General features: G+C 43.2%; 4 protein-coding genes and 2 non-coding genes across 10 annotated transcripts in view; 3 read left to right on the top strand and 3 right to left on the bottom strand.

Annotated features, from left to right (window-relative positions):
• Nucleotides 1–10,288: 10,288 nt before the first annotated feature.
• On the bottom strand, nt 10,289–34,551 carry LOC133371664 (acyl-coenzyme A synthetase ACSM4, mitochondrial-like). The gene is made up of 13 exons (XM_061599259.1): nt 34,351–34,551; nt 30,506–30,716; nt 27,232–27,439; nt 26,567–26,710; nt 22,230–22,386; nt 21,300–21,379; nt 20,073–20,196; nt 17,845–17,925; nt 17,636–17,737; nt 16,295–16,422; nt 15,285–15,384; nt 11,937–12,056; nt 10,289–10,375 (listed from the first exon to the last, which is right to left on the bottom strand). Exons 1-13 carry the CDS (start codon nt 34,549–34,551, stop codon nt 10,289–10,291), a joined length of 1,743 nt encoding a protein of 580 aa, XP_061455243.1.
• On the top strand, nt 12,499–12,617 carry LOC133372142 (5S ribosomal RNA). The gene has a single exon (XR_009759453.1). It is a non-coding gene; the product is annotated as a 5S ribosomal RNA (ribosomal RNA).
• TRNAA-GGC (transfer RNA alanine (anticodon GGC)) lies at nt 24,805–24,875 on the bottom strand. The gene has a single exon. It is a non-coding gene; the product is annotated as a tRNA-Ala (tRNA).
• A 7,020-nt stretch (nt 34,552–41,571) lies between the features above and the next one.
• Nucleotides 41,572–86,678, bottom strand: LOC133372106 (acyl-coenzyme A synthetase ACSM5, mitochondrial-like). 4 transcript variants are annotated; one of them, XM_061600388.1, is made up of 15 exons: nt 86,518–86,678; nt 70,935–71,089; nt 67,788–68,021; nt 66,890–67,100; nt 60,734–60,941; nt 59,968–60,111; nt 57,581–57,737; nt 56,142–56,221; nt 55,111–55,234; nt 53,305–53,385; nt 52,408–52,509; nt 51,358–51,485; nt 51,175–51,274; nt 49,033–49,152; nt 41,572–46,567 (listed from the first exon to the last, which is right to left on the bottom strand). In XM_061600388.1, the coding sequence occupies exons 3-15, from the start codon at nt 67,971–67,973 to the stop codon at nt 46,481–46,483; spliced, it is 1,728 nt and encodes a 575-aa protein (XP_061456372.1). In that variant the 5' UTR covers nt 67,974–68,021; nt 70,935–71,089; nt 86,518–86,678; the 3' UTR covers nt 41,572–46,480. The 4 variants fall into 4 exon arrangements, with proteins under 4 accessions (XP_061456372.1, XP_061456375.1, XP_061456373.1 ...); XM_061600391.1 differs by lacking the exon at nt 60,734–60,941 and having other exon boundaries at nt 59,968–60,106; XM_061600389.1 differs by lacking the exon at nt 70,935–71,089.
• Nucleotides 76,949–118,338, top strand: PDILT (protein disulfide isomerase like, testis expressed). Of its 2 annotated transcripts, XM_061600392.1 has the most exons (11): nt 76,950–77,397; nt 92,817–93,023; nt 101,873–102,006; nt 102,892–103,029; nt 104,663–104,773; nt 106,611–106,736; nt 109,520–109,717; nt 111,821–111,941; nt 112,776–112,957; nt 117,634–117,711; nt 118,148–118,338. In XM_061600392.1, exons 1-11 carry the CDS (start codon nt 77,196–77,198, stop codon nt 118,217–118,219), a joined length of 1,569 nt encoding a protein of 522 aa, XP_061456376.1. In that variant the 5' UTR covers nt 76,950–77,195; the 3' UTR covers nt 118,220–118,338. The 2 variants fall into 2 exon arrangements, with proteins under 2 accessions (XP_061456377.1, XP_061456376.1); XM_061600393.1 differs by lacking the exon at nt 92,817–93,023 and having other exon boundaries at nt 76,949–77,397.
• Nucleotides 118,339–126,715: 8,377 nt separating this feature from the next.
• Nucleotides 126,716–128,056, top strand: part of UMOD (uromodulin) — a 21,324-nt gene continuing 19,983 nt past the window's right edge. The window contains 2 exon segments of the mRNA XM_061600301.1: nt 126,716–126,790; nt 127,989–128,001. Of these exon segments, the coding sequence (XP_061456285.1) occupies nt 126,716–126,790; nt 127,989–128,001 (88 nt within the window).

Here is a 128,056-nt window from a genome sequence, read left to right as displayed (position 1 = left end):
GGGCCTTCGACGTCGAGCGTAGTGAACGGGTAGGTACATAGCGAGAGAGGCGCTCCATCACTTGAGGCTCAGGTAGCCTTGGTGCCACGGAGTGCCTTCTACCAACTTCAGTTGGTAGCCCAACTATGTCCCTATCTGGACAGGGATAACCTGGCTTCAGTTGTCCATGCTCTGGTAACCTCCAAATTATATTACTGCAATGCACTCTACGTGGGGCTGCATTTTGAAGATGGTTCGGAAACTGCAGCTTGTGCAAAATGCAGCGGCCAGATTGGTAACAGGGTCCAGACGGTCTGAACATATAAAATCGATTCTGGCCCACTTGCATTGGCTGCCTGTATGTTTCTGAGCTCAATTCAAGGTGCTGGAGAGAGACAGGGAGAGTGTGACTCTGTTGATTCTCCTTGATCTCTCAGCGGCGTTTGATACCATCGACCATGGTATCCTTCTGGAGAGGCTTGCGGAGTTGGGTGTTGGAGGCACTGCTTGGCAGTGGTTCCGCTCCTACTTGGCGGATCGTTGCCAGAAGGTAGTACTTGGGGAACATTGCTCGACACCTTGGACTCTCCATTGTGGAGTCCCTCAGGGGTCGGTTTTGTCCCCCATGCTTTTTAACATCTACATGCAGCCTCTGGGTGCCGTCATCAGGAGTTTTGGAGTGCGTTGCCACCAGTACGCTGATGACACGCAGCTCTATTTCTCCTTTTCATCCTCTACAGGTGGGTCTGTGGATGTGCTGAACCACTGCCTGACTGCGATAATGGACTGGATGAGAGCTAATGAACTGAGACTCAATCCAGACAAGACTGAGACACTGTTGGTGAATGCCTTCCCTGTTCAGATGGTGGATGTTTACCCTGTTCTAGATGGGGTTACACTCCCCTTGAAGGAACAGGTTCGTAGTCTGGGGGTGCTTTTCGATCCTTCCTTGTCTCTTGAGGCGCAAGTGGCCTCGGTGGCAAGGAATGCGTTCTACCATCTTCGGTTGGTAGCCCAGCTACGCCCCTATCTTGACAGGGATGACCTCGCCTCAGTTGTTCATGCTCTGGTAACTTCTAGGCTGGATTACTGTAATGGGCTCTACGTAGGGCTGCCCTTGAAGACCGTTCGGAAACTTCAGCTAGTGCAAAATGCAGCAGCCAGATTGCTGACGAGGACCAGCCGGTCAGCACATATAACACCTGTTCTGGCCCATTTGCACCGGCTACCTATCTGTTTCCGAGCCAGATTCAAGGTGCTGGTTATGACCTATAAAGCCTTACACGGCGTGGGACCGCAATATCTTGTGGAACGCCTCTCCCACTATGAACCTACCCGGTCACTTCGCTCAGCAGCTAAGGCCCTCCTCCGGGTACCAACTCATCAGGAAGCCCGGAGGACAGTTACTCGATCTAGGGCCTTTTCTGTAGCAGCCCCCGAATTGTGGAATAGCCTCCCCGAAGAAATACGCCTGGCGCCTACGCTTCTATCTTTTCGGCGCCAGGTTAAGACCTGGCTATGCTCCCAGGCATTTTAATGTGTTTAACTTTTATATTCTGTTGTTCCTTGTTTGTGTTTATTATTGTTTGTTGATTTTATTATGATATTTTGTATTTTAATCTTTTTGTACACCGCCCAGAGAGCTATTCGCTATGGGCGGTTTAAAAATGAAACAAAATAAATAAATAAAATAAATAAATATGTCTGGGACTATTTTTTCTGGTTTATTTCATTCTGACGAATCTGCTTGTTCTGGATGCCACTAACTGTTTTGATGCTGTGAACTAAATTTGTTTTGCATTCCTGAGCATATAAGAGATAAGGCAGGCTGTGTTGGCTACACTGTGATGTCATCAGGCTTGGAATATTAACCCCTTTGTTGCTGGAATAAGTGTTTTTTTTTCTTCGTGGTTTTAAGAATGGCAATCAAGAAAGCGACTGAGAATCTGGAAGTAACTATGTTTCAGAAAATAATGGATGAGATTGAGATAATGAAACAAACCCTGAGACAGGGTAGACAGGAGATGAAAATTGAATTTGGCAAAATGAAGCAGGAGCTTAAACAAATAGGGGATTTTGTGAGAGAGGAGGTTGATGAGATCAGAGATACAAATGGTCAAGCATTAGAAGATGAAAAAAGAAAAATTAAAGGGAAGATGCAAGCCCTGGAGATTGGAACAAATGTGGAACTGGAAAAAGACTTGGAGTTTATGGATATTAGAGATAAAGTTTACTGTTTGGAATTCAGCGTTGTCTCCGAAGAAATTAATGAAGATATCAGAGATAAAGTTATCAATGTCTTGGATAAATTTCTGGACTGGAATGATGTGATGGAGTTTGACATAGAAAAAAACTATAGAATTAATTACAGATATGTGACAATGGAAAAACTTTCAAGAGATGTGCCAGTGCATTTCGTAAAAAAGAAGAATAGAGATATGACTTTACAACAATATTTCAGCAACACATTCAGAATTGATGGCAAGGAAATATTTGTGATAAAGGAAATTCATATCAGACTCTGATTATATGACTATGGCTATGACAGCAAGATTATTATGGGACACTGATAATGGAAGAATGGCTACTGAAATTATTGGACCTAACAGGATTATTATGGGTGCAAGGATGGAAGATGGAAGATGGAATTAGCATTGATAATGGAAGAATGGCTATTGAAATTATTGGACCTAGCAGATTTGATAAGATGGATTAATTGACATGTTTATTTGGAGAAAAATTGATAGATATATTTCTCAAGGAGTTGAAACCTCTCTTTGACTTTTTGTGGAAAGAATAAGGTGATGTTTATGAGATTTGATGATTAATTAAGATAACTACTGGAGGAAAGTGATTTTGTAATATAATTTAAGAGACAGGTTTGTTATATATTGTAGACCTATAACTGATATGCGACAAATCGGAAGTCAACATTTTATTTTATTGTTTAATTTGTATTTTTGTTTTGTTTTGTTTTGTTTTTGAAAATTTGAATAAAAATTAATGATAAAAAAAAGAATGCATACACTAGGGTCAAGCACGTATAAAATATATATTAAAATAACATACAAAATGCATTAAATTAGGGGAAATTGCTTGTAAAATATGTATATTAATTGTATACAAAAGTGTGTATTGGGAGAAATTGTCACTAAAAATGCTGATTGAATGTTTATGAAGACTAAAAATAACTGTCTCCAAGTAAATTCTACTCAGACTAGACTCATTGAAATGAATGGACCTCACTCATGTTTATTAATTACAATGGATCTACTCTGAGTAGGATTATCAAAGGGTACAACCTGCTGTGAAAAACTGAAGTTGAGACTGGAAAAATGAGAAAGTGAAATGGACAGATTTGTTGTTCCTTATTTTGCATTTATTTACAACAATACAGGTTGAGTATAGGTGGAGACACAACTTAAAACACTCCCAGAGACAGCCACATCCACCCCAACCGATAGCTCCAGAGCAGCCTTTCCCAACCAGTGTGCCTCCAGATGCTGTTGGACCACAACTCCCATCAGCCTCAGCCAGCATTGCCAATGGTCAGGAAAGATGGGAATTGTAGTCCAACAACATGTGGTGGCCCACTAGTTGGGAAAGGCTGCTCCAGAGAGAGGGACTCCGGTATCCATTTGCTTACGAAGCTCCAGCAGCCCCTCCTCTCTTTCTCTCGCTCTGCCTCTCCAAAAATTCTTTTATTGTTTTCCACTTGCAGCTTGTAGCTCACCCTTCCCTTGGTCTGGAGGGGGAAATAAGGATGACACATCTTCTTCAACCACTTCCTTGGGCCATTTAGCTGTGGGTTTGTTAACAAAAGATGTGACTGGCAACTTTGGCACCAACTATTAAAGAACCTTTCAACAGTCCTTCTGGCTCTGCTAACCCTTTGCTGCCCAAATCCCCAATCTTAGAACAACGTTTAAGAAAAATAAAATCCCAAACCAGATAAACCTTTGAATGAGTAAATTGGTCTATGCATCATCGAGTTTCTTGAGGCTTGCATAACTCACCTAGGAAATCCTACGTACTAAGCGTCACTCCTCTGCCTTTCATTTCCATGTCACTGTCTCTGAATTCCTGCCCCAGACCCCAAGCTTCAAGCGTTCCTCTCTGCTGCATTTAGGTCTCCACTGTATTTTGTCTGGTTTTGCCCACCTATACATATATGAGAGCATCCCTGCCTGCCTCTATGTTTAAGCCAGAGATGAGGACACTTTGACCCTCCAGATGTTGTTGGACTACGCCTCCCATCATCCCTGGCAATTGGCCATGCTGATTTGGGCTGATGGGGGTTGGAGTCCAGGAGCATCTGGGAGGCCACAAGTGCTTTTTTTTTTGGTAGCTTCAGAGTCCCATTAGGCTTTCTCCCACCGATGGTCAGGCTGGTGTGTGGGGCAAATCCAGGGCTTGGGGATGGTTCATTGTCTAGGCCAGGGGTAGTCAATGTGGTTGATGGGCTACAACTCCCATCAGCCCCAGCCAGCATAGCCCATGGTCAACGGTGATGGGATTCGTGATCCAAAAATATCTGGAGGGTACCACATTGGCTATTCCTTGTCTAGGTAGTTGCGGAAACCTACAGCTTTGTGGCTCACCACGAGGGACAGCTATGCACAGATCTGAAGACTGGGGAGGGCCAAAGCTCAGTTGTTAGGGCAGCAACTTCTGTGTCTCCAAAAAAAATGGAAATGCATCACCAATAAAATACAAAAGGATATACACAGATCTTCATAATATTAGCATGCACTAATTTATATATCTAGAGGCAAAGTGATAAACAGAAATAGGAAGAGTGTCAGCCTGACATTTTTTTAATTCCAATAGTTGCACACTGAGAGCATATCCAGGATCATCCACCAAGGACAGGCATCACTATGTACCTAGTCTCCCATCACTGCTTGCCAGGAGCAACATGCAAAACCAGGGCAGAGCAGACAGCAGCAAGAAAAGAAGAAACAGTAAGCCAAAGGCAATCCCCCCTGCCCCCAAGAAGAACAGCGAAGTAACCAACATTTATTTTTATATTTATTAGATTTATATTGAATTTATATTTATTAGATTTATATATATTTAGATTTATTAGATTTATTAGATTTATATCCCGCCCTTCCTCCCAGTAGGAGCCCAGGGCTTCAGTAGGAGCCTTCACATTTGAATACATCTTTTATACCGACCAGCAAAATTAGATGAGGGGGTGGGAATTATCCAATAATATTATGTGAAATAATTGAGGGTGAACCCCCAAAATATGCAAACCATGAATTATCATAATCTGTCTGGGAGGGGAATAAAGTTAGTACCTGCGATTTTCTACTGACAGCTTTGACAGAGTTTCAAAAACACATTTGTATTCTTTCACTTTGACATTGCATGCACTAATTTATATATCTAGATGCAAAGTGATCTGATATCTCTGTACTATCTTCTTATAGCAGCCTTCAACCAGAAATGACACACGGAGCGCAAAATTGCCCTCCATCTTGGTTCATTATGGCTTCACTCTGGCTGCTCTGTCCTGTGCATCCACTTCTAACCCATCTGCCATATGTAAATGTTTAGGGTTCCAGCAATGACCTGATTAACAACCTAAACATGGCAAGAATCCCCCTTCAGACCTTCTTGCTTCTTGTGGGAAGGTTGGGGGTTAAACTGGTAGGGACAAGGATGTTGGGGCTGGGCACACGTCTTCTCATCCTATCCACCCTGAAGTCTATACACAGTCAAGTTTGAATGCATGGATAAGGGATAGCGTTTGGCATAGATGCAGACAGAATGTTGGACTAGATCAGCAGGTGGCATGACATTGCTTCTCATGCTTTGCCTTTGATCTTTTAATTTTCCTTGGTGATCCATTTTAATCTGTAAACTCCCAGAGGTCTGTAGACCACAGCCTCGTCCAAGTTAATCCTCCTGTGGACTCAGCAACCACCTTGCTTTACATGAACTTGTCAGTATAATGTTGACCTCATTATTAAGGTTTGGAACAGCTGTGTGTCTAAAGGTCAGGATGCACAGTTTGCTCACAGATAAAATGAGAGACGTATGTGCAAATGGACACTCAAAATTCTCCACCTTTTTTGCAGGCAGGGAAATTGTGTGTATGGGGGGAAGGTATTCTGTGGAATTTCTCCAGGGGGAGGAAAAATTCTCCATCACCCATTTCAGGGGTTGGGTTCACCATTAGCAGTGGCACCAGCACAGCTTCTTTATTTCCCCCTGCCTGGGGTGGCAGACTGACCACCATTTTGCCTCCTTCACAATGCCCCAGGCCTAGTATTGTTCTGATAAATCAATCAAACATTGCAGACTTGCTCATTATTGATTAGCACTTAAAGCAGATAGGCTCTGTCCACAGTGTCTGTGCAGCATGGAAGATGAGGCTAGCCATGGCTACTAGCCACAATGGCTATGTTTTCCCTCCACTGTTGGAGGCAGTATGCTAGGAATCCCAAGTGGGGAGCTGTTGCGCCCAGGTCCTGCTTGCGTGCTTCCCACAGGCATCTGGTTGGCCACTGTGAGAACAAGATGCTGGATTAGATGGGACTTATGTTCCTATACCTTCCTGACTGCTAAAATGTTGGGGGGGGGGCAAGCAAGAGGGGAGGGCTCAGTGGTGCAGTTATGGAATTTTAGGCTCTGGACCTAATGGTCTTATAGGCCCCACCTTCATCTGAAACAGGAGAGGTGCTTCAGGTGCTGAACTGTGTCCCGAGTTCAGGGTGTCCCGAGGCAGTCATGGTTTGGATGGGAGATAATAAACAGCGACTGAATCCTTATAAGATGGAGATGCTGTGAGTGGGCAGCTGCCATGTCTAGGAATTAGGGGATAACTTGTTCTGGGAGGCGTTGCACTCCCCTTGAAGGAAGAGGGACACCATCTGGGAATTCTCCTGAATTCAAACTTGTCCAGGTGGCCTCAGTGGCAAGGAGTGCTTACCTCCAGCTATGGCTGGCTTGGCCAGTTACAGATGTTCCTTGACTTCGATAACTTGGCCACAGTAACCCATACTCTAGTGACCTAGATTACTGCCATGTTCTTTCTGTGGGGCTTCCCTTGACAATTGTCCAGATGCTGCTGCTAATGCAAAACACAGCTGCCCAGCTGTTGTGGGACAGCAAGGTTGGGCCATGTTTTCCCAGTCCTCAGAGCATTCCCCTGTGCATACTGTGCATAGGGCACTTATTACACAAAGCGGGGAGAATTGCTGTAGCACAGTGGTAGATCATCTGCTTTGTATGCAGAAGGTCTCAGGTTCAGTCGCCGCCATCTCCAGGTAAGGTTTGGAGAGGCTCTCGTCTGAAATCCTGGAGAGCCACTGCCAGTCAGTGTGGACAGTACTGAGCTAGATGGACAAATGGTCTGACTCCTTATAGGTCAGCTTGCAGGAAGGGGTGTGACTCAGTGGAAGAGCAACTGCTGTGAGTACAGAAGCTCCCAGGTTCAATCCCAGGCATCTTCAGGCAAGAGGCCTTCAAGAGGCAGCTGGACAGCCACCTGTCGGGGATGCTTTAATCTGGATTCCTGCATTGAGCAAGGGGTTGGACTCGAAGGCCTTAGAGGCCCCTTCCAATTCTACCATTCTGTGATTCTATGACTGGGAAGAACCCTTGCCTGAAACCCTAGAGAGCCATTGCCAGTTAATGCAGGCAACAGTGAACAACATGGACCAATGATCTTGGCCAACAAACCATTAGGACAAAATACAAGATCACAACCTCGATACAACCGAAAGGATTTTATGTTTTCCCCAGATAAATTCTAAGCATGTATGAAGAGTAGAGAAGGTGTAGGGTTCATCTCTGGGCTCAGGTCCAATTTGACATAAAGATCTGGTCCCATCTCTGGTCGGTATAGGGAGGACTCCATTCTCTACGCATCTGAATCTTTCCCTTGTCACCTTTCCTGCATTTTTTACATTCGTCAGACCTATAGAGCACACTCCTCAGCAGTAAGTCCCATTGAATTCAGATGGGTTTACTCTAGGACAGTGGCTATAAGAATGCAATCACAGTGTTGCTAGACTTCCACTTTCCCTCCCTTCCACCCCTCCCACCAGTTCCTGTCATTCCTGTTTTTGCTTTGCTGAGCTGGAGACAAGAGGCATCTTGGGATCCGCTGGACTGGTAGCTCTGCATTTCTCTTAAACCTAGTGCTAAAATGCTGTGCAATTAACAGCTAGGAAACTCAGGATGTGTTTTTGCTAGATGAGCTGGACTGGAAGTATTGGGAGAATGGAATGCAAGATTTGATAATATATGCATCAAATTGCTTGATTAGTGGCTGCTTTGTCAATTATCTTATTCAGATTGTTGCTTTTTTAATTCACATGGCAATACTGCAGGAGTGGGAACCTTTTTCAGCCCAAGGGCCACATTTCTGGGCAACCTTCTGGGGGGCCACATGCCAATGGTGGGTGGGGCCAAAGGAAAAGTGGGTGGAGCAATGAATATAAATTTTACCTTTGTACAGTAGGCTAGTTTCTACACAGACACACACACACACACACACTCCTCCATCCAGGCAAACAAGAGTCATCAGGGTATGAGGACACATTTGTTTACACAAAGTCTGTGGGGAGGTTGGCTATTTATTGAGCATTCCTTCTGAATTGTTTCTTCCTTCTCAAACTGGGGGGAGGTAACAAGAGAGGTACCACAGGGCTCAGTCCTGGGCCCAGTGCTCTTCAACGTTTTTATTAATGACTTGGCTGAGGAGGTACAGGGAATGCTTATCAAATTTGCAGATGATAGAAAATTGGGATAGCTAATACCTTGGAAGACAGAAACCAAATTCAAAGGGTTCTTTATAGGCTGGAGCATTGGGCTGAAAACAACAGAAAGAAATTTAACAGGGATAAGTGCAGCATTCTACACCTAGGAAAAAGAAACCAAATGCATAGTTATAAGATAGGGGATATTTGGCTCAGCAATACTACATGTGAGAAGGATCCTGGGATTGTTGTTGATCACAAGCTGAATATGAGCCAACAGTGTGATGTGGCTGCAAAAAAGGCAAATGCTATTTTAGGCTGCATTAACAGAAGTATAGTTCCCAAATCACGAGAAGTATTGGTTCCCCTCTATTCAGCACTGGTTAGGCCTCATCTTGAGCACTGCGTCCAGTTCTGGACACCACATTTTAAGAAGGATGCAGACAAACTGGAACAGGTTCAGAAGAGGGTAATGAGGATGATCAAGGGACTGGAAACAAAGCCATGTGAGGAGAAACTGAAAGAACTGGGCATGTTTAGCCTGGAGAAGAGAAGACTGAGGGAAAATATGATGGCACTTCAAGTACATGAAAGGTTGCCACGCAGAGGAGGGCCAGGATCTCCTCTCCATCATCCCAGAGTGCAGAATATGGAATAATGGGCTCAAGTTATAGGAAGCCAGATTTCAACTGAACATGTGGAAAAACATCCTGTTAGAGTGGTACGACAATGGAACCAATGACCTAGGGTGGTGGTGGGCTCTCCAACACTGGAGGGATTCAAGAGGCAGCTGGATAGCTGTTGGGTATATTTTAATTTGGATTCCTGCATTGAGCAGGGGATTGGACTTGAAGGCCTCGTAGGCCCCTTCCATTTCTATGATTCTATGAGCATATATGACATTGCATCAAGCAATTGTTATCCCACAATTTCCAGTGAATTGTCCCATCACTTCCCTTATTGCAAAAAGTCCAAAGGGGGAAGCAGGTTTGTTGTACAAAAGTGCCAAATCAACTTTAATTGTGTGACCTGAAATTGCTGGTATGTGATTGAATCCCACCCCAAAATAGCAACAGGCTGGAAGCACCCAGAGTCAGAGAGAGTAGGAGAGATTCAGATGTTTGTTTAAAAAAGTTGGCTCTGACTTAAATGGGAACATTATTGGGATATAGTTGCTGTTCAGGATTCTATTATTCTGATTCTTAGGGGCTGTGCTGCTTGCTGTAGAGGTCTATTTGCTTCCACTATGCACTTCTTGCATATTGGTAAATAAATCAAATACTACAAAGATGCCATTAGTCTCCCAAGCTCTCTCACATCCAAAGTAACTTAAATCTTGTAGTGCTGTTCCAGGCTCGATGCTGCTTGGAAAAGTGGGTGTCATTAACGAGGTAAAGCTCACGGATTTCTCTTCAGTGCAGGAACTGCACAGTCCTTTGTCCCTCCTATTCATTTACCACCCCTACAGCCAGTAACCTGGATTCTCAAAGTCTAGCCAAGAAATAGGTCACCCCAATATCAGCAGGCCTTGAATAACCTCCATGGAAATCAAGAAAATGTGATGGTGGTTTTGTGCAAACTCCCACATCGCTTTAGACTCGGCCCCATTCTTTGTTCCGTAATGCATTCCGTCTGATTTTCCCTGTGATAGTCTTCGGCAGCTGCTGGACAAATTCCATCTAGCAAAGCAACAACAACAACAACATCAGCAAAGGGATCATGGCCATTTTGACTCATCGTATGGCTTCCTACACCATCTATGGTTTCTGAGCCCGGTGTGAAAGGTAAGCAGGTAGGGTGTCTGCTCAGAATAATTACGGTCTGCATGGCCTGGGCATGATGCAGTTGAATGAAATGGTAGGATCTGGAATCATGGAATCACAGCTGGGAGAGACTTCAGAGGTCATCTAGTCCAGGGATGGGGAACCCTTTTTAGCCTGAGGATTGCATTCATTTCTGGGTAACTTTCCAGGAGCCACATGCAGGTGGTGGACAGGGCCAAAGGTAAAGTAGGTGGAGCAATGGATGCAAATGATACCTTTGCAACTAGGCTACTTTCTACATCCACACCTCTCCATCCTTCATCCATGCAAGCAAGAGGCATGATCAGAATTCCAGGACACATCCCAGCCAATGAGAAACACTCAAGGAGGGGGTGAAGCAGGGCTGGTGGGGTGTGTGTGGCTCAGGAAGCTCTCTTGCCTAGGGACCAGACAGAGAGGCCTGGAGGGCTACATTTGGCTCCCAGGCCTGAATATCCCACCCTGATCTAGCCTAGCATCCTGCAGGTGCAGGAAACCCATCCTCCAGCATCCAGCCTCTGCTTAAAAACCTCACACAAAAGAAAGTCCACACTTCCCAAGGCAGCCTGTCCCACCGTTAAACAGCTTGTACGACCAGGAAGTTCTTCCTAACATTTCATCAACATACCCTTTCTGTAATTCGAATTCATTGGTTCAGGTCCTACCCACGGACCATTTTGCAAATAGGTGTCAGCACCTTGGACAGCTCCTCAACAATTTGGATGAAAACCCAGAACAGATTTGCTGCCCCACTGACCTTGGAGCCACCAGTCTCCACTGTGTGTGGATAAACTGCGCCGCTTCAGACTTCAGGTGGGGGCTGTGGGTTTTGACTGGTTTGTTTGCAGAGGGGTGAGGGCCAAGATCAGCGCTGGGCCCGTGGATGCGTGTGGCAAATGGGGCTGAATCAAACTGTGGAATTCAGAATCTGAATTTGGGGAGAAGCTCACTGTGAGTAGCAACAGTGGGTGTCCTCAGCAAAGACGTTCTTCTTACAGTAGGGTCCGTAATAGGACATTCTTTATCAGACACATACATTTGGTCATTGGGGAAAAATAAATTTGGCCAAAGTACAAAAGGAGCCTATTAATCCCACCAATTAAAGAACTGGTTCACAAGATTATGGAACATAGCAATCACGGAGAAAATCAGAAGTTATACAAAATCAAGCACTAACAGTTATCACTAGTCGATTAGATTCCAAAATAAGTGGTGCACCTTCATTTCTAGAAAGATAATCACGGGCATAATTATGGTTTAGAAAATGTAACTACTGACATTTTCTCTCTCTTTTGGAAGGTAGCTTATGTCTCTCTCTCTAATTTTACATGAGGCATTTAAATATAAATAAAAAAGAGGGGCTGAAGCTTATAATGCCTCTCCCTTCCCTTCAATGCCACTGTCTCTAAACGTCTCTATATTCCTTGTCCATACTTGCCTTCCTTGGATATTTGTATGGAGCAGTAACTTTCTTGACATGGTCTTGCAACTCAAGAGTTAATTTTTCCTTGTCTTGCAATGTGTAGCCTGGAGACAAGACCACAAATGCTTTCACCACCTAAAAGGCAGAGTTGGGAGAATAAGCAAAGACACAGACACAATCTACTGTAATTAGGAATTGGGGTGGGCACATCTGTCAACGCTGGTTTCTCAATTTCTCATTCTTCCAAATGTAACTACAGTTCTCCACATATCCACATTAATTTACAATTTGGTTTTAAAAGTGCTTATTACAAATTTTCATCATTTTAGTGTGAATTTCTCCTAATATAAACATATTTGCATGCAGTTGTGGTTTATATATGCATTTTTCCAAGCAATTCCAGGTAATATGATGAGTATTTGTGTGTTGTTTTCACTAATATCTGCATTTTATGCACACTTTACCTAGTATATGCATTTTTGTACAAAATATTTGGCTGGAGAACTGCATTGCAGAATTTGGAAAGGGACTTGTTTCAAGGGATGGCTGGGTTTTGGTTTGTGTATGAGAGGTTTGAGCCTACAGCCATACTACCCTGAACATGCCCGATCTTGTCTGATCTCGGAAGCTAAGCAGGGTCAGGCCTGGTTAGTACTTGGATGGGAGACCACCTGGGAACTCTCGATGCTGTAGGCTTAGAGGACGACAATGGTAAACCACCCCTGAATCCCTCTTACCATGAAAACCCTGTGAATATATCCAAAAAAGATTCATAGGGTCACCATAAGTCGTAATCGACTTGAAGGCATAGAACAACAATGAGAGGTTTGAGAGGTGTGAATTAGGTAGATTCACCTTTAAATGCAAATTGAATCATATTTCTCCTCCATCCCTGTTAGGAATAGATCTATTAACTTTCGAAAAGTATCTGAGCCAACTAGCACCCAACTGTCTCTTAGAATGCAGTGAGAGGAGGGTAATCACATTTATTTGCTTTTTTTTCATTTATATCTCTTTTCTCCAATGAGCTCATAGCAATATATATGATTCTTTCCCCTCTGTTTTATCCTCACAACAATCCTGTGAGGTAGGTTAGCCTGAGAAATAACGATGGCCAAAGTTCACTCAGTGGACATTAGAACTAAGAGGGGATTTGACCCTAGGTCTTCTCAGTCCTAGTCCACTTCTCTAACCACTACATCACACTTTCATGTAGTATATTAATCCTTCCTTTCTAATTGCAGACTGGTAAACTTCTGCCATAGAAGTCAATAAGAGCCACTGACTTTTATGGGAAGGAAAAGTGGATGAGGGCAGTGAAGGAGGGCTGTGTGGACTGAGGTGATCCCCTCCCAGGAGTGGCAGGTGGATAGCAACAGAGCTGAAATGTGGCCAAGAGATGTACACTCAGCTAATTAAAGGATGCATGGCTACAGGCAGCTTAGAAAACCATTTAGTGTGCACCAAATGTACATTACGCTTTTGCCATTAAGATGTCAGAAGATCTAGCTCACACAGCTCTGCTGCTAGCCCCATATGGCAAATGGCCCACTGATGATATTAGCTTGTGATTGCCTTGACAAAAGGCCAGCTTGACTGCCTGGGATTTTTCTAGGAACACTTGAGGAAATCATCCTCTGCAAATTCCTACACAAAATGACCTGATCCACAGTTCTTGAATTAATGGGCTGTATTCCTTCCAACTATGTTCTATTCTGAGTAGACCCACTGACATTTATGGACTTAAGTGACTCATGCCCACTAATTTAAATGGTCTACTCTAAGTATGACTAACGTTGGACAGGAAAGCAATCCACCAGATCTTGCACTTATCTGAATGTTCCTGGAAATTTCAGTGTATCAAAATATGCATTTAAATAGTGGATGTGGGGATCCACATTTAAATGCATATTCTGAGAGGAATCTCTCTTTTAACGCACACACACACACAATTAATGCAAAAACTGAATGGAATGCAATTGTGGGTAAAAAGATGTATAAATGACATATACAAAAGGGCCAGAAATATACAAATTTGTCTATCATCTACATTTTCTCCACACATTTATTTATTTATTATTTTATTTATATCCCGCCTTTCCTCCCAGCAGGAGCCCCACACATCTGGTTTAGAGCCCCAGAACTGAGCCACCAGCAAGAGACATCATCATGTACAACATGATGGGAAGCCTGCTGTATATGACGATATCTCTTGCTGTTGGCTCAGTTCTGGAGTTCTAGGGGATTCCACCACCACCCCGCTTTCAGCAGCAACTACAAGTCATGGTGGCTGTGCATTATTTTCAGGATCAGAGACGGTATGCCTCTGAATAGCAGCTGCTGGGGATCACCAGTGGAAGAGTGCCTTCACACTCAGGTTCTCCTTGTGGACTTCTCGTAAGCATCTGATTGGCCACTGTGAGAACAGGATGCTGGACTAAATGGGCCTTCGCTCTAATTCAGAATATCTCATCGTAACCAAGGGCACAGTGAAAAGATGGGGGATACTTGGCTCAGCAATGCTACATGTGAGAAGGATCTTGGAATTATTGTCGATCACAAGCTGAATGTGAGTCAACAGTGTGAGGATGATCAGGGGACTGGAAAAAAAGCCCTATGAGGAGAGACTGAAAGAACTGGGCATGTTTAGCCTTCAGAAGAGAAGACTGAGGGGAGGTATGATAGCACTCTTCAAGTACATGAAAGGTTGCCCCACAGAGGAGGGCCAGGATCTCTTCTCAATCACCCCAGAGTGCAGGACACGGAATAATGGGCTCAAGTGACAGGAAGCCAGATTTCAACTGAACATCAGGAAAAACGTCCAAACGATTAGAGCAGTATGATAATGGAACCAATGACCTGGGGAAGTGGTGGGCTCTCCAACACTGGAGGCGCTCAAGAGGCAGCTGGACAGTCACCTATTGGGTATGCTTTCACTTGGGGTCCTGCATTGAGCAGGGGGTTGGACTTGATGGCCTTATAGGCAGAGCTTGGAAAAGTTACTTTTTTGAACTACAACTCCCATCAGCCCCAGCCAGCATGGCCACTGGATTGGGCTGATGGGAGGTGTAGTTCAAAAAAGTAACTTTTCCAAGCTCTGCTTATAGGTCGCTTCCAACTTTACTAGCCTATGATTCTATGCTCTGTGTTCACATCTTTCTTATGTCCTATTGCTCTCAAGTCCTGCACATGGGTTTCCCAGGATGCATCTCGTTAGCCACCAGTGAGAACAGGATATTGGACTAGATGGGCCTTTGTCCTTATCCAGCAGGGCTCTTCTAACACCCTTCGCCCCAGACAGCATGGCCAAAGGTCAGGGATGATTGGAGTTGTAGTCAATTGTAACAATTGTGTTCTCATTACCTCTCCTCTGAGCAGGTCTGGACTGCTCACAGCAGCAGCTTCTGCTACTGCTGGGTGCTCTAAAAGAGCACTTTCGACTTCAAATGGTCCAATACGGTACCTAGGAAAAGAACATTTAAAAAACCACAACAGTTAGCTTTGGGAAATGTTCATAAATTGGGGGGAGAAATGTCTGGCATGTAAGTGCCTCTTACCCTGAAAAAAAAATTCTATTGACAGAGAAAAAGAGAACGAGTGGTTGCATTTATTAGAACTTTGGGATGGAAAGTACCTCTTGTCCCCAGAAGAAGAAAAGGCTCTGTTTGTGCTTTTTTGTAGTGTTGTTTGATGCTATGCTGATTTTCCTTGGGGTGTGTGTGTGCTTTTTCACTCTTTTTAAGCTATTGTTTTGATGACTCAAAAAATCTTATGTAGTAATCAATTGTTAATTACTGTTATTGTGATTATTATGCTTGACAACAAAAGAAATTTTATTCTACCTTTCCTCCAACAAGGTCAAGTTGACATTCATGCTTCTCCTCCTTCCCATGTTATGCTCACAACAACCCTGTGAGGTAGGTTGAGGTAGGCTGAGAGATAGTGACTGGTAGTGATTATTATTGTGATTGTTGTTGTTATTATTATTAATGATAATAATGATAATGATAATAATAACATTTCTATCCTGCCCTTCCTCCCAGAAGGAGCCCAGAGCGCAAACAAGAGGACAAACCATTAAAAACATCTTAAAACATCTCAAAAACACAGCATTTTAAAGACATCTTTAAAATAAAACATCTTGAAACCAATATTTTTTTAAAAAAATCTTTAAAATCATCTTAAAAAGCAATTCCAGCACAGACGCAGATTGGGATAAGGTCTCTACTTTAAAGACTTGTTGAAAGAGGAAGGTATTCAATACGTACTGACAAGATAACAAAGATGGCGCCTGTCTAATATTTAAGGGGAGGGAATTCTAAAGGAAATTACATCAACACACAAAAATTAGGAAAGGGAGAGAAGAAACCAACCCTGAAGAATTGATGATATCATCAGCTCTGCCAATAAACCAGAAGTATCCTTCATTATCCATCAGCCCTCTGTCTCCCGTCACATAAAAAAACCCTCGTTCTGTTCCAGCTGTTTTCTCTGGGTTGTCCTAATGAAAGAAGTTCAGAAAGGGAGAATAAACTTCAGGTATATCTTGGCCTGGGACTGCAGAGTTATGAGAACTTTGGAAGTTGCCTTCTACTGAGTCAGGCCGTTGGCCCATCTAGCTCAGTATTGTCTACACTGACTGGCAGTGACCCTCCAGTCTTTCTCAGCTGTACCTGGAGATACCAGGAATTGCACCTGGGGCCTTCTGCATGCAAGGCAGATGCTCTGCCACCAAGCTATGCCCCTTCCCCATAAATAAGGTCTCTTCTAATGTTCCTCTGAAATCTACCTTTCTGTAACTTAAGCTCATTAGGTCTAAATCTAGCCCTGTCCTCTTGGACAGCAGCAGAGAACAAGGCTTTTGCTCACTTCTTTGTGATTGTCTTTTAGATAGTTGAAGAATGCTACCTTGCACTGCTGAGGGAGGAGGGAACGGTGAGGGTTTTGGTCACCACCATCATTTCTGGCTCCAGGTTTCGGAGGCACTGTTGGACAGGATTTTCCCAGTGAGTCCCCCTCTTTGAGGAGCCCCACATAAACCTAGCCACTGTGGCTGCTGCCCATTCATTTGCTCTCTTCCTCTAGCATAGGGGTGGAGAACCAGGGACCCTCCAGATGTTTGCTGAACTTAACCTCCCGTCGTCCTGGATCATAGGCTGTGTTGGTTGGGAGCTGATGGAAATTGGAGTCCTACAGCCAGTGGAGGCTGGTCCTCTAGGGCAAGGGGTGCACTGGCTCCCCAACCTCAATCTGTCCTCATCCAGCCCCCACCTGCCTGCTTTCTTACTTACAGCCAGCCCAGGGGTTGGCAGCACTGGCTGGCAGCTTCCTCTTCCTGAAACTCAGTGTCGCCTTCGTAGAACTCAACAAGGAGGTGCGTGGAGACAAATTGAGAGCCATTTGTCTCTTCTCCTCATTGACTTGGGCTCCAGCTGCTGTTTGGGCTCCCTGCCTCTCACCCTGCCAGTCTCAATGGGCATCAGCCACCACCGCCAACAACATATGGAGGGTCGCCTACAGGTTCCTCATCCCTTTGCCAGCACAGATCTGCAACACCTTTCAAGTCTGGTTTGGGAACGTTTGGAGGTGTCCCCTGATAATTTGGGTGGCGATGGAAATGCAGACTAAACTTAAGCTGAACAGAGGGACACAAAGCCATATGGTGACTTCATACGCCATACAAAACCAGTCACATTCTCCAGCAGGTTTCTTACGACATAGCGAGAGAAAAAACCAAGAGGTCTTTGTGGCTTCACTCTGATGCCTATCTCTCCTTCTCTCCCAGGCGGCAGAACATTTGCTTCTTCATCTAGAATCTAGAAGAAGAGAAATACATCACCGAATCAAAGGCCTTTCACTTTGGTGTGTCAGAGCAGCTGTAATGTAAAAATGGATACAAACTAGGAAAATGGCGTTTACTAACCTGGATTTCATAAGGTGCACATGCCTTTCCCATGGAACCGGGCTTAATTTTCATCCCCTTTTGAACTCCACAAACTGCACCCTATTTAAAAGAAGACTGCTATTTTGAAAGGAAATACACACACACACACACTAGGGGCTGCACCCCTGTTCACTTTGCTTACTAATCCCATCTACTCCCCACCAACCCCCTTGCCAACTTCCACTCCCCAGACTTTGACAAACCCATCTCCCCCTCCTCTTAGACCTTGCCAAACCCATCCACTCCCCTTATAAGAAGAGCTTGGAAAAGTTACTTTTTTGAACTACAACTCCCATCAGCCCAATCCCAGTGGCCATGCTGGCTGGGGCTGATGGAAGTTGTAGTTTGAAAAAAGTAACTTTTCCAAGCTCTGCTTATAACTTGCCAAATCCCTCCACTCCCTTAGACCTTCCCAACCTACCCACTCCCCTTAGACCTGTTCCCACCCCTCCTGCTCCTACTGCTTGCCTCGTACTGACACCACTATTTCAGCCTCAGCAGCAGAGGGCATAGAGGAGGGAAGTGGTGGGCAGCGGCAAAGCAGGATGGTTGTTAGGGAGCTCCCCTGTCCTGTCCTGACTATTCCTCCACAGCTCACCTGGGCCGCCCACTTGCCTCCATATGCCTTTTCCACCTGCCTCTTTCTCTGCTTCCCTCCAATGCTGCTGCAATGGCCCAGCACCTCTCAGAGGGAAATGCCAGATTTCTTTCTAACATTATATTCATAGAAGATTGTCGTCACACAGCAGTTAACTTGGCCACCAACAGATGGAGCTGTGAACCATAGTGTGACGACAATCTTCTATGAATATAGTGTTAGAAATCTGGCATTTCCCTCTTTGGAGATCTGTGCGGCTTGATCCTCTGCCCATTTCCTCAGAAGTGATTCTCACTCATTTCAAATTGGGCTTACTGCCAAATTGGTCTTTGCAGCTTTAAAATGTTTGCCTAGTCCACGGTTTCAATAAATAAAGGGTATGTCACCTGGTTTTGTTTCAACTCGATGCAGAAGTTGGGCCTGAGCCCCAAATACCTAGTCACACTTTTTAACCCACCATTTTTTTTGTTGCTCCTACTTAAGATGCAAAGTGGTGGTGCTAAAAGACAGTTGAATTGGTCCAGGATCTGAGCATAAGGCAGAAGGTTGGGAGGTCTAATCCTCAACGCACAAAGCCATTCCTTTTAACTCACCCTCTCTCTCCTTCAGGATCACCTTTGCCACAACTCTCTCTTTCACACACATACTCAAAAAGCATACTGATGTCTAGACATTCTGCACACATAAGAAGAGCCCTGATGGATCAGGCCAAAGATCCATCCAGTCCAGCTTCCTGTTCTCACAATGACCAATCAGATGACTCTGGGAAGCCTACAAGCAGGACCTGAGCGCAACAGCACTCTCCTCATTTGCAGTTCCCAGCAAATAGTATCCAGAGACATGATGCCTATGACAGTGGAGAACATAGCCATTGTGGAATGGAGTATCCTAGAAAAGTGTATAGGTAGGTGGCTGGCTGGAACCCTGAATAGGAGCATTTCACACTGCAGCATTTTGTTGCAGGTCCCACTTATCTTGTATTTTGTATCTTACCAGGACATTATGGCAATCTTATTGGTTTAAAAAAATACACCAGTGCTAAGAAGAGGATTCCCTTCCCCCCTCAGAATTGCCCAGCGAGTATTGAGCATGCTCAGTGGGCATAGGATGCTGACTGACTGTTGGGGATAGGGATGAAATGGAAAACTTTTACCCTCATTATACACTGCAAGTTGCAAGTCCCACTAGGAATGTCTTAAAACAGAGATGCAGAACCTATCTCGGCCCGAGGGCTGTATGGCCTTCTGGACAACCTTCCAGGGACCACATGCTGGTGGTGGGTGGGGCCAGAGACAAAAGTGGGAGGAGCAATAAATGTAAATTTCACCTTTGTACAGGAGGCTAGTTTCTACACACTCACTCATGCACCCCCCTCTGTCCTTTCTCCCGAAAAACAAAAGGCCTGATCTGAGTTCAAGGATACTATCCAGCCAGGCCAAAAGCAGGGTCCATGAGGGGTGTGACCCGTGGAGAAGGGATGTGGCGTGGGAAGAGTCCCAAGGGTCAGATAGAGAAGCTTTGAGGGCCACGTTGGGCTTCCAGGCCTGAGTTTCCCCATCCATGTCCTAAAATACCTTTGAATAACCTTAGAATAAAGAGATGAACCTACCGTTTCTGTCTGTCCATAGACTTCATGGATATTCAGTCCTGTCATGTTCTTCCACAGCTCCATCACTTCAGGGTTGAGCGGTTCCCCTCCACTTATGCAGTACTGCAGATTCATGAACTTATAACTTGATGTGGGTGTACAAAGTATGAGACCCGTTAAGAAACTGATACTGATATTCTGCATCAGCTTCTTAGAAACACACAATTCAAAGACAGCATCATCGATGAGACTTGGGGGTTCTTCTCATGGGGGGTGGGGGAGAGCTAGACACCGACACGAGTGTTGTCTGGGAGTATGGCTGGTGCAAACATTGCCCTCTATGGGGGAGGGTTAGCCAGGCACACTTTAGAAAGCACCTTCTGGGAGCCCAGAACGTGCTGTTTCCAGAGTGTCTATATAGAAGATATTGGGCACCCTAGGAAAAATGCATTTCCAAGGCCCCCATGGTGCCTGGGACATTGCTGTAGCAGTGCTCAAAACTATGGTGAAGTCCAGTCTTAACACATATTCGGGCCAGTGGAAGAAGGATCACTGTAAGAGGAGTAGCTTCAGAATCCAGTATCTTAGTATAATTGTGTGACACAGTTCTGAGCTTTGCGTGCAGATGTACTGTTAATTCCAATTTGGGCTGTTGTGCTCCTGATGGCATCATTAGGAGGAGCACAATTGGGTCCAAGCAACCTCTCCAATCTTTGTGAGCCTTCCAACCTACATCAATCAGCCCCTGCACTGTTTCTTTACGTGGCCTAGCAAAGGCAGCTATGACAGTGGTGGCGGCAAGGAGGGAGATCTCCTTCACTCTTCCCCCCTCTTTTCCTTGCACCCTGAATGCTGCTATTAGCAGGGGCACATGTGCCTGGGAGCCCAGGATAGATTACTTCCAGGGAGCCCAAAATTGAAAGAGAATTTGGGTGCCCTGGGAAAAGCACATTCCCCAGGCTTCCTGGTGCCCATGACACTACTGTAGACCTCCCTTCCTGCTGCTACCACTATAGCTGCCAGAAGGATAATTTCTTCTCTACCTCTCAAATTGCAATTGCAATTCTTGGATCATGACATTTGCTTTGGATTGAAGGCAAGCACTGCGCTTTGCCAAATGTTGTATTTCAAATTCAGGAGTTTGTGAACATCAGTAACATCACTGACAATGGGATCTGAAAGCAAACAGGCAGTAAATACAGGTACTTATTGAAATGATCATTTCTCAAAAGCAGTTTTTCAAGGTACCTGGTGACATTGTTCTGTACCAACATGCGGTACAAGGTTGGAGCGCCCAGCATGGTAGTGACAGGAAACCGGGACAGAGTCTGGTTCGTAAAAAAAGAAGACAAACAAAAGTTTGTACATGAACAACATGATCTGATCCAAGCTGACTGCTTAATCAGCTGAGATTTATGTTGGCCATTGTGAGTTCTCTAACAAACTTAGCTGATGCATAGAAGTATTGGACTAGGGGCAAGGAGCCTTTTTCACTCTGAGGGCTGCATTCCCTGCTAGGAAATCTTTCAGGGGCCACAAACCAGTAATGTGCGGGTCCAGAAGCAAAAGTGGGCAGAGCAAGAAATGTTCATTTTACATTTGTACACTCAGCTTATTTCTTACATCCCTCTATTCTCTATCCAGATGAGCAAGAAGCATGATCAGAGTCCCAGGAGGCATTCCAGCCAGGCATAAATATCCGACACATTCTTGCAAAGCAATATTCCTGAATATAGTGCACTTTTGTATAATAGATACATTCTAATCCACATTTTACCCTAACAGATGCATTTTTTTTCTCCTCTGGCTGGAGAATTCCACTGTGAATTTCTGTCTTCCAGAAAGGTCCAATTAGATAATTAGATAATTAGTCTTTAAATGCAAACTAAATCAAATTTCTTCCTCATCCCTAAGAACAACATTTTCTTCCATCCCTAGGTACAACAAAGCAAACTGTGGTTTGATTAACCTTATGTGTGTGTGGGTATATCCCATCCTATTCCATAGGCTCAGGGACAGTAGCAATTAGTCAAAACTAAAGTTAAAAATCATCTGCATCATTACTCCTTCCCCATGTTTAATGTCATCCTACCCACTTCCTGGCTGCTGTTATAGAGCTAAATAGGACAGACTGCTTGATGAGACATGAGCAAATCTGTATGAGAATTGACACCTTACATTAAGGATAGCTGTTGATTCTACTTGTGACAGGTTATGTATGAAGACGCAGGAACCAAAAACCCACGGATCAAACACAGATCCCAGGGCAGCCAGCACCCATCCTGTATCTGCGGTGCACCACATAATGTCCGAAGAGTTCAAATGCAGCCAGTATCTGAGGAAACGGGAAAGAAGAATTGTGATCGACAATTTCAGCTCGCAGCAGCAAGGGCCTTCACTGAAGATTATGCCCACTGGTATAGGGCGTACAGTCCAGATCAGGGGTTCCCAAACTGTGGTCCACGGGCCACCAGTGGTCCACGAGCTTCATTCAGATGGTTTGTGGTCTGTCTTTGGATTTGGGGTTGAAGAAGACTGGAGTCGGCACACCCATCGCATGAAATATGCACTGATTTTTTAATTGTATTTTTATTGCTTCTTTTGTTTCTTATGTTGTATCTTATTGTATTGCAATTTGCATTCTGTGGAATTCCAATTGTAATCCAATAAAATACAATACAGAAGAAAAACAAAGGAAGCGATTAAAATACAATTAAAAATCATACAGCACCTAGAACAGCACTTCACTATGGCTACAACAGGCAGGAAAATCATGAGGTGGTCTCCGTGACCCCCAGTGATTTTCAAGTGGTCCATGGGCAAAAAGTTGGGGAATCAGTGGGATGAAGTTTAGTGAGTTATGCACAGTGGTTGGCATTGTACTTATTGGTATTATGTGTTTGTGTGCGTGTTTTAAATATTGATTACATTTTTATCCTTCCTTCAAAGAACTCAGGGTCACCATATTTACTCCTCCACCTTTATCCTTACAACAACCCTGTCAGGTAGGCTAGGTTCAGGGTTAGTGATCGGCCTCAGCTCATGGTCAAAGCCTACTAAGCTTTGTGGCTAAGCAGAGATTTCAACCCACGTCTCCTCTAACCACTGCCATGCAGTGGCCCTCAAGAAATCTTGTCATAAAACTATGGAACATAGAACAGTAGCTGTAAAAGCCAGTGCGGTGAAGTGGTTAGAGTGCTGACTTGGACCTAAGGGACCAGGGTTCGAATCCCCACCCAGCCATGAAGCTCACTGGTTGACCTTGAGCCAGTCACTGCCTCTCAGCCTAACCTACCTTGCAGGGTTGTTACGAGCATGAAATCAGGAGGGGGGAACCATGTATGCCACCCTGAGGTCCTTGGAGAAAAAGGTGGCATATAAATGTCATGAATGAATGAATGAATCAGACCTGCTGCTTGCCCACAAGGTTGCATTTGGTGTATAAGCCTTCCCTGAGCTCAGTGGGAACCTCAGCCAATACCCTCAGGGAACCTGAAGCTGCCTAGCTAATGCAAGAACCCCTGCTTGCATTAGTGGAATGGTCCCAGTTCGAAATGGGTATAGCCCTTCACAAATTGTCCTCTTTAAATTGGGGTGGGGATGCACCTACTTTGTAACTGGAGTTTGTGTTGCCTTTCAAATGCCAGCTGCAGCCGCCTCTCTGTCTCCCAAGAAAGTCTGCTTATGGGCACTCTCCTAGGTGGCACAGGGATCTTGTTTACTTATTTATGTGCTGTTTGAGGTGATGCTTGAGTTTGCAGCCACCACCTCTCCTTTCCTACTCTGGAAGCTCTGATGATGTGAGAGGAACCTGTTTTGCCATGCCAGCAGCCTCTAAGGCACAGTGGAACCAGAGCTTGGAAAAGTTAATTTTTTTGAACTACAACTCCCATCAGCCCCAGCCAGCATGGCCACTGGATTGGGCTGATGGGAGCTGTAGTTCAAAAAAGTAACTTTTCCAAGCTCTGAGCGGAACCACAACCTCCATTGCTCTGTTGGAATAAACAGTTGCTGAAGCAGCCTTGACTCCTTAAGGGGGCGGGGAGCCAACATGACTGCAGTTCCCATCAGACCCAGTCAGCATGGCCCATAGCCAGGGATGGTGGGAGCTATAGTTCAAAATGTCTGAGGGCACCATAGTGGCTATCCCCTGCCTTAAACAGAAAGAGCTAATCACCTGGACCAGATGTAGGGAACCTGCGGCCCTCCTGATATTGACCCCCCCATCTTCCCAGGCCATTGGCCATGCTTGCTAGGGCTGATGGGAGTTGTAGTTCAGCAACATCTGGAGGGTCAAAAGGTCCCCACACCTGAACTAGACAGAGCTCCAGGCTCAAACTGAGATTGCCAGAACAGAAGCAACATGTCAACCTTGCTTTTTTTAGTACTCTTTAGGCGTTACGGCTGAATGCACGAAGGGGAAACTAGGAATGTGTGGGGCAAGCCCTGCCCCCCTCAGTAGCACTACACACATTGGGCATGCTCTATTGACGGTGTGTGATCGCCATTTAGTCTGAAGGGGGCTCCCTTACTAGAGTGTCCGACTCTGATTTACCAGGGTTCCTGCACCCTTGTTGGAAACCCAATGCATGCGAAAAGGCAACCCTCCCCTTAAGTTAAAGCTGATCATGCATAAGAAACATAGGGACCTGGGAAGATCCCTAATCCTGACTCAGATCATTGGCCCATCTAACTCATCACTGTCTGCATTGACTTTCCAGGATTTCAGGCAGGATTCTCTCCTAGCCCTACGAGGAGATGCCAGGGATTGAACCTGGGACCTTCTGCATGCCAGGCGGATGCTCTGCCACTGAGCTACAGTCCTCGGCTAGATAGTGTGCCTGGTGCTTTCCCAGTTGCTCCTTTCTGCATAGGAATGGAAGCCTGAATAGAATCTCCACCTTCAGCTCCTCACAAGGCTGTCCTGCATTCTAACTTGGCTGCATTTTAACTTCCTAAGTTGCTTGGCTTTACCAGAGTCTGGACTTTGCCTGGCCTTGCTTGACCCTCCTCTATCTTGCGAAAACCTGGACCTTGCCCTGCTTAGCCTCGTCTGTCTGTGCGTTGCTGGACCCAGAACGTTGGCAAAAAAAACCCCTTTGTTTTGGCCAGAGCCCTTACTCTGCAATGGCGATCGCTTGGAACAAGACAGGTTTTTGTTCCTAGCTATCCTCTTGGCCCCTTGAGAGTGCTTTTACCTGGGGCGAGTAAGAATGGCCTTGTCGGACCAGACCAAAGTTCCATCTACAGAAAGGGTGGCTAACCTTCCCCCCACCCCAACTTTGATTTCTGAATTGCATTAAACAAATGTGGCATTTTGCCTTTTCTGCCATATAAGACTCCCACTAAAATTATTTAGGCTGGGTATAGATTGACGGCATGCCCAATGCCAAGGGCTGCACACTAGTGGTGGGGCCACCCCATTTCCACTATTTTTGCCACCTCTTCCCCCCTCCTTGCTATTCACATGCAATTAGGTTTGCGATCCCAGGCTGAAGGCCTCATGTGTCCCTAGGACCATATGTTGCCCATCCTGGCTGAGACTCAGTTTTGGTTCATAGCCTGGGGAAACCTGTGGTCCTCCAGATGTTGTTGGACTCCAACTCCCGTGAGTCCCAACAAGCATGGCAAATAGCAAGAAATGATGCGAGTTGTAGTCCAGCAACATCTGGAGAGCTGCAGGTTCCTCACACCTGTTATATAAAGCAGGTAGCAATAGCAGCACTACCACCATGCAAAGATTAAGAAGTGGGTCCCCAAAATGCATGTTTGGGCAAAAGGCGGATCCCTCATCTGAAAAGGTTGCACATTATTAGACCTATGTTGTGTTCCTAACTGAACAGCCAGTTCAAGCAGACCATGACGCCCTGCTCCCCCCCCCCAGCAGCTGAGAACTAGGGTTACGGTGTGCCTGGACATGGGGCTTCCATTTTGCTATAATGATTCATATCCTCCATAGATTTGCCTGATCTAAGAGTGAATTTACAGCAATGAAGTCTTCCAAATTGAATTCATCGAATCAGCTCACGCACACGGTTCACCTTTCATCACAGAACTGGCCTTGCTACTCGAGCTGTATGCAAAATGGCCTCTGGAAATTCTCCACCCTATTTGCGGGGCAGAGAAATTGGAGGACCCTTTCACCAAACATTCGGAAATGGGAGGAGAAATTCTCTTTCTGTTTCTCAAGGGTGGGGCACAGCGTCTGCAGTGGCGGAAGGAGCAACCATGTTGACAGCCTGGCCACCATTTTGTATCCTCCAGAACGCCTTGGACTTAGCGTCTTTCAGGGGAATTGTGGGGTGGGGGTGGGAATGGGAAATGGCAGCTGCCACACAAAATGGTGGAGAATAATTGCAGAAAATGTTACAGTGGCCTTGCTTTTCTAGGACAGTGAGCCCTGGGCTCCTACTGGGAGAAAGGGCAGGATATAAATCTAATAATAAATTAAAAATAAACAATGAAAATCCCAAGGCCTTTTCTCAGATGTGGTTTGGCTCAGCTCTCACTAGTACCTTTTGTGGGCGATGGGTCGAAAACCAAAACTCCCTTGGGAATGCTCGACCATCTTTGGAGGCCCCGTAGTTCCACTAGTGAAGTAAATGATCATCGGATCATGAAACGTTGTTTTCACGCAAGCATGGTTGGCGGAAGCCTCTCTGTGCAACATAGAAAGTCATGACAGTTAAAGTAGCTCCAATTATAGATGACAGAGGATAACAGGCTCAAACCACATGCAACGTTTCTCCCACATTGTGCGCACCACGTGCGTGCATTCCTGCCATTAGCCAAGATGGCTGTAGAGGCTTCAGCCCCTTAGGGAAACCTCAGCCGCCATCTTGATTAAGGGTAGCCATGTACATGTAGCGTGCACAGCCACAAAACACAACCGAGAAAGGTAGGTTGAGCAGGGAAATGGCGGGGGCTCCGAAGTTCCCACCCTGTGATATCCAGCAGTGACCCTGCTGCAACTCGCGGAAGGGGAGCTCCAGTGCCAGGGGCAGGGTAGTGCCCAAGGGCCCTGGCATGCCTGGGGCTGGTCCTGCTCAGACTGCTGAGTATCTTTGCATATATATTTTTTCATAAGAAGATTGAGAGGCCTGGAGGGTCACATTTGGTTCCCAGCTTGAGGTTCTCCATCCCTGTATTATTTGGAAGAAACTCAATGAAGAACACTCACGTGCACAGTTCATTGAAGTTCAGCCATCCATCCCTCTTGCCTTCAGATACTAGCAGTTTGGTTTGCAGGGAGTTACACTTGGCTGCCACTGAGTCCACCACAGGTGCTAAAGCCTCTGTGGTGATGATACTCTTGGCCTTTGACACCTCAAGTCTGTACTGAATGTCTTTAGCTGTTAACTGGGACGTTCCAGGGATCAGGATGATTCCTACAAGAAGAGTAGTGTGGGTTTTTTCAAAGACAGAGATGTATCTGTGCTATAGGTATTCTGGAGACCCAGGTTCAAATCACACGAAGCTCACCAGAGTGACCTTGGGTTAGTCACTCTCTCTCAGCCCAACAAACCACCCAGGGCTGTTGCAATGATAAAATGGATGATGCGGGTAGGGGGAAACATGTCTGCTACATTGAGGTCCTTAGGTAGGATAAATGTATAGTAAACAAAAGAAATCAATTTCCTGTTCCAGTGAACTTTGGAAGAGCCCTGCTGGATCAGGCCAATGGTCCATCTAGTCCAGCTTTCTGTTCCCACAGTAGCCAACCAGATGCCTTTGGGAAGCTGACAAGCTGGAGAGGAGTGCAACAGCGTTTGCCCTGCTCATCTCTCCAAGCAACTGGTATTCAGAGTCACATTGCCTCTGATACTGGAGGTAATTTATGGCCATCATTACTAGGTACCACTGAGCATAGCCTTATCCTCCACAAATGTCTTTAATCCCCACCCCCTTTAAAAAGCTGTCCAAGCTAGCAACTATCCCTCTAGTTGTCGCTTAAAACTTTTTTTGTTTCTGCAAACCTATCCAGGCACATAGATGTTGATGTGCTTTGATCTCTTTTTAGTCTGCTGCTGTTTCAATTGTTTTAAAAATATTTTAATTGCTTGTTTTTAACTGCTTTTATTGGCAATTTGTATATTTGTTTTAATGTTTTTGGTTGCTGTAAACCGCCCAGGGAGCTTCGGCTGTGGGGCGGTATACAAGTGCAATAAACGAATAAATAAATACATTTGAATGTTTTTTGTAAACTGCTTAGACGTTTTCTACAATCAAGCGGTATATCAATTTTGTTGTTAAATTAAAAAAAAAACTTGTCATTTATTTCACCATTTAAATATGTGCAATATGAAGAAGTGATTCTTTTTATTTGTCCTGAGTCTCCCACCATTCAGTTACACTGGGTGTTCCCAGGTTGTAGTATTAGGAGAGTAGGAAAAAAACATCTCTGCATCTACTTTCCCTCCGCCATGAATGCTACATTTTATACACCTCTATCACATGCCTCCTTCCTCATCTTTTTTCCCTCAACAAAAAGCACCGAATGTGGCAACAGTTCCTCACAGGAGCATCGTTCCATGTTGGTCACCCTTTTACAGCTCTACAATATCTTTGGGGGCAAACGGTGACCAGAACAGTACATAGCGGGTTGTTCTCGAATAAGTTTTACTCAGAGTGAGGGATGGAAAGATTTGTTCATTTTGGTTCTTTCCGTTTCTCATTTTCCCAATCTTAAATTCAGTTCTCCACATTTCTGCAGCAAGTTGCATTTTTTTTTTAAATAAAAAAAATCCTCGTGAAAATTCTCCAGCGTTTTACTGCAATTTCCCCCTAGTAAACACATTTTGACTAATGTGCACATTTTGCAACCAATTTCTTGTCATATAATGCAATTTTGTATTGTTATTTTCTCACATGCATTTATTTTCATGCACACTTATGCACTTTTGTAAACGTCGGTTGGCAAACCGCATTGCAAATTTTGGATAAGTGCACATTTTCAAGGACGGCTGTGTTTCGGTCCTCATCGTGTTTCGGAAAGCGTGAATTTCATAATGCAAACTGAATTGATATTCTTGCCCATATCTGCTCAGAGCAGACCCATTGAAATTAATGGACCCCAGTTCGTCATGCCCATTAATTTCAATGGGCCTGCTCTGCATCTAAGACTAACATTAGATACAATCCAGGATTCCAAGTGTCGTTGCATCATGGATGTGTGTGAAGGCACCAGGACAAGAGTTCTGCAAGCTTCATCCAGGTGCTCTGCAGCATGTCCACATTAAATATTTGTAATTGATTTTAATTGTACTTTTATCGCTTCTTTTGTTGCTTGTATTGTATTGTAGTACAGTTTGAACTCTATGGGATGCAAATTGTGATACAATGAAACACAATATAAGAAATTAAAGAAGCAATGAAAATAACAATCGAAATGCATATGCCATGGAGCACAGCACAGCACAATGGCTACAACAGGCAGACAAATCATTAAGTGGTCTGCCAAGTCCGCCAGCAATTGTCAAGGGGTCTGTGGGGGGGAAAGTTAGGGAACCACTGCATTAGGACAGAGACAGTTTTGTTTTTGATTCCTTTCCTAATCATTGCCAACATGGAATTTGTCCTTTTCACAGCAGGTGCACACTGGGTCAACGTTTTAGATCAGCTGATCATAGGCACTTGCAAAACCCAATGCTCGGGGCTTTGCAGGCATCACCAATCAGCTAGCCTTCATTTCAGCCCAGCCGCATCTGCCCCACACCCCACATCATATATGACATCAAGTCATTGGAAGCTGTTCTGGGGCACAACCTCAGTCTGCCTTCTAACGTACAGTCAGTCCAAGGGGGGCGCTGACTGTCAGCTTCCTCCTCTTAGTCTCAGCGTTGCCCTTGAAGGAACTCAGCAGGGAGGAGGAGAATGAGGGCAAAACTAGAATTTGTGGGCTGTGCCTGTGATTGGCTCTGGCTCCACCTGCTGTTGGTCTCCATGCCTTCCACCCTACCAGTCCCAATGGACGCCAGCCATCACTGCATCAGGTGTAGGGTGAGCATGGCTTGTCCAAAATGGTGAGTCCAGTTGGCCCTAATTAAGCCAGTAGGCTGGAGGTCCCCCCACTATCAAAGACTGGTCTTTTAATGGTTCACCATCAAGAGCTGTCCCAGCCACAGCTACTTCCTAGTCCAATGACAAATTATATCATCCTTCCACAACCTAATATGCGCCAACCTAATACATGCCATTACAACTCCCATCTTCCTCCTGCCCATTGGCAATCTTGGCTGAGCCTAATGGGAGCTGTAGTTCAAAAACAGGTTGAGGGAGGCTGTGTAATAGGGATGAGGAACTTGTGTCCCTTCAGATGTTGCCGGACTATAACTCCCATCATCCCTGGCCATTGGCCATGCTGGCTGGGACTGATGGGAATTGGAGTCTAACAACATCTGGAGGGCCACATGTTCCCCATCTGTGTTGCATTTCATTCTGCTATTTTTATTGACCTGTCCTGACGCAAGCCACAGTCACCAACCACCATTCCGGGATTCGGGGCAGAATGGACAAAACCCTGTCTCCTTTGTGTAGTCCACACTGGTCCGAGAGTATATTGGCCACTTTCCTGGATAGGACTCCCAGCTCCTCGAAGCTCCACCTCAATTCACCCCCTCTTCCGTTTATCCACCATAGCGCTGGGTTGAGAGGTCTCTTTCCATCCTACAGAATAAATGTGCATGTGTTAAAAAAAGATGAAAAAAGCTTCCTTTGTTTTTAGATCTGGTATAGCAATCCATGGGGAAACTTTTTCATCCTGGGGGCCGCATTCCCTTCTGGGCAGCTTTCCAAAGGCCACATGCCAGTGGTGGGCAGGACCAGAGGTGAAAGTGGGCAGAGCAATGAGTGTAATTTTTTTACTTCCTACATCCATACGTCAAAGCAAGCAAGAGGCCTTATCAGAGTTTGAGGACACATTCCATCCAGGCAGTAATACTCGGGGTGTGAAGCAGGACCAGTGAAGGATGTAGCCTGGGGAGAAGGGGTGTGGTCTAGAGAGAGTTCTGAGGGCCAGATAGACAGGTCTGGAGGGCCACATTCAGCCCCTAGACTGAGGTGCTCCACCACAGTGGGACCAGACTAATGGTTAAGGGCATTGCATTTTCTGTACACATTTTCTGTATGAAAACCCATCCTTCCCTCATTTGTTCATCTTTTTCATTCTTTTTCATGGTCTGTTAGATGTTACATCAGCTGTCCTTCCAGTGTCATTTTTTTCTTGCTATATACACAATCTCAGCTAACTGGGGATCACACAACTAATATGATGGTGTCATCACACCATCACTCAGTCGAGGCTATGTGAGGACATCACAAATCCCATACAGAGTGAGGGCAATGCTTTCACCCTTGATCACATCTCTCCCTCCCCCACCCGCTGCAAAGATCACTGAAAGCGAGTGGTCAGTTTGTGGAGCCAATGGAAAGGTTTGGCAAAAAAAAAGTGCTTCCCTTATTTGGAGCTGCTAGCTCACACCTTCCCTACCTCTCTGCACCCCAGCACGTAGCAGTGACTCAGAGAGAGGGAGCTGGTGAGAGGCACAGCCCCAAGATGCCATTCACTACTTAACTCTTAAAAGCAGATCAGTTTTTTCCTGAACACTCACCAAGAGTGTATTTGTAATTACCAAGCCAATTTCAAATCCAGTTTGGTGTGTGTGAGAGTGTCCTATCGCTGGCCTCCTCTGGATGGCCTATTTATTGAGCAGTCATCCTAACCTGCTTGCACAAAGTTTATGCGGAGGTTAGGTTATATCCAGTGTTTACTCAGTACTTGTTCTGATTTGTTTGTGGAGAGGTTATACAACAATAAGCATTCCTTCTGATTTGCTTGTGGGCTGGTTATATTTCTTCCCATTAATAATTTGCTCATTCTACATTTTTCAATCTCCTTCCCTGTCACTTTCCTCACTGCAAAAAATGTTATTCTTCTAAAAAATGGATTAGTTGTGGCAGTGATAGAGAGCTTTAATCTACTTTAATTGCCCAAACCTAAATTTCCTGGTATGTGCTTGAATCCCTTCTGCAAAATACATACAGCCTGGAGGCACCTGCTGTTTAGAAGTAGATTTACACTGAAGAAATATTCATATGGGTTTGGGGGTTGAGATAGATGATTTCTATGAGTCCCAGCCTCTGATTTGGAACCCTGCACCTGGAGATGGGAGACCTGGTCAGATGGTCTCTTTTGTCAATCTGATGAGTAGCCAGGTGGGCTAATGGGTCCGCCAAGTGCCCATTAACTGGCAAATGGGCCAGGGAGATTCTACTGTTATTGAAACTCTTCAGGAGAGCCCCCCCCCCGGGGCCAAAAGACAGACTTGTGTTTTGAGCTGAGTCAGATGAAAGGCTGGGAACTAGTGGCAGGCAGAGAGGCTGGCTCCCTGCACCATGGCCAGGGCTAGCTCCAAAGGGCGGCCAGGTGGGGCTCTGGCTGAGGGCCCCTCTGCTCATCTTCTGTGATTTGCGGCAGGATTGCTGCCACGGATTGCACGGCAAGAACTCCGGAGCCCCCGCCATTCTCTTGCTTCAACCTACCTTTCTCGGCTGTTGTGCGGTTGCACGCACAGCACTGCCCTTAACCAAGATGGAGGCCAAGTTTCCCTAAGGGACTGAAGCCTCTGCCACCATCTTGGCTGATGGCATGCATGCACATCCCTGCCATGATCCAAGATGGCGGCAGAGGCTCCAGACCCTTATGGAAACCTCGGTGGCCATCTTGGTTAAGGTCAGCACTGCGTGTGCAGCTGTAAGTAATCAAATATTGGGGATTTTTATTCTTTGATTCACCTCAGAGAACCAGAGTTTGGAAAACCTGCAACAGCAAAGATTACTGGGAAACAGCCTCTCTGTGACTCCTGAGCACATATCTCAAAAGCCTGAGGGTATAGACTTCCTATGGAAATTTGGGGAATGTTGCCCAGTAAGAATCAGGAGCTCCTTTCAAACAAACAGTTTACATAAGGATTATGATAATCTTAACCTTTAGAAGAAGACAAGATAACAATTACCTGAAACATCAGGAATTGACAGCAGGGAGATCACACCTATTATCTGGGAACTTATCAGGGAATGGTTTCTGGAAAAACCCAGATTCTTTCACCAGTACTCCTAAACAAGTTTATCTGTCACGTCCACATCTTCATTAGGTTTATATTGGGGTCAGTTTGGTTAGAAAAAGGTAGAAAACATAAGGGGTTTGAAGGGGTCAGCAGTTCCTCTTCTGGAGGGCTCCAACAGCTGCTTTTCTTACCAACGCTCTCCAGCATCTTTGGGACAATTTACAGAACTTCAGAGCTAGGGATTTAGGTGAGATCTTTCAAATCTAGTGCTGGTTACACGAGGACGGAGCTTTGGCTCATTGGGCTAGATATGAAAGTCTCTCTCTCAGCCTTAGTCTTGCAGCAACTCTCCAGGAAAGGTATACAAAACTTCTGTGCCTCTTTCTTTCCTTTTTCTTTCTGTGTGGGTGAATTTGATGTGAAAGTGTGCATAAGTTTAGTCTCTTTGCTTTAGTCTATCTAGCGGTCTTGAATGAATGAATAATAGTTAGAAAGTTGCTCATTGTTAAATTGTAACTATACACTGCAATATTTTTCTTTGTTTCTTCTCTTAATAAAACCACTCTTTATTTTACTTTCTGTATATGTGTCAGTGGGTTAAGGGTAAAATTATACATGCTCTGGGGGAGATGTGCAGGTAACTCCAGCAAAAGATCCTGCTGCACTCTCAATAGGGGAACTTGCATTTCTAGTGAGCTATGCTCATGAGGAAGTTCAAGGTCCATTCCTAACACAACCACACAGCAGCCGAGAAAGGTAGGTTGAAGCAAGGGAATGGCGGGGGCTCCGAAGCTCTCGCCATGCGATCCGCGGCAGCGATCCTGCCGTGAATCACAGAAGGGGAGTGCCAGGGCCCAGGGCAGGCTTGTGCCCAAGGGCCCCGGCATGTCTGGGGCTGGCCCTGACCATGGCTTTAGGATGGCTCCTGTAAGTCTACTGGAAAAGAAAGATCTATTGGGCTGCTGATGATTTGAACTCCTCCATCTTAAACTGAGGTTGCAAATATGTGTAAATAAAAACCATATATCCTATAAGACACCACAGTCTCCGCTGACCTTCTTTTCAAGGAAACCAAACCCTGGGCAAATGCAGAGAGTCCTGGAGATCTCTCACTGCTCAGACATTGGGGTGGCACACAACAATATATTTTAAAACCCACACACCTAAACTGCCTTTTAAAAAAGAAAGACACAATCCAAGAACCATTTAATCTGTAGAAGGAAAACAAAACCTACCTTTTCAATCTGTGACCATTTATCCAGTACATCACTTGCAAAGTTAAAATACTCAGGTAGTGGCTGCTCTCCACGGCTTCCAGCTTCATAGTGAGCAAAAATGGGAGAGCTGAGGAACCTGTGGTGCCTGTGAAATAATCGACGAGGCAGCCGAAGGATCCAGAACGATCTGAGAATCTGTGACTTCAGGAAAGTTTTCATGGCAGGAGAATGAAATCTTGCAATGATGCTAGTACTAAAATTAGTCCTTTGGGGTTTCAGTCTAGAAAGAAGAAAAGCACAACACAGAGTAATTACTGTAACTGCAAATAATGATAGTTATCATCATCTTTGGAACAGCCCCATAAGGTACATTAGTATTATTAACCTCCAGTTGTAGAACGTGGCTTGAAACTGAGAGAAAGATACTTGCCTAAGACAGGGGCAGGGAGCAAGTGGATTTGCTGGGACCCTCCAGATGACCTGTTTATTCAGCATTCATCCTGATTTGCTTAGACATAGATCACATCTGCACTATATATTTAAAGTACTATGATGCCACTTTAAACAGTCATGGCTTCCCCCAAAGAATTTTGGGAACTGTAGTTTGTTAAGGGTGCTGAGAGATGTTAGGAGACTCCTGTTCCACATAGAGAGCTACAATTCCCTGGGAAGAGGAATTGATTGTTAAATCACTCTGGGAACTGTAGCTCTGTGAAGGGAATAGGAGTCTCCTAACAACTCTCAACACCCTTAACAAACTACAGGATTTTGGGGGGAAGCCATGATGGTTAAAGTGGCATAATACTCAGGGCTGGTGCCAGGCATGCCAGGGGTCCACAGTGCCCACCACCACCTACCTCTCACGCGTACGAGCATCCAAGATGGCGGCAGAGGCATCAGCCCCTTAGGAAAGCTTTGGCCACCATCTTGGTTGATGGCATGCATGTGCACAACATAACCAGCATTCACCACAATGGGAGGGGTAGGTGGAGCATGCAGGTGGGTGTCGCAGGCCTGTACAGTTATGGGTGTGTGTGCCTGGGAGCTTCCTCTCTGTCATGCTCTGCAGGATTGGGAGCTGACGCTGCTGTGGATCATGAAATGGGAGCACTACCTACCCATTCTGAGGAGCCCTTCAGGGCCCCCTCTGAGACCCAGGGGCCCTCAGCCAGGGCCCGACCTGGCTACCCTTTGGCACTGGCTCTGATAATACTGCTTTAAATATATAGTGTGGATGTGGCCAAAGCTTACGCAGTGGTTAGATTGCATCTGGTTTATAGCATTTATTGTGATTTGTTTGTGGGGAGATTATATGCCCAGAACTCTTCATCCTAATTTGCTTGCACAGTGTTTATGTGTCTGTATGAAATCGTTCGTTCATTTCACCCTTTCAGTGCATTTCCCTATCACTTTCCTAAATGCAAAGAGTCTGTTTTTTTTAAAGGTTTCGTTGCATCAGGACAAGAGAGCACTTTAATCCACTTTAATTGCACAAACCTACATTTCCGGTATGCGCATGGATCCCTCCCGCAAAATTCTCACAGCCTGGAGGCAACAGCGGATAGATCTCTGGACAATTTGCAGTAGGATTTCTGATTCTCAATTGTCTAAAAATAACTAACACTTAAAAAAATAGCAGCAGCTAAAAAGCCCCCCCCTGTCAATCCCTAAATTAGGTTGCTAAAACAGCAATAGGGGAAACCAGGAATGGATTTTTGTGTGAAAGGACTTGTGAACTCCATTCTGGTTCTCTTCATAAATTCCTGCTCAAAGGCAAGGCATTCCTTCATTCTTAGTATATTCATTCTTAATTCTAAATTCCTGTCAAAAAAGACAAAGTAGATCCTGCAAGCCTGGTGCTATCCACCCTTGGCCTAAGGGAGCAAGATCGTGGCAAAGAAGTAAGATTTTAATTCATCCCTCCCCACAACTTCAATCCAAATCACCACCTCAGTTATTATTATTATTATTATTATTATTATTATTATTATTATTATTATTATTATTATTATTATTATTATTATTATTATTATACTTTTCCTCCAAGGAGGTACATGGTTCTCCCCCTTTCTATTTTATCCTTACCACAACCCTGTGAGATATGTTAGGCTGAGAAACAGTGCCTAGCCAAGATCACCCAGTGAGTTTCATCGCCAAGCGGGTATTTGAACCCTGGTCTCCCAGGTCCTCCTCCAGCAGCTGAACCACTACACTACGCTGGCTTCTCCATAGAGGAGAATGCCTATGTGCACAGAGGTCCTCCCACCACACACACATATTAGCAGGTGGCCCCATCTTCCATCTGTGGAGCAGAACAGGTGGCATTGGGTTTATTTTGGAACTGTAGTTCCTGATTACACCCAATACATCAGGTGTGGGGAACCTTTGGCCTTCCAGATGTTGTTGGACTACGACTCTCATTATCCCTGACTATCAGCTATGTTCACAGGAACTGAGGGGAGTTCTAGTCCAACAACCTCTGGAGAACCACTTCTGCAAAAAAATGAAAAGGAGGAGAGAGAAAAATCAGATGGCTGCTGAGTAAATTGTAGTTTTATTCAATGCTTGATCATTTCTGTTGTCCAAATGGAGTTGGAGATTTAGGTCCCTCTGTGCAGAGCACTGACCTGAGAGAGATGACTGTTCAGGAGCTGGATCAGAAGACCTCTGGAGAAAGAGCTTCTTCTTCACTTGCTTCTGTCTTTCAAGACATTTCTGTCTTCAAAAGAGCATGGCAGTTATTGCTTGGAGAGCATTGTATGGACTGAGGAATCGTCTCTGGCCCTGGTATGTATGCCCCCAGCAAAGAGATGGAGGGCAGTGCAAAGTATATGTCAGGGACCAGGTACTGAATGCCAGCAACCTCTAATAATTGACATGATCAGTAAGATGTGGCAGGACCTTAACCTCTTTCTCTTGTTCCCTTTTCACACACATTTGGGGGAAGGACCCATATAATGTGAGTGTTGAGGTAAACATTAAGAGATGCACATAGATTTCTTGCTCTTCCTCCCATTCTTCTTTCATTCTCAGAGTTACCAGATATACCCACCCCTCTCTCTGGGTTCAAGGGTTATACTTCCATGTGCTCAGAGGTGGAGACTGGGGAAGAAATGGAGTTCAGTTCACATGTCAAGGCAAATCTACATAATTCACACTTCCCAAAGCAATTCGTGAAGCAAAACGCAGCCATCCGTTGAAGTTCACAGCTCTCCAAATTTTGTGACACAATTCTCCAGCCAAATAATATGTACCATATTGCATATACTAGGGCAAAATGTGTGCAAACATGCATACATTGGTGACAAAAACATTCAATACTGCATTATATTTGAATTGAATTGAAACTTTATTTTTACCCCTCCCTTTTTCCAAACTGGAACTCAGGGTGGCTTACAAATAGAACTACATGTAGTTAAAAACATAGAAAAACATACAATTAAAATACAATTAAACTATGCACAACCTTAAAACCGTGAAAGGCACTAAAAAAATCTAAAAACAATTTAAAATAATACAAATAATAATATAAAACAATAAAACAAGCCTTGTAAAGCCCAATCCTAAACACCTTCTATCCCAAAAGCCTGTCGGAATAAAAAAAGTCTTTACTTGCCGACGGAAGGATGGCAAGGAGGGAGCCATTCGTGCCTCCCTAGGAAGGGAGTTCCAGAACCCAGGAGCAGCCACCGAGAAGGCCCTATCTCGCGTCCCCACCAATCACACTTGCGAGGGTGTTGGGACTGAGAGAAGGGCCTCTCCTGAAGATATTAGGGGAAAGAGCTTGCAAAATTGGGTATATTGGGCAGAATGGCATACAAAAGGGTGTATATTATGAGAAATTAGCATTACAATACTGAGGAATTTTCATGGGGACTAAAAAATATTCAAAAATTGATTTGGAAATTTGGGGAAGTGTACTGAAGATGGGAAAAAGCTGAGAAACTAGGAAGAATTGAAATTGTAAGATTCGTCCAATCTTACTGGAAGGTAACCTCTGGGTTCCCTGATCAGAACAACCATCTTTCTCTCAAGGCTGATTCCTACATTACACAATTTCTTCACAAAGGAATTTAATGCGTTGCATGTGTGTGGGATGATCCTACATCTGTGATAGTTGCATACTAGATATATGTAAAATACAAGCCACTATAACATGTTCAATCCAATTCAATCCAACTACTAGACCACTACCATGTACATCATCAAGAGCTCTGTGGAAGAAGGGTGGGGTGTAAATGTAACTACTAACTGAATCGAAATCAAATTCAGGCTCCACACCAAACCATAGTTAGCACAACCTGTGATTTGCAAGCCCACTTCAAATGGCGGTTTCTGACTCTGCTTTGCTGGCCAATCACAAATCATGGTTGGTCAGTTCAAACATCATCTCATGTGTCTGAACTGAGTTAGGGAATGTGAAGGTCATATTCTGGTCCAATGCTGGATCCCACAGAGAAGGAGGCAATGCTGGGCCAAAGTTGCAGGACCATGGATAGCTCCAACTTGCTCCAACAATGGTTGAGAGCAGATTGAGCCTGCTCTCAGGCTTCACCCCATCCTATCTCTAGATATGTAAAAGGCCAACTCTATGGTCTAAAGATGGGCATCATTCCCTAGCTCCCTCCCTTGTGATGTCCTGGAGGAGGCATTTGGTGGCTCAGGCTCAGGGGAGGTGCCCATGAAAGTCCAAGCTCTAGCCCTACAGATCCTGGAGGTTCTTCAAGGGGCTCAAGTTCCTCAGCTTCAGTTGCTTCCTGATCTCCAGGAGCAGGCTCAGAGTCTGGTGTCTTAGTTGGAATGTCTGTAGCCTTTGAATTCAGATTACTGCTGCTAGACTCTGGGGTTATGACAGTGAAGCACATTGAGCACTCTCACTTGCATTAGTGAGACCCAGATGTTTTCGCTCCAAACTTAATTGCATGCTCTGAGCATTTAGCAGTTTGAAATTTGGGAACATCCAAAGCATGACCATTTGTGGCCTGAGCCTCATAGCTTTTGAAGCATGTCTAAATCTTCATCAGATATTATTATTATTATTATTATTATTATTATTATTATTATTATTATTATATCCCACCCTTCCTCCCAGCAGGAGCACAGGGAGGCAAAGAAAAGCACTGAAATCATTAAAACATCATAAAAACATCATGCCGCCCTGGGCTCCTGCTGGGAGGAAAGGCTGGATATAAATCAAATAATAAATAAATAAATAAATACTTTAAAACACATTAAAACATCTTTAAAAATGTTACTTTAAAAAGCTATGAAAACATCTTCTAAGATTAAAAACATTTTTTTAAAAAGTTTAAGAACATATTAAAAAGCAATTCCTTCACAGATGCAGACTGGGATAGGTCTCAACTTAAAAGGCTTGTTAAAAGAGGAAAATCTTCAATAGGTGCCAAAAAGATAACAGAGATGGCACCTGTCTAATATTTGAGGGTAGGGAGTTCCACAGGGTAGGTGCCGCCACACTAAAGGTCCATTTCCTATGTTGTGCGGAATGGATCTTCTGATAAGATGGTGTCTTCAGGAGACCCTCACCTGCTTAGATAGTTCCTAATACAGCTTAGATAGTTCCTCTGCCTTCCATGCAACAAGGGAACAATGCGGACAGAGATATTGGGGAAATATAAAATATATGTTGTTGTTAAAACAGTAAAAAACGGTTACTGTTAACTGTAATTCCAAAATAACCCACAACCCATATAACACAGGGTAAAGGCCAGGGCAAGAGGACAGGTGCATCTTCAGCAACCACTGAGAGCTGTAAAGAGATGGTGCCAGACATATTTCTGTAGGGAGCCATTTTCATATTCTTGGGACCATAACTAAGAAGGCCCTCTCACAAGCCACACACCTTGAACCCTGAGAGTAGTAGAACTACCAGCAGGGTCTTCCTTGCTGATCCTAATCCCTGGGCTCATCTGTAGGGAAGAAGATGTTCTTTCAGATATATCACATGTGTAAGAAATTAGATAGCATCTTTATTTCCAGCAATCAAAGTATTTATTGAGTACAATCAGTAAACTCTTTGTTCTGAAGAAATTCAAAGGGCAATGCAGCAAACAAGTTGCACAGTGGACAGCACAAAATTAAAATTTCACACATATAGAATTATGGCTGAGTAGAATGTAGGGAAAATACATGGTGCAACACAGGTCAAGTGGCAGTATGACTCAGTCATTATTTCTGCAATACAGGGCAAAGAATTACTGTGCTTGAATATATGTATACATCATTTATTTATTTATTATTTGATATCCTGCCTTTCCTCCCAGCAGGAGCCCAGGTCAGCATACATATGTTCACAGCCTATGGGCTCTGAGTTGCATTTTTCAGTTGAGCGACTAATGTCACAATGGACTTGGGAAGACAGAGATGTCCTGGCACCTCTGGCTACCATTGGCTTAACTATTGTGTTGCCACAAAGGGACAGGCCAGTTATGCACTGATTCAGTGAGTGCTAAGAGAACTACTGACACCGTAGAATAGAATTTAAGGTCTATGTCAAAATGTTTTGGAACTAAACCCACATGGTTATTGTTTATGTGCCATGGGCTTTTCAAAGGACACCTGGTTTGGTACACATTGGCAGACTAACTAGCATTTCTGCAAAACAACAAATAACACACGCTTCTGGAACCTACAACAAGGATGGAAAGATCCGTGAATTTCAGTTCAGTCTTAAATTCAGTTCTCCACATTTTTGCAGCAACTTGTGAATTTTTTTCCCAATCCTCATGCACTTTAGTGCAGATTTATCCTAAAACTGTAGGACGTTTTGACTAATGTACAGTTTTTCAAGCCATTTCTCATGATATAATGCATTTTTTGTATGTTATTTTCATTCATATATTCATTTTTACACACTTTCCCCTTTCATAAATATTTTGGTAAACTTTGTTTGGTTAGCAAACTGCATCACAAAATTTTTCATGTCCATATTTAAGCCAATCTCCATAGATTGAACTTTGCCTTTAATTTCTCTTTCATCATTTTTTTGTTTTCCAGATCTATCTTTATTCTCCTTTCTCATAGAATCCTGAGTTTCTTTCAGCTCCTGTCTCATTTCATGAAATTCAGTTCTCCACGCTTGTCTATTATTTCTCAGTTCTTGTTTTATTGAGTTAATCCCATCCATTATTTTCTGAAGCATGTCTAGAAATAAAGTCCCTTCTTGTACATCCATGATCTTCTTAATTGCCATTCTTAAAACCAAAAGAACAAAACTCCTTCAATTTTCAATGTCCCAAAGAGCAGTTTATTTCTTTATCCAGTTACAAAGGAGTTAATCTTTCCAACCAACTAACGTCACACGCTAGACAGTCCTTATCTCTTAAATGTCCAGAAGTGCAAAAACAGCTTTTAGTTCACAGCATTCAAATAACTAGTAGCAGAGAGAATGAGCAGATTCGTCAACAACAACAAAAAAAGTAGATCAGAAAAAATAGTCCCTTATATATATTACACAAAAGTCTTGTAAATCAAAAAGATTTCTTTTCTTTCCCAATCAGAAAGCTCTCATCTGTTGTAATCTTTAAAATGCAATTTTCCATGTCAGCTTTTTGCAATAATAATAAAAAAAGATAAGCTATTTATATTTTCTTCCCCCTTAGTTCAGTAAATAAAGAAGGAAAGTCTTACCTCATCTAGGTTATCTTAATTGCTGTTACTTTGACAAATCTCTTTAGCTATATAGATAAGAAAATGATAAATGTAGACAGGAGGTTTGCCTGCTAGTCCATTAAAAAAAAACGGGTCACTTATCCAGCTGAGCTAGCATAAAATCCTCGCTCTGTCTGAACTGCTGGAAGACAGACAATTCTGACGAATTCCAGGCTCCAACAATCAAAACAAAACTATGTGGCAGATCTCACGCTTCTTCCTTATCCGGAAGAAATCATCCCCAGTCAGAAAAAACCCTTCTGACTGAATTTAAAACTGGATAAGTTTCATCCAAGACGGGAGCCCGTCTCAGAGGCAGCACAGGTGGAGGGATCCTCCTGGGAAGTCGCTGGATTTTGGTTCTCATATTGCTTTGGAAAGTGCAAATTTGATATATTCAGCTTGCAATGCAAACAATTTCTCACCCATCCTTAGTCTATAAGATTAGTATATTCACAATTCATGAGTTGTGTGAGTGTCATCTTTCAGTAGAGTAACAGATTCATTCAAATATCACAATGAGACTTGGCAGGCAGAGATGTTTAACTAGAATACCCAGATAAAATTGATTCTAGCATTGCAGCATGGAGTTTGCCACATCTTTCAGTTTGTTTGAATGTACCCCTCCCCCCACATTCATATGTGCACTGGTAAAATCAATATGGGCATACATATGATTGCGTTGTAATTCTTTCTTTTTTTTAATAATTTTTATTCAAATTTTTCAAAAGACAAACAAAACAAAGTAAAAAAACATAACAATACAACAAAAAAAATAAAAATAAAATAGTTGACTTCCGATTTGTCGCAGATCAGCTATAAGTATATAATATACATCAAACCTGTCCCTTAATATATACATACATGATCACTTTTCTCCATAGGCTATCTTAGTTAATCGTCAAATCCCAATATCATCATTTTATTTTGATCTTTCAACAAAAAGTCTAAGAGAGGCTTCCATTCCTTAAGAAATGTGTCTGTCGATTTTTCTCTAAGTAGACATGTCAATTTATCCATCTCTACTAAGTCCATTAATTTCAATAGCCATTCTTCCATTGTTGGTGTTGATTCCATTTTCCACTTTTGTGCATATAATAATCTTGCTGCCGTAATCATATATAATATTATTCTTCCATATTTCTTTTCTATTTGTTTATCCATAAAACCCAATAAAAAAAATTCTGGTTTTGACTGAATATTTATCTTTAGAATTTTTTGCATCATCCTACCTATCTGTGCCCAAAATGATTTTGCCTTTTTACACAGCCACCACATATGATAAAATGATCCTTCTTGTTGTTTACATTTCCAACAAACATTAGAAACATTACTATACATTTCTGACAACTTTTCTGGAGTCATGTACCAACGGTACATCATTTTATAGAAATTTTCTTTAAGATTATAGCATAATGTAAATCTCAAGCCTTTTTTCCACATATTTTCCCATTGATCCATTTGTATGTTATAAACAAATTTTTTTGCCCACTTTACCATACACTCTTTTACTTGTTCTTCTTCCATATCCATTTTCAGTAAGAGTTTATACATTTTCGCAATTATATTTTCATCATTTGTACACAAACCTATTTCAAAATCAGATTTACTTATTTCAAACCCATACATTTTCTTGTCCATTTTATATCTTTCTAACAATTGTAAATAGGCAAACCATTGAGAACTATATCCTTCCTTTATCAGTTGTTCTCTCTCTTTCATTATATATTCTCCATGTACATTTTCTAATAGTTCTTGATAAGTTAACCATTTCTCTTTTCCAGCCATTTCTCTTCTGTAAAACGCTTCTTGACTTGAGACACATAATGGTATTTTCGAATAGAACCTTGGTTTATATCTATTCCATATTTTCAACAGAGGACGTCTTATAAAATGATTATTAAAGTCTACATTTACTTTTACTTTGTCATACCATAGATATCCATGCCATCCCCACTTCAGGTTATGGCCCTCCAAATCCAATTGTCTTTTATTCCTCAATAAAATCCATTCCTTTATCCAGACTAAACAGCAGGCAGCAAAATAAAGTCTCAGATTTGGTAATCCCAGTCCTCCTCTTTCTTTGGCGTCTTGTAGTAATTTAAATTTAACTCTTGGTTTTTTTCCTTGCCATACAAATTTAGAGATATCTTTTTGCCATTGTTTAAAAGGTAAATCAGAGGATATTACGGGTATTGTTTGAAACAAAAACATCATTCTTGGTAATACATTCATTTTTATCACAGATATTCTACCCATTAATGACAATTGTTGTTTATCCCATCTTAACAGATCTTTCTTAATCTCTGTCCATAATTTTTCATAATTATTATGAAACAACTTTGAATTTTTATTTGTCATAATGATACCTAAATATTTCAACTTTTTCTCTATTGTAAAATCTGTCTTGTCCATTAACTCTTTCTGTTCCCTTAAAGTTAAATTTTTCACCAACATCTTTGTTTTTTGATTGTTGATCTTAAATCCTGCTAACGGTCCAAATTCTTTTAATTTGTCCATCAATATATTAATTCCTTCCAAAGGGTTTTCTAATACAATTATCAAATCATCAGCAAATGCTCTCAGTTTATATTCTTCTTTTTTTATCTTTAATCCCGAAATCCTTTTATCTTGCCTTATATCTCTAAGCAGCACTTCTAAGACCAGAATAAATAGAAGGGGAGATAATGGACATCCCTGTCTTGTACCCTTTTGTATTTCACATGAATCCATTAAATCTCCATTAACAATTATCTGAGCCTTCTGAGATGTATAAATCGATCTAATCCATTTTATAAAATTGTCTCCAACATCCATTTGCTCCAAAACCTGAAACATAAATTTCCAATTCAAATTATCAAATGCTTTCTCAGCATCTAAGAAAATCAAAGCTGCTTGTTTATCATTTCGTTGTTCTAAATATTCCAACACATTCAAGACATTCCTGACGTTGTCACGTAATTGTCTTTTAGGTAAAAACCCCGATTGATCTTCCTGGATAAATTGTTGCAATATTATTTTCATTCTTTCTGCCAAGATCATTGTAAAAATTTTATAGTCATTATTCAATAGAGATATCGGCCGATAATTTTTTGTTTTAGTTAAATCTTGCTCCTCTTTAGGCATTCATGTTATGTTAGCATTTTTCCAACTATCCGGTATCTTTCCCTCTTGCAAAATAGAATTCATTGTATACTGTAAAGGTAGCAAGAGTTCTTCCTCCAAACATTTATAGTACATTACAGATAACCCATCTGGTCCTGGCGCCTTTCCGGATTTAATTTTATTTATAGCTTCAGATATCTCTCTTGACGTGATAGGACCATTAATAGCTTGTCTCTGAAAGTCTGTAATTTTAGGCAATTGCATTGTAATTCTCACTACAATCATATATATGATCCTGCAAAATGTCTTTTTGTGTGTGAAGGTTGGTTGATCTGCAATGAACGTCTGAACATTTGTAAAACACAGCACAACACAAGAATCTGAATTTCATCATATATGCAGTCACATTAAGATGGCTCATTTTGTAGTGGTTTGTCATTGCACCCACGCTTATCAGTAACACAAAGGAAGGGAAAGCCATGAATGAATGAATGAGGGATGGGGGAGAAATTCAGTTCATATTTTTGTGCAAGCCTACCAGATTTACACTTCTTGAACCAAAAATGCAGCTACCCTTTCAAAGTACATTTTGCCGAATTTTGCAGTGAAGTCCTCAACCAAAAAAAATGTCTACATAAAAGTGTATGTTAGGCAAAACATTCATGAAAACAACATAAAAATGTGTTATGAGAAATTGCTTGCCAAAATGCATCTATTAGGAAAAATGCATTCAAAAACACATGCAATTTTTGTGCAGACTTTTAAAAAATCACAAACTGATCTGGAAATGGAGTGAAATAAAATTAAGATTTAAAAAAATGTTTTAAAATTTTATTTTTTTAAAAAAATTATTACTATTAAAAAAAGAGAAATGGTGAGAAATCATAACCAACAAATTTGTCCACCACTAGAATGAGCTGAAGAAAGGGGAGCTGTGGCAAATTTCATGCATGCTGCATTCTCTACAACAGCAGATCTCCAGAAGCTGCTGGACTACTACCCCAGTCATCCCTGACCATTAGCTATTCTGGCTGAGACTGATGGGAGCTGGAATCCATCAGATTCATCTGAAGGGCTACAGCTCCCCATCTCATTTGGAAATAAAAATAGAGAACAATGGAGGATTCCTGATGCATTGCAATTCCACTTTGGAAGTAAGGTCCGATAACTTGGAAGTCCAAAATCTAGGGAGAAATTCAGAAGAGGAGGAAAACTTAGGGGAAAACTTAGTTCTTATTGCTGGATTGCATGCTTGAGATATTAGAACTAAACAATAGATTAGGGAAGGGAGGCAAGAGTTAGGAAACTCTCCACTGCAGCAACAAATAGCAGATTGCAGGAAGATTCTTCACTTGCAAATGTTCAGCAGAAGTTAGACACTTCCCCACTCTCTTTTCCTTAATACATTCCTTTGAATTTTTCCTGCAACGGTCTTTGGTAGCTCTTGCACAAACTCAACCTGTGTTGGGAAAGGAAAAGAGTTTATATTACTTATTGCCAGAGCTTGGAAAAGTTACTTTTTTGAACTACAACTCCCATCAGCCCCAGCCAGCATGGCCACTGGATTGGGCTGATGGGAGTTGTAGTTCAAAAAAGGTAACTTTTCCAAGCTCTGCTTATTGCAGCTTTGCACAAATTCAGTCACATTACCATGGCTCACAAGAGTTTAGCTCTTTTCATGTTAGTGGAACTGTCAAGTTAATGGTTTCTTGTAACAAGCAAACAAAAAAACTTTTTTTCCTCGGAACATGTCCTGTAATTCAGTCTATGAACATAAGCAAAGCCCTACAGGGTTAGACCAAAGGCCAATCTAATGCACTATCTTCTTCCTCACAGTGGCCAACCAGATGACTTCGGAAAGCCTGCAAGCAGGGCATGAGCACAATAGACCTTGTTCCTCAGGAACTGGTAATTCAGAGGCATGCTATCCTGCTCTGTGGTGTGGCGAGGCTCAACAAAGGTATAGGACAAGGTAAAGTTCCAGCTAAATACAGGGCTGTGCTTTGGAAAACACAGAGCCCTGGAGTTGCTCCAGCAAGGAATAAACTGAAACTAAGCCCTTACATAGTAATAGCAGAAGGTGCAGAATAATGGCAGAGCTTGGAAAAGTTACTTTTTTGAACTACAACTCCCATTAGCCCAATCCAGTGGCCATGCTGGCTGGGGCTGATGAGAGCTGTAGTTCAAAAAAGTAACGTTTCCAGGCTCTGAATAATGCTTAGCATCACCTGTGCTGCAACATGATGCTCTGCTTAAAGGGACCCAGCTCTAGCAATCTCCTGCTGTGGGGAGCCTCAGGTCTTCTAGATCTTGTACGCTGGAGACCTCAGAATCAGAGGAAGGCAGTGCCATATCCTTGGGAGTGGGGCACTAGGCCCAAAGGTTCACCTGGAAGCAGCACCTCTGGAGCTGGCCCTGCATGCCCTTCTCCTCAGATTTGGAGTCTTTGCCTCCATCACCTGATGAAGAGGAATCTGATTCCTAGTCCCGGATGCATAGTGCTGCTGAGCCATTGGGAAGGAGGACATAACCACCATGACTAGTAGCCTTTGATAGCCTTATCTTCCGTGAATATATCCAATTCCCTTTTAAAGCCATCTTCAGCTGGTGGCCATCACCACATATTGAGCCCTTTGCTCCACAAACTGATTATGCACTGGGTGAAGAAATACTTCCCTTTCCCTGAATCTACCACTAAATCAGGGATACTTTTCGATAAACATTAAATGATGTTCTCCAAGCATGCATGGGCATGGGGAATCACAGTTTTGAAGGCCAGCCTACATAAAAAAAAGAACACAAAATCCCCTACTCACTGTCAGCAGAACACTAGCACAGCAGAAGGAGGCTAGGTTAGAATTCTTCTCCCATATCTGTTTGTTTTCTGCTTGCAAGGAATTTTGCCCACCTCTCTTGGTGAAAATCCCAAATTCAATCCCTGGGGTCTCCAGGTAGGGCTGGGAGAGACGCCTGTCTGAAGCCCTGGAGAGCCCCTGCCAGTCAGTGTAGACTCCATGTCGGGAACCTTCGGCCCTCCAGATGTTGCTGAACTACAACTCCCATCAGCCCCAGAAGCATGACCAATGGCCCGGAATGCTGGGGTTTGTAGTTCAGCAACAACTGGAGGGCCAAAGGTTCCCCACACCTGGTTAGACTATACTGAGCTAGACAGCAAATGGTCTGACTTGATATGAGGTGGCTTCCCCTCATGCTATGCAAGATCACTGACATAAAATCAGTAAAATAATTGAGTTGGCTCTGCCTACTGTTTGGGGTCCCTGCCGTCTGCCCTCCCAGTCCCAGCTATCACTCCCTCCTCCCATGAGTGCTCGAGAGAACAGTCAGCCACTTGACTGATCCAAAAAGTACACAGCCCCTTGGTTCTAATGGTGGGTGCCAGACCAAGACTATGCCTAGATCAGGGGTGGGTGGAAACCTCAGGTCCAACTGTGCCCTCCCCCCCGCCTCTCTGTTTGGTCCTCAGGACTCTGGCCAAGTCATACCCCCTCCCAAGTCACCTCCCTCCCTGGCTTACTCTGGCCTCGAGCACATTGGCTTTGCTGGGATGCACCTTCAAACTGTGAAAACTGTTTTAAATTGTGGTTTAAATTGTTTTTAAAATATGTGTTTTTAAATTTGTAAATATTTATTTTTAATGTTTTTTGTTATTGTAAACCGCCCAGAGAGCTTCGGCTATGGGGCGGTATATAAATACAATAAATAAATAAATAAATAAATAAAATATTCTAGGATGTCTTCCTGCTTCTATGGCCATTAGCAGGAAAAAATGTCTCCCAGATCAGCACGAAGCCACCGGAACACATATCTCATCACTCCAATAGGAAAGTGAGACACAACAGCCTGATTTCCCAAAATCTGACTTTTCAAACACATGCTGCCATTTCCCCGTGGGAAGACACTTGCCTTTCTCGGATACTTGTAAGGAGCAGTTGCCTTTTTCACGTGATCCTGGAGTTCCTTGATTAATGTTTCTGGATCATGCGATAAATAGGCAGGAGACAAGACAACAAAGGCTTTCACCACCTACAGGATGTAAATTATATTTGCATGAATGAGTTGGAGAGAAAAGTAGGCTTCAGTGTGCTTGGTGTACATTACTGGTTATTTGACAAGTCAAGTGGGACCTGCAACAAAATATTGTGGCGTGGGACTGTTCACAGTTCCTGCCAGCCAGTTATGTCCTCTTCAAGAATACTCCATTCCATTCCCTTATCCCAGTTTCTCTCCTCAACAGGCAATCACCTTTCCATGTCAATTGAACATGTTCAGTCCTCAGTGGACTCCCCCCCTTTAATGTTTCTTTCTTAAGATTTATTGCCCTTCTCCAAATCTTGAGCATGGATGATGCTGTTTTGACTAGATAAGGATTCACACTTGGCGAATTATTAGCAAGATAGATTATTTTTTTCGTCCATAGGATAGGCCATAACAAATAAAACTGTCCGGAATTCAGATTTACCATTATAAACAGAAGGGCAAACAACCAAACATCATTATTAATAAAATCACATCTGACCTCCAATGGCAATCAAAACAACCTTAGCAGGTTTCAGCTCTAGCTATGCAAAGACAGCCAGTGATCTAATAGTTAGTTTGCTAATAAATAACCAATTGTTTGGAAGTCTGAGCAAATGAATGATGACGTCGAATGTTGCACACTGCATATTAAAGTAAATGCTTGCATGGTATGGATGCATGAAGTACACAGAGCTCTTGTAACTGCCATCTGCCTGGGACTATACAGACTTCCCTGGGAAGAGAGATGGATTATTAAATCACTCCAGGGATTGTAGCTCTGTGAAGGGAATAAGGGTCTCCTAACACTTCTCAGCACCCTAAACAAACTGCAGTTGCCAGGGTTCTTTAGGGGGAAGCCATGACTGTTTAAAGTGGTATCATATATCACATAATGCATAGTGCAAATGTGGCCTACATTTCCCGTACTTCCTTGCATCTGACTGGAAAAAATAAATATATAACTATGAAACTCACATTTTCTATCTGCAGTAACTAACAAGAGGAGAACATTGTCACGAGAATACTCTGTCTTGCCAGGGAGACTCAGAACTTCAAGGTTGTTCTTCTGCTTCATTTAGGTTTTACATAATCTTATTCACATTTGCATAAATTGATGTTATTTTATTATTTCATTTTTAATATTTGTTGGGAGAAACAATGTTTCCTTTTTCAAAGGGGATACTCTGATTTGCCAGGGAAATTCAGCATCCTAAGAGTTAGTTTATTTGGAACTGAGTTAATTTCTATTGAAGCTACTTTGTTCCTTTCATACTGTTAAACTTTCATTTTTGTGATGTACTGATACAGATAAATTTTTCTGAACCTGGAATGCTAGTATTCTGTATTCTAAGCACCAAGGAATGATAGAGGTCTCTAAAGAGATGTGGCTGTTCTCCCACTCAGGGACCAAGCTTTGATTTCAAAAAAGCTACGTTCTAATCTTTTTGGACCTAAGGGAGCTGAGGTGAGCTTTCCCATCAGGAACGTTTTAGTGATGTCAGAGAATTCTGACAAAAACAGAACAAGGAGCAGAAATTACTGCACAGCACGTGCTCATCTGTGGTCTGGAGCAGAAATTAGCCAAGCAAATCTGACTGGTATTTGTTCACACAGTTGTTGTTTTGAAGTCTGCAAATGACACATAATTAATAAGCCCTTTTCTTTACATTGTTTTGGAGTCTTCTTTACATCGAAATGAACTTAAGTTAGGTAAGTTAGATAAACAGTTATGTAAGTTACATGTTACGCTAAATAGCAGGCAGCGAGATGAAACTCAACTGCAACAGAACGGAAACAGTGCTGATTGTGACAAATACAGGTTGGAATGAAAAATGCTGCCTTCTTACATTCCTAGAACATTTTTATAGTTCCTCTGCTGAGGCAGATCCCTGGAATATAGCACCATTTGTGCCACTGTGGTATTTCAAGATTTAATGCTCTTTCCCCAAACAAGTACACTTCATGTGGTGGTGTCCCTGTGCACAATGTGCATAGGAATGTGGAGACAGCCTGACTCTCCATGATTACCTCTCCTCTGACGGGATCTGGACTGCTGACCACAGCCGATTCAATGACGGCCGGGTGCTTGATCAAGGCACTTTCCACTTCAAATGGGCCAATTCGATACCTAAGAAATAGAACGAGGTCACTCCAGCGCCTTTTGGAGCTGAATACAGTGAAAAAGGGAAAAGCCAACCAAACTGAACTTACCCAGCAGAATTAATCAGATCATCCGACCTCCCGACAAACCAGAAGTAGCCTTCTTCATCTTTAATCGCTCTGTCTCCAGTGACATAAAAATCTCCACGCTCGCTGGCTGCCGTTTTCTCAGGGTTATCCTGACAATAACCAAACATTATTCCACAACATTTTAACTGAGGCCTGCTGATCCATCCATTTTGGTAATGGGAAGTTGATTTGGTGTTGTCAAACAAAATAGATCTGGGTTCAGATCTCAGAAGTCCATTGGACACTTCCTCCGAGTGGGTTCTACCTTCTCCTCTCTGCTTCCCATTTGCTTGTGCTCTCCACCTGAGCCCAAACCACAGCAACACCCAAGATAAGCAGAGGGTGCTATTCCACCTCCTTGCTCCTGTTACTGCTCAGTTGCTGGGGAAGGGCAAGTGCAGAAGCAGCAACAGCAAGGCAGAGAAGGAGCAGAGCCAGGAGGCCAAAGGGAGTTTACCGTGGCCCCCTTACAGGGATGTGGGCATTGGCATGTGCCCAATGATGCCAACCACTGACATCAGCCCAGTTTCAACATGGCTGTGAGCATTAGGGCTGAATGACAATTTCAAACAGGGCTTCCATGTCCAAACACATTACACTGTCTGCTGTACCACAACTGGACCCCATTAGAAAGCAGAAACCTAAAGCCAGAGCAAAATCCTGCTAATGTCACCAGCTTTATTGCAAAGAAAAGGTGCTGGTGAACATTTTAACAATGACTCACGGGCACCAAACTGTTTTTTAAAATTATTATTAAGTAACTAATACTTCATAAAAATAAACATAAAAAAATAGAGTGGTACAATTCATGGCTTAGAGCAAGCGTAGCCAACATGGTCCCCTCTAGATGTTGCTTGACTACAGTTCCAATCATTCTGGATCATTGAACCTGCTGGCTGGGGCTTATGGAGTCCAACAACAGCTGGAGGGCACCATGTTGGCTACCCTTGACTTAGAGGCTCACACAGAAATGTCTAGCAATTCATTACGAGTTTGCATGGCATCACTTCTGCACTAAAAATAACAACTTACTAAGTACTGTGAGAAAATACAAAAGGGTCGCTTTGGCTTGATTCTGATAGCAATGTATCCTTCTTCTCCGGGAGGCTGAATATTGCCTTCGTCATCTACAGTCTGTAGAAACAAAGAAACAAAAGATGCTCCATACAGTATATTGTTTCAGCTGACCAGTCTTGATTCAAATCCACATGTATAGCATCAAAATCCATGATACACTTCAGAGGCCCAGTGGTACCCATTAAGTTCTATGGAATAAAGAAAAAATAGATAAAGCTTGTTTCTGGGGTTCTGTTCCACTCCAAGAAATGAAAAGCAGGGCGAGAACATGTAGATGGAAAATAGCCTATGCAGGTGAGGATTGGCTCAGTACTGAATGGCTCCCATTAACTTCTATGGGATAAAGAAAAAATAGATAAGCTTCTCCCCAGTGCTCTGTCACACTCCATTGTCATGTCAAGAAATGGAAAGCAGACTGAGAATATATGGATGGGAACTGGCCTATACAGGTAAGGATTGGATCAATACTCAATGGATCCCATTAAGTTGTGTGGAATAAAGAAAAATATATATAAACTTGTTCCCAGAGATCGATTACACTCCAGTGTTCTCTCAAGAAATAGAAAATGAATGAGATATTTAGCCAAAGCAAGAGGGGGCTGATCAATTCTCAGTTATTTCCAATACGTTCTATTGAACAAAGAAAATGGACTGCTCAGCTGAGACACCATTGAGAAAAGACAAGAGTGAATTGCACACACACAAGACTTCCCTCCAAATGCACCCTGCCAGTGATAATAATGGGCATTTCAGTGGTAACAGATAAATTACAGGGAATAGAATATTTCTTGTCTGCTTCCTGCCAGTGTTCAGGTGGACACCATTCTGGAAGATTTAAATTTGTCTTTGTACCTGGACATCATATGGTGGAGACGCCTTTCCCAATGAGCCCGGTTTGATTTTCATCCCTTTTACATTAGAACATATTACAACCTGTAAGACAGAGGGAGAAAGAGAGAGAGAGAGAGAGAGAGAGAGAGAGAGAGAGAGAACTAAATGAGATTTGGACTGACTTTTGGGAGGAAGTTGTTTTCATTGTGTCATGAGAAGAAGACATGCCGCTCCAGACAGACACAGGTTTAAGAGCAAAGAGGATAGAGATGCTTACACCAACCTAGCCTACTACACAAAGGCCACATCTACATTTTTGCTCTGCTCACTTTTGCCTCTGGCCTTGCTCACCATTGACATGTGGCCCCTGGAAGACTGCTCAGAAGGGAATGTGGCCCTTGGGTTGAAATGGTTCCCCAACCCCTGCTTTACAAGATCAAACAAAACAGTGAGGAGAGTTTGCTAGACACAACTGTCATGAATCGCTGCTGCCAGTTCAGTCCCAAGACTCAATTCCCAAACCCAGGGTAATTGATCCTGGCAAGGCACAACCCGTGCCTCCCTTACCAGGGCTGAGTACATCAACAACAACCCTGCAAGGTAGGTAGACTGCAACCACTCCTTAATCCTGGTCACCTACTCTGGGCGAAGGGAAAACTCAAACTGCCAGAAAAAGACCTGCCAAGGATTCCAAAGACAAGAGCCAAAGGTACACTCCTTGTCCTGGAGCCTTTAGGCAAAATACCTAAATATCCAGTAGTCTGTGGCTAACTGGCCAAGGTGCTGGACTCGGAGTCAAATCTCCCCGCAATAAACACACACTGGTAAATAAGAAGTAGCTATCAAATAAAATTAAGGGCACAGCAGCAAAATAGTTCCTTACCCCCCCCCCCCAGGGCCAGGTAAAATACAGAGAGTTACAGTCACAGACAAAAATAACAAAACTGTCTAGCCCAGCCATTCCCAACCAGTGTGCCTCCAGATGTTGTTGGACCACAACTTCCATCAGCCTCAGCCAGCATTGCCAATGGCTGAGGCTGATGGGAGTTGTGGTCCAACAACATCTGGAGGCACACCGGTTGGGAAAGGCTGGTCTGGCCTAATCTATACTTACAACAGAGGTAAACAGCAAAATAACTTCATGGTTCCACATCTCCCCAGAGATGTATAGCCTGGATGAAAGATGGAACCCCATATAGGGGAGAGGATTCTTCTCTTACCTGCTATTTCTTTTATGATGTACTTTTATATTTCTGTATCTTAACTATTCTGATGTTTTTTATTGACTATTTTATTTGAATGGGTCTGTGACCGTATATTAATAAACTAACTAACCCCACATAGGTAGCATCAGCAACCATAGCGGAATGAAAGCTAAGGTCTGAATCCTATTCTTATGGGGAAAAGCCCAGCAACAGCCAGGAATTAATTAGCCAATCAGGGGACTTTCTGATGATGAAATCTTCTGGAGCTTTCACGCCTAATGTTCACACATTCACCAACCTTCCCAGGCCAATTGGCCCTTGAAGTACCTCAACTGATAAGCAGGTGTTCTTGCTTATAGCCTAATTAACTAGCTTCAGTTGTGAGAACCGCAACTCATGGCCTTGTCAGATGCCCCATTTCAGGCAAGATGTTTTCCCCCACAATTCCTTGCCTCAAAATCATTTTAGTTTTTAAGCTTTCAAACAAGGCATTCTTGACAACAACCATGCAACAATTATTTATTATGATTATTTATTAAAGTTATATCTCGCCCTTTCTCCCAAAGGAGCCCAGAGCATCAAACACACAAGCGATGAAACATTCCAATGAAGACAGACATACTGTTTCGGTTTGTCCATAGCCTTCATAGATATCCAGCCCCGTCTGAGCCTTCCATCGCTCCATCACTTCTGGGTTGAGCGGTTCCCCTCCAGTCACACAGTGCTTCAGGCTCATGAATTTGCAGCTTGATGAGAAATGACAGCAGTTAGAAGCAATCCTATAGACTTACCAGCTATAGCCAACTGGTCTTTGGATTTATGCTGGGGTTTTGTTTTAACTAGTCTCTCGAATTAGATGAGACTGTGTGGGTTTCTTAAACCCCGGAAAGAGCTTTGCAATGGTGTTATGCTTAAGGACGATTAAGCTAACAGATTATGTGGGAAACAGTGTGAAATTTCTCTGTTCACACAAATGTTCAAATGATGGCATCGGTTTGGCATCTGTGAAGGGGGCAACATTTTCTTGGCTCCTAATCCTATAAATGTTTACTCAGAAGTCAAGGTCTCTGTGTTCAATGGTGCTTGCTCCTTTATATGTAGGGTTGCAGATTTACCAGGAATGAGGACCTGTCTCTAATACATAGGAAGATAGGAAGCTGCCTTAATACTGAGTCAGACCATTGGTCCATCAAGCTCAGTGCTACCTACACTGACTTGCAGTGGCTGTTCAAGATTTCAGACGGGGTATCTCTTCTAGCCCTAACTGCAGATGCCAGGGATTGAACCCGGGACCTTCTGCATGCAAAGTAGATGTTCTGCCACTGAGCTACGGCCTTTCCACAAAGCAAAAGAAGCTGCCTTAAACTGAGTCAGACCAATTGGTCCATCTCTCTCAGTACTGCTTACACTGATTGGCAGCAGCTCTCCAGGGTTTCAGATGGGGTATCTATCCTAGTCCTACCTTGCAGGTGCCCGGGATTGAAACTGGGACCTTCTGCATGCAAAGCAGATGCAAAGCATAGTCAGCATACTACTGACTATGACCCTTCCTCTGGGCAACTGGAGCAAATGATAAGAAAAGTTCACTGCCCATCAATTCTCCTCTTAATTCATCTCTAGCATTCACTTTCCCAGTTACACAATGGGAAGTACCTGGTGACATCATGCTGAACCAACATTCGGTATGCCGTAGGAGCTGTGCAGAAAGTGGTGACTGGATATCGGGCGAGAGTCTAGATGGAGACAATAAAAGCACAATCATTATTGTACACACACCCAAACAGTGTTGGCTGGTGGCTCCATGTCAGTGGGGCAGTGGAATCTGCTCCGGGATTTAGTCTGAACTGCCCAAGGTGCTGAACCTAGTTTTGGAATAAGTTTCAGAACCTTGGACCGCTCCTTAAAAGGTTGGACTAAAAGCATGCCCCACTGCTATGGAGCCACCAGCCAACACTGCCCCTGAATGTGGTCTTGGAGCATCGGGTAATATCCAAAGCTAATTATTCTCTGAGTAGACCCATTGCAATAAATGGATTGACTTAAGTCCATTGATCACAATAGGTCTTCTTTGAGTATGACTAACATCGGATATCAGCTACAGTGTTTCCCAACACTCAAGTACGGCTTTAATTTAAGGGTGGGGAACCTTTGTCCCTCTGGATGTTGCTCAACTACAACTCCCATCACTCCTGGCCATTGGCCATACTTGGTGGGGCTGATGGGAGCTGTAGCAATATCTGGAGGGCCAAAGGTTCCCCACACCTGCTTTAATTGGACGAGACTTGTATTGACACGGTTCTAGAATCAAAACCAGGACAATGATATCCTAAGGATAAATAAAAGGCAATAGGGGCTGTGCCTAGTGAATTGGGACAACTGGAGAATGCATACATCACTGAGTCTTTTAGTACTGGGTATGTTTAGCCTGAAGAGGAGGAGGGACTTAATAGTACTCTTCAAAGTGGGCAAAGACTTGACTAGCCTGGTGGGCTTAAATGACAAGAGAATAGATTTTGGTCAAGCATTAATTTGTTTTAGAAACTTTCTTTAGGAAGATTATGAGAAACAGCATGCAGTTTGACAATGGAATCAATTACCTAGGGCCACACAGCCTTCTAGGCAATCTTCTGGGGGCCACATGGCAGCGATTGGCAGAGCCAGACACAAAAGTGGGCAAAATGAGTAGGCGAGTATCCACATAGGTGGACGTGCTCCTCTCCATCCTCCATCCAGGCAAGCAAGAGGCACTATCAGAGTTCAAGGACACCTTCCAGCCAGTCAGAAGCTCTCAAGGAAGGTACAAAGCAGGGACAGTGAGGGGTGTGGCTTGGAAGGGGGTGTGGCCTGCGAGAATCCCGAGGGGCAGATAAAGAAGCCTGGAGGGCTGCATTTGGCCCCCCAGGCCTGAGGTTCTCCACTCCTGGTCTGCAGGCTCTGTACTGACTGGCTGTGGCTCTCCAGATTTGCAGACTAGAGTCTTTTCCAGATTTATCAGAGATTGAATCTGCAACATTTTGTATGAAAGGTGCATGCCCTACCACTGACCTACAGCCCTTCCCTTAAAAGGGAGCTTAGGAAATTGCTGTTCTTACGTTTAGTATGACAGCGGGTTCAAACTGCGGCAGGTGATGTACAAAGATGCACGATCCGTGAATCCAAGGAGCAAAGACACTGCTCCAACCTGACTTTACCCACCCCGTGTCTGATGTATTCCAAAACACATCTGAAGGAGTCAGGTCCATCCAGTGCCTGTTGAGTGGGAAAGAACGCATTTGAAATCAAACACTGACTCTGGGCGTCAAGATCCTAGGAAGGAGGTGACAGGATGACGCAGCAAAGGTGTTGGAAATCTGACTGTTAGGAGTTGGTTGAGAAGTACAAAGTCCATATGGGCAGTGAACTGGATCACAGAGTGAAAACTCCTCACCTACACCAATGTTTCCTCCCTGTTTTAGTGGCGTTGACAGGATAGGACTTTGGGGAAGAAGTCCATGGCCCCACTCAGCAGAATGGAGGAACCCCCCCCAAACCCTCCTGCAGGTCTATCAGAAGGAATGCCAGTATGGGATACCAGCACCCAGCACCATCTATACATTTATAGCACCATAGTGCTACTTTAATAGTCATGGCTTCCCCCAAAGAATCCTGGGGACTGTAGTTTGTTAAGGGTACCAAGAGTTCTCTAGGAGACCCCTATTCCTCTTACAGAGCTACAGTTCCCAGAGTGGTTTAACTAGGGGAAGGGCCACAGCTCAACCGCAGAGCATCTGCTTTACATGAAGAAGGTCCCAGGTTCAATCCCTGGCATCACCAGGGTTGGCCTGGGAGAGATTCCTGCCTGAAACCCTGGAGAGGCACTGCCAGTCAGTGTAGACAGTACTGAGCTAGATGGACCAATGGCCTGACTCAGTCAAAGGAAGCTTCAGTCCTGTGTTGTGACAGAAAAGTTACTTTTTTCAACTACAACTCCCATCAGTCCCAGCCAGCGTGGCCACTGGATTGGACTGATGGGAGTTGTAGTTCAAAAAAGTAACTTTTCCTAGCTCTGGACAGTACTCAGTGGTATGGAAAACCAGCACCTCTTTTTTTGCTGCCCAAAATGGCAACCATTTTGTGCTGGCACCCACCCAAGACACTTTTACCAAGGTATGAGTAATGGCACCTCATTTTTTTTACCAAAACAGCACTGTGGTTAATAATCAGCCCCTCTTCCTGGGGAACTCTGGGAATTGTAGCTCTGTGGAAGGAATAAGGGACTCCAAACAACTCTCAGCACCCCGAACGCACTTCCCCTTTGAGGGGAAGCCATGACTCCTCAATTGCTATCAAAGTGCTTTACATTTATAGAGAGGAGATGGCCTAAGCCGAGTCTAAAATCTCCCTGCACCATTTCTTGAGCCTACTGTCTCTCTCTCTCTCTCCCTCCCTCCCTGCCCTCCCACAATCTGTGCATGTTTAGTGGAAGGACTGAACAAGGTCCTCTGCATGCAACCCATTTGTATTTTCTTCACTTACGAATTGCTTCCTATGAAGGACCTCGAAGCGATCTCACAATCCAATGAAAACATACAGAAAACAATTGTGTGTATATAAAACAATGAAAACATCTGCATATATAACAATAGTTTTGGATCCAATGCAGATACTGACCGGCATAAAAATCTCCAGAAAAAAGAAAAGTCTTTAATAGGCACTTAAAACGACAATGGAGACGGCGCCTGTCTGATACGTAATGGCAGGGAGTTCCAAACGGCAGGTGCCACCCAGTGGAGGCTGGTCCATTAGGAAAGCTGAGGCACTGCCCCACCAACCTCAGTCTGGTTTCAACCAGCCCCACTTGCCTGCCTTCTTATTTGAAATAACCAGTTCGGGGGTGATGGTGGCACTGCCTGTCAGTTTCTTCCTCCTTACTCTGTGTTGCCCTTGTAGAACTCAGCTGCGAGGCCGATGGGGACAAAACTGGAATGAGTTGGCTCTGCCTGTCATTGGCTGTGGCGCCACCTGCTGTTGGGCTCCTTGCCTTCCATCCCACCAGTCCCAATGGGCACCACCCGCTACTGGTGCCACCACACTAAAGGCCAGATGTCAACGATATGTGTAATGGACTTCCTCATAAGATGGTATCTGCAGGAGACCCTCTTCTGCAATGTGCAGGATGGTGATATTTAGCCCCAGTGAGCAGTCAAGTGGCTGCATTTTGCATCAGCTGCAGCTTCTGGGTCAACCACGAGGGCAGCCGCACGTTCAGGACATTGCCGTTCACTGTTTGGATATTGCATCTGTGACTGCTAAACTCTGGCAGGTCAGGCATGGGCTCGGCTGCTTTCCCCAGCTTGAGCTTCCGATCTGCCTGCCTTCATCTTAACTGGAACCTTTCCTATCCCACAAGGGCCCTTTGCACCCAAATCCAAAATGCACCGCTCATATATTCTCCCTATTTTGTGATCATAAGAGTTTGAAAGAAGTCAGAAGACCTTACCTGCCACTTGACGTAAATCCAATGCCGTAACTGCACTGGGAATGTTCCACCATTTTGGGGGGGCCTGTGCTCCCACTCGTAAAATAGATGACCATGGGCTCTTCGCTTGTTGTCTTAACGCAGTAATGGCTGTCAGGTGCTGCCCTTAAAAACAATGATGTTTTATGTGACCAACATGCAGTACTGTTGCCTTTTGCAACTGGGGTACATTTCATGAATGGAACCCCTTGGTAAGTTTCTCAGCAACTGGGAACCTGCATCAGCATCCATTGAGACAAATCCAGTAGGTCTCTGTACACCACCCACGTTTCATGGACAAGGTATGCATTGCACATAGTTATAGCAGGGCTTAGGCACACTAGTCAGCACTCCATTAAAAGGGCTGGTTCTCATATTGTACACAAACAAAGAATGGCCCATAAGCAGCATTCTAAAGAATATCACTGCTATGGGTCATAGGTTTTCAATCAGATTTCTGTGAGTGGCCTATTGGTGTAGGCAGTCACCCTAGACTTGACAAAAAGAATGTTGGTAACCCCTGAAAAGGGGTTCCAGTGATGTGATCTCTTAATGCTTCAGTGATGTGTCTCTATGGGAGCTATGAAGATCCAAGAAAGAGAGATATAACCCATGGCTAACACTTTGCATGCGCCCCCAAGAGCTTTTTGTGCCCCCCCCAAGGATAACATAATGGGGTAAATGTAACCATATGTTACTCTTGTTTCATGCTCTACCCATTACAATGGCACAGGCTGAAAATACCCACTGGAAGAGGTCCTTAAAGTTCAGCCAGCCATCTCTGCCGCTGTCGGACACCAGTAGCTTGGTTTTCAGAAACTTGCATTCAGGCACGACCGAGTCCACTGCTGGGGCCAATGCATCGCTGACGACAATGCATTTGGCTTTCGAAGCATGGAGTCTGTAGGAAATGTCTTTAGCTGTTAATTGGGATGTCCCTGGAATTAAAACAATGCCTGGAAAAGAAGCAGGGGATGAAATGAGCAGAGAACCCAGAATGTGGGGTCTCCACGGTGGGGAGACTGTGTTTTCTCAGGGTGTTGGTCTACAGATGGGAAAATCCAGGTTCAAGTCCCCAGTCACCTATGACACTCACTGGGTGACCCAGGGACAATAACTATCTCTGAGCCTAACAGGGTTGTTGTGATGATAGAATAGGTCAGGAGTTCTCAGCCTGTGGACCATGGACCACCAGTGGTCCACAAGTTTCATTTAGGTGGTCTGCGGCATGTCTTTGAAGAGCACCTACCATCTGAATTCTACAGAATTCTCTGGAGTTCAAATCGTAATACAATAAAATACAATATAAGAAATAAAAGAAGCAATAAAAATGCATTTAAAATCATACAACACCCAGCACAGCACATTGCAGTTGCTACACAACAAGCAGGGGAAAAATCATTAAGGGGTTTGCCAAGTCCCTCCCCAATTTTTCAAGTGGTCCATGGGGAAAAACGTTTGAAAACCACTGGAATAAGTGATGGGTACGGTGCCCTGAGCTCCTTGGAGGGAAGATGGTATATAAATGCAGCAGAGGAGTGGTTCCCAAACATTTTCCCCCCACGAACCACTTGAAATTTGCAGATGGTCTTGACTTCCGGGAAGGGTGACTTAGCCTGTGCCTGCTTTTGAGACGGGCTCCTGCCTCAAAAGAAGCTTATTCAGATATATCAGTCAGTTTTTTCTTTTTTTTTTGACTGATTAAACTTCTCCCGGGTAGGGAGAAACGAAGAGATTAACCTCAAAGCCTATTTTTGTTGGGACGACCAGATCTCATTAATTTATGGGACGAGGTCCAGCCGACGAAGGTGGGACGGATTTTTAACAGCAAGCTCTATCTGATAAAGCGAACGTTCACCTTATCTTCTAAGAGAGAACGCACTAACAGGCAAGCACCCTTCTTTCTATATTTTTCTTTTACTTGACTTAAATTGTTGCTGTTTAAAAGAGATTTGCCAGATTGATCAGTTTTTGACATCTCACTGGGGAGCCGTAACTTCTCTCTGCTACGCACTAATTAATAGCTTATCTCTGTTTTTGTTGCAAAAAGCTGTCCTGGATTTGCATTCTAAAGATACACACAGAAGAGGGATTTCTATTCCAGATTTTTATTTTGAAAAATATTATACTGTTTTGAGACTACTCTCTTTTTGGTCTATTTTATTTTGACGAATCTGTTTCTTGACGATTGCCATTAATTGTTTCGATCCTGGGAACTGCATTTTGTTTACTTAACTATTGGAGAGATAAGGCTGTCTGCTCTGTTTATACTGTGATGTCACCAAGTTTGGAGTATTAACCCAATTGTTGCTGAAATAAGAAGTGGTTTTCCTATATTTTTCTTTTAAAATGGCAATTAAGAAAGTGGCTGAAAATCTGGAAATAACTATGTTTCAGAAAATAATGGATGAGATTGAGATAATGAAAATTGAATTGAGTAAAATGAAGCAGGAGATTAAAGATATAAGGGTCCCTGTGAGAGAGGTGACCCTGGAAGGGGTCCCTGTGAGAGAGGAGACCCCGGAGATTGGAACAGGGGTCCCTGTGAGAGAGGTGACCCTGGAGACTGGAATAGGGGTCCCTGTGAGAGAGGAGATCCCGGAGATTGGAACCAACGTGGAACAGGAACAAGATTTGGAGTCTATGGACTTTAGAAATAAAATCTATTGTTTGGAACTCAATGTTATCTCTGAAGAAATGAATGAAGATTCTAGAGATAAAGTTATCAATGGCATGGATAATCTTCTGGACTGGAATGATGTGATGGAGCCCAATATAGAGAAAATCTATGGAATTAACTGCAGCCATGTGACAATGGAAAAACTTTTAAGAGATGACCCAGTGTATTTTGAAAAAAAGAACAGAGATATGATTTTACAGCAGTATTTCAGCAACCTATTCAGAATGGATGGCAAGAAAATATTTGGGATAGAGGTAATCCCCATCAGACTCTTACTATATGACTATGGCTTTGACAGCAAGATTATTATGGAATACTGATAATGGAAGATTGGATATTGAAATTACTGGACTTAACAAGACTACTGAAGATGGAAGATGGAAAATGGAACTAATAGAGATAATAGAACAATGGCTACTGAAATTATTGAACCTAACAGATTCTGATGTGATGGATTAATTGAAATGTTTATTTTGACTATGGTTATGACAATAAGATTATCATAATTAGTAATGAGATGGATTAATCGATATGCTTATCTGGAAAAAAAAATTGATAGATATATTTCTTAAAGAATTGAAACCTCTCTTTGACTTTTTGTGGAAAGAATAAAGTAATGTTTATGAGATTTGATGATTAAGTAAGATAACTACTGGAGGAAAGTGATTTTATAATATGACTTAAGAGACAGGATTGTTATATATTATAGACTTATAACTGATTTGATCTTTGACAAATGGGAAGTCAATATTTTACTCTTTATTTTTTATTTTTGTTTTTTTTTCTTTTTTTTTCTTTTTTTCTTTTTGTTTAACTATTTTTGATTTTGTTTTTTGTCTTTGAATGTTTTATGATTTTGTCTTGTATGTTTTATGAAAATTTGAATAAAAATTATTGAAAAAAAAAAAAGAAATTTGCAGATGGTCTTGGCGGAGTGCTTAATGGGTTTTCTGCCCATTGTAGCAATTGTAATGCGTTGTGCTAGATGCTGATTGACTTTAAGTTGTACTTTTATTGCTTCTTTTATTTCTTATATTGCATTTTATGGCATTACAATTTACATCTCCTAGAATAAGAACCAAATATAAGAAATAAAAGAAGCAATAAAAATTCAATTAAAAATCAATATGTTTAATGCAGGCATGCTGTGGACCATCTGAGTAAATCTCGTGGACCCCTGGTGGTCTACAGGTCACAGTTTGGGAACCCCTGCAGTAGGGGAATCAATAAAATAATTCTGCATTTTAAGATGTAGACCTATTGGAACTATATAGCTAGTTCAGGCTGTTTTTAACTGTTTTTAATTATGTGTTTTAAAAATGTTATAACCAGCCCTGGGACCTTGGGGTGAAGGGTTGGGTAATAAATTCTAATTCTAATTCTAATTCTATTATTATTATTATTATTATTATTTTATATATATCTGAAAAGCAGTCTTGGGAGTTTGCAATTCTTGAACAGAAGACCAAGGGGAACAATCCTGATCTCTTTTCTTACCCTGTTTGCGTGTGTGTGTGTTTTTTCTCACCCCTCCAGTTGCTCTCTACCTGTCCCTCCAGATTTCACATGTGTAATTACCCTTGCAGATAGACATCTGAAAAAGCAGTCAAGGAAGCAACTGAGAGCAGAAAAGCAGTCGGTGAGATACCCCTAGCTCAAGGCTGCTTTTCATTCTAAATGAACCTGTTGAGGCTTTATCACGTGCATTTGCCTGTTATTGCAAGAACCTAGGAACTTTCCCTATACAGGATCAGAGCATTGGTCCACCTAGCTCAGTATTATCTATACCAACTGGCAGTGGCTCTCCAGGATTTCTGAAACGGTTCTTGCCCAGTCCTACCTGAAGATGCCGAGGACTGAACCTGGGACCTTCTGAGTGCAAGACAAGATGCTCTACCACTGAGCTATTGCTCTTCCTCAGAAGTATATACAACCCAAAGTATACTTTCCCAAAAGTCCAGGTTTAACATGCCCGCTCAAAGCTTCCAGGCAAAATATTCAACTCCTTAATATAATATAATATAATATAATATAATATAATATAATATAATATAATACAATACAATACAATACAATACAATACAATACAATACAATACAATACAATACAATACAATACAATACAATACAATACAATACAATACAATACAATACAATACAATACAATACAATACAATACAATACAATACAATATAATAGCCTAAGAACAGAAGAAGACCTCTGTTAGATCAGGCCAAAGGCTCATCTAGCCCAGCATCCTGTTCTCAGAGTAGCCAACCAAATGACTATGGGAAATCTGCAAGGAGGACCTGAGTGACACACACTCTCATAGAATCATAGAATTGTAGAGTTGGAAGGGGCCTATAAGGCCATCGAGTCCAACCCTTTGCTCAATGCAGGAATACAACTTAAAGCATCCCAGACTGGTGGCTGTCTAGCTGGCTCTTGAAGGCCTCCAGTGTTAGACGCCCACCACCTCCCTAGGTCATCGGTTCCATTGTTGTACTGCTCTAACAGTTAAGAAGTTTTTCCTGATGTTCAGACACAGTCTGTTTTCTTGTAACTTGAGTCCGTTATTCCATGTCCTGCACTCTGGGATGATCGAAAAGAGATCCTGGCCCTCCTCTGTGTCACAACCTCTCAAGTACTTGAAGTGCGCTATCATATCAATCAATCACTGCACCTTGGAATTCCCTCCCCTTAAATATTAGACAGGCATCATCTCTCTTATAATAATAATAATAATATTTAATTTGTTAGTCGCCTATCTGGCAAATGGCCACTCTAGGCGACGTACATTAAAATGAGATAAAATACAACAGTAACAATGCAGTCATATTAATAACAGTAAATAAAAATACTGGACAGTCATCAATACATATAAAAACAATTATATTAACAGCATACGATAGATGACAAGATCAAGGAGATTTACCCCTCCCAAGGACCTCAAAGACCTGTTGGAATAGCCACGTCTTCAGGCCCTTGCGGAATACCTCTAGGGAAGGGGCATGTCGAAGGTCACATGGGAGGGAGTTCCAGAGAGTGGGGGCCACCACAGAAAAGGCTCTCTCCCTAGTACCCACCAACCTCACTATTTTGGTTGGCGGGATTGAGAGAAGGCCTTGTGTGGCTGATCTAGTTGGGCGGCATAGTTGGTGGCGGTGGAGGCGCTCTTTCAGGTAAGCTGGGCCGAAACCGTACAGGGTTTTAAAGGTTAAAACCAACACCTTGAATCGGGCCCGGAAAACAACCGGTAGCCAGTGTAGGTCAAATAATACTGGCGTAATGTGGTCCCGGCGGCGGCTGTTGGTAAGTAAGCGCGCCCCTGCGTTCTGTACAAGTTGTAATTTCCGGGTCGTTTTCAAGGGTAACTCCACGTAGAGCGCATTACAGTAGTCTAGACGAGAGGTGACCAGGGCATGCACCACGAGTGGAAGCTGTTGAACAGGGAGGTAGGGTTGCAGCCTACGTATAAGGTGTAATTGATACCAAGCTGCCCGGCTCACAGCCAAAATTTGAGCCTCCATGGACAGCTTGGAATCAAGAACAACCCCGAGGCTGCGGACCTGGTCCTGTAGGGGCAACCTCACCCCATCAAACACCAGGTCAACATCTCCTAACCCTCCCTTGTTTCCCACAAGTAGTACCTCGGTCTTATCAGGGTTCAACTTCAACCTGTTCCTTTCAGCACCTATTGAAGACCTTCCTTTTTCAACAAGCCTTTTAAGTAGAGACCTTATCCCAGTCTGTGTCTGTGTTGGAATTGCTTTTTAATGTTTTTAAGCTTTTAAAAAATATTATTTTAAGATGTTTTGTTTAATATATTTTTGAAGGTGTTTTGTTTTAATACATTTTAAATTATTTTGTTATTAAGATGTTTTAGAGTACTTTTAGTGTTTTTGTTTGCCACCTGGGTACCTTCTGGGAGGAAGAGCAGGATATAAATTTAACAAGCAAGCAAGCAAGCAAGCATCTCCGCTCCGGCTTCTCTTCTCAAGTCTAAACATGCCCATTTCTTTCAATCTCTTCTCATAGGGCATTGTGATTCCCAGCAACTGGTATTCAGAGACATACTGTCTCCAACAGTGAAGGAGAATAAAGCCATTGTGGCTAGTAGCTACTCATACTTATTGTCCATGAATTGGTCCCTCTGAAAGCCTTCCAAGCCTTCTTCTAAACTGTTTCTCTTGAGACTCTTTTGTCCTCCATGATATTCACTAACCTGTTCGCATGCAAGCCACGTTCAGTAACCACCACTCCGGAATCTTGGGCAGAACCACCAAGATCCGGTTGCCTCTTTGCAAGCTACACGGGTCAAGGAGCACGTTGGCAGCTTTCCGGGATAAGACCCCCAGTTCCTCAAAGGTCCACTTCACCTCTTCCCTCTGGTCGCTCACCCACCAGAAGGCCCCGTTGGGAGGCCTCTTTCCATCCTAGCAGATAACATAAGAAGTTATATTTCTTATAATATAAAGTGGAAGGCGAGTAAAGAGTTCATATAATCCACATAGAAATGCTCATGTGTGAATCAGATGGGATTTTGTAGAGTACCTGGAAATAGACTTGCCTTGAGATCAGCCTTCATGGGAATACAGGAAGCTGCTCATACTGAACAAGACTGTTAGTCCATCTGGCTCAGTATTGTCTATGCTTTGGCCATGATTTCTGGGGCTGATGGGAGTTGTAGTTCAGCAGCATCAGAGAGGAGTCAGGGTTCCCTGCACCTGGTCTATACTAACTGGCAGCATTTCTGCAGGGTTTCTGACAGGGGTCCCTCCCAGTCCTACCTGGAGATGCTGGGGATTGAACCTGGGGCCTTCTGCTTGCAAGGCAGATGCTCTCCCACTGAGCCATGGGCAGGGTCAGCAGAGGGAGCTAATGGCAACTAAAGACAGGCGGCAGACGTCACAGACCCAAATCCTTCTGACTGCAAGCGTCAGATGACCTTGGAGGGCTGAATCCAAGGCTTCCTTCAGTCTCTTAGCCTGGGGAACACATCACTGAACAAAGGCACCAGTTCCTCTGTGCTCTAAGGAGACCATGAAATTCCACATATTACCATCAACGTCCTGTTTTTCCAAGCAGCCATGGACCTGTCCCCAAAGCAGTCAAATTCCTACCTTTTCCACTTGGGTCCACCTGTCCAGAACGTCACTGGCAAAATTGAAGTACTTGGGCACCTCCTTTTCGCCCCGGTTTATCACTTCGTAGTGCGAGGCAATAGGTGAGATCAGGTGCCTCTTGGCTTGATGAAGCAATGTGTGTGGTGATCGCAGACTCCAGAAGCATTTAAACAAGGTCTTCATGGCAACAGCACATAAGGCATCTTAAGACCATCAATCTGTCATGTTTATCTGCAATGACATGTTTGAAAAGGAGACGCTGAATCTTCTGTCAACCTCAGACATTATGAGACATCTGATACAGTAGGAACCTAGGAACAGACTTTATACCAAGTCAGTTTAGCTCAGTATTGTCTACACTAACTGGCAACATTTCAGATTGGGAACTTCCCAGTCCTACCTGGAGATGCTAGGGACTGAACCTGGGACCTTTTGTACGCAAGGCAGATACTCTACCACTGACCTACAGCTGTTCCCTTCAAGATTGTGAATTCCCAACGTATTAACAAATCACTCATCTCCCAAAGGTCCCCATGCAAAATGGATGGATGGCATATTGCTGGCCTGGGCACCTTCTGGGAGGAAGGGTGGGGTATAAATTTAATAAATAAATAAATGTACAGCAGTCCCCTTTTTCACAGGTTGCAGATGTGCAGTATATAAAGAGAGCCAATGTGCTGTAAATGCACCATGAGTTCCATTTTTATATCAATGTCCGTCTACAGCATGTCTGTGAATTGAACACTGATACTGCAGTCTTAGGCTGTATTAGTAGAAGTGTAGTTAGTGTCCAAATCATGAGAAGTAATAGTTCCACTCTGTTCTGCCCTTGTCAGGCCACAATTAGAGCACAGCATCAAGTTCAGGGCACAACATTTTAAGAAATGCTTTGATAAACTGGAGTGTGCCCCAAGGTGACCAAACTGGAAAACCAAGCCCTATGAGGAGCGGTTGCAAGCACTGGATATGTTTAGCCTGGAGAAGATCAATGCAAGACAAGATGTGTTCTTCAGATCTCTTCTCATGCAGAAGATGGAGCAATCCTGTTGCTTCAAAATTTAGGATTGGAACCAAGAGGTGGAAATGACCAGGAAGCAGATTTCAGCTATAGTTTAGGAGAAACTTCACAATGGTAAGAGCTGTTTGACCACCCTTCTGCAACCTGGTTCCCTCCATGTGTTTTGGACTCCAGCTCCCATCTGCATTAGCCAGCATGGTCAATGGTGAGGGATGATGGGAGTTGTCATTGAAAGTATTTGAGGGGTACTGGGTTGGAGGAGGCTGTGTTTGACAGTGGATTGCTTCAGGAGGTGGTGGGCTCCCATTCATGGGAGAAGCAAAATCTAAGCAACCATCTCTCTGGGATGTTCTAGTTGCATACTGCGTTGTAAGTCTACTGTGGCCAGTGTGGTGCAGTGGTTAGAATGTTGGACTGGGACCTGAGAGACCAGAGTTCAAAACCCCCACTTGACCATGAAACTCATCGTGGGCCAGTCACAATCCCTCAGTCTAATCCTGTTGGTATCATGCCTAGCTCTGATGTGGTACAGGCACTGAGTCCTTAGATAATGAACCACACACCCCATGGTCAAGGACCTTGAGTAGCAGGCAGGGCTCCCTGCATCCAAAGCAGAGAACCCCCTTGAGGGACCCTCTGGGTTGACACCTGATTAAGAACCCCTGAAGCTGTCAGAGGAAGAGGTGGAGTTGCTCCCTAGTCCTCAAGAGTGCCAGCACCAAAAATTTTGGTTCTGTAGACCCAGAGTAGATCTATGCATGAATAAGGGGACTACTTGTAAGCCATCCCCGATGCTCCTCCACTGCCAGCAGCTCTTTTAAAGACGTGGTTTAGGAGGCCAGAGTATATGAGGCCTTCCTCTTGAGCCTACTTATTAGAAGCAGCATATGTCTCTGGCTCTTTGTTCCCTCTCCTAGTCATGCTTTCTGTAATATTGACCTTGTGCTGTTCCTAGATATTTTGGACCTAGCCTGATTCTCTGTGCTTGACCTTGGCTTGTTGAGACTGGGGTGCACCTTGAGCCTGGCTCTCTTGGGCAAGTGTTGTGCTGAAAGTCTCTGTCCTCCTCAGACTGATACCCTAGCCCTTGAGGGCACCTCCTGGAGCGCAACAGTGAGGATTATATGGAGAGGGGGACACCTATGTATGCCACCTTGGGCTGCTTGGAGGAAAGGCAGGCATAAATAGAACAGGAGGGTGGGCTAAGTGTCCTCCAAAGCCCCTTCCCATTCTAAAACTCTATGACTCTATGGCAGTCTTGCCTCTTCCCTGTGGTGGCTTGGGCACATGGGGATTGGTAGGGTGGAAGGTAGGGAGGCCGACAGCAGGTGGAGCCAGTGACTGGCAGAGTCACCCCCTACCTCTTGTAAATAAGAAGACAGGCAAAGACTGGCTGAGAGAAGACTCAGTGGAGCAGTGCCCCATTTACCCTAACTGACCAGCCTCCACAGCCTCTTCCTGTTCCCTAGCCTGCTCTGGTACTGCCTCTTCTCCTTCCCCTTTCTCCACCTCACTCACGTGCAAACTGGAAGAGCCCAACCAACAAGGGCCTGAGATGGGAGCGGGTTGTACCATTTCCATCTTGTATATCCATCACCCAGATGGCTGGGTTCTAAACTGGAGGAGGAGACAGGCGTAGTAGCAACAGCAACCAGTTAGGCAAGAGCAGAGCAAGTGGAGCTTGTCCCATGAACCTGAATATATGTAAGTTGGGGTGCATTATAAACATTTCCCTATTTTTCTCTGACATTGGGGGCAGAGGGGAATCAAGCCTCTAAAGTTGGTACAAGGATGTGTCCCGGACTTAGTGAGTGACAACAACTGTGCTACCTCCTTTTCCTGAACTTAACAAAACTCATCCCCCAGCAGTGGTTGTCGACTGTTCAGTGTGCTCTGCAACGATATGGGACAAATGTCCCATTTATTAAAAGGTAGGGAGATTACATAGTGATGAGGTGCCAAACAGGCAACCAGTCTTTCAGTGGTATTCAATGCTAGTCCAACTCAGAGTAGACCCACTGAAAGCAATGAAGCTAAGTTAGCCCTGTCCATTAATTTCAATGGGTCTTCTCTTAGTAGGACTAGTGTTGAATACCATTCTTTATATTTGATGCCTAAAAGCATACCTGTTAAGTTTCAAGTGGGACATGTGTCAGTTGCATGCCTCTTTTTCAACAGCATGAAAGGCTGTTTGCCAGTGACTGTACTTAAAGTGATTGCCGTTATGCCTCTGCTGTTTTCTGAATGCACACTAGATGGCGACTGGTCACCTGGAATCACTCTAAAACAGAAAGAGGAAATGTTTAAAGTTGACCTCTTCATGTTTTCATTTATTCCTCTTTGGAGTAAGAACTGCTGATATGTTCTTTTAGAGAATTTGGAAGATCAGGGGTGTGTGAGCAATTTGTGTGAGTGCAACTACTACACTCTACTGGCGCCAATGGGACTGGTGGGGCAGACGGCAGGGAGTCCAACAGTAGATTGAAACAGATCCAATGACAGGCAGAGCCAACTGGTCCTAACTTGTCCCCATCCTTTTCCCTGCCAAGTTCTACAAGGGTGAAGCCGAGACTTAGGAAGAGAGTTGACAGGCAGTGCTACCTCTGGACTGGTTGTAAGTAAGAAGGCAGGCAAGTGAGGGCAAATGAAGGGTAGATTGAGGTTGGTGGGGCAGTGTCCCATTTGCCCTCATGGACCAGCCTCAACTGCTATAGTGTGCTGGAAAATGGAGAGGTGGGTAGGGATCTGTCCATTTTGGTTCCCTAGTTTTCTCATTTTTTCAATCTAAAATCCAGTTTTCCACATTTATGCAGTAATTTGTTGTTGTTGTTTTTAAAAAAATCCTAATAAAAAGCTATCAGCTTTTAGTGCAAGTTTCTCCTAATAAGCACATTTTTGAATTGTTGTTATTTCAATTTACCACATGCTTCCTCCAAAAATGAGCTCAGGGCAGCAGTTTTGTATGCAGTGTTGATTGATGTGACATTTTTGTTTGTTATTTTCACTAATATATGCATTTTATGCTTGCTGTCCCCTCATATATGCCTTTTTCTAAACAATGTTTGGTTGGAGAACTGCATTGCACAACTCAGATAAGTGTGAATTTCAAAAGATGGCTGTGTTTTGGTTTTCGCTCTGTTTCAGAAAGTGCAAATTTGATAGATTTGCTGTTAAATGCAAACTGAATCAAATTTCTCACCCATCCCTAGGGAGGTAAGGAAGTACTAGGGACCACTTCCAGAATTTCTTTCCAGGTATTACATTTTAACTTTGTACGCCACGAGGGATGGACAAATCCATTGTATTATTATTAACAGAGCCCCCCCCTTGCTAATGAGTATTGCTTTAAAATATGGTGATATACAATGACTTGTTTTGCATGACACTGTAAGTCAAGCTATGGCTTAGTAAGAGTGTCCAAACATTTGGGGGATGGGGGGCTCCTGGAGAGGAACTCACAGTTGCTTTATTCCTCCCAGGTTCTCTTACTGCTGGGCCAAGCCAAACTTGGACTTAGCATGTTGTCCAAACTGGAACTCATGGTTAAACTCTTTCCTTACCTACGTTGTGTGAACCAGCTCATCTTGAGATGAGTGAGTTCTGATTTTGCATTAGCAAAACTATAAATTCTTGCAATGACCAGTTTGGCAACTTTGCCTCCTGATCCCTTGTTTTCCAAGACTCCCAGATAAACCAGAAGCCTTCCTTGTAAGTTGTGTATTTGCTGATCAGGGGTTCTCGTAAGGTGATAACAACTTCTGGTGTGGAAAAACAAGGAAGGGAGGAGAACCAGCACTTGGGTGGATGACCTTGTCAGGATTGCTTGATTAGGATTCGTCTGAGCCATGTAAGAGCTCTTTCTAGGTCCTAGAAGCACCTTTATGATAGAACTTGGGGGAATTGTGGGATAAATGCAAACACAGTCAAGCTAGCTCTTTTCCTTTCCCTCTTTTTCTTTTTGAGGGGAGATCTGCTGCTCTCATTAAGCTTTCCCTTCATTCCACAAGACTGTATACAAATATATCTTGCCCTCATATCTTGCACATTGGCTCATTATATTAAGCATTCTGTGTGCTTAATGATAACAGATGAAAAAGGGCCTTGGGGGCCATTTTAAAAGACTGCTTGTCATTGAGAACACACAAACTGCACCTTACACCAGTGCTGTCCCTTTTTTCAGCCTGTGGGACAGATCAAGAGCTGGCCCATTCTCCAGTGGCCATTTATGGACAGCTGTGCGGGACGGTCCACCTATCAATCACTGGATGTCATTATCACGTCAGGCGCCAACTTCTAAGAGGCTCACTGTTGGTGCTGAGCCATTCTAGGGCCTAAGAGTAAAGACACATCCCATGGTGCATGTGCAAGGATGTGTTTGCTTTCCATGGGGCTGGGATGCCCTAGATTTTCATCTCCCCTCTAATAAAAAAAGCTTTGCCTGCAGTTTGGTGGTTAATAAGGAGTGAGATGGGCAATTTAGATGAAGAATGTCACTTCCAAGTGCACCCACAAACCAACCACAGCGTATGGCTTAAAAAATACACTAGATCAGTGGTTCCCAAACCTTTTTCCCTGTGGACCACTTGAAAATTGCTGATGGTCTTGCCAGACCATTTAATGATTTATTTCTGCCTGTTGTAGCAATCATTGTGCTGGATGCTGCATGATTTTTATTGTATTTTTATTTTATTGCTTTTATTTCTTATATTGTATTTTATAGTGTTACAGTTTGCATTCCACAGAATTCAAATTGTAATAGAATAAAATACAGAATGAGAAATAGAAGCAATAAAACAATTAAAAATCAATATGCATATTTAATGTGGGCATGCCACAGACCACCTGGATGAAGCTTGCGGAACCTCTGTCCTAATGCCTTCACACACCTGAATGAAGCTCATAGCCTACAGTTGGGAACCCCTGCACTAGATAATACCTTGAAGTAAGAATGGGCAAAGCAGTCTATTCCTAGCCTGTGTCAATTTTGCAAATGTTCGTAAGTTCATTTTATCCAGTTTCCACATCAATCTGATTTTTTTTTAAAAAATTACAACTGCATGAAAGTTCTCATTATTTATTTTACAAAATATGCATTTTACCCTAAAATATGCATTTGGATTTTTTTAAAATTAGGGTTGCCAGGTATCCAGTTTTTGCCCAGAGACTCCAGATTTTTTTGGGGGGGGCTCTCTGGGTTTCTGGAAGAGTCACCTTAATCTCCAGACTCTCAGCTTTAATTTTTTTTAAAAATTAAGTTTTTAGGTGGTCTGGTTCATAAGATATACACCAAAATGTCAGCTGCCCCCCCTCAACTTCTGGTAAATCACCTCAAGGGAGGCTGCTCTATCCCCGCGCTTTCCGGTTTGTAGCCAATAAGTGAAGTCAGGGTTGTGATTGTTGACCTCCAGGCAGGGCCTAGACCCCATTGCAACACCAGAAAATGGTTGTTTTTTCCTGTTTATCTGAAAATCTCATAACCTGAGTAAGTACATAGCTTTCCGTTTTTTTCTCTCTTGTGTTTAGGAGTCAAACAAGTTTAAATTTTCCTGGGCTGTTGAACAGGGCAGTGTTTTGAAAACCTTCCCAATATGAAGCTTTAATCCAATACTCACTTTTCTGGGAATAAACCTGCAATGCTAATCCCACATACCCAGAGTAAACACCATTGAATTCAACAGGACAAACTTTTGAGTAAACATGGTTAGGTGGTGCTGTAAATTAATAGGGCTTTTGAGTAAACATAGCAAAGAATTGTGTTTGTGTTGTAAATCTTTCTCCTCCCCTCCAATCCTGCAATTAGGCAGGGCTTGCTTAGGTTTCACAGTTTTTATTATGTAAAAAACAATAGTGATTTTGCAATCACCAACTGGTTTGACAATAAACTATTATGTATGTATTTTTACATCTGCAGTGTGTTTGTGTATATGGAGTCTTTCCAACAACCCTGTGAGGTAGCGTTGGTGACTGGAAACCAAGGCTGCTTACAACAAGAGATAAATCCCTTTAAAATCCAATAACCATAAAAACAAGTATAAACAGTTGCAAAACAGCTTAAAGTGGCATGATTCTGAATTTTGGGTTGGGTGAGTGAAGTTCCTTATCACTTGAGGTTGCAGTTCTGTGCACGCTTCCCTGTTTGAATAACCCCCATTGAATACATTGAGACTTGCTTCTGAGTAAACAAACATAGGATTGCACTATAAATATCTTTACAGGTTGTGTTAATAATAAACATATTTGATAGTTATGCAAATATTTCTTCATACTATGTCACAATAAGTATCTGATTTCATGCTATGCACATTATTTAAAAAAATCCTCATGAAATTTCTTCAGCATTTTAATGTGATTTTCTCCTAACAAATACAATTTTGCATGCAGTTTTGACTAATGTACACATTTATGCAAGCAATTTATCCTAATATAATGCAATTTTTGTATGTTATTTTCACCAGTATATTTGTGCACACGTTCCCCCAACATGTGCATTTTTGGAAACATAACTTAGTTGGAAAACTGCACTGCAAAATTCAGACAAGTGTGAACTTTGAAGGATGGCTGTGTTTCAGTTCTCATATTGTATCAGACAGTGCAAATTTGATAGATTTGGCTTAAAATGTGAACTAAATCGAATTTCTTCCCCGCCCTACTTTCCATTAATCCTTTGTTCAACCCACACTTTTCAATGCATTTCCCTGCCACTTTCCAAACTGTACAAAGTGTTTTTTAAAGTGGATTTCTTGCACTATGGCAACAGTGCTTTAATCCATGAAGCCTTCGTCCAATGTTGAGAAAAAAATCATACTCATAGTTTTGGGGGTATGTATTCTACCTCAATGAGATTGCCAATGCATGGTGGGCCGATATCTTGACCCCAGATAATATATTTGTGTCTGTGGTGTCAGGAGAAGGGTGCTTGACAATACCCAAACCCCTAGAGCTAGAAAACACTTATTTGGGGAGGTGGAATGTTTCTGTGCATTTGACTCCAGTGTTCCTTGTTGACCTGTCCCTGACATTAAAAAATGGGTTTTTTACTATGCCAATCTGCTAACATTGGCCAGGGTAGTAAATACATCCCAAAGCTTTTTTGGGACATTTTATGTTCCAGGTGGTTTTTTGTTTGCAGAAGGAAAGCAGTAAGTGGCAACTGGCTGAAACTTGATAACATTACAGAGGTGACAGTTTATGTCAGTGTCCTAGAAACTGTGTATAAATTGCCCAATGAAATGTGAGCTAGGGTTTGGTTTTGTCCCTCTAGACTGGTTAAATGTGCAAACCTAGAATTCCTAATAGGTGCAAAATCTCTCATGCAAAATACTAACAGTCTGGAAGCACCCCTGTATTGTGACATTCAGAGAAATCCAAAATCCAAAGAAGAGCCGCATTCTGATCCATGCGTTTGTCTGAGAAGTGCAAATCAAGTCAGGTCCCTTAAAAATGCAGACTGAACAAAATTCTTGAGCATAGCTATCCTGAAATGATACAGCCCCTGTTTGTGAGAATTATGGCTCAGTTCTAGGGAGGTGACGGAGAGCTGGGGTGGAGGAATCCACCACAGGGACTCTGGATATAGCATTTTTATTTTCATTTCTGGATTTGGTGAAACTGGCAAGCTTAGTGAAATTGACAAGACATTTTAAAAGTCTTTAAAACTTTGTTTTTAAAGCCTTTTTTAAAAAGATGTTTTGTTTTAATATGTTTTAAAGATGTTTTGTTTTAATATGTTTTTAAGGATATTTTGTTTTAATATATTATAAAGTCTGTTTTATGATGTTTTAAGAGTGTTTTTAGAGCTTTTGTTTGCCGTCCTGGACTCCTACTGGGAGGAAGGGCTGGATATAAATCTAATAATAAAATAAATAAAACAAAGGCTTTTCCTCAATGTCTTATCAGGTTTTTAATTAAACTGTTTCTATGCATATGTATGAGCAGTGAGAGTGTGAGATTGTTTTACATGTCTGATCTTTAAAGTTTTTTTAAGATGTGTTTGTGTTTAGTTTTTAAAAATAATTTTCTATTTATTTTTAGTTGTATTCTTTTATCGCTGATGTGTTTGCTGCCCTGGGCTCCTTTGGGATTTAATTTAATAATAATGAAAATTTAAAAAATCAAAAAGTAAACTGGAGCAACACAGAGACTTCCAAACTTCCATTCCCTGTCCCTTCCTTTTTTTTAGAGCGAGCACACTGTTAGGAGCGCTAACATATCACAGAGGGAGCAAGCTCAATCCTGCTTGCAGCAAGCCCAGTCCTCTATCTCCAGGTGTGTGGGAACTGAGCCACGTGGCCTGCTGATAAGGCTATGGGCATTTTTAACTATAGAGAATACAGTCTAGGTCCCCTTCCTCCCCTTCTTTGGTGCTTACAACGTGCTAGGAGGACAGAATGAGAACTCTGCGGCTGCTTGTGCTGACTGCTATAGCGTGCCTGCCTTCTTCTTCAGCTGAAGGTGGCATCGGCCCAACAGAGAAGAAGCCAAAGAAGGCCAAACTCCCCCAAATCAAGGAGGAGAACAATGTTCTGGTCCTGAAAAAGAGCAACTTTGATAGGGCCCTGAATGCAACCAAATACCTGCTGGTGGAGTTCTGTAAGTATTCCTTGTTCCAAAAGAAATGATCTAACTTTTACAAACTCAACAAAGAGTCTTGTGGCATCTTAAACTTAAATGTTTAATAGTGTTAGGAATGGATATAGTATTGGTGCAGGCAAGGAGTGAGGATGGGAGAGCATTGCTAGTTCGCATTTAAAGGTGAATCTACCTAATCTGCACTTTCCAAATCAATATAAGAACCGAAACACAGTCATCCTTCCAATTTTGCACTTCTCTAAATATTGCAATGCAGTTTTCTGGCCAAGTAATGTGTACAAAAGATGCATGTGCTAGTAAAAATGCATATGTTTATAATAATTCATTAATAAAAAACATTGGGGTTTAAGAACATGGCTGTAGCCACAGATATTTCTATTAAACTTTAAAAAGCAGGGAAATTGGGTGGCTATAGTGAAGGCAGGAGACCTGACCTCCTCTCTGTGATATTGTACTGCCCTACGAATTTGTAAAAATGCAAACACAATGTGGTGGTCTTTCACAGTCCAATTCACTTTCTGTATAGCTTGGAAGAATTTGGTAACATGTGCCTCTGAGCATATGGTGAGTGCTGGCAACACCTGCAATCAGCCCAAATAACAGAAACAAGATATGTGCTGTGCAGGTCTCATTTTAGCAGGGAGGAAGCAACAATATTAAGACAGTTGATGTAGTTCAGATATTCACTTTAAATGTGTTTGATTTACTTTGCAATTTTAGTCAAGTTTCCTATGGTAAATTCTTTTCTTTTGCTTCGTTTTCTGTGAAGATGTGAAGTATAGGAATGCTCTGCAAAATTTAGATTAAAAACCTCCAAAAACAATTGTGGAATAATGGCACTGATGACTGTGCAGAATAGTGTCCAATTGACATGAGAAGTATGTCAGGCTGCAGAAGATAAAACACTGGGAGATGAATGAAATAAAAATATGCAAATTTTAAGTGTGCTCTATGTTTTTAATGGACCATGCCCATCCTTCATTAACTGGAGAGGTTTAAGCATAGCAGGCTGAACATATGCATCTTTATCAGGCAAAGTTTGTTTTTTCCCCAACAGCTAGATTCATTGCTTAGGTTGCAATATATTGTAATCAGCCTGATTTTATATCAAAGCTCCAGTTTTGGATACAACTGTTAATGCACCCACAACAGATATAGAATATAACCTCCAGCATGAGTGTACTGGCTGGGGCTGATGGGAGTTGTAATTCAAAACAGATGGAGGGCGCCCTGTTGGGGAAGGTTGCCCTAGATTGTGGCTACAGAGAGAAGTAGAAAAGGTAAAGATGACCAAGTGGGGAGAAGAGGTGGGCCTCTATGCACAGCTCAAGGACAAAAAGAGGGGAGGAGGAGTCTGGCTGAGAGAGGGCCCCGAGCTCAGTGGCAGGTGCCTCACAGTTTGCATGGAGAAGGTCCTAGGTGTGATCCCTGGCATTTCTGCTTTGCAAAGGCATCTCGTGTAGAAGCACTGTGCACTTTTTCTGAGACCTTATAGAGTTGCTGCCAATCAAGCGTAGACAATACTGGGCCTCTTGGACCAATGGTGTAGCTCAGGATAAAACAGCTTCATGGATCTTGCTTTCTAAATAAATGAGCCTGACTTAACAAAATGCTAGGTACTGTAAATTTCCCCAAGGCCTGGAGTGGAAGGAGAATGAAGAATTAGCTCAGGCACACCTTGCTCCCAATGCTTCTCCCAGGAAACTCAATCCCACTTCTCACACCAGTGTTGTGCGCCTCCCCAATCTCCGAGTGGTGAGATTTCAGGGGTCTGTGCGCTCACCCTGGGTTTGGTTTCCTTTGGGAAGAAGGTCAGCGGAGAGTGTGGTGTCTGTATGAAATATGGTTTATTTATTTAAATTTATTTATTTACACACATTCCAACCTGAGCTTAGGATGGAGGGGTTCAAGGCATCAGCAGTCCAATATCCAGCTTTTCCATCAGTTTTACAGGAGGCATCCTAAACAGGGCTGTGGAGTCGGTATGCCAGACCTTCGACTCCTACTCCAACTCCTCTATTTTTCTACTGTCTGACTCTGACTCCTTCATAAATGGCAAATGTATACAGCCCAATCCCTGGGGCTGATGGGAGTTGTAGTTCAAAAAAGTAACTTTTCCAAGCTCTGGATTCACGTGATGGTGATGAAATGCCTTGTGCTACCATTTTACTACAGTAAATTTGTTATTACTAGTTAATATATATTTGCCATTTATGAAGGAGTCGGAGTCAGAGTCGGAATCGGAGTCGGTACATTTCTACCGACTCCGACTCCAACTCCACCCAAAATTGCTCCCGACTCTGACTCCACGACTCTGACTCCACAGCCCTGATCCTAAAGCCATCGTGCAGAGAGCCAGCCTCTCTGCCTGCCTCCAGTTCCCAGCCGTTCTCTAGGCAACTCTCCAAAAACATTCAAAGCACAAACCTCTGCTAGCCACCAGGAAGGGGGGGGGCTCTCCTGAAGAGTTTCAATGATAAAAGGATCTTCCTGGCCCATTCACCAGTTGCTGGGCACCTGATAGACCCATTAACAGGCTGGCCACTCTATTAGCTTAACAAAAGAAACTCATCTGACCAGCAGAGCCAGCCCCAAGGCACAGGGTTCCAAATCAGAGGCTGGAAGGGGACCCACAGGAATCATCCATTCCAACCCCCAAACTCACAGCAATATTGTTGCTTCTTCTCTCCAAAAACAAGACCAGCATAGCACATATTTTGTTTCCGTTATTTAGGCTGATTAAAGGTGTAGCCAGCACTTAACATATGCTCAAAGGTACGTTACCAAATTCTTCCAAGCTACACAAGAAGCCAATAGAAACACTGAACATATTTAGTAATTCCTGTGTTGAGCAGGGGGTTGGACTCAGTGGCCTTACAAGCCTCTTCCAACTCTACTATTCTATGATTCTAGGTAAGTAAATGGGGTTCCTTTACAAGATGAATTGTTTGATCATTTGCATCCTTACTGAGTTCAATGGGATTTACTCCCATTGCAGCTTTAGGATTGCAGCTTTAGATTTCATCCCATTAAACACAATTTCTGAGTAGACATACATAGGTTTGTGCCATCAGATCTGCCCCAACATCCCTTGACATCATAAAGAACAGTATTCACCCCTCACTTCCAATGATTGGAAGTTATGATGGTATTCCAAAACCCTACTAATCCTTTCATCATAAATTTAGATCTAGATCAGGCATTGACAGCCTGTAGCCTTCCAGATGTTGTTGGACCCAAACTCCCCAAAGCTCCAGCCAGCATGGACAATAGTTATGGCCAGTTATGGGGACTGCAGCCCAGCAGCCTCTGGAGTTATGCAAAAGTCCAAAGTGCCTGACTTTACCATGACTATTTACTATTCCTGAAACAAATTAATGGATAGGGCTGCCCAATAGTATGCCTGCTTATTTGAATGAATTAACTATAAGATGTGCAGACAGACACAATTCAGTCACCCATGCCTATATGGTTTACAACAGGAACAGCCTCTTGGTGGAGGAATGTAGGAAAGGAGGGTGTGAGAGAAGATTGGAAAGGACTGGAGGGATTTGGGGCCAAGGCTGTCCTTTCTCAAGAGGCCTGGGAAAGAACTGGGGGAAACAGAACTGGGAAAGGAATTACTGAAAGAAGAGCCTTGCCTGCTTTCCAGTCATTTGCATCCCAGCGGCACGGGGTGGTGAAAGGCCCAGAGGGGAAGCCGCAGCAAGTGGACGTTGCTGTTGAATTGCTGCAGCTCCGCTCCAGGCATTCTCTCTACAGCTTGGGGAGGGTAAAGGGGTGGACTGCAAACCGACGGAAAATAAATTAAATCAAGCTGGAAGATAAACAAATGGCTTCAAATAGACTCTAATCGAGGCAAGGGGTAACAGAGGGCTTCGCGTTGAAGTGCCAAAGAGCCGAGCCAGCAAGCGCTCTGGCCAAGGGAAGATTAAGCTGCAATCTGATATGGATTTACCGGGGAGTCAGTCCCAATGAACCCAAATGGAGCCGACTGCTGAGTAGACACGTATTGGATTGCAGCCTTGGATATAAAAAGCGCAGGTTGGAAAACCCAGCCCTGACAGTCACTCCGCATGAACTGCAAACATACAGCAGCCCCACAGAAAGACAAGGCTTCACCCTGACCCCACATACCAAGGAGGCTTTTTTTAAAAAGAGAAGGGAGCGCCCCCCTCCCCTGGCTCTAAGTATGCATGCGCTGAACTATCCTGGACTCCAATGCCAAAGTTCTTTAATTAATATAAAAACAGCCTTGTTTTCTTTTTACTTTCAAGTGCCTAAAGATTAAGCTCTGAGGATAAGGCAAGCTCAGGTTTAGCATTATAGGTTGCCTACGGCTACCTTTTCCCGATCTCCATGTATGGATGTGAAAGTTGGACAGTGGAAAAAGCAGATAAGAGAAAAATCAACTCATTTGAAATGTGGTATTGGAGGAGAGCTTTGCCGGTACCACGGACCACGAAAAAGACAAATAACTGGGTGTTAAAACAAATGGAAACAGATCTATCACTAGAAGCTAAAATGATGAAACTGAGGTTATCACACTTTGGACACATCATGAGAAGACATGATTCACTAGAAAAGACAATAATGCTGGGAAAAACAGAAGGAAGTAGAAAAAGAGGAAGGCCAAACAAGAGATGGATCGATTCCATAAAGGAAGCCACAGACCTGAATTTACAAGATCTGAACAGGGTGGCTCATGACAGATGCTCTTGGAGGTCACTGATTCATAGGGTCTCCATACGTTGTAGTCAACTTGAAGGCACATAACAACTAACTGCTACCTCTGATTTTTAATGAATTTCAAAACATTATGAGACCTTTTCCAGAAAAAGTCCAAGAGGCTTTTTGATTTTTTTACTCCTGTTTTTCACTTTAACTTGTGGATTCTCTGTGGTGGGACTTTGTATCGCCATGAAAACTTCCAGGGTGTAGATCAAGCGATCCTGAGTCCAGCAGTATAAGCCTTGGAAGTTTTTATTTTAAATTGTGGGTATACACCACACCAGAATGATATGTGTGTGTGTGGTATTTTCATTTAATATGTAGAATGTGAAAATTCCATACTGGCTATAGTATACAGCCACTCTTGTGGCTGTATAATAACAAGCCAAAATTACATTATATAAAGGGGGATACCTCTGCAAAAATGTGTATGTTATTCTATACTGGGAGAAGTCAGCACTAAAATTCTGATACACTTTCATGAGGATTTTTTTTTTAAATCACAAACTGAAGAGGAAATATGGAGAACAGTTTAAGGTTGAAAAAAATGAGTGACCAAAACGGACATACTGTATTCACTTGGGCTGGACATCCTCCAGTGTTTGAACTGGAACATGAAAAACACAGACCAGATCCCTCAACGTTACAGGAAGTAGAATTGTTAACAGTGAAGGGGAAAATGGAGAAAACACAGTGACAATGATAATTATATAATTGAAGTGGTAATTCCAAAACAGTGTAACTGCCAAAGATGGATTTTTGTGTTTTTTTTAAAGTTGATCTGATATCTAACCGCAAATTGAGGAAAATGGAGACATATTTCCATTATTGCCAAAACTTTAGCAAAACACATTTCCGAGTGCTGCTGTGCATGGGCCAGATTTGCAATATGGATATCACAGCCATGTTGGAAATAAGTGTGAAAGCCACATGTGGATTGTCATGCAAGATGACAGCAAATGGCAATTGTTTCACTGCACGCCCACATCAACCAGGGGAAGTGACCACTGAGTGCAGCTCCCCAGCATACGTATATATTAGTCATAGGGGTGTGTCATCAGTGTAGGAACAGAGGAAGCTGCCTTATACTGAGGCAGACCATTGGTCCATCGAGCTCAGTATCATATTCCTGACTGGCTGCAGCTCTCCAGGGATTTGCACAGGGGTCTCTCCCAACCCTACCTAGAGATGCTGGGGACTGCATGTAAAGCAAATGTTCTGCCATTGAGCTGTGGCCCTTCACTACGTTGAGTCAGACCATTGGTCTACCTATTGGTCTATCAGAATTGTCAACACTGCCTGGTGGTGGCTTTCCAGGGTTTCAAACAAGGGGTTCTCCCAGCCCTCCCTGGAGATGCTAGGGGTTGAACTTTCTCCATGCAAGGCTGATGCTCAGAGCTTGGAAAAGCTACTTTTTAAAACTACAGTTCCCATCAGCCCCAGCTAGCACGGCCACTGGATTGGGCTGATGGGAGTTGTAGTTCAAAAAAGTAACTTTTCCAAGCTCTGTCTCTTCCACTGAGCTCCCCTTCCCCTGGGAAACACATCATGCTTGAAGCTGTACTTAAGCTACTGAGGGGAGAGGTGTAGTTTCTTAAGCATGGGATAGCTTGTAGTTTTAACAAATGACTACTCCTTTTTACAAGAAGTAGCCAAGAGGAATGAAAACATGTCCTGTTCACCTACGCATTTGACGGCTGAAGGGGACTATTCCTGGTAACCCAGAGATCCCTGAATGAAAGAAGTTTTTAACTGTAATTGTGTTTTAAAATGCTTTTCTTTTGTTGTTGTTGCTACATTGTGTTGTTGATGGGTTTGCTGCCCTGGGCTCCTTTTGGAAGAAGGGCGGTAAATAAATTCAATGAATAATAAGACTAATAAATCTATAATTAAAACTTTAAGCATAAAAGGGGCCCTGCTGGAACAGACCAAAGGCCCATTTAGTCCATGGGTAACCAATGTGGTACCTTCCAGTTGTTATTGGACCAACTCCCATCAGCTCCAGCCAGCGTGGCTAATGGGTGGCAGCCATGGGAGTTGTAGTCCAACAGCATATGGAAGGCACTATGTTGGCTATCCATATGTATAGGTCCCAGGCTATGGTCTGAAGGCACATAAGGCCAGCTCCCTGCTGAAGGTAAGCAGGCCTGGTCAGTGCCTGGATGGGAGACCGGCCTGAGAACCATATGTAAGCCACCTTGGGTTTCTATGATGAAAAGAAAGGTGGGGTATAAATGTAATAAATAATAAATATTAAACTACTATTTGAACTTGTGTTTCTTTGTTTTTTAAAAAATCTTGGACTCTGGTTATCTGTCAGGGCCCCAGAGGCATTGTGGGAGTATTTAGTAGTGCCAGGTCTGAACACATGTATTTTGGGTTGGTAGCAGTGTGGACTGTGGGCCCACCTGTGAGCTGAGCCTATCAGCAACTGCCCACAGATGCCAACCTCTGGAGCTGGGAAGAGTTTAATTCTGTGGCTAAAGCTTTAGTGAATGAATCCCTCAATTGCATTGATTAATGTGTGCAGCCTTGTGCAGAGATGGCTAGGAACGCCAGGCCTCTCTAATTCATCCTCAGACCACAACCCGTCATCAGCCACACACCCCACTCCACAGGCCAAACCCCTCATCAGTCCTCCTTTGCCCTCTCGTTGAGTGTTTTTGCCTGGCTGGAATGCACCCTTGAACTCTGCTAATGACTCTTGCGTGGCTGGCTGGAGGGCAGAGAGGAGTGTGAGAGTGTGTAGAAACAAAGGCCAAATTCAGATTTGTTGCTCTGCCCGGTTTCCCAGAAGGGAATGTGGCCCTTCGGTTCGAAAACTTTCTCCGTCCTTGATTTAATCCATCCTTTCCATGAATTCATTGAGCAGGTGTATCTAAACGGCCATCCAGCCCACCCTTCTCTTCACACATAAGGTTGCTACATCGCTCCCACTGGTGCGCATTGGGACTGGCAGGGCAGAAGGCTGAGAGGCCAATGATGGGTGGAGCCAACTAATTCTAGATTCCCCTCCCCTGTCCTCTTTCCTGCTGAGTTTTGCAAGGGCAAAACTGAGACTAAGAAGGAGGAAGGTGACAGGCAGGGTCATCCCCTGCACTTGGTTGTAAGTAAGAAGGCAGGCAGGTGGGGCTGGCTGAAGGCAGGCTGAGGTTGGTGGGGCAGTGCCCCATGTGCCTTAATGGATCAGCCCACAGTGTGCACTCCTGATCAATCCAGAAACCGCAGGCCACCATGTGCTTCAAGCAAAGAACAGGCACACTGTAAGAGAATCCAGATGGTGCAAAAATAAGTCAAGCTGCGGTGCCCTGTTTTCTCACTGTATATCGTATACCAGTTCATGGTGTGTTCCTCATGTTTACCTTTCAGTTTAACCTATTTGTATAGCAAAATGCCAAGGATGATTTTGGCTTTGATGTAATAATAGGTGTAGTAGCTTATTAACTTCTCAGCAAACTGAAAAATAAATGTAAATAATGAACGCTTATTATTAGCGCAGGGAAACAAAAGCAGAATGATTCTACGGACGTATTTACCTCAGGAAGTCTCACCAATGGTGTTCAGTATCTTAAAGCTCATTGCTGAGCAGTGGTACTGTTAGACAATTTTAGGCTACATCCGCACAGTATTTCTTAAAGCACTATGATGCCACTTTAAACAGTCATGGTTTTGTTACGGGTGCTGTGAGTTATTAGGAGACCCCTATTCCTCTCACAGAGCTATAGTTTCCAGAATTCCCTTGGAAGAGGGATTGATTGTTAAACCACTTGGCCACTGATGCGTATGAAGAATTGGACACGTTCCTCAAAGAAGCTACTTTCCCCAAGAACTTAAGATTACTGGGACATAATTGAAGAAAGCTCATTAGTCAAAATGGATTCATAACAGGTTGTTCAGTTCTGTATTGCTTATTGTCCTAATTGCATTATTTATTCCATTTCATTTTTTTTTTTACTACAATATAGCATACAGTCATAATTGTGGCTCTTTCTGTTGATGTGAATATACCGAGTCTGACCATTGGTCCATCTAGTTTCGTATTGTCTACACTGACTGGCCGTTGTTCCCCAGAATTTCAGGCAGGGGGCATCCCCAGCCCTACCTGGAGATGCAGGGGATTGAACCTGGGACATTTTGCATGCGGAGCAGACTGAGCTGTGGTCCTTTTTCCATAACGGAAGCAATGACAGGTTGTGATTGAACCCTCCAAATAACATGTCGCACTGTTTACAGAACTGTGCAGATGTACCTGCACATTTTTCATAAGCTAGAATGGGGATAGTTGTCAGCACAAAAAAACCCCGTTGTCTGCAGAGCAGGCACAGACCTGGGTGCACAGTCAGAGTGCTCTATCCCTCTTCTAAAATGGTGAGTTAGTGTTATACTTACCAGGCTTCAGGATTTGGGCAGTGGAGGGAAGGTTTGAGTGATTCTCTTGCAGAAACTGCCAAAGACTCTTGGTTATCCTCTGCACATTATTCTCTGTTCAGTGTCTGTTTTTTTAGCAAAAGTGAATTCATCGCTATAGCCTGAACAGACTTGGCTGACTGTAATCATAAAACTGCAACAGTGATGGGGACAAAGTCCTGCTTTGGCATGGAGCGGTGACCTAGATGCTTCCCTTTTCCCCATCCTCCTCCCACGAGGCCTCTGCTGCATGGAGTGACCTGCAGCAGCAGAACTGAATGAAAGAAGAAGAAATAAAGTGGCTGTTAGGCATGAGCAGTTCTCCCCTGTACTTTGCTTCTACTTCATTACACAGCGACAAGAGTGACTGTATACTATAGCCAGCATGGATTTTCACATTCCACCATGTGACATTGAAAATAACCCCCATGCAATTCTGCTGCTTCCTACAAGCTCATTTCAAAACAAAATCTTACAAAACGTAAAATCCTAAACTCAGAAATGCTTGCTTAACACCACACTAAGTTTTCATGTCAATACACAAAGCACTCAGAGAGAATCATCTGTTTAAAGTCCAAAACACAAGAAAAAAAATCCAGACCCCTGTTGCATTATTTTCTGTCACCTCCCACTGTTTTATCTTGTGCAAACTGAGACATTCCTCATGTCTACTGGAGACTATTCTGCAGAACAGTCAGTGCTATTATTCCACAATTGTTTTTGGAGGGTTTTTTTTAGTGTAAATTATGCAAAGTGTGCTGTACTTCACATATTCACAGAAACAGAAGGAAAAGAAAATGATTTACTATAAGAAATTTCACTAAAATTACAAAATAAATTAAACATATTTAAAGTGACTATCTGAACAATATAAACTCTTTTAATATTATTGCTTCCTCCATGCTAAAACAAGAACAGCACAGCACATGCCTTGTTTGTGTTATTTGGGCTGATTGCAGGTATTGCCACCACTCACCATATGCTCAGAGGCACATGTTACCAATTCTTCCAAGCTACACAGGAAGTGGATTGGACTGTGAAAGACCAACCCAAATTTTGTTTGCATTTTGACAGATTTGTAGGGCAGTCCAATATCTCAGAGAGGAGGTCCGGTCTCCTGCTGCCCTGGTGCATTCACTACAGCTGCCCAATTTCCCTGCTTTTTAAAGTTTGACAGAAATATCTGTTGGCTATAGGCACATTCTTAAACCGCAAGGCTTTTTTGCCTATTAGTGAATTTACTTTTAGTCAGTGATGGGTGATGTTCATTGGGGCTGGTAGGGCAGACGTCAGGGAGACCAGAGCAAGTGACAGGCAGAGTCACCCTGATTCATTATAATTAGGAAGTTAGGCAGGTGGGCAGGGCCGGATTCAGCTGAGGAGGCCCCTAGGCTGATTGGTGTTTGGGGGGCCCTTCTCCTCTTAGGCAGATCCACGGAAACAGCCACAGGAGGGATCGCAGGACAGGAGCTTCTGAGCCGCCCGCTGTCCCGTATATCAACCAAGATGGCGGCAGAAGCTTCAGCCCCTTAGGGAAACCTCGGCCGCCATCTTGATTGATGGCAAACCGCAAAAAACAGCTGAGAAAAAGGTAAGTGAAGCAGGGGGATGGTGGGCAGTTCGGAAGCTCTTGCACGGGCCCCCAAGAGCTCCGGGCTCCTAGGCTTCAGCCTACTAAGCCTAATGGATAATCCGGCCCTGCGACATTGAAAATTGAAGGAGTTTTGTTCCTTTGGCTTTAAGAATGACAATTAAGAAGATCATGGATGTACAAGAAGGGACTTTATCTCTAGACATGTTTCAGAAAATAATGATTGGGATTAACTCAATAAAACAAGAACTGAGAAATAATAGACAAGCGTGGAGAATTGAATTTCACGAAATGAGACAGGAGCTGAAAGAAACTCAGGATTCTATGAGAAAGGAGAATAAAGATAGATCTGGAAAACAAAAAAAGGATGAAAGAGAAATTAAAGGCAAGGTTCAAACTATGGAGATTGGCTTAATTATGGACATGAAAAAAGATTTGGATTTCCTGGCTGTGATGGATCCTGGAGACAAATATTACAGTTTGGAATTCAGCGCTGTCCCTGAAGGAATTGAAGAGATTGGAGATAAAGATATTATCGGTTCAAAAAAATTCTTGGACTGGAAGGATTTGATGGAACTTGAAATGGAGAAAGTTAACAGAATTAATCCCTGTTTTGTGTCAATGGAAAAACCTTCAAGAGATGTACTAGTGTATCATGTGGAAAAGAGGAACAGAGATGCGGCTTTGCAACAATACTTCAGTGATACGTTTGGATTTGATGGCAAGAAAATATCTGTGATGGAGGAAATTCCTATCAGACTTTTATTATATGACTATGACAGCACGATTTTTGGGTGCGTAAAGATGGAAGATGGAAGATGGACCCAATATGGATAATGACAGAAGAGCGATTTAAAATTACTGGACTTAGTAGATTTGATGAGTTGGATTAATTGGCATGTTTATTTAGAAAAAAAAATTGATTGACATATATCTCAAGGATTGGAAACTTCTCTTTGACTTTTTGTGGAAGATTAAAATGATATGATGTTAATGAGATTTGAAACCAACTAAGATTACCGTTGGAGGCAGGTGATTTTATAATCTATTAAGAGATAGGTTTATTATATATTATAGATTTATAGCTGAACTATGACAAATCGGAAGTCAATATTCTTTCTTTTATATATATATATATATATATATATATATATATATATATATATTCTTTTTGTATTGTACTAGTTATTGATTTGTGTTGTTTTCTTTTTGTATTGTTTTGGTTTTGAAAATTGGAATAAAAATTAATTGAATAAAAAAAAAAAAAAGATAATCCGGCCCTGCAGGTGGAGGTTGTCTGAAGGTAGCTGGTGAGGCAATGCCCCACTTGCCGAAATGGACCAGCCTCCACCACTTATAGTTGTAACCTGCTTTTCCCTCTGCAGTGGAGATGCCCCAAACAGCTAACAAGAAGTGCAAGAACACAAGCTTTCATCATATACCTGGGCTGGGAAGCCTCAAAGCTGGGGACTGAATGCAGCTCTCCAGGACACTCTCTCTGGCCTTTGGGCTTCTACCCAAGGCATGCCCCTGAGGTCACATCCTTCATTGGCTCTGCCTTGTGCCTTCCTCTAGCAATTTGACCTGGCTTGAACAGTGATAATGCTTGTTGCCTGGATGGAGAGTCGTGTCTGTCTGGCCACTCCCACTTTTGCCACACTGGTATGCGGCCCTCAGAAGGTTGTGCATGAAGGAATGTGGCCGTTGGGCTGAAAACAGGCCTCCCACACCTGTTGTTTGCTGAAGATGCACCTCCTTACCCTTATAGCTGAGAGACATGTTTAGGACGTATTTTTGTTGTCTGTTTTAAATTGTATTTTGGTGCCGCATACAGCCCTACCTCCAAGGCTCTTAGTGTACCATATATGGTTCTCCCTTGCAACAGCCCTGTGAAGTAGATTAGGCTAAGAGATGGTGAGTCGCTCAAGGTCACCCAGTGATAGCAATAGGAGTGCAATTTGATTCAGTTCTCATTGAATGGCGACTCTGTCAAATTTGCAGTTTCTGAGAACTGAAACACAGCTATAGTTTGAAATTTGCACTTATCCAAATTTTGCGATGCAGGGCTCCAACCAATCAATGATTACAAAAAGGCATATGTTGGAGGAAAGTGTGCATGTAAAGGAATACCTTAGTGAAAATAACATACCAGAATGCATTCTGATAAGAGAAACTGTTTGCAAAACTATATACATTACTCAAAACAGCATACAAAAATGTGTAGTTTAAGGAGAAATTAGCACTAAACCTGAGAACTTTTTTAAAAAAAATTGCAAAGCTGCGGAAATATGAAGAACTGAATATAAGACTTTAAAAATGAGAAACTGAGAACTGAAATTGATAGGTCTTTCGATCCCCATCCAATGAGCTTCATGGCTGACAGGATTTGAACCCTGGTCACCCACATCATAGTCCAGCATTTTAACCATACACCATAGTGGTTGAAATAAGATTTGGCTGCCAGTCACATCAGCTTCTATATATTGTCATTTGCCCAAAGCAGCCAAATAATTTTGGCAAGGCCTGGTTGGGACCCCACTCTTAAGTAGCCCTAATTTCCAAGATCATTCCCCACCCGTAGAATGAGGTTATATAAAAGCCTAATGGGCTGGTTCCTTGTTGTTTTGCAATTATCTGGAAGGATGAAACTCCTCGTGTTTGAGTTTTCTCCTCTACTGAATGCCATAAAAGACATTAGATGAAAAAATTAATGTGCAAAAGAGGCTGCTGGGTATTATTTTAAGGCAGCTGATGGCACTGGCTGGTTAGAGGATGATTAATGGAGGGCTCATGATAATTATGATGAAAATAAATGTTTCAGGGATTTGCAACTGATCAGTAAGTTAAGATGAAAAGATTAGAATCTTCTCCCAATTTATCAAAAGTCTAATGAAAGTGACTATCCACACCAGTTTGGGATGGAACGGCTACATAATGTGGTGTCTTGAGGAATAACTATAGCGAAGTTAAGCATTTCTATATTTAGGTGAATGTGGAAAGGCATAACTTTCTATAGTGGCTCTGCTTGCTTTCTACCCCTCTGCCGTAGCCAGATGAAACAACTCACTGATGTTTCTGAGAACATAAGAAGAGTGGTGGCCACTTGTAGAGCACCAAAAATGAAAAAATAAAAAAGAGGGAATGCATCACCAAGGAGGAGGATGAGAGAGAACATAACAGCCTTCTGGATCAGGCCAATGGCCCATCTAGTCCAGCATCCTGTTTTCACAGTCGCCAACCAATTGCCCACAAGTGGGAGCTGAGTGCAAAGAGCATTCTCCCCTCCTGTGGTTTCCAGTAACCGGTATTTGGAAGCATACCATCTCCGACTATAGAGGCAGAGAGCATAGCCATGATGGCTAGTAGCCATTGACAGCCATATCCTCCATGAATTTGTCTGATCCTCTTTTAAAGCCATCCAAGTTGGTGGCCGTCACTGCCTCTTGGGGGAGTGAATTCCATAGTTTCATTATGCACTGTTGTGTGAAGAAGTCCTTTCTTTTGTCTGTCCTGAATCTTCCAACATTTGGCTTCATCGGATGTTCATGAGTTCTTGTGTTAAGAGAGAGGGAGAAGAACTTTTCTCTTTCTGCTTTCTCCGTGGCATTCACAATTTTGTATACTTCTATCATGTCACATCTTACTCTCCTTCTCTCTAAACGAAAAAGCCCCAGTTGCTGTAACCTTTCCTTGTAGGAGAATTGCTCCATCTCCTTCATTATTCTGGTTTCCCTTCTCTGACCTTTTTCTAACTCCACAATAACTTGTGTGTGTGCGTGCTGGGCTTATGGAAACTGGAGTTCAACAACATCTGGAGCACATCTGGAGCCCTGCAGGCTCCCTGTCCCTTATGTAAGGGCTAACCTTGAGAACACACTTTTTCTGACATCCTTTCTGGATCATCTCTTTAGGGTGACCATTTGTCCTACTTTATAGAAGACAGTCCTCAGTTGCAGAGATGGAGAGCTTGTGGACCTCCAGAGATATTGTGGGACTCCAACTCCCACTAGTTCCAGCTAGCATGATGGGATTATGGGAGGTGGAGTACAGCAACATTTGGAGTTGCTAGAAACCGTGGGGAAGGGGGGAGAGTGCTCTTGTGCTTAGGTTCTGCTTGTGGGCTTCCCATTGAGGCATCTGGCTGGCCACTGTGAGAACAGGATGCTAGGCTGAATCTGTCATGAAATCTACAATCTGCTCAAGCTGTCAATAACAGACGTGCTGTGTGCTAATGTGAGGGTGTCTTTTCTTTGCCTCCCATGCTGGTGTGCATAACACATGGGCCACTTTGCACACGTACTTGTTCTTTTTTATCTATCCATTTCTCTCTCCTCCCTATCTTTTTTGAATAGGATATCATACCTTCACTCTGTAGATCATGGCGCCTTGGAACTAGGGATTTAAGAGGGCATTGCTGTGTTCTGCCCTACATTTGTCACATGCAGCACTGTTTCTGTTCCGCTGCAGTTCATCATTGGACTCGATGGCCTTATAGGCCCCTTCCAACTCTACTGTTCTCTGATTCTGTGATTAGATGGGCCACTGGCCTGATCCAGCAGGGCTCTTCTTATGTTCTCTCTCTCATCCTCTTCCTTGATTATGCATTTCCTCTTTTTCAGTGATACACAAGTGGCTCCCTTAGTCAATGACTGCATAAGCAATCTCTTTTCTTTGTATTGGCTCTTTACAGACATTCCTTTATCCGGGCCTTCACAGAGTCTGGCTGCAGAATTTGCCAAAGCTGCAGAACAATTTAAGAAGGAAGCTGTGGATATCCAATTTGGCAAAGTGGATGTGGCGGACCAGAAGGACTTAAAAAAGGAATTTGACATCCTGGAATATCCGACCCTGAAGTTCTTTGTAGATGGTGACAGGAAAAACCCCACTGATTGCAAAGGTAAACCAATACCCAGCATGACATGCCTGTTTGGTCACAAGGGGGAGCTTCTGCCCAGCTCTCAGGCATGCAGTGGAATTGTTTCAAACTTTTTATAACTCAAATCACATGCAAGAATGTTGAATAACAACAAGGACATTTAGGGCTGAGTTTGAAAAAGGAGGGGAGGCTGTTGCACAAACACCTCACAGCCGCCAGACATGCTCTTTGTATTGGAAATAGTTGGGGAAGGGGTCTCTGAAATGGGGTGGAACTATCACTAAGGCCCCATCTGCACTACACATTTAAAGCACTATCACCCCACTTGAAACAGCCATCGCTTCCTCCAAAGCATCCTGGGAACTGTAGTTTGTAAAGGGTGCTGAGGGTTGTTAGAAGACCTCCTAGTTTCCTCCTAGACCTACAGTTCTCAGAGTTTCCTGTGAGGAGGGACTGATGGTTAAAACTACTCTAGCAGTGGTGGTTGGTGGCTGCTGAGACTGGTGGGGCGGAAGACAGGGAGCCCAACAGTAGGTGGAGCCAGAGCCAATGGCAGCCGGAGTCAACTCATTTTGGATTTGTCCCCTGATGAGTTCTCCAAAGGCAATCCTGAGACTACAGAGGGGGAGAAAATTGGCAGCCAGGGACAATCTCTAAACTGGTTGTAAGTAAGGAGGTAGGGAGATGAGGGTTGGCTGAGGGCAGGCTGAGGGCAGGCTGAGCATAGTGGGGCAGTGCACCACTTGGCCGAACGGACCAGCCTCCACCACACTCTGGGAACTGTAGCTCTGGAAGGGGAATAGGGGTCTCCTAACAACTCTCAGCACCCTTAACAAACTACAGTTCCCAGGAATCACTAGGGGAACTGATAATAATAATAATAATAATAAAATTTAATTTATGTGTTGCCTATCTGGCCAATGGCCACTCTAGGCGACGTACATATAAATGGTTAAAACACCATACAATAAAATACAATAATACAATGTATGAACAGTACAGCAATACAGGAGCGATTACAATACTAGTGCAGGGTAGGAGGCATTTCAGTCATAAAAGTTAACCCTCCCCGGAAATCCCAAAGGCCTGTTGAAAGAGCCAGGTCTTTAAGGCTTTACGGAATACATTTAGGGAAGAGGCATGCCGTAGATCTTGTGGAAGGGAGTTCCAAAGAGTGGGGGCCGCCACTGAGAATGCCCTCTCTCTAGTTCCCACCAATCTAGCTGTTTTTGTCGGCGGGATTGAGAGAAGGCCCTGTGTGGCTGATCTTGTCGGGCGGCATAATTGGTGGCGTTGAAGGCGCTCCTTTAGATAAACTGGGCCGAGACCGTATAGGGATTTAAAGGTTAATACCAACACCTTGAATTGGGCCCGGAAGACAACTGGAAGCCAGTGTAGATCGAACAACACTGGTGCGATGTGATCCCGGCGGCGACTATTCGTAAGTAGTCGAGCTGCCGCATTTTGTATAAGTTGTAGTTTCCAGACCGTTTTCAAGGGTAACCCCACGTAGAGCGCATTACAGTAGTCCAAACGAGAGGTGATCAGGGCGTGTACCACCAGTGGGAGCTGATGAACAGGAAGGTAGGGTTGCAGCCTGTGTATGAGGTGTAGTTGATACCAGGCTGCCCGGCTCACTGCCAAAATCTGAGCCTCCATGGACAGCCTGGAATCAAGTACAACCCCGAGGCTGCGGACCTGGTCCTTCAGGGGTAAACTCACCCCATTGAACTTCATTGACTAATTAAAGTGGTATTACTGCTTTAAATGTATAGTGCAGATGGGGCCTGGGAAAAGCCCACTGAGCCCACTGAGCAGGCCACGTCCTACATCTCACCACCTTCCTATTACCTCTTTAGTCCAGCAGAAACACCCGCCTGCTTCATTTCTGACATCTAATGCAATTCCACAGCCTGCTCAGTAAGCTATGGAAAGATCCTGAAATCACTCTGGATTAAATTGCCCGCCGATATTTTGTGTGGAAAGGGTCCGGGGGTCCAGATGGTGCTTTCCTCATTTGCCATGTAAATCATAGCAGGATATGCTCTTTCCAGGTTTTTTTTTTTAAGGAGAGTCGCCTGACGTGAAAGAACCTGAACAGATGTGAAAGCTGATGATTAGGCAGCCGATTTGCAACACAAATCGGGAAGACACAATTGTTAATAAGTTAAGCCAGGGGTAGGGAACCTTTTTCAGTCTGAATGCTATGTTCTTTTCTGGGAACATGTCGAAGGGACACCTGCCAGAATTGAGCAAGCCCAGAGGCAAAAGTAGGTGGAGCAATGAATGTAAATCTTACCTTTGCACAGTAGCCTAGTTTTTATACGCCCACCCACACCTCTCTCTGTCCTCCATACGGGCAAACAAGAGGCACTGTCAGGGTTCAAGGACACGTATCAGCTAGGCAAAAACATTCAGGGGGTTGCAAAGCAGAGTCAGTGAGGGGTATGACCTGGGGAAAGCGTCACGGGCCAGATAGGCAGATCTGGAGGGGGGCATTCGAACTCCAGACCTGAGGTTTGAGTTAAACTCTGGGCTCATCCAGACGGAGCGGGATAATCCAGGTTTTCCATACCCGCTCTGTCAGCTGAGAGTCCTCACTTGCCCCTTTTCCCACTCCTTTCCCGCTTTTTGCTGATATTAAAAACACGCTTTTTTACCGGCCGCACACGCAGCCCGAACATGCGGCATCTTCTCGCTTTTTTCCTGTCCGTGCCCCCGACACATCCCACTATGTTCCGATTCGTTGGGAAAATATGACGTCTGCTCCCCTCTCCCCTTCCACTGCTATCAGTTCTGCACATGCGTGCTTGAACGCGGAAGCGCGAAAGTTTGAATTTCCTGTGGGCGCAATGGAGGTCATGGCCCAAACCGAATTTGGAGGAGGGGGCCACGAGTCCTCCCGTAGCCTGTGGAGCCCTGGGCAAAATCATAGGTGGCTGATGAAAGAGCAGCGGGCAGCACAAAGAACCCACTCAGGCAGGGGATTTGCACCTCCCCCCTAAAAGCCGTGAGCACGCCTGCTTCACAGCTGATGAGCCGGGATCGGGCAGCACAAGGAATTCACTCAGGGGATTCAAACCTCCTGCCAAAGTACCGCACACAAACCCGCTTCACAGCTGATGAGCAGAGAGGGGGGAAGCTGTCCAGCCACTCATCTGGGGATGGGGGGTGCCCCAAGAGCGGGAAGCGGCTTACGAGGCTGCACGGCTACAAAGGAGAAAAACACGCGACAGCCCACCCAGCTTCTCATGGCACACAAACAACACCTATGGTTACGGTGTCCCCCACTTTACACCATGTCTGCTTGGCAAGTCTTGCAGAACTGCGCATTCGTGGTAAACCAGAATAGTTATTCCATTTGGCAAGCGAGTTCTTGGATATTTCCCGTTTCAGCTTGCCAAACACTCCCTCTGGTTACAGTTAGCCATAAGTCAGGATCGCAGCTAATTCCGTTGCTATGGGCAAAAGGCTATAGCTCTGTGACAGAGCACCTATAGTAGCATATCTGCTTGGCAAGTCTCGCAGAAATGCGCATTCATGGTAAAGCAGAAAAGTTACTCCATTTAGCAAGCGGCTTCTTGGATATTTCCCTTTTCGGCTTGCCAAACACTCCCTATTGCAGCCATTTATAAGCCCCTGCAAGTACATCATAATTTGGGCGCAAAAGTGATTTGTGTTTCCCCTTCCAGTTTCCCCTTCCTTCTGCTGCTTTCACAAATATGCTTTCTTGCATTTCTGCAATCACGTTAATCCAAAACGGTTAAACAGCTTTTCCACCATGACTTCCTGCTTCTGCGCAAACCTGCATTTCTGCACCTGCGCAGTATATCCAACAGCACTGATTGGCCACGTTTTCCCGGGCGACGTTTCCACACAGGCGCAAATGTGCAAAGGACGGGATTGGCTGGAAAAGAGGAGGGGGACTGGGGAACCGCCCCAGGACCGCCCATGCAACAGTGTCATCTCTTAAATCCGCGGTATTGCGTCCAAGCGGCCGAAGGAACCGCGGATGATTCACGCTTTTTAAAAGTGTATCGCATTTTCCGCAGTTGTGCGAAAGCGGATTTAACCGCGCAAAAACGCGCTTTTGCACTCGGCGTCATCAGAACAACCAAAAAATAATGAGAACACAAAGCGGTCATGTCACACATTTTGCAGTCGTCTGGATGAGCCCTCTCTCTCAGGCTCCATCCACACCATACATTTGAAAAATGGAAATGGACTGCTTTCAAGTTGATCCCGACTTATGGCTACTCTATGAGTAGGGTTCTCATGGTAAGCGGTATTCAGAGGTGGTTTACCATTGCCTCCTTCTGAGGCTGAGAGGCAGTGACTGGCCCAAGGTCACCCAGTGAGCTTCATGGCTGTGTGGGGATTCGAACCCTGGTCTCCCAGGTCATAGTCCAGCACCTTAACCACTACACACTATTATTACACTTCAAACAGTCATGGCTTCCCCCAAAGAATCCTGCAAAGTATAGTTTGTGAAGGGTGCTGAGAGTGGTTAGGGACCCCTCTTCCCCTCCCAAAGCTACAATTCCCAGAGTTCCCTGGGAAAGAGAGATTGATTGTTAAACCACTCTAGGAATTGTAGCTCTATGACTGTTACCACCAATCAGCTGCCAGCAAGCCTTTTCCCAAGGTATAATCGGGACATGCTGTAAGCACAACATATTCTTTTGCGTTACTACATCAAATACAATTATCCGAGAGTGTATGGCACTTGCTGGAACTGCAGAATGGTCAGGACCCCCCCAAAACAAGGAACTCCGAGAGTGTTATTGAGCAACTTGCACAAGCCTTCTTCAGGGGCCCATGATGTGTGTTCTGACAGTTCTTTGGAGTAGGTGTTAGGCTGTACACATCAGTCTGGTCCCAAAGTCCCTCTTGCTGCCAACTACATCACCCTGACGACTGTACATGCGGACATCACCAGATGGTCAATATAGGAATCAAATTGATTATATAATTGGAAACAGAAGGTGGAGAAGTTCCATACTTTCTGCAAAAACAAGACCAGGAGCAGACTGCGGTACAGATCATGAACTGATCGTATCAAAAATCAGAGTAATATAAAATAATAATAAAATTTTATTTGTTAGTCGCCTATCTGTCCGAGTTATCGGACACTCTAGGCGACTTACAACAACATATGAAAATACAATAGACAATCAAAACATAATTATCAATTAAGCTAACATCAAAAAACATCCAATAATATATCAAAAAGCTAATCCACCCCAAACTTCCAATAGGCCTGCCTAAATAGCCAGGTCTTAAGAGCTCGGCGAAAACCCACCAGGGAGGAGGCATGTCGGAGATCATAAGGGAGAGAGTTCCAGAGGGTGGGGGCCACAACCGAGAACACCCTGTCCCTGGTCCGCACCAGTCCAGCTGTTTTGACCGGTGGGACCGAGAGGAGGTCCTGTGTGGCTAATCTTGTAAGGCGGCCTGATTGGTGATACTGGAGGCGGTCTTTCAGATAAACAGGGCCGAAACCATTTAGGGTTTTAAAGGTCAACATCAACACCTTGAATTGGGCCCGGTAAACAGCTGGTAACCAGTGTGGGTCTACCAACACGGGGGTGATGTGATCCCGCCGGCGGCTATGCTTAATTAAGTGTCCCGCCACATTCTGTACCAGCTGCAATTTCTGGACTGTTTTCAAGGGTAACCACACGTAGAGCGCATTACAGTAGTCTAAGCGAGAAGAGACCAGGGCATGTATCACTCGTGGGAGTAGATGTGTAGGAAGGTAGGGCCGCAGTCTCTGTATCAGATGTAATTGATACCAAGCTGCCCGGCTCACTGCCGAAATTTGAGCCTCCATGGACAGCTGGGAGTCAAGAATGACTCCTAGACTGCGGACCTGGTCTTTCAGGGGTAATCTCACCCCATTAAGCACCAAGTCGATGTCTCCCAATCTTCCTTTGTCACCCACGAGCAATACCTCAGTCTTGTCGGGATTTAGTTTCAGCCTATTCTTGCCCATCCATCCACTTACGGACTCCAGGCACTTGGACATGGTCTGAACAGCCAACTCTGGTGAGGATTTAAATGAGAGATAGAGCTGAGTGTCATCCGCATATTGGTGACACTGCAGCCCAAAACTCCTGATGATAGCTCCCAGCGGCTTCACATAGACGTTAAATAGCATGGGGGAGAGGATAGAACCCTGTGGCACTCCACAGTTAAGAGGCCAAGGGTCTGAAACCTCATCCCCCAATGCCACCCGTTGGTACCTGCCTGAAAGATAGGAATGGAACCACCGTAAAACAGTGTCCCCCAATCCTAATCTGTCTAGGCGAGTCAACAAGATACCGTGGTCAACGGTATCAAAAGCTAAAGAACAACAACAAAGCACTCATAATGCCAAAATACAATTTAAATAACATCCCAGAAGCATATAAAGATCAAATAAGGAACAGGTTTGAGGCTTTAAACTTAGTTGACAGAGAACCAGAAGAACTATGGACTGAAGTCAAGGACATTATCAGGGAAGAATGCAAAAAGACAATACCTCTTGTTAAAAAGAGAGAAAGACCTCAATGGATGACTGAAGAAACTCTTACAATGGTTAAAGAGAGAAGGAAAGCAAAAGCAAAAGGAGATAGAAACACAGTTAGAACCCTAAATGCAACTATACAACAACTAGTATGTAGGGACAAAGAAAACTGTTACAATAGTTATTGTATAGAAATAGAAAAGGACAACAAAATGGGAAGAACAAGAGCCCTATTCCAAAAGATTAGAGAAATGAAAGGGAAATTTAAACCAAGAGTAGGGATGTTGAATAATCAACAGGGGAACACACTGACTGACCGAGATGAAATAAAAGGAAGATGGAAGCAATACACTGAAGAACTCTATAAAAGAGATGACAGGATGACAGATTCATTCACGGAGGAACCATATGATGAAGAAATTTTAGAATGTGAGGTGAAAGCTGCTCTTAAAATTCTTGGAAGAAACAAATCACCAGGAATAGACAGCATACCAATAGAGTTGCTACAAGAGTTACTGAAACTGAATCTGTCCAAATTTTGACAAAAATTTGTCAAGAAATATGGAAAACTAAACAATGGCCCACAGACTGGAAGTGTTCAATATATATCCCACTTCCAAAGAAAGGGGATCCCAGAGAATGCAGTAATTACTGAACTATTGCCTTAATATCCCATGCAAGTAAAGTAATGCTCAAGATTCTACAACAAAGGCTCTTACCATATATGGAGCGAGAAATGCCAGATGTCCAAGCTAGATTTAGAAAGAGAAGAAGTACCAGAGATCGTATCGCAAACATACGTTGGATAATGGAATGGAGCAAGGAATTTCAGAAGAAAATCACCCTGTGCTTTATAGACTACAGCAAAGCCTTTGACTGTGTAGATCATGAAAAACTATGGAATGCTTTAAAAGAAATGGGGGTGCCACAGCATCTGATTGTCCTGATGCACAACCTATACTCTGGACAAGAGGCTACTGTAAGGACAGAATATGGAGAAACCAATTGGTTCCCCATTGGAAAAGGTGTGAGACAGGGTTGTATTTTATCACCCTATTTGTTTAATCTGTACGCAGAACATATCATACGGAAAGAGGGATTGGACCAAGATGAAGGAGGTGTGAAAATTGGAGGGAGAAACATCAATAATTTAAGATATGCAGACGATACCATACTCTTAGCAGAAACCAGTAATGATTTAAAACAAATGCTGATGAAAGTTAAAGAGGAAAGCACAAAAGCAGGACTACAGCTGAACGTCAAGAAGACTAAAATAATGACAACAGAAGATTTATGTAACTTTACAGTTGACAATGAGGATATTGAACTTGTCAAGGATTATCAATACCTCGGCACAGTCATTAACCAAAATGGAGACCATAGTCAAGAAATCAGAAGAAGGCTAGGACTGGGGAGGGCAGCTGTGAGAGAACTAGAAAAGGTCCTCAAATGCAAAGATGTATCACTGAACACCAAAGTCAGGATCATTCAGACCATGGTATTCCCGATCTCTATGTATGGATGTGAAAATTGGACAGTGAAAAAGGCGGATAAGAGAAAAATCAACTCATTTGAAATGTGGTGTTGGAGGAGAGCTTTGCGCATACCATGGACTGCGAAAAAGACAAATACTTGGGTGTTAGAACAAATTAAACCAGAACTGTCACTAGAAGCTAAAATGATGAAACTGAGGTTATCATACTTTGGACACATCATGAGAAGACATGATTCACTAGAAATGACAATAATGCTGGGAAAGTAGAAAAAGTAGAAAAAGAGTAGAAAAAGAGTAAGGCCAAACAAGAGATGGATTGAATCCATAAAGGAAGCCGCAGACCTGAACTTAGAAGATCTGAGCAGGGTGGTTCATGACAGATGCTCTTGGAGATCGCTGATTCATAGGGTCGCCATAAGTCATAATCGACTTGAAGGCATATAACAACAACAACATCATCACCCTGGCTCTAGTTGTGGAGAAGTCAGAGTGTCAGACTGGGACCTGGGAGACCTGGATTCAAATCCCCACTCGGTCATGAAGCTCACTGGGTGATCTTGGGCCAGTCACTGTCTCTCCATCTAACCTACCTGACAGGGTTGTTGTGAGGATAAAATCAGGAGAGGGAGAGCCATGTTTGTATGCCACCTTGAGTTCCTTGGAGGAAAGGTGGGATATAATTAATTAATTAATAAATAAAAGCTAAATCATCATGATTAAATTTAATTATGCCATTCTATGGAATTGATTTAATGTCTGATATCATGGAAAAGTCGGTCTGTAAATTGAATTTTAAATAACCTTTAATCTATTACACCCTCTCTATATAATCAATTCTTCTGTTCTTTTTAACATTTTATTTTACAGGTGTTAGAGAGGCCTCTGCCTTCATGACATGGGTTAGAAGACGAATAGGACCCAGCGCCATATTTATCAATAGCACAGCCCAGGCCAAAACCTTCATAGAGTCTGAAGATCTGGCAGTGATTGGCTTTTTTAAGGTAAACTATTGTGGACTGAAATGACTTTGTCTCTGCATCCAAATGGATTAATTCTCTCTCTCTCCCCACTCTAGCTTGATTCAGAGTTGGCCTTGGCAAACCAAGTTATTCCTCTCATCAGTAGGGATGGGTGAATATGTCTGTCTCAGTTTCTAATTTTTCCAGGCTTAAATTCAGCTCTCCTTCTCCACACTTTCACATCAGTTTGTAATTTTTTAGAAAAAGTCCTCATGAAAATTCATCATTTTAGTATGAATTACTCCAAACATACACATTTTTGTATGCAGTTTTGCTTAATATACACGTTTGCAAAGCAATTTTCACTAAATTAATGCCTTTTTGTATGTAATTTTCACTTATACGCACACTTTCCCCCCATTTTGTGCACTTTGCTTGGCTTCAGAACTGCATTGCAAAATTGGGAGAGGTACACATTTTGAAGGGGGGCTGTGCTTCAGTTCACACATAGTTTCAGACAGTGTGAATTAGGTAGGGGGCTGCCTTCGTATGCAAACTGAATTGAATTTTTCTCTATGCACAGCTTAGCATTTACTAAATGAAAGACAAAAATCCAACATCAACTGCATGTGTTCTGCACATGACTTAAAATGTGAAACCTTTATGGTAATGCTTGTTTTCCATTTCCTGAAACTTTTTTAACCAATTACAGTATGTGAAACTTGAAATTTAGGGAGGGGGTTGCATTTAGAGGCCCCTCATAATCTAAGGTCCTAAACTGTATCTGATGTAGCTTGCATGTAAATCTAGCACTGCTTTGCTCATGGCATGCTGGTGCTGATGTACAACTCTCTCTCTCTCTCTCTCTCTCTCTCTCTCTGTGTGTGTGTGTGTGTGTGTGTTTGTGTTTGTGTGTGTGTTTAACAGAGACTTCAAGGTGGAGCTGTGGAGATCTTCTACGAATCTTCAAGACATGTCCCTGAACTCCCTTTCGGAGTAACAGCCAGTGAAGAGGTTTTTGCTCACTTTGGTGTCAGAGAAGACATGGTGGTTGTATTCCAAAAGGTGCGAACATGTGTATTGTATATACAGATGGTAAACTCATTCTCCAAGTGCGGGTCCTCATGTAACCAAAACAGCACCACCCACAAACAAAAGGGAGGTCTCAGCAGGCTCAGAGGAATGCCAAGATTTGCAGAAGTACAAAGGCTCTTCAGAACAAAAAGGACTCAAACCAATCCCATGGGGACTGAGCATGCTCAGTGGCTGCACAATGCCAAGTGCTGGGGGGGGAACATAGGAAGGGGGGATGGAATTGAGTATCTTGGGAAAGGGCATGGCTGGCTGGCTGGTTGGCTGGCTGGCTGGCTGGCTGAAACCTTGAACAGGAGCACTCCACAGTGTTGCAGCTCCCACTTGTAAATCATATAAACATGACATGCAGTGGTACGAGGCCACCTGCAGGACTCCTGGCAAAGAAAATGGAGATGTCACAATGAGAACAGCCACCCTTGATAGATACCTTGGCCAGTCTGGGGCACCTCTGATAAAAACAAATTCCATGCTAGCAGGAGGAACGAAAACAAAACTGCTCAAATTTGCAGTGTCCTTTTACAAATTTATGGTTAGGCCAGTTCTGGTCACCATGCCTCAGAAAGGATATTATAGACCAGAGAAAGATGTAGAGGGGGCAACCAGGGAAATTTGTTTTGTTTTAATGTATTTTAAGATCTGTTTGTATGATGTTTTAAAGTGTTTTAGTGCTTTGTTTGCCACCCTGGACTCCTGCTGGGAGGAAGGGTGGGATACAAATTGAATGAATGAATGAATGAATGAATGAATGAATAGGGAGGGTGCAGCACCTTCCCTATTGGCAGAGAGCTGGTGTAGCTATGCCCAGCACCTGGGATTAGGCTTTTGGGCACCAGCCTGCCCTGGGCTTGGAGTGCCCACCCACATGCACCACTCACATCTCCCGCTGTGGTAAATGCTGGTCGTACCGCGCACATGCCCACCATCAACCAAGATGGTGGCGGGGACTTCCCTAAGAGGCTGATGTCTCCGCTGCCATCTTGGTTGATGGCATGCATGTGCGCTATGCATTCACTGCAGTAGCACAGATAGGTGGGAGATGCAGGCGGGTGTTGCGGGCCTAAGTGGGTGTATGAGGGGGGCCCTGGGAGCTCCTTTTCTGTAATCCACGGCAGGGTCAAGAGCCAATGCTGCCATGGATTGTGGAATGGGAGCTCTACCCTCCCACCCTAAGGAGGGGTGTAGCATTGTGGTTAAGAGCCTGAGCTATGATTCGGGACCTTCTGCACAGATTCTCTTCCTCTAAGGAGAGGGCAAAGACACCAGATTAGGGAAGGCTGTTCTACATCATGCCAGTTTTAAGAATCATTTTCCAAAAGGCAGTGCTGGCTGCTCCATGTCAGTCAGGCAGTAGAATCCCATTCCAGGTTTTAGTCTGAACTTGCAAGGAGTTGTCCAAGGTGGTTCAGCACCTTGGATAGCTCCCCCTTGAAAGTTCAGACTAAAATGCAGAGTGGATTCCACTGCCTGACATGGAGTTGCCAGCCACCACTGCCAAAAGGCAAAACAGCAACCAATCTAAATGATGTACTCCCCCCGCCAGCTGTCCCGTGAATGACAACAGTGGCCTGTTTTATTGCTGCATCTCATGTTTCTTGTGCTCCAGGGAAAACCTGTTCATAATGAAGCATCTGAAGAAGGCAAATTGAACGAAGCAGAGCTTGCCAGATTAATCAAAACATTTACAATGGATTTAGTCACAGAGTATAATCTTGAGGTGAGTTTGGTGCTACGTAAGAGTCTCTGGTTAGCAATGGGGAGACCTGGGTTCAAATCCTCACTCGACCATAAAGCTCCCTGGGTGACCTTGGGCCAATCTCTATGATAGCAACTTCCGAGGACCAGAACAGATTGTCGTGAACACCTCTGCATATCTCTAATATGTTACATAACCTCTCTGAATTTTTAATGGTAATCTTCTCTGGGGAATTGTAAGCTTTCTGGGAGAAAACCTGGAAATTTAACACTGAGCTGAAAGTTCTTCAAGCACATTCTCCAGGAAACTAAATCAGATCATTGGTGTCTCTAGCTCAGTAGTGGCCAGTGGCCGTTGGGACTGGTGGGGTGGCAAGCAGGGAAGCCAACAGTAGGCAGAGCCAGAGCCAATGACAGGGGGAGCCAGAGCCAACGATATGCAGATCCAACTCATTCTAGTATTGTCCCCATCCGCCTTCCCTGTCCAGTTCAACACTGAGTCTATGGAGGAGGAAAGGGGGCAGGTAGGTGGGACTGGCCAAGGGCAGACTGAGGTTGGTGGGGCGGCTCCCCATTTGCCCCAAGAGACCAGCCTTTCCTGCTCTTGCTCAGTATTGTCTACACTAAGGATTGATGGATCCATCACTTTTGGTGCTCTCCGTTCCTTGCTTTTCTAATCCTAAATTCAGGTCTTCATATTTCTGCACCGATCTGCAATTTTTTAAAAAATCTCATGAAAATCCTTCAGCATTTTACTGCAAATCTCTCCTATTTTAATGACGTTTTGACTAATGTACACATTTTTGCAAGCAATTTCCCTTTACAATGCATTTTGATGAATGCATTCCTTTTTATGCACACTTTTCCCTAGTATGTGCATTTTTGTAAACATTGGTCGGTTGGGAAATTGCATTGCAAAATTCAGACATGTCAGTTTCAAAGGATAGCTGTGTTTGGGTTCATGTATTGGTTTAAGAAATGTGAATTAGGTGGTTTCTCATTGGAATGCAAGTCCCAGAGTGGTTTAACAATCAATCCCTTTATCGAGAGAACTCTGGGAATAGGGGTCTCCTCTCAGCAGTCTTAACAAATTTCAGTTCCCACGATTCTTTGGGGGAAGCCATGACTATTTAAAGTGGTATCATAGTGCTTTATATGTCTAAGAATCCCCCCTCAGCTCTTCCCACTCAACATGGGAAGGTTAGTTTTATTTATTATACATTTATTTCCCACCTTTCCTACAAGGAGCTCAATGTGCCTTATAAATATTGCTTTCTCTCTCCAGATCTTATCCTCACAACAACCTTTTGAGGTATGTTAGGCTGAGAGACAGTGATTGGGCCAAAGTCACCCAGTGAGCTTCATGCCAAGCAGGGATTTGAACCCTGGTCTCCCAGGTCCCAATCTGACACTCTAACCACTAGATCACACCAGCTCTCTGGAGTGTGGCCCAGAAAGCTGGTCAACAGGTCACAGTAGAGGTAGCCACTTTCTATAGCTTGCCCCCAAGCACCTACTAATCAGTGGTAGACTGCCTTCAGGCATGGAGGTTCTATTTAACTTGGTAGCTCATATCCAGTTGCAGGACTATCTTCCATGAATTTGTCATTTCCATGAATTTGTATAGAACAGATGGGGCCAGAATCTCTGAAGAGGCCCCACAAACTTGCCACCTCCAAATGGGGTCATGAATGGGAGGAGCATTTTAGAAGAGTTCTAGTCATTGACATCCCCTGAAATAAAGACAAGTGAAAGATATTTCCTTCCCCCACACACACCTTTTTTTCCCTGGTATCTTTCTGGATCCTAGTCTTTGTTGCCAAACAGCAGTGTGAGAGCTCTGGCGTTTTGCTTTCCAGACATCTGTGAAGATTTTTGATGTGCCTGTTGAAAATCACATTGTTCTCTTCATGGCCAAGAGTTCTGGCATGTTCAGCAAGGCTTATGACAATTACACGTCTGCTGCCATGGAATTCCGAGGGAAGGTTGGTATAGTGTCATCGACTATAGCAGTCTGGTTCTCCTTTCTTTGCAAATATTTGATGTCGGAGTACTGTTCACTATAGTCATGCTTTTCTGGGATCATCTTGCAAACCGTGATTCAAATGCAGCCACCCCAAATTTAGTGAACTGTGGTATGGGGAATAGCCCCACTGTGGGGGAGTCACAGCTATGTTGCTGTATTACATTTATTTATTTAAATAAGTGTATATAAGCGGCTTTCAAAAAACATTAAAATTGTCAATAAAATAGTTAAAACAAGTATTTAAGACATGTTTAAGATAATTAAAACAGCTACTAACTAAAAAATTAAGACAGATCAACATCTATGTCTTTAGACAGGTTTGCTTAAACAAAAAGTTTTAAGCAGATGCCACAAGGAATACAGCAAAGGGGCCTGGTTGGTGTCAATAGGCAGGGAGTTCCAAAGAACAGCAATCTGCATTCAAAGAACAATTTCTTACAAGTGCAGAATGAGTCTTATATGGCTCAGTGCCTGTTCCTCAGAGCAAAGCATTCAAATGGGCTCCTGCTGGGAGGAAGGGCAGGATATAAATCAAATAATAAATAAAATAAATAAATAAATAAATAAAAATAGGCATTTGAGGGGCAAGGCAGCCTCACAAGTAAACTCATTCTAAGCTGTCAAGGGCTTTATATACCAGTAGTAACACCCTGAACTTGGCCGGGTAACAAATTGACAATCAGTGCAGTTCTCTGCACAGAGGTGTTATATGCTGACATGGTCTTATCCCAGGCAGCAATCTGGCTGCAGTATTCTGCACTAATTGCAGTTTCTGGGTCAAGTGCAAGGGAAGACCCACATACAGTGTATTGCAGTAATTCATCTTGAAGTCACTTAAAAATAACTGTTGACAGGCAGCTTCAAGGCCCCTGTTCTCCTCTCATAAGGGTCCTTATCTTTTTATCAGACTTGTACCAGACAGATTTTCAAATACAGCAGAGGTAGGGGATCTTTTCAGCTTGAGGGCCACATTCCCTTCTGGGCAACCTTCCGGGGGCCACATTCCAAGGTGGGTGGGGCCAGAGGCAAAAGAGGGCAGAGCTAAAAAAATGTACATTTTTATCTTTGTACAGTAGACTAGTTTCTACACTCACTCACACACATCTATCTTTTATCCAGGCACTTAAGAGGCAAGATCAGAGTTCCAGGACACATTCCAGCCAGGCAAAAACACTCAAGGAGAGGGAAAAGCAGGCTGGTGAGGGATGAGTCATAGGGAGAGTTTGTGGCCTGGGGAGAGTCCTGAGCATGGGTGTTAACAAAGAAAGAGGAAGAGAATGGGGAAAAAACCCACCTGGTCAACAGGAAGTTACATCACATTAAACCAGCATAGATGTGTCCTCAAATTCTAGCTGGAAGGGACATCGCCGTATTAAAAGCATGCAAGCTTGCTTATCCCAACAAGGAGATTAGTCAGTCACTGAGAAGACTCTTCTCAGTAGCTAAAACACAACCTCCCCTTTCATGCTGATTGGTTCTTAGGGACTTCTGTTGTAGTGGAGTGGGGACTTGTGAGACAACAGGGAGAGCAAGGGAAATGAGGGAAAGTGGGTGTGGCAGTGAGGGTGTGTGGAATGACTATCACGAAGGGACCCTGCACTTCTGAATTTGCCACTACAAATTCCTGAGGGCCAGATAGGGAGGCCTGTAGGGCTGTGTTTGGCGCTTGGGCCTAAGATTCTTGTAAGAGAGGATGCTGTGATAAGAGCCAAAGTTACCCCATATTTCTGAGACCATGTGATCGACAAACATAGGCTCCAGGTGAGCAAGAGACATGAACACAGTTAAATCTGCCTACCTAGTGACTTCAGGAGAAACAGAGCACCACATCCTGTTCTTTCAGCTTATTTTATATAGCATCCTGTTATTAACCACAAACTTTGTTCCAGTAGCCTGCTTTGTCCTAGGCAATGTGCCTCTGTGGTTATGCAGAGTATATTTGCCATGCTTGTTTGTACCATATAGCCTGTGTGGTTTGCAAAGTGCGAAGTTCTTATCTATGCAAAGAACTGTAATGTGTCTATGATGCAGAAATGTTGAATGGCTGTTATTTGCAGTACCTAGAAAAAGATCCCAAAGGGAATATTTTCTCTTACATCAATGCCTTCAAATAGAGGACTGTTGTCTGTAAAGTAGGAGACATAGTTATCCTATGCTGGCATTTTTCAGTTTCTTTATTTAGAGATTTCTATACTGCCTTTCACCAAACATGGTCACAGGGCAGTTTAAAGTGAATATAAAAACAGAATACAAAAAGAAAAATACAGAATCAAAAGCATTAAAATAATGCTCATAACTTACATAAGTAGCATAATTAAGAACACCATAAAATGACTTAAGCCAAGGGCTACTAAAAAGCCTGGTTGTAACAAATAGTATCTGTTTTGTGTTTAAAAGCCTGATGTTCTAAGAACATATCTACACTAACCAAGAAGTTTTCAAAAGTTCTGTAAGGGGTCTCTAACAATGAATTCCTGGAGATTCTCAGAGTTGGTGAGGTATGACAAAGAAGCTGGATTCAGTCACCATTGAATCTGTAGCAGAGTTGTGTCCTCGGGCATCTTCTAGGACAGCCTTCTCCCACCTGGAGGCCTCAAATGTTGTTGCATTAAAAGCCCCATCTTCCGCAGCCAGCACGAGCAATGGTCAGGGATGGTGGGGATTGTAGTCCCAACAGCATCTGGGAACTGTGTTCTAGGATGTAAGAAGGTAGCAATCTCTCTCATGTTTTTCATTTTTCAGATCATGTTCATCTTTGTGGATACTGATGAAACCAGAAATGGCCGTGTGATAGAGTACTTCCGGATCACTGTGGTGGAAGTCCCTTCAGTTCAAATCCTAAACCTGACAAGCAATGTCAAGTACAAGATGCCTGCAGATGAAGTAACCACGGAGAATCTGCGACACTTCTGCAGAAGCTACTTAGAAGGAAAAGCAAAGGTGAGCTTCTTGGATGGAAACAGATGAGACCAGATTTTTCATTTGGTAAACATGGGCAAACAACTTATCAGCTTCATCGGCTTGGCTCACATTGAGCCATCTAATAATGTGCGTCCAGTCGCATCCATTGCTTTTTCGCAGTGTTTTATCAATGTGCATAGTAGGGATGGGATCCATTGGCCAAGTGCCGGGTTGAAAGTATTCCTCAATCTAAGAGGCTGTCCAGTGTGGGGTTAAGGTGCTGGACTAGGACCTGGGAGACCAGGGTTCAAATCCCCACACAGCCATGAAGCTCACTGGGTGACCTTGGGCCAGTCACTGCCTCTCAGCCTCAGAGGGAGGCAATGGTAAACCCCCTCTGAATACCGCTTAGAGAGCCAGTGTGGTGTAGTGGTTAAGGTATTGGGATATGACCTGGGAGACCAGGGTTCAAATCCCCACACAGCCATGAAACTCATTGGGTGACCTTGGGCCAGTCACTGCCTCTCAGTCTCAGGGGAAGGCAATGGTAAACCTCCTCTGAATACCGCTTACCATGAAAACCCTATTCATAGGTTTGCCATAAGTCGGAATCGATTTGAAGGCAGTCCATTTCATTTTCAAGAGGCTGGCATCAATTCGAGTGCATTCTGTATCTGTTAACTGCTGCTTTTACCAATCTGTTGGTTTATCTTGCTCAGAAAAAAATATTGATATTTATATTGTTATTTTAAAGGAAATATTTATATTTTGAAGGACATATCAATATTTTGAAAGGAAATATCGATAAATTATCATTCTTATGATCAATGTAAATAAATAAATTAAATGATCCTTGGCATTTGAAAATAAGCTAATTAATGGAAATTTTGGTACCAAATCTGAATTGGGCGGAATTCTAGCATCCCTAGTATATGGATATATTAGCAATGTGTATGTGGTGGTGATGGGGAATCGGGCCAGACAAATCTGTCAATTTCAGTTACTCTGCGTTTCTAATTTTTAGTTTAATTTGACTGATTTCTGCATGGCTTTGCATTTTTTTTTAAAAAAAGTCTTCCCCCAAAATTGTACATATTCTTGGTATGCTTTTCTCCAAATATACACATTTTTGTATGCCCTTTTGCATAATGCACACATTTTACAACTAATTATAATGAAAGTATTTTTCCATTTTATGGCAACCTCATGCACACTCACACACACACACACACACACACACACATTTTAAGTGGTATCTAAATCTTGCTAAATAAATACATTTCCCATGTTAAGCCAGAATTCAAGAGGAGTAGAATGCGGGACTCAGAATCAGAGAATCAGAAGATTTCCGTTCCATGCCCGGTGCTTGCCGGGCAAAGGGGCAAGTTTCAGGGCTCCGGGGGGCGGTGATGCGGGTTGGACCCCCTACACATCTTCAGGGTGTGGCCTGAGCTGGGGTCTGGCACAGGGCAGCCCCAGGCTCAGGCAAGGTTGGGTCGCCCTATGGCTGCAAGCAGGCTTTGCCTCATCAGAATGCTCCCGCACTTGATTTCCCCTCTGCAGGTTCATTATTCTAATTGATCCTGTTTAATAAAGTGGCCCATGATTTAACCCAATGAATGGTGTTTGTGTTTTATTTCGGCAATAGGCCGCAAACCAAAGGAACAGAATAGAAGGAAATCCACTCATCCCTCTTTGTATAAGATTAGGACAGGTGCTTTATGGCAGGGAAAGGGCAATAGCTCAGTGGCAGAACATTAGCCTTGCATGCAGAAGATCCCAGGTTCAATTCCTGGCATCTCTAGGAAGAGCTGGGAGAAAACCCTTCCATAAACCCTGTAGAAGCTGCTGCCAGTCAGTGTCAACCTAGATGGACCAATGCCCTGACGTGATAGGAGGCAGCTTCTATTGTTCGTATGATTGAAACAAACAGCTCTGCTGCTGTGGCTGGTTTTGCTCTTATTCTGTGGGCCAAAGCAGGCAGCTGGCAATTAAAACTACAGAAAGCCTGTGGCCAGCCAGATAAGCCTCAGCAGGGACCTTTGGCAAAAATTGCCACTTCATCACCCCAGTGTAGCCTCATAGATGAGCCCCAGCTGACCTTCCTTGGCTTCTGTTGCTTATCTCTTTCCCTCTTATTAGCCACATCAGTCCAGCGAGGAAATCCAAGAAGGCTGGGATAAGAAGCCTGTGAAAGTGCTCGTTGGGAAAAACTTTGATCGGGTTGCCTTTAATAAGAAGAACCATGTTTTGGTCTTTTTCTGTGAGTATCACGTGTAGCTTTCTGTACTCTTGCCACGTCCGGCATCTCCAAGTAGGTCTGGGAGAATCCTTGGGAGCTGCTGCCAGCCAGGGTAGTTCAGGAGTGGGGAGCCTTTAGCCCTCCAGTCGTTGCTGAACCATTGGCCGTGCTTGCTGGGGCTGATGGCAGTTGTCCTTCAGCAACAGCTGGAGGGCCAAAGGTTCCCCACACCTAGTGCAGACAGTTCTGAGCTAGGTGAGTCAGTGGTCCGACTTCAGTATAAGGCAGCTTTGTATGTTCCAATGAAACTGGTAAAAAATGGTCCCCGTGTGAGACTGAAGGCCAGTTTCTAGTACACCTTTAGTTGCAGTCTATCAGATTCCTTGCCTCCTAACAGGAGCGTTCCTATTCAAGGTTTATGCCAGCCACACATGCTTTTCTCTAGGATGCTACAAGTTGCTGTTAAAGCCCCAAACAGGGCGTTGCTCTCTCCCACTTCAGGTTTTTTGTCTTTCCTTTCCAATTGGCAGTCAGCAGTCCACGGTTCCTGAACATGCACAGACCACATTTGGTTGTTTTTCTGTATGTTTTCTCAGTAAGTCCTCTGTGTTCAGCTAGACTGTTTCCAGGAAAAGGTGTATAGCTTTGCCGAAGCTATGGCAAACCTGCCCGTACCTCATAGCCAAGTGCTTTATATTTACCTGAGCATTCTGATCCCTCCCTCTTGTTTCTCATTGGTCCTGCTTTGGCTCCCGTTTTGTTGGCCCTCACTACCTGACTCCGCTGTTAAAGGAGATTGTAAGCTCCAGCACTATAACTTCTTTTTAACAATGTCCTCTTGGTTTTCCATTTCAGATGCACCCTGGTCTCGTGACTGCCAGAAACTATTCCCTGTTTGGGATGAACTTGGCAAGCTGTACGAAAGTAGCAAAAATGTTGTCATTGGCAAAATAGACTATACAGCAAATGATATCCTGTTAGTCAACCTGGAGCGCTACCCATTCTTCAGGTACTTTCCTGCAGGATCTGAAACTGAGGTGAGATGTTTTCCATCTGCCATGGGTGTGCAGATCATGGATGTGTTGCAATGGAATGGAAAAAATGCCATTCTAGCCGTCATGGGTACTCTGTGGTCTCAAAAGAGAAGGGAATCTTCACTTGGGAGTTTCTTGCACTTCCAGAGTGGTGTGCAGTATGCAAACAATAACTCTGAGCAAAACAAGATTTGGATGACAATTTATGCATTGCCAAAAAAGAGAACATGTATCACAAAAATAAAAAGGACATTTGTGCATAAAATTTGCATATGCTATTTACATTATAGATGCAAATTTAGAAATAATTGCTACCATTTAAATAGGAACACAATATATCTCACTATGGGGGGGAGACTATGACCAGGTGACCTCACCTGTGCACTAGTCCAGATGCTCACTGTTGATGGACAATGTCAAGGCCCTCCTCTACCTTCTTAGAGTTCTTTATATTTAATGTGGACCTGGACCAAACAACACAGAAGACACCTTCAAATAGAAGACTGTCCTCTGTAAAGTAGGGCACATGGCCACCCTTATCCAACTTGTATGGGGCTTTGTGCGTCTTTCTCAATGTGGACTGAGGCACAGTACTGATTCATCTACCCTGGATGTTGACCAGTGTGGAAGAACCATTGTGGTATATCCTACGTGGGTACAGGACCTGAATTATGGAAGAGAGTGTAGCTCACTGGGAGAGCACTTAAATGGATTCATTGTTTTAATTGGAGGTGGCCAAGGATTGAAACCCGGACCTTCTGCATGGAAAGCATACAGTCCTCTAAGCTATGATGATCATTGATGAGTTTATAAAAGCAACATTCCAACCATGCAAAAAATCATGGGTTGTAGCCAACTTAGTTTTACTCAGAGTAGGCCCATTGAAATTGATGGACATAAATTAATTAGACCTATTAATTTCAGCAGTTCTAATCTGAATATGACTAAAGTTAGACACACCCATGCTCTCTGGAAAAGTTTCCAACCCCCCCCCTTTTTTTGTAAAGAAGATAGACCAATTTCTTCAACCTAATGAGCTCCAGATGTTTTGGACTGTGCTGGCTGGGGCTTATGGGAGTTGTAGTCCAAAACTAATAATAATAGTAATAATATCCACCCATTACTAGAAGGTCCCAGGGCAGGGGGGATGTGCTAGAATTCTTCCCAATTTGGATTTGGCACAAAATTTTCCATTGATTAGCTAAGTCTCTTTCATTGCAGATTGGATTCTTTTGTAGCACTTTCCCACTGCTATTTTATTTTATTTTTTATTTTATTTAATTACATTTCTAGACCGCCCTATAGCAGAAAGCTCTCAGGGCGGTGTACAACAAATAAAATCACAATTAAAATATGAGCTATTTTCAAAAACGAATTTAAAAAACATATATTAAAAACAATCTGTCTCTTAAACATTGTTATGAATTTGTCTATATTTCCTTTCATTTAGTGATAGTTCCTTTCAAATTATTGATATTTTAAAGGAAATATTGATATTTTTAATCAATATTAATATCAATACTTTTTGCGAGGAGAAAAAAAGGATTGGTAAAACCAGGAACTAGCAGACAAAGAATGAACTCAGATCAATACCTGCCTGTTAGGCAACAGAATGCTTTCAAACCAGCATTGGCCAATGGATCCCATCCCTACAGGGTGGGTCACAACACTATAACATTAAAAACAGTTTGAAAGAAATTACAATCACAAGTAGAGAGGGTCCTAAATATCTCAACTTCAAAGGCCAGGGTAAAGAGGTGCGTCTTCAGCATGTGACAAAAGCTATATAGTGAAGTGGCCAGGCACAATTCTGTGGGGAGGGAATTCCACAACTGCCACAGGGCTGTGTATAGCCCCCCATAGGGGCTGCCACAGAGTGTGCTGTCTGCCAGGCCGCAAGACCTCAAGCTTCTGAGGGTGGTGGAACTATCAAGAGAGCCCCATCTGCTAATCTTAACCCCCAAAAGGGTCTGTAGGGAAGGAGGTGGCCTTTCAGATATTTGGGGTCTAAATCATGTAGGGCTTTAAACACTAATGTGAGCCCCTTGAACTGGGCCTGAAAGCAACTGGCAACCAATGCAGTTATGGTATCTAAATGGAACTCCAACCAGTAATCTGGCTTTTGCATTTTGGACCAGCTGAAGCTTCCCAGTTGTTCTCAAGGGCACCCCACATAGATCCCATTGCAATAATCCAGTCTGGAAGTTACCAGAGCATGGGGTACCATGGCTAAGTCATCTCTGTCCAAAAAAGAAAGTAGCTGGTGAGCCAGCCATACCTGGAAAAAGGCACTCCTAGCCACCAAGGCCACCTGAGCCTTCAGTGACAAAATTGGATCTACGAGCACGCCCAAGCTACACACCTACTTCTTCCTGGGGAGCGCAGCCCCATCCAGGAGAGGCCATCTCCCCATCTCCTGAACCCAGGACACATAACACCTCTGTCTTTTCAGGATTCAGCACCAGGCTGAGACAGACTTTGCTTCACTAGAATATCTCATGCAACGCTTGTCTCACTCTTTGAAACATTTCTGGGTGCAACGGAACATTGTGGCACCTTCTTCCCAATTGCCTTTCAGATCCCCCATTCTCTTCTGCTTTTCCAACTGATGGAAATAGTCTTACAACAAAGGAGATCCCAAATAATAAAAGAAATACATTAAACAAATGGTTGTGCTCCACCATTTGGATGGATAATCTAATTGAAGTGAGAACATCACCTCTGGAGCCAAGTAATTCAATTCAATGGCACTCTTTTATAATTAAGACATTACTCAGGTTTTCATTTTTTTCCCTCCCCGTTCCCCACACATAAATTACATTAAAAGACATTTGTCCTCATTTAATCTCTTAAGCGGGTACTCTGTCGCCGGTAGTGCATGCCCAGATTCTAATGAACCAAAGAGCAGCCCTTTGCATTTAAGTGGTGTAAAAATGTGTCAACTTACACAATCCTGGGCATTTTGGTTCTTTTGAAATATAAATGCTTGCTTGCTTTTGCATTGCTCTCGACATGTTTCCAGCCTTTAGAAATACTAATTGAGAAGGCTGCTAGCTCTGTGGCCACTTGGTCTTTCACTCAATTGGCTGAAAACTAAACGGTGTCCAAGGGACCCCAGGGAAACTCATAAAATCCACCCTGCTGTGACCTGGAACCAGGGTGTGTTCAGTGCAGCTGACTAGTGCTGAATAGGACAGAGCTGCGGGCAGCCCGGGGAAGCTCCATCCACCTTGGTGCCTACCCATGAAACAAGCCTTTTGGGAGACTAGGGTAGTGTCAGCAGGTTCCAGGACCCCTCCTTGTTATGAGATTTTGAGGGAGATCTCTCAGTTTGTTTGGACCCTGGGTGACAGCCAGACTGGATGGGTAGAGTCCTGGGCAAGAGCCAGGAGGCTGAGAGCTGTGGCTCAACGATAGAGCACCTACTTTGCATGCAGAAGGTCCCCAGCATCTCCAGGTAGGGCTGGGAGTATCTCCTGCCTAAAAACCTGGAGAGCTGCTGCCAGTCTGTGTAAATGATACTGAGGTAGATGGTCTAATTGTCTGCTTCAGTATAAGGCAGCTTCCTGTGTTCCTGTGAGAGATGTTGAGTGGAGAACTATGTCAAAAGGAGGAGAAATTGGTATCAGTATATTTGTTGTTGCTGTTTTTTGTTTGCTGTACACCATTTAGAGACCCTTTTTTACATAAAGTGGTATAGAGATAATATAAATAAATAATGGAATAATTAAATCACAAATTGGGGACAGGGCTTGTAGGCCACTAACTTCCTGCTCGATGCAGAGCTGGGGCATCCCCCCAAAATGGCCTTCCAACCTCTGTTGGAAGACCTCAAGCAATGGAAAGTCCTCCAATCCTTCCGTCAGTAATTGGTTCCATTGTCAAACTGATCTCACCATCAAGAGATTTCTCCCAGTGTTTAACCTTGTGTAACGTAACTGCTATGATGATTATATTTGTGGGAAGTTGTTTGTCTCTTTATCTATGAATTTGGACACCTCTTAAGATATCTTAAACAAGGAACAGTTTTTTGTCTATGACTGGATACAGTTGGATGCCACTTTGAATCAAGATGGCAGACTGAACCATCCAAACAGTACTGGAATGTCCAACACTTTTTGCCAGCTTAATTTATATACTGTTTAATGTCAAAATAAGCTTCTAAGTAGTTTACAAACTATAAAAACCAGTTACCCAGACATTAAAATATAAATATCCATCATCAAAATGCACACTAAAACAATCCCATTGAAATATAAATATTTTAATGGAAACAAACATTAAAATATTAACATCTATAATTAAAATTTGCAATGAAACAACCCCATTAAAACAGCACTGCAATAAAACAGGAGACTTGGGTCAAGAAATCAAGGAAAATGCCTTTGTAAATTCCTTCAACAGCTAGCAGAATGCCAATATGCACTGGGACCTTAATAAACACTGAAACAATACATTGTACCCAAGTTATACACAAAGTAAACCCATTGAAATTAATGACCCTACGTTAGTCATTAAGTTCAATGGGCCTACTCTGAGTAGGAGTAGCATTGGATACCATCACTTTAACGATGTGTACAAGGTAAGTCATGTACAAAGTTGCCCTATGGGTGATGAGTCCACAAACTTTCAGAGTTTGCCATTGCATTCACCTCTCCCGCTGCTTTTCCTCCTTAAAGGTTGTCCCATACAAAGGAGAACACACTCTTGATGCTTTTGCTAAATTCTTAGAAGAACAAATTAAGGCAAGAAAGAAGGTAAGGGATATTCCTGATTTTTAAAGGTGGTTTGAGGATTGTCTTGCATTCTGCAGTCATGTAGATATGCTTGAGGAGTCATATTGTGAATTCCAATATCAACCGTCATGATCTGACCTCTTAGTCTAATGTGTGGATCAGAACTTACCATGGTCTGTATTCAGCTAAGTCTTACTCAGACTAGACCCACTGAAATTAATGGACCACAGTTAGTCATATACACTAACTTCAATAGGTCTAGCATTTAAATACCACCCCATGTCTACTTAGAAGTAAGTCCTTTTTAATTCAGTGGAGGCCAAGTTGTTCACCAACTATGTATCCATCCCCAAGTTGTAAGACCAGCCTGTCAAGTTTACTGCTCATTATAACCATAGGTTCTTCCAAAGTGTCTCTGTTGCATAACTAGCTTTTTTTTAAAAAAAATGTTTGTCAGGACTCATCAAAGGCCAAAAAAGAAGAGCCCTTGAAGGAGAAGGAAAAAATTGTGCAAAAGGAAGAACTGTAGGTTTTCTGTGAAGCAAGGATCAAGTTCGTTTCTCAAGAATGGTGGAGTTGTCTTCAAGAATTTTGCCCTGATCGTGGGAATTTTGGGAGATGTTCAAAAAACTAAATAAAGGCAAGACGAGGAAATGCAATGCTTTGATTGTGTGTGTTTTGGAACTGCAATGATGATTATCAGCAGCCTTTCTAAGAGGGCTTCCTTGTTGCTAACAAAATCAAATCCAGAAAAGTGCCCTGTCCCAGAGCAGAGCGAGAGATCTGCAGGCTGCTCAAATAAACCAGTTCTGTTGGTACTAGGGATGAGGGAGGAATTTGATTCAGTTTGTGTTTAAAGATGAATCTATCAGATTCATATTTTTTGAGACAATATGCAAATTGAAATATAGCTTTCGTTTGGAATTTCCAATTATCCGGATTCTGCAGTTCTCCAACCAGTGTTTTTAAAAATGCATATCTTAGGAGAAATGGTGCATAAAAATAAATATATATAGTAGTGAGAACAACATACAAAATGCATTATATTAGGAGAAATTGCTTACAAAACTGCATATGTTAGTGAAAACATGCATACCAAATGTGTTTATTGGAAGAAATCCACAGTCAGACACTGATGAGTTTTTATGAGTTTTTTAAAAAAAAAATAGCAAATTGCTGCAGAGATGTGGAGAATTGAATTTAAAATTGGAAAAATGGGAAGCTGAGAGGACCAAAATTGACAGATCTTTCATTCCTTAGCTGGTACAACTCAAATGTCTTGTGAGCACTAAGGCCAGGGGAGAAATTTGCGTCAGTTCGCATTTAAAGGCAAACTTTCCTATTTCACACTTTCCTAAACCAATACATCAACCAAAACACAGCCATCCTTGAAAACATGCACTTTCCACACTTTGCAATGCAGTTCTTCAGCCAAGTAATGTGTACATGGATGTATCAGGATAAAGTGCGCATATGAACGAATATATCAGTGAAAATAACATAAATGCATTTTATTAGGGAAAATTGCTTTGCAAAACATGTGTGTATTAGGAGAAGTTGGTGGTGGGAAAGCAAGGAGATCAAAAGTACATGGAACCGGACTCACTGATAGGCAGAGCCATCCCCTGACTGGTTGTTAAATCAGAAGGCAGGCAGGTGAGGGCTGGCTGTGGTTGATGCCTCCGTGCCCCCATTCACCCTAATGGACCAGCACCCACTTATCAGAACCAGTCACTGAGGGGAAAAACCAGTCTCCAGGTGGAGCAGTGCAAGATCGTGAGTGGCCAAACACCTTGTACTTAACAATTATTTGCTCATCCAGTGCTATGCTATTGAATCAATGTTTGGAAAGCTCTCCAACATTTCAAGACTACTTTTGCTTTGTTCAAAAGTCCAGTTTACTCCAATTAGTTAGCCAAGGTTCAGGCATAGTCCACTCAAAACAGAAGCGAGTTAACATCCCCCCCATTCCTTTTTAATATTGTTGCATCATTGTTTGCAAGCTGGCATCGCTGAATCTCACTGGCTTGTGTTTTGAGGGCAATCAGGCAAAGGGCATTTCTTGGAACATTCTGTGAATCTTCTTGAGTGGCCAAAAAGGAATATGATATGCCAAAAGACAAGCACTGACTTAAAAAAAAAAATGAGCTCAATGTTTGATTTCACTGTAATGTTCAAACCTAGTCTGTGGCTGTTATTACTTATAGTATCAAATTATCATGGGGAACTGTCAAACAGAGCAAAATGGGATGGCTCACATGACTAATCACTCATTCCATCTGTGATAAAAAAAAAATGTACAGAGTGCACATCCTGTGAGGATTAAAGATGGGTGGATTCCTCTCTTTCCAGTCTATGCCACATTCACATGTGTTTATTTGTAAGTTCCTTCTGTCCTGTTTCCAAATTAGCCTGCATGAAAATCTGCCTTTGAATACATATTTTAAAACATATTTTCTCTCAAAATACATCTTTAGAAATGTGTAATCTATCTCAAAATGGACATTTCTAACAGATTTCATATCAAAATACACACTTATAAATATAGTTTCTCTCAAAATACATAATAAACAAATTTCCTCTCAAAATATATCTATAATATATCTTTATAAATACATCTCATCACAAAATAAGCATTTAATAAACACATTTCCTCTCAGAAAAATGCATTTCTAAATATATTTTCAAGAGCCAGTGTGGCGTAGTAGTTGGAGTGTTGGACCATGACCTGGGAGACCAGGGTTCGAATCCCCACACAACCATGAAGCTCACTGGGTGACCTTGGGCCAGTCACTGCCTCTCAGCCTCAGAGGAAGGCAATGGTAAACCCCCTCTGAATACCGGTTACCAAGAAAACCCTATTCATAGGGTCGCCATAAGTCAGAATCGACTTGAAGGCAGTCCATTTTTCAAATATATTTTCTCTCAAAAATAATGTTTTTGAATATTTAAAAAGGTACCCCAAAAGGTACATTTTATGAAGTGCAAAAATGTGGGAGGGGATAAAGTTTGTGGGGAAGGGAACCCCCAAACAGCCCAATTAGGACTGTACATGTTCAGTGGGCATGGAATGGTGACTGATTGTTTGCGGGTGGAGGTGGGAATGGAAAACCAGAAGATTGGAATGGAGCTTCTTGAAAAAGAACATAAGAACATAAGAAGAGCCTGCTGGATCAGGCCAGTGGCCCATCTAGTCCAGCATCCTGTTCTCACAGTGGCCAACCAGGTGCCTGGGGGAAGCCCGCAAGCAGGACCCGAGTGCAAGAACACTCTCCCCTCCTGAGGCTTCCGGCAACTGGTTTTCAGAAGCATGCTGCCTCTGACTAGGGTGGCACAGCACAGCCATCACGGCTAGTAGCCATTGATAGCCCTGTCCTCCATGAATTGGTCTAATCTTCTTTTAAAGCCGTCCAAGCTGGTGGCCGTTACTGCATCTTGTGGGAGCAAATTCCATAGTTTAACTATGCGCTGAGTAAAGAAGTCCTTCCTTTTGTCTGTCCTGAATCTTCCAACATTCAGCTTCTTTGAATGTCCACGAGTTCTAGTATTATGAGAGAGGGAGAAGAACTTTTCTCTATCCACTTTCTCAATGCCATGCATAATTTTATACACTTCTATCATGTCTCCTCTGACCCGCCTTTTCTCTAAACTAAAAAGCCCCAAATGCTGCAACCTTTCCTCGTAAGGGAGTCGCTCCATCCCCTTGATCATTCTGGTTGCCCTCTTCTGAACCTTTTCCAACTCTAGAATTTCCTTTTTGAGATGAGGCGACCAGAACTGTACACAGTATTCCAAATGCGGCCGCACCATAGATTTATACAACGGCATTATGATATCGGCTGTTTTATTTTCAATACCTTTCCTAATTATCGCTAGCATGGAATTTGCCTTTTTCACAGCTGCCGCACACTGGGTCGACATTTTCATCGTGCTGTCCACTACAACCCCGAGGTCTCTCTCCTGGTCGGTCACCCCCAGTTCAGACCCCATGAGCGTATATGTGAAATTAAGATTTTTTGCTCCAATATGCATAATTTTACACTTATTTATATTGAATTGCATTTGCCATTTTTCCGCCCATTCACTCAGTTTGGAGAGATCTTTTTGGAGCTCTTCGCAATCCCTTTTTGTTTTAACAACCCTGAACAATTTAGTGTCGTCAGCAAACTTGGCCACTTCACTGCTCACTCCTAATTCTAGGTCATTAATGAACAAGTTGAAAAGTACAGGTCCCAATACCGATCCTTGAGGGACTCCACTTTCTACAGCCCTCCATTGGGAGAACTGTCCGTTTATTCCTACTCTCTGCTTTCTGCTTCTTAACCAATTCCTTATCCACAAGAGGACCTCTCCTCTTATTCCATGACTGCTAAGCTTCCTCAGAAGTCTTTGGTGAGGTACCTTGTCAAACACTTTTTGAAAGTCTAAGTACACTATGTCCACTGGATCACCTCTATCTATATGCTTGTTGACACTCTCAAAGAATTCTAATAGGTTACTGAGACAGGACTTTCCCTTGCAGAAGCCATGCTGGCTCTGCTTCAGCAAGGCTTGTTCTTCTATGTGCTTAGTTAATCTAGCTTTAATCATACTTTCTACCAGTTTTCCAGGGACAGAAGTTAAGCTAACTGGCCTGTAATTTCCAGGATCCCTTTTTGAAGATTGGCGTTACATTTGCCACTTTCCAGTCCTCAGGCACGGAGGAGGACCCGAGGGACAAGTTACATATTTTAGTTAGCAGATCAGCAATTTCACATTTCAGTTCTTTGAGAACTCTCAGGTGGATGCCATCCGGGCCCGGTGATTTGTCAGTTTTTATATTGTCCATTAAGCCTAGAACTTCCTCTCTCGTTACCACTATTTGTCTCAGTTCCTCAGAATCCCTTCCTGCAAATGTTAGTTCAGGTTCAGGGATCTGCCCTGTATCTTCCACTGTGAAGACAGATGCAAAGAATTCATTTAGCTTCTCTGCAATCTCCTTATCGTTCTTTAGTACACCTTTGACTCCCTTATCATCCAAGGGTCCAATCGCCTCCCTAGATGGTCTCCTGCTTTGAATGTATTTATAGAATTTTTTGTTGTTGGTTTTTATGTTCTTAGCAATGTACTCCTCAAATTCTTTTTTAGCATCCCTTATTGTCTTCTTGCATTTCTTTTGCCAGAGTTTGTGTTCTTTTTTATTTTCTTCATTCGGACAAGACTTCCATTTTCTGAAGGAAGACTTTTTGCCTCTAAGAGCTTCCTTGACTTTGCTCGTTAACCATGCTGGCATCTTCTTGGCCCTGGCGGTACCTTTTCTGATCTGCGGTATGCACTCCAGTTGAGCTTCTCATATAGTGTTTTTAAACAACTTCCAAGCATTTTCGAGTGATGTGACCCTCTGGACTTTGTTTTTCAGCTTTCTTTTTACCAATCCCCTCATTTTTGTGAAGTTTCCTCTTTTGAAGTCAAATGTGACCGTGTTGGATTTTCTTGGCAATTGCCCAGTTACATGTATGTTTAATTTAATAGCACTGTGGTCACTGCTCCCAATCAGTTCAACAACACTTACATCTCTCACCAGGTCCCGGTCCCCACTGAGGATTAAGTCCAGGGTTGCCGTCCCTCTGGTCGGTTCCATGACCAACTGGTCTAGGGAATAGTCATTTAGAATATCTAGAAACTTTGCTTCTTTGTCATGACTGGAACACATATGCGGCCAGTCTATGTCCGGGTAGTTGAAGTCACCCATTACTACCACATTTCCTAGTTTGGATGCTTCCTCAATTTCATATCTCATCTCAAGGTCTCCCTGAGCATGGCTGGCTGGCTGGAACCCTGAATGGGAATATTTCACACGGTGACATTTTGTTGTAGGTCCCTCTTGGGTCCCTCCTCCCTCCCCCCCCAAAAAAAGTTGATTGTGGTTTTGGCAAGTTAAGAAACCCGAGAACCAGGAAAAAAGCTGTGTGCACTTACCCAAAGGTTCGTTTTCATTTTTGCAAGTTATACAAATATAGCTAGTCAAACATCCTTCAAAAACATTTCCTCATCCACAGGCGATATAAAGGGGAAATAAAATCTAGCCACCAGATTTTCTTTTCTTTTTCATCACTTGATTAGTAGAAGTTGATTTGATATTGATCATTCCTAGGCAGTAACACAAAAGAATTTTATAATTGTGATGCTTCTGTATAGCCACCGCTACACCTCATTTACTAGATGTGACGGGGACGTTACTGCTAGCCGTGAATCGTATCGAACTCACAGCAGACCCACTGAAATTAATGAACTTAAGTTAGTCAAGTCTATTGACTTCAGAGGGTCTACTCTGAGTAGGACTAGCACTGGATATAACAACCCCGTGTGTATCTGACCTACTGCCAAACATTTCGGAGTGTGGGCAGTTAAGGGGGTAGAGAATCATTGTAGAAATAGCCGAAACAAAAGTACAGGTAACCTAATTTGCTAAAGGTAACTAACAGCAGTCTTACAGAGGTTTGGGGGCACAGACAGTCAGTGGCAGATGAGCCACCACTTCTTACATCTCAGTGGTGGCTAGTGCCCATTGGTACTGGTACCACGGAAGGCAGGAAAACCAACAGGAAATGGAGCCAGAGCCAATGACAGGCAGAGCCAGCTAATTCTAGTTTTGTCTCCATCCTCCTCTCTGCTGAGTTTTGCAGGAACAACACTGAGCCTAAGTAGGAGGAAGCTGCCAGCCAGTGCTGCCTCCCCCTGGACTGCTAGTAAGTAAGAAGGCAGGCAGGTGAGGGCTGGCTGAGGGCAAACTGAGGTCGGTGGAGGTGCCATTTGCCCTAATGCAGCAGCCTATGCTAAGTTCTAATATTATTAGAGAGGGAGAAAAACTTTTCTCTGTCCACTTTCCCCATGCCGTGCATACTTTTATACTCTTCTGTCACGGCGCCTCTTACTCACTTTCCTCTCTACTAAAAGGCCTCAAACGCTGCAATTCTTCCTCACAGGGGGGGTGCTCTGTCCCTTTGATCATTTTGGTTGCCCTGTTTCGAACCTTTCCCAGCTTTCCAGTATCCTTTCTGAGGTGAGCAGAACGGCGCACAGTATTCCAAGTGCAGTCACACCACAGATTTGTAGGAGGGCATTTTGATATCTGCTGTTTTATTTTCAATACCTTTCCTAACCATCCCTTGTTTCCTAACAACTCGCCGTGGCCACCGCTGCCTCTTGTGGGAACGGATTCCATAGTTCAACAATGAGCTGTGCGAAGGAGTCCTTTCTTTTGTCTGCCCTGAATCTTCCAATGTTCAGTTTCATTGGATGTCCCCAAGTTCTAATGTTATGAGAGGGGAAGATGTAAAGACATAAAGCCTGCTTGTGTTGGAACAACAGAATCTGTGGCAGCATAAGGAGTGACCTGTGACATCACAGTATTATCTCATCCTGTTTGGGGTTTAAAACATGCTGCAAGGGAGAGCCAGTGCAATAGTGGGCGAGCATATTACGCATCATGATCAGGACAGCATGCATTGATCCTTTCACTGTTCTTCCTGTTCCCACAAGACAGCAACATATAGTAAAAGAAAATTGCCTTTCAAAATATCTTAACGTCTTCTTGTGCAAATGCTGATGTATCAACCTATATCTGTATGTGGCATTGAAGCATGCTTGATGGAAGTGACTCTAATGATTGGAGCAATAAAATTCCACATGTTGATATCTGATGGTACTTGATAGCTGACATGCAATGGTAGCTAGGATTTGACAGTGTTTGACAATGGACTGGCAATGAGTATTTCACAGGAATTGATAGCTTACATGCAGTGGCAACTAGGATTTGGCTATGTTTGGCAATAGGTTTGCAATGATATTCAGTGCTATTGAAGATTTATTGGGACCAACAGCTGACATGCAATATTAGTTAAGATTTGTCTGAATTCATGCATGGTTTCATACTTGGCAAAGGACTGCATTTTAAACTTGACCAATCAAGAAACTCTCTAGCATATTTAATGAATTACTAGCATGCTTTATCATTGATTTCAAATGTTGAAAGGAGTTTTAAGATTATAAATAGAAAATATGAGTGCATTCTTAGCCTGTCTTATTACACTTTTTTCAAATGTTGAAAAAAATAACAATTATAATTACAAAAGAAGTTTCCAAGTAAGATGTGTAGACTCCTATACACTGTAGTCTTCATAGACATAAGTCCCCCTGTTTGCTATGGTCCACAGACTAATGCAATAAACTTTATTCTAATCCATAAGACCCATTGAATCCAATGGGGCTGGGACCCAGGTAAGTTGGTATAAGATTGCACTGTAAAGCAGTCAAGTTTCATCCAGTTTCAGATTCTGAGTTCAAAGCAAAAGTCAAAATCTTAATTTCACAATGTGAAATTTCAATACAAAATTAGCAACAACAACAAAATCCCAAACCGGAACATTACACCTTCTAAAAATCTTTTTCGCTCTAATGAATGTGCCAGGTCACAGCAACATGTGGAAAGGGAGCTACTGTATTGATATATATGATGCAATGCCACAAATTGCTTGTAAGAGTTTGATGTGTGTGTGTTGTGTGTGTGTGTCGTGTGTGCATGTTACAATTTCAATTTTTAACATTAAAATGTTTCTTTTGAGTTGGAGCTTAAAAACTGAAATGTGGTGAAACTTGAGTGCTTTGAAGCTGGGTTCTGGAGTATTTTGTTTATACCTTTTTTTCAGTCTCCCTCCCCCCAAATAGATAACTAAAAATCACCGTTAACAGGCTTAGAAGTTCAGAGCAAGGATCTCTTCTGAATAGATTTGGGGGTTACATGAACTCACAGGGAACAGTCCCAGCCTTTTGAAAATGACCCACATGAATCCTTGTTATCAGACTTCCTTTTATTAATAACAGACTTCAGATTTATTAATATCAGACTTCCTTTTATTAATAGGTTCTGAATATGAGGAAGTGTAAATCATAGGCTAATAATATAAAACTTTTTGTTTTCCTTGCAGCCTGGATTTCTGTTGCCCTGTGAGCTTGGGTATTGTTACTTTTCTTTTTACTGCTAATTATGAAGCATCCATTTTATCTCTTCTTGCTCTTAGTCAGCCATAAATGTTCCACCTTTGCACAGAGAACAAGCCTGGTGAAAGGTAAGAAGATGAATGTTCTGCTTTAATGAGCAACTCCTTGTTGCCGTGAACTGTTTCAAATAAGATGCTGGATTTTCAAACTGGACGAGTAGCAACCAAATAAGAAGATTCCTTCTAGGGATCAGACCACTTTCTCATTGCTCAGTGTGTACACCAATGGGGAACCTGTTCTGGAGTTGTTGAACTGCAACTCCCAAGCACTAACTAGCACAGTCAATGGTCAGGGATCACTGGAGTTGCAGGCCAGCTAAACCTGCAAAGCCGCAGGTTCCCCATCCCTCATCTAGTCCAACATACTGCTTCCCAAAGCAGCCAATCAGATGCCTTCAAGATGTCCACCAGTGGGGCGTGAAGGCAATAGCCCTCCCTTGCTGTTTCTCCCTCTCCACACCAACCACTAAACATGGAATATACATAGCCAATAGCTATTGCCCATCCCTCCCTGGTGGGAGGTAGCTGTGCAGGACATCCTTTATATTTATAGCTAGGGGCAGAGGAGAAATTCTATTTAGTTTACATTTGAAGGCGAATCTATTAAATTCACACTTTTAGAAACAACATGAGAACAAAAACACAGCCATCCTTCAAAATTTGCCGTTACCCAAATCTTGCGATGCAGTTCTCCAACCAAGCAATGTTTATGAAATTCCATATATTAGCAGAAAGTGTGTATAAAAATGAATATAATGGTGAAAATAACATACAAAAATGCATTATATTACAATTGATTACTTGCAGAAATTGGTACATTAGCCAAAACTGCATACAAAAATGTGTTTACTGCGAGAAATTCACACTCAAATGCGACAGAATTTTCAGGAGAAGTTTAAAAAATCACAAAATTGCTGCAGAAATGTGGAGAACTGAGTTTAAGAATGGAAAAATGAGAAACTGAGAGAACTGACATGGCAGATCCTTCCACCCATTTTTATAGTAATTTTTTCCCCTCAGGTATGGATCCTTCTCCATAATGTAGAACCCCAGTGGGAGGGCCGTGGCTCAATGGGAGAGCATCTGCCTTGCATGCAGAAGGTCCCAAGTTCAATCCCCGGCTAGGAAAGACTCCTGCCTGAAATTCTGGAGAGCCACTGCCAGTTAGTGTAGACAATATTGAGCTAGATGGACCAATGGTCTGACTCCGTAAAAGGCAACTTCCTGTGTTCCTCTGTTCAAGATGTTGTTGAACATCAGCCCCAGACAGCATGTCCCGGGGGTAAGGGACAGGGATAGAGGAGAAACTCAATTCCATTTTCACATTT

This window comes from Rhineura floridana, chromosome 17 (assembly GCF_030035675.1).
Source record: "Rhineura floridana isolate rRhiFlo1 chromosome 17, rRhiFlo1.hap2, whole genome shotgun sequence".
Taxonomy (NCBI): Eukaryota; Metazoa; Chordata; class Lepidosauria; order Squamata; family Rhineuridae; genus Rhineura; species Rhineura floridana.
Note: the sequence above shows the minus strand (reverse complement) of the source record. Positions and strands in the feature narration are given on the sequence as shown.

Excerpts from the sequence above, each read along its gene's own strand:
- LOC133371664 (XM_061599259.1), bottom strand. The coding sequence starts at position 34,551 with ATGAAAACTTTCCTGAAGTCACAGATTCTCAGATCGTTCTGGATCCTT. Across the intron at positions 26,711-27,231 it reads AACTTCAATGAACTGTGCAC|AGAGGCTTCCGCCAACCATG; the intron begins GTGAGTGTTCTT and ends TATGTTGCACAG. Across the intron at positions 15,385-16,294 it reads GATATCATCAATTCTTCAGG|GTACCGTATTGGACCATTTG; the intron begins GTTGGTTTCTTC and ends TTCTTTTCCTAG.
- PDILT (XM_061600392.1), top strand. The coding sequence starts at position 77,196 with ATGAGAACTCTGCGGCTGCTTGTGCTGACTGCTATAGCGTGCCTGCCT. Across the intron at positions 103,030-104,662 it reads TGGTGGTTGTATTCCAAAAG|GGAAAACCTGTTCATAATGA; the intron begins GTGCGAACATGT and ends CTTGTGCTCCAG. Across the intron at positions 117,712-118,147 it reads AAATTAAGGCAAGAAAGAAG|GACTCATCAAAGGCCAAAAA; the intron begins GTAAGGGATATT and ends AATGTTTGTCAG.
- LOC133372106 (XM_061600388.1), bottom strand. The coding sequence starts at position 67,973 with ATGAAGACCTTGTTTAAATGCTTCTGGAGTCTGCGATCACCACACACA. Across the intron at positions 60,942-66,889 it reads CGTGGCTTGCATGCGAACAG|GCATTGTTTTAATTCCAGGG; the intron begins GTTAGTGAATAT and ends CTTCTTTTCCAG. Across the intron at positions 52,510-53,304 it reads CTCCACCATATGATGTCCAG|ACTGTAGATGACGAAGGCAA; the intron begins GTACAAAGACAA and ends TTGTTTCTACAG.